Below are 117,519 nucleotides of genomic sequence, written 5' to 3'. Positions count from 1 at the left end.
TCTCTTACTTCCATTATTGTCATAGCATCTATTAGATCCATGTAGCCGACCCCATATAGTTGGGATAAGGTTATGGTTGTTGTTGTTGTACCGAGATGAACAATGTTTTATGTTTGGTTACTTTACTTTTTACTTTCATGAAAATAGGGATTCACTGCTAGTCTGCGTAACGTGTGCGAGCGCCCTCCCTATGTCCTTTTATGAGATGACATGTGTACCACTTTACCCCCTATTGTAAGAGGAGAGATATAGACACAAGATGGCGCTAATGTATGCTATGCAGCTTGCAACTATCTTTTCTCCAAAAAATGTGAGTTAGGATAATATAGTAATTTAAAAACACGGGAATCCCTGTGGCGGGTAGTTGGTACAAGCTTTGGATACCACAAGGTAGGGGTGTCAATTTGTTGGTTCGGGCCGGTTTTGGTGTGACAAGGGTAAATCCAAAATCAAACCAATGAGGAAACCTTTGGTTTTGATTTCGGTTCAGTTTCATGTTCTTATCGATTTGTTATCGGGTTGGTTTCGATTTCAGTTCGATTTAACATATAAATGTATGTATATAATTATAGAAAAATACGTTTTTTAATGAGTTTTGGGCTGGGTTTTCGGGTTTTGTATACCTGAATCCAAATCGAACAAAATTGAAACATGGTGGAAAAATAAGACCGATACTGAAACAAACCGATTCCGACACGTAGCCCCAGGCCTACAACGGATGCAAACCTATTTATATTCCAATCTTTATTCTCGTTTTCTCGTCCGCGCCGGTCGGCACTCCTGGTGTCCTCCATTACCTTCTTCATCTTTTCTCTCTATGTCAGCTGAGAAATGAACCGAAAACCCTAGACACCTTTTTCGTTTTTTTGTTGGGTTCTCTGCAAATCTTACTCGATGCCTTTCTTCTTCAAAATTTTCGAATTTACATCTTCACAGCATCCCTCAGCTATCCCAATATCAGCCAGTTTGCATCCACGCTGTCGAAGGCTCACCATTGGGATAGTGGAGAGCTGAGAGGTGAGAGTTTCTGATTGGTCTTGGCGGGAAAATGGCTGAAACAACAAGTGTCGTTTATATGCACGTCGTTGAAGACGTCATCAACAAGGTCCGGAATGAATTTATTGAGGGCGGCTCTGGAGAGAATGTTCTCAGTGAGCTTCAAGCGGTAATTCACCCCCACCCTTTCCTCTTTTTACTAGCTTGTGGTTTCTTTGTTATTTTATTTTATTTTTGGTTTTGATTTTTCGAGGAGTTGTTAGTTTCGGTTATGGTGACTGCTGAAGATCTTGCATGAAATCGTTTAGGGTCTAAGATGTTTGCGATCTTCTTATATTGGGGGTTTGAGTTTTCTCTTTCCCCATTTTTTTTTGTTTGATTCTTGATATTCCGGACTTTCCAGCTATGGGAAATGAAAATGATGCAATGCGGTGTTATAACGGGTCCAGTTGAGAGGTCATCCGGACAAAAGCAGGCCACTGGTGGTCCAATCACCCCTGTTCACGATCTAAATGTTCCTTATGAGGGCACGGAGGAGTACGAAACCCCTACTGCGGATATGCTCTTCCCACCAGTAAGCTTCTGCCCTCGTAATTATCTCACCTACCTTAATTTGTTGAATTCGTTTCATCGGTTATAACATTTCCAGGTTTTTGGATTCATCGAATGCGTTTTCCAATGCAGACACCTTTACAGACTGCCACACCTCTACTCACTCCCATTCAGACTCCCTTACCAGGAACGGTGGACAGCCCGATGTTTCAACTTCCTTCCGGATCAAACGACTTTCCTACTGTGCACGATGCTGGAGGTGGCACTGAGGTGAAACCTGAAAGACCTAATCCTTACATGGTAAGCCACATTCATTTTCTTCTTGTTTTGCTGAATGGGTTTGTTTTCAAGTGCTGTTTGATCCATAACTGCCCATTTTATTGAGAATCCTGAAGGCAATCTTGTGGGCCTTTTTCTTCCCCTTCATTTAATGAGTGGAAAGTATGTTTCTATCATCTCTTTTAGGGGTTCAATCTTGGTTTATGATCCCTACCATCATGTGTCTTTTGATTATAAATATATTGCTGATCTTCTCCTTTTGTTGTCACAGCAAGCAACTTCTCCTTGGATGAATCAAAGACCTCTAGGTGTTGATGTTAATGTTGGTAGGTAAAAAGGCATACCTTTCTGCTACTACTGCCCTCAATGATTTTATAGTTTTTTGATGTATGTGAAGTGCAGCTTATGTGGAGGGACGGGATGAGGTGGACAGAGGAGCTTCTCATCAACCTACAATGCAGGTATCCTTTATCCTGAAAGAATGGTTAGTTTCATGGTTCATTGGAAATCCAGTCGTCTATAATACACGAGTTCTGTATGGGATTAAAATCTCTGCAATGAATAGGTTCTTTAATTTTCATCGACCAAAAAAATTCCTTCCCTCTATGTGTGAAAAAAATTATGACTTGCTATTGCTGAAATTTGTCACACTTTATGTTGGTGTGGGATTTAGGATTTTTTTGTATCTTCTGGAAAGCGGAAAAGAGAGGATTTTGCACCACATTTTCGTCCAGGCGGATACATACCACAGCAAGATGGAGCTGGAGATGTGGCATTGGGGTACTTTGATACAGAGGTACATTTTTCATTCCAGTCATTGTATTGATCCATTCCCTTTCTTTTTAATTGTCAGGAAGTTCTCATTCTTTGCCAGCTAATTTAATGGTTATATTTTTCATGTCAAGTCTAATCCCCATATGCTACATTGACATTGTGGTTGAATATGTAAATTAGAAATGGCTTCATGTAATAAATGATCTGGCGAGGGAAAAGGCTGCATGGAATATGCCCAAGGTTGAAGGAAGATGGATCATAGATGATAGATTTTGAAACTTAGATCCTTTCGGTACTGTGTTCTCTATTTTGGGTTTTCAAGGATGACACTGTTTTATAGTTTCTTATATTTTGAAAACCGATAGCTAATTCTTTATTACTTGGTATTCAAACCTTGAAGAAATAAAGAACCGCTAGACAAATCAATGGAAGATGTAGAGATAAAAGTCTTACCACAATCTTACCACAAAAAATGATTTTGGGACAAATTACCCCTGCCCCTAATAATACAATCTTGAATAGCTAAACTGAAAAGATGGATAAGAAGAAGGAAGAAGAAAAGGGGGGGAGGTGTGGAGGGAAAAAGGGAAAAAGGGAAAAAACAAAAAATAAAAGAAAATATCTTTTTATATACCAAGGAAGGGGTATGGGGAAAAATCCAACAACCTCTTCGTCAGAAGTGACTAGAGCCTAGGCATTGCTGTCATTGAGCTACATCAGTTGGTGGATGCTTTGCTTCCTATTTTCGTCCAATGCATTCAATAGGGTTGGCTTCACTCTTGATTGTGTAATGATTAGAACTTTAAGTTGGACCAGCTGGGTGGTTTGGGCTGGTCCATGAGTTCTAAAAGAGGTATCTTGATTCTTGCATAATAGCAGCCTGCTTCTTATTTGGGCTGATGGGCCAGACCCAACAAAAGCCTAATCTAATAGGTATCCCTCCCAGCTGCATATTTTTTTCCAGGGTTGGGGTGATATATAATGGTCCAGAATGCAACCACAGCACTGTGTGTGCTAGCTGTTGTATATAGCAATATTGGTTCTCACACACCACCAATCTTGGGAATAAAAGATTTTTTATGCTTCAACAAGAGTTTTTTTCCCCTGAAGAATTTCTTTTACTTGAATTTATAGTGTCCAAGTATAGTAAGTTCAATTGTTCTTTCATTTTAAGTGTAGAAATAGGGTTGTAACGAACATTTGTTAGACTTCTCTTAGTGACCAATGGTGCAGATCAATATCAATACAAAATTTTGAAGCTATACATATCATAAGGATTCATTGTTACTTTTTCTCCTTTCTTTTAATCTTTCATTGTTCATCATCTTCTTCTTCTTAGATATTTAGAATTTCTGCAATTTCTATGCTGTACTGCTAATCTTAACCTGTTTTCTTATTTTAAATCCTCAACTGCTCTCTACACCAGTCCTAGCTTCTATGTAATGTGGTCCTAGATAGGTAGGAGACCTACTAGGAGCCAAACAACAGGATCAAAGAACAAAAGGGGCTGCTGGTTCGAATGGACAGCACTAGGATTTAGGTCAATTCCTAGGGTTTGGGTTGGATATTGGGAAAGGGGTTTATAGGGTATTAATGGGCAGGTCTAGGGGGTAAATATGGTATGAAAAGGTTAGGGTTTGGATGAGTTTTGAAATTCTGTAATTTTGGGCAGAATTGAATTTTAGGGTTTTGGGTTTGGGTTTTAATGGAGCAAGGAGATGAAGGGGTTAGAGTGGGAGTTTGGGGCTGAAACTTGGATCGAGTGTCAACAATGATGTAAGGGATGTATGCTGAAAGTTTGGTTTGAAACTGATGGACAGATTCGAAGTTATGGAGGTTTCCTAGTAAAAGTAGGGAAGAGGGGTAAAACTATAATTTCAGACAATTGGCTGGGTGGATGGTGCTGAAATTTGAATCGAGTCTCTCTTAGGGTTCGAGGAAGACTCAATCAGATTTTTAGCAGGTTCTAATGGTTAGATTTGGCTGGGCAGAATTCTCACGAAAATGACCTTGTATGTGATCTTCTAGAAGGAAGAAGAATAGTTGCAGAATTTCTTACTTGTTGCAGGTCTTCAATGGTAGCAACTTTGAAGATGAATAATGGGGTCTCCCGATCTTCACGATGTAAGGAGATAAGTAGCAGCCCTCCCGATCTTCACGATGCAAGGAGTCGATTGGAGATCCACCAATCCGTTCCACCTTGAGATCCACAAGGATATACACTCACAAAGAGCAGCAACAATGGCAGCAAGCATAAAGCTAATTTTTATTAATCAAATTCGTATGTAATGCTGGCCTCCCTTACAAACTTATATAGAAGACTCAAAAATAGACTTAAACACTAAAAAAGAATGGCCTAACCCTATCCCTAACCTATTAGGTAACTTAAACTGACTAGGAAACTAGAATACTAAAGGAAATAGACTCAAAACATGGCTGGACTTATAGAGTCCTAATCCAGCCCAACTTACATCACATGACCACTTAAGTTGTTGCATGACCACTTAACCAAGTCACATGATCACTTAAATTGGCCAATTGGATGCAACCAATTTGAACCGGTTCAATTAAAAAACATAAAAATAAACTAAGTATTGGGCTAATCCCGTATGCAACCTATATACCCATATTTTAGGCCCATAAAAGTGGTCTATTACATTAGAAACCCATGGGATCAAAGGCCCAACATGTATGTAACCCAACCCTAGACTTATTCCCAATGAAACAAGCCCTATTTGGTGGTGAATCTGCATCACTATGCTAGTCCAGAATCCTTATTTTTCTCTTACCTGAAGTATAGTTATATGAAATTTAAAATATATTGATTGAGCATATCAAATAATGTCCTGGCTTCTATGCTAGTCCAGATTTCATTGATGCAACCCGGGTTCCAAAACTCTAAATTTTGGTCACTATGAGCCCACTCAATTCTTTAAAATTCCAAGTATGAGAAACAGTGGTGATTCTGTAAAATTCGAGACAAATCAGACCCTCGAGTAAAGTAACAGATTTTGGGACCAATCAGGGATTAATTCTAAAAGAAAGAGGGCGATTCTGGAAGTCAATATGATGTGGGAATGAAACAGAAATAAAATATGGAGGGAAGGGTTTTTCATGTAATTATAGCAAATGAGGGCTTAATCATAAATAGAAAACCAGACTTGGTTTCAGAAGATCAAAATCAACCAAATAAGTTTGGATTGAATCGCAACTTTTGGGAGAGGTTGATAAGCCTATTGATTCCAACTGAGAGATCAAAAGATGAAATAAATTTCTGCAACTCAAGTCTAGTGGTAGTTCTGAAACCAGCCTGGTTTGCAAGTTTGGTTTTCAACGTAGAAGGGGCTTTCAGCCTTTCAGGACTGGATCTTGGGGGTTTGAAATGTTTACAAATGAGTGATCCAAGCCCCAAATCTCAGGGTGAACAGAAGAGAGACAAGGGAGTTCAATACTCAACTTTTGGGGCTGGAGTTTCACCTCAAAACAGAGCAGGCTAGCAAGAAACAATAGCAGAAGACATAGAAGAAGAAACAAGGGGAAAAGAAGAGGAAATAGGGAAAGAAACAGGGAAAGAAATAGATTTAAGGGAGCTTACGTAGATGGAAAGAGGACAGGATTGATGGGGAGGGCAGAGAAGGCCACACGATCAGCAGCCAAACACTGTATCAACTCAAACTCAATTCATTCAATCTCTAATCCCATCGTAGAGTTACATGTATATAAATAAAAGAAAATGTCTACTCAAAAAAAAGAAAGAAAAAAAGACGACTCTAATAGGGAAATGAAAACTGGAAACTAACTCTAACAAGGAAGCTAAAACTCCTATGTATCTAATTAATCCTCAAAATAAATTATTACAAGAATAACCTATAACCTTACCAACCCTTATTAGACCAAAATTTCGGTTTGGGCCAAGTTCGCCTCAGTCTGTGTTTCTAGATCAGGTCATGCCATCTAGCCACGCACATGCTACTGTATCAATTCGCGCCCTTTGAAAAGGACTCATCTCTGTTGAGTTTGAATAAGGACCAAGGATACCATATGTGTGATGCAGATGCCAAGCTGTTTGGCAAGAAATACATCAAAGGAACTCATGGGAGAAGGGCTGGTTCACTTCACCAATTGGTGGACCAACCCATTGGGCCATAGGGCCAACCAACTATGTGTTGGGCCAGCCTATTAAGGCTGGGAGTTGCTGGGTCTCCCAAACCCAGATCGTGGGGGTATTTTAGTCAATATCACTTGGTCTTTCTTCAACACTGCTGCTGGCTGATAGTATCTATGTGGGGACCACATGAGACTCCAGTTTTGACTTTTGACAAGAAGGAAAGGATTGGCTGCACTTGAGAAGATTATATTTAGTTTCTATTTTTCGTGTTTCTAAATATTAGTGTCTATTTCATGTCATTCCTAGTTACTAAATTATGTAACTTTCTATGTTCTTTTAACTTGAGGGGCAAGCATAGCCCTCTATATATTGTAAAGGCTTTTAGAAGCCTCCCCACGATTTTAAGAAGATGAATGAAAAATTGCTTTTGAGCACTGATTTCTCTTGTCAAATTGAGTGACAATGAAGGGCTAAAGGAGCCTGGCTGAGAGTGCCTGATCCACCTATCCCCTACCTTCTATTTTCTTCTCTTCTTCCTTCCTTCTGCCCTACTCGAGTTCTGTTGGTGACTGCTGCTGCGAGTCTTCAACTGCTTTGCTGCTACACTTGTGTCAACATTATTCCACTGCTGCTGCATCTTTGAATGACCAGAGATCAACCCAAATCACTGCTGGAGTTGCTGCTGCTGAACTGGGGCCAGGAAATCCATCCCCACACCTGCGGTTGCACCTCTTCAAGTTCTCTGCTGCTGCAACCTTTGGATCTTCATATCTCAGCAACCACTGATCAGACTTGGCTGAGTTTTGGAGGGCTAAACCCTGCCAAGGTACCTTACACTCGATCCCAGTTTGAGTTCCTTTTGCTGGCTGATTTGGTCAGTAGCTCCTACCTTCTAAATTGGTAATCTTCTTCTACCTTTGTTTCTGACCATTGGAATCAGCTCCAATTTGGAGGCTTTGTCCATTTTATCAAGACCCATACTTGATCTCCATTGGAGCCCAAATTCAGCACTGCTGTGAGATATTCTCCAACTTTCTATTTTGGTGTTTCTCTCATATCTCAACATCCAACCATCAGAATTGGATGAAATTCGGAGCAGATATTCCCCTTGCGTGCTACTACATTCGATCCAAGTTTGATTACAACTGCATGGCTGGTTTGGTTTGAAACCCTAATTTTCTAATTCTGGGTTTATTCTAATTTTGAATTTTGTGGGTTTTTTTTGGACTAGTAACCTAGTCTTACATTAATGAGTCAACTCATTGGAGGAGAAACGATCTTATTGTCCAATTGAGCTTGGTCATCAGGTCTTTGGTAGGAAGGAGTTTTGTCTTGGTCCACCGTGCTTGAAGGAATAGGTATTTTCATGCCCACAGTTTTGTACTTTCTTGTCAAATAACCATGGTTGCCCAAGGAGGATGTGACAAATAGGGGTGTAAATGAATAGCCGAAATCCGTTTCCGTATCCGTGTCCGTATCCATTTAGCACTATCCAAATCCGTCCGAAAGCTAAACGGATGCGGATACAGATAGGCTATAGCTATCCGAAAAGCTATATTTACATGTAAATGGATAAAATATTCGATCCGTATCCGTTTAGCACTATCCGAATCTGTCCGAAAGCTAATCGGATGCGGATGCGGATATAGTACTATCCGAGCCGAATCCGATCCGTATACATCCCTAGTGACAAACCTGCAAGGGTAAAATGTCACTGTACCTATCGACCAACCTGCCAATAGAATTTGTGAGCAAAAATGTTATTGTTGATTTTGATATTACTATTGTGTTCACCCATTTAACCTAGTAGGGGTTGGGTGTGGCTTTGATGCCAAATATGCAATCTGGAAATCTAGTTTATGGATCTTAGGTGCAAGAGGCCCAAATGATAAAATCTGTGGTCAAACTTGAGATAAAGGACACACAACTATCCTTCAACCAACTTAAACAAAAACTAACATAAACTGATCAAGTACTTGCTGTAGATTACTTCAAGCAAACATAAACTACTAACTAATAATTAGGCATAAAATGCTTAACTGAAAAGGACTCTTTCTGGATTAAACTAACTTAAAAGCAAAGGATACTCAACATAGTCTTATCTATTTACTAAATCCTGTGTACAAAATTAAGATCCTAAATATGGGCTTATAAAAGAGGCCCATTACATCAATAATTCCAAAAATAAGAAGCCCAAGGACCATGGATACTAATCATGGGCCAAATAAAGTCACCTGAGGCATGGTCCAATTGGACAATCTTTACTGCATCAGTTCCCCCTGAATTTTGTAGACTTGAAGGGATTGTCACCACTTGATCGACATCATTGAACACTTGTTTTAACTTGATGGTGATGCAACGCTTCTAATAAAAATCAGCAACAGTCCGCATCAAACCCCTAGGATCTGTGGAGGAAGAAGAAAATCAACTGTCTCGATATCCTTACAAACAACTCCAAATGGTGTCTCTCCAATTGGAATATGTTTTTGGGGCTCCACATCTTCAAAATTCCTCTGTGGTTGGATTATTGGTATCGCTTAAAGAGCTATCACGCTGCAACCCTTTCATGACAGTAGTGTGTGGTAGATAATGTAGTCCTAGATAGGTAGGAGACCTACTAGGAGCCAGACAACAGGATCAATAGCAAAAGGGGTTGCTGGTTCGAATGGACAACACTAGGATTTAGGTTAATTCTAGGGTTTAGGATGGAAATTTGGGAATGGGTCTTATATGGCTTTAATATGCAGGTCTAGGGGGTTATTTTGGTATAAAGAAGTTAGGGTTTGGATGAGTTACGAAATTCTGAAATTTAGGGCAGAATTGGATTTAGGGTTTTGATGGACAGATTGAGCTGCAACTGAGATCGAGCGGAGGGATAAGGCTGGACAGCTTTTAGAGTGAGGCTAGGGTTATGGGAATCGATTAGGGTTAAGTGGAGGATTAAGAAGAGGAATGAAATTGCAGAATTATAAAACTACTTGAATTAACATTGATCTCCAACAGTAGCAGATTGAAGAAAAGCTAAGAGAGGACCTCACGATCTACAAGATGCAAGGAGTCACTGGGGGATTCCAGTCCTTCAACCTTGATATTACTCCAAGGGAAGGTCTTGATATGACACATAAGACAGTCTCTGAAGAGAGAAGCAGCAGCAGCAAAGACAGCAACAAAACAATATTTTTTATTAATCAAATTCGTATTCAATACTTGGCCCCATTACAACCTTATATAAACGACTCAAAATTAGATTTAGACACTAAAAAGGAATGGCCTAACCCTATCCCTAACCTATTAGGTAACTTAAACTGACTAGGAAACTAGAATACTAAAGGAAATAGACTCAAAACATGGCTGGACTTATAGAGTTCTAATCCAGCCCAACTTACATCACTTGACCACTTAAGTTGTCACATGACCACTTAACCAAGTCACATGATCACTTAAATTGAACCAATTGGATGCAACCAATTTGAACCGGTTCAAATAAAAAACATAAAAATAAACCTAGTATTGGGCTAATCCCGTATGCAACCTATATACCCCTAGTTTAGGCTCATTAAAGTGGCCTAATACATAGAAAACCCTTGGGATCAAAGGCCCAACATATATATATATATATATATATATATATATATATATGCCAACCCTAGACTTATTCCTAATAAAATAAGCCCATTTGGGTGATGAATTTGCATCAACTCTCCCCAGCTTGAAAAAATTCGTCCTCGAATTTTGCAGTGATAAGGGGGAAACAACTTGTGAGTAGCAGCTTTGACCACTCCCAAACAGAACTCTGGTGAGGCAAGAATAATAGGAATAAAGTCTTCAAGGCGTGGAGCTTTCTCTTCAGAGAACCATAGTGGCATAACAAACTCTATGTGCTCGACCTCTTCAAGAACAGTATCTTGGATGTCGATGATTTCTTGTGGAGTGTTCTCAACCACCACTTCATCTTCCATGTCTTCAGCCTTGTCTACTTTGTTCTCTTCAATGTATACCTCTTCAGTAGAATCTTCTACAATTGTGTTTTGGACCTCCACATCAATTTGATGGCCGAGCTTCTCAATTATGATCTTAACTACTGGTGCAACTTGGTCTACTTGAATTTCTTTAGCTATCGGTTCTTGAATCTCTTCAACACAAATTGCCTTAGTAGAATCTTCTGTTGGTACATCCCCCATTGGTGAAACTTCAAACACAGTCGATGCCACTTGCGTTTGAGTTAATATGTTCGGCAGTCCCTGTGGCTGTACAGTTGATGTGGTCACCTTTGGTTGTAACCCTTTTAGAGTAAACAAATGGTATAGACGGTGTCGATCAGGTAGGACACACGAGTTGTTTTTAGGTTCAATCCAACCTTGTCGCTCGTCTAACCAATTACAACCTACTGCAATAACGCTCCTTAGAGATGGTACCGGCTTACACCAAGCACCGTCAGAGTATGAGGAACACTCAAATTCAACAAAGACTTGACCTGTAGGCATGAATGCATGATGCAAATCTCTCCTGGCTGGGACAACATATCCACCACGGATTGTGAAATAATGTTGTTACGTTACCTCTCATAATTAATATGGCTGTGCTCCCATTGGGTAGACGAACTCGGGTCTTAAAAACGAATGGAGGTGGGTCTTTCGAGGCTTGGTTGGAGCTTCCCTCCGCCATAGCTCTGATACGAATTAATGTAGTCCTAGATAGGTGGGAGACCTACTAGGAGCCAGACAATAGGATTAATTACAAAAGGGGTTGCTGGTTCGAATGGACAACACTAGGATTTAGGTTAATTCTAGGGTTTAGGATGGGAATTTGGGAATGGGTCTTATATGGATTTAATATGCAGGTCTAGGGGGTTATTTTGGTATAAAGAAGTTAGGGTTTGGATGAGTTACGAAATTCTGAAATTTAGGGTTTTGATGGACAGATTGGGCTGCAACTGAGATCGAGTGGAGGGATAAGGCTGGACAGATTTTAGAGTGAGGCTAGGGTTATGGGAATCGATTAGGGTTAAGTGGAGGATTAAGAAGAGGAATGAAATTGTAGAATTATAAAACTACTTACTTGAATTAACACTGATCTCCAACAGTAGCAGATTGAAGAAAAACTAAGAGAGGACATCCCGATCTACAAGATGCAAGGAGTTACTGGGGGATTCCAGTCCTTCAACCTTGATATTACTCACAAGGGGGGGTCTTGATATGACACACAAGACAGTCTCTGAAGAGAGAAGCAGCAGCAGCAGCAAAGACAGCAGCAAAACAATATTTTTTATTAATCAAATTCGTATTCAATACGTGGCCCCCTTACAACCTTATATAAAAGACTCAAAATTAGACTTAGATACTAAAAAGGAATGGCCTAACCCTATCCCTAACCTATTAGGTAACTTAAACTGACTAGGAAACTAGAATACTAAAGGAAATAGACTCAAAACATGGCTGGACTTATAGAGTTCTAATCCGGCCCAACTTACATCACTTGACCACTTAAGTTGTCACATAACCACTTAACCAAGTCACATGATCACTTAAATTGAACCAATTGGATGCAACCAATTTGAACCGGTTCAAATAAAAAACATAAAAATAAACCTAGTATTGGACTAATCCCGTATGCAACCTATATACCCCTAGTTTAGGCTCATTAAAGTGGCCTATTACATAGAAAACCCTTGGGATCAAAGGCCCAACATATATATATGCCAACCCTAGACTTATTCCTAATAAAATAAGCCCATTTGGGTGATGAATCTGCATCAGTAGATGGGTGGGCTTTAACATAAGTTGAGTTCGTTCCTTCATGATTAAGGATAACATTCCATTCTTCCATCCATGATTGACCAATTATGATGTCATGTTTGGAAGAAGGAAGCACATGACATCTAGCACCATCAAAGTAGGAAGAAACTGAAAATTCGATGATAACATCACCGTTAGATTCAATGATAATTTCATCCGTTTTAGACAATATATTTACCACGGACTGCAAAACAAAATTCTTACTTCGTCCTTCATCTATGAATAAACAACAGTTCTTCTATTTCGGCAAGCGAACTCTAGTTTTGAAAATAAGGAATCCATGGCCAAGTCTGGCTCTGATGCTAATTGATGCAAACCCGAGTTCTAGAACCCTAAATTTGGGTCGCCATGGGCCCACTCAAGTGAATAAATTCCAAATATAAGAAACAGTGGCAAGTCTGTAAATTTTGAGACAAATCAGACCCTCAAGAGTAAGGTAACAGAGTTTGGACCAATTAGGAATTAATTCTAAATGAAAGAGGGCAATTCTGAAAGTTAATATAATGAGGAGATAAAACAGAAATAAAATATGGAGGGAAGGGTGTTTATGTAATAATAGCAAGTGAGGGCCTAATCGTAAATACTAAAGTCCATCCCTTCTTCAACCTCACGATAAGTAGAGGGAGGCGGAGAACCAGTGATGTAGATCAAACCATGAAGAAGATGCCAAAATACTGTTCACGTGAACAGTGTCACAGCCCCTTATTTTGCCTTGGTGTGAATGCTACTAGAAGATCTTGAGGGGCCCAAGACCAGATCATGTGAAGACTTTATTAGAAGACTCAATTTTGTCTATGTGTGGGGGAGTTAGGAGTTTAGTTTAGTTTCTAATCTCAGATTTAGAATATGTGCTTAAGTTTCTATTTTTAATTGGACTTACTTTTTATTTTGAACCTTGCACCTTTGAGTTTTTATTTTAGTTTCATTACTTGTAACCCAGGTCTCAGCCTTATAAGGGACTTTCTAATTTTAGTTTCTATTTTGGATCTCAATCCTTGGGCCTTTATATATTGTAACTTGCCCATAGAGGCACCCCACGATTTGAATAGTTGAATGAAAAAAAATTGCTTTGAAAGCAAAAGATTCTCTTGTCCAATGGCTGTGACATGAAGAGCTGGGAGGCCTTTGGCTGAGAGAGCCAAAATCCTAGGGCTAATAGGGGCCTGGCTGTGAGAGCCGAATCCTCCTATCCCTTTCCTTCTTCTTATCCCATCTTCTCTTCCTGTCCTGCTCGATATCCCTTGCTGTGTTTGTGACTGCAACTGCTGCAATTGATCACAACTGAATCCTAGAAGCTGTTCTCCAAGCAAGCCTTAACTGCTGTTGCTGATCATCACCAGAGAAGGATCGAACCACACTCCTGCAGATCTGTTTTCTGCCCTGCTGCCTGCAGCAATCGAACCAGTTTCTCTCCCAGGTCTGAGCCTTGTTCCAGCAGAGCTTTGGGGTATTGAATCACACCAAGAAGGAGCCCACCTGATCCCAGTTCCAGCCCAGTCTGCTGGCTGGATTTTTCCACAGCCTTAACCTTCTAATTCCATCACCAACTCAGGTCTTCTTTGCTGTCCATCAGAACTGTACCAAACTTGCAGCAAAGCTTCATCACATTCAGGCCTACACTCGATCCTCCTTGGAGCCTAAACACAATGCTGTTTTCCTAGTTATTGTTTTCTTTCTATTTTTGGGTGTTTACCTTCTAATTCTGATTTGCTTCTATTATTGATAATCTGCTGCAACTTTTATTGATCCTACTGTAGAATGGTTTTTAGCTGAACCCTTTCTACATTAACCAGACTTAATTTCAGATGATCGAACTCAATCAAATAGGCTTGGATTGACTCAAAACTTCTGGGGGAGGTTGATAATTCAATGGCTTATTGATTCCAACTGAGAGACTCAAAATAGAGATCAAAAGATGAAATAAAATTTCTGCTACTCAGGTCTAGCGGTTGTTCTGTAATCAGCCTGGTTTGCAGGTTTGGTTCTCAATGTAGAAGGAGCTTTCGGTTTTGGGTCTTGGGGGTTTGAAACATTTATGAGCATAGTTGTCAAGGCGTCGCGTAGGTGTCCAATCGACTTTATGGATGGGCGCCTTAGTTTTTGAACCCCCTCAACCGCCTTGGTTCGCCTAGACACCGTGGCAACTATGTTTATGAGTGACTTAAGCCTCAAATCTCAGGGTCAAAGGAAGGGAGAAAAGGGAGATTGATACTCAACTATTGGGCTGGAGTTTGGCCCAGAAACAGAGCAGGCTAGCAAGGAACAATAAAATAAAATATAGAAGAACAAACAAGGAGGAAAAGAAGTGGAAAGAGGGAAAGTGGCAATCTGGTAATTAACCAGAATATTAGAGGGGGTACTAGGAATGTAAAAGGGGAAAAGGACACAATAGGTATTAGTATTTATTGTTTAGGGACAGACTGGGAACAAACATTAAATAAAGGACAAAGGGGAAGGGTAATAATGGAAAAGCGGAAATAAGGGTTATAGAAAACAACCCACGAATGTGGTTGTCTTTAACCTTCGGTCGATCGCAGACTGACGGTGGTAGGGGAGGCTTGTGATGAGGAGAACTCCCACACGACAAACCCAATCGAACCAAGAATTTGGGACCTGATTTGCAACTCATAACCCCTTGAAATCAAGTATCAATAGTGCCAACAAGGTAAAGAAAATAAATGATCTACAACCAAATCTAGTGGTAGAACTTGGAGGCAGACTGGAATTAACTTGTATCTCATAGCAAAGGGAAGCTTCAGGTCTGAATCGCCCTAGGAAAAGGAGTTGATCCCCAAAATTGGGAAAGAAGAGAGGGCAGAATAGGTGGGTAAGGTAGAGACACCAGCCTTTGTGGGCTGCTGTTACTGCCAGGACAGAGAAGGGGTAGAAGAGAACTCCATTGTAGTAGTAACAACATATATAAGAAATTAAAACTCCAAAAAATTAGAAACCAGCTCCAAATAGGAAACTAAAATCAACTAGGAATCTACTACCTCCCTACGTAGCTATCTCATACCAAAGAAAATCAAATAAAATAAGTAAAATATTACATATCATCGTAATAAAGAAAATAAATATCTTATTTATCCTACTAGACCCACTTTGGATCTGGTTCTTGGTCTGGGTTTTGATCGGATTTGGCCCGATCCATGGAAGCGATACTGCATCAACAGGATCAATGGGTGAGGGGATAGAAGGCCACATTGTGATGTAGATCGAAGTATGAAGAAGAAAAGGAGGACCAGCAATATTCAGCCAACCCAACCAGCCAGCACATGTGGGCCAGATTGAGGTCCATACTTGGGCTCATATGTTGGTTATAATATAGCCCATACTTTCCAGATTGTGTTCTACCCATGTTGCCATCGTCCAGCACTAATTGTGGAAGATATTTATCAGATTTATAGGGCCCAAGGGTCCTTCCATCCTTGCATGGAGATATTCATAGAGCATATCTTGGAGTATAGGCTGCTGATTGTGTGGAGCATCTTCTAGAAGATTTGGAGCTGTCAAGACTTAAATACTATTTTTCTTAGTTGCTAATTTGTGTTATTTAGTCAATGACGATTAGATTTTATTCAGTTTCTATTTCATTGCAAGCTTTATTTAGTTTCTATTGATAAAGGAGGAGGCAGTCTGATGCAGGTGCACTACCTTGGACCGACCCAAACCCGTTTGGGAACCTAGATGGAGATGACCAGGTCCAGTTTGAGTCTTGGGTTTAGTAGGATATTAGTAGTCAATTTATTTATTTGGATTATCTTTTAGTCTTTTGTTTTATTTTGAATATGGTATAGGTAATGATAGAGTTTCATTATGTTTCAGTTTTAGAGTTAAGAGTTGGAGTGCTTTGAGTTCTTTTACAGTTTTACTTATACCATGTAATCGTGCAATTAGAACTCAGATTTGAGAATGAATTGAAAGTTGAGTTTGAAGTGTCCGCGTGGCTGTGGCTTGTGCGATCTTCTTATCCCCCCCTTCTTATGAAAGTTCCCCTCTCCCCTGCAACTCTGATATTCCCTTTTTCCCTACCGGCCCCCCACAAATTTGGTATCAGAGCCGAAGGATCCATCTCCTTCCCTATCAATTTCTCTCATCCCATTCTTCTTCTTCCCTATTCTCTCTTTCCCGTTACTTCTCGGTGTACGACCAGCAGCAGTAACCCAAAAAAAGTGTCTCCCTTTTCAGAGTCTTACGCTCATCTCTTTGATTCCAGCGACCCATCCCTCCTGTTTCCCTTAGTGAAAACCCAACTCACCAAACCACTGAAGCCCAACCCCACTACTCCCTATCGATTCCTACAACAACCCCAACCCCTCCGCTCTCTCAACTCTCCTCCGTTTTCCCGCAGTGAGATTGTTTGAACCCCTCCTCTAGGGTTCTGGCATAAAAAAAAAGGAACAAAAGAAAATTTGGTTTCTTTTCTTTCCCAACCTACAGTTTCACCAAAACCCCCAACACCACCCCTTCGACCCCCACAGTAACCCATCCCTTCCATCATTCCATGTCTCTTTCTTCCCCAACCTACCGAAACCTAAGCCACTCCCTTCAATTCCCGACTCCAGTGCTGCACCAGCAAAGAAAGAACCAAAAAAAAGAAAAGAAAAAGATAGAGCATAGAGAGCGAGAGGCCGTGAACCCAATAAAAAAAAATTGCATAACTGTTTCAGAGCTCCCACTGCAACGCCCTCCTTGGACTTCCGCCATGCACTGAAGGTCTCCTAGTTGTATTTGCAGACTGCAATCCGCCAGATTCTCCTCTTGCAGAAGTCGAGTGGACCATCCATTGCAACGCACGATTCCTTCGCAAGTACCATCGCTGTTTCCCTCTCTGGAGTACATGACTCCAAGTAGGAGACGGTATTCAGTGACCCATCCCACTTCCCACGAATCCTCTTTTGTGTCGTCTCTTTATTGTTATTTTTTAAATCCCTAAACTACCACTTCCTTTCTCCTATATCTATCTCACCCCATATGTGACATTCCTTTTGTGTATAGTGAACTCCCCATATTTACGGTATTGCAATCCTTCATGACTTCTGATTTTTTTGCAATTTTACCAATATGGTTATAAATCACTTTATTTACGAGATTTGCCATTAACTCCTTGATTTGAGTATCCTCTTATTTGTGTGGACCCTTACCGATTCTGAATATAACTCTGGCTATGGATTCCTTTGTGTTCAAATTTATAGTGCATTTTTTCCCAACAGAGAACTTGCTATGTTGTTTATTGATGAAGGGCAAAGCTACAATTTCATATTGCGATCTGTTGTGGATATTTTATCGAAGACCGATCAGATCATTATTGAGTCTGAGGATTAAGTATTCGTCAAATTTTCCATTTTTTAGTATTGTGACGGTGCATATTTTGAAGTGTTTGATTCTCCTCGGCATTATTAAATTGGGCTGAGAGTGGTTAGAAGAACAAAAAAGGCATCTTTGATCATGACGAAAACTTGTGCACCCTACAGCCTGTTCACATGCACCAAACATTCATTCTTCATGGGTTAGTTGATGAAGGTTTGCTCAAAGCCAAAAGAGGCAACACAAGTGATGCAGCCTAAATCAGAACACAAATGGTGGCAACGGAAGACGAGAAGATCGTGGATCTGGTAAGGATGGAGTCCAGTGCAGTGAAGGCCATTCACCATCATGAGTTCATTCTCCCCCATGATTTTCCAGACATTGATGCAACCCCAAAGCTTCATATTTTGGATTTTCTTCAGGTTGCAGACAAGGAGCCGATAGCCCCTGCTCGTAAGCTTTTATTTCTACTGTTCTATAAAATTCGTGGGCGAGTTTTTCTCAACACCGGGGGAATTGATGCAGGTGTACTACCTTGGACCGACCCAAACCCGTCTAACCTAGATGGAGATGAACCAGGTCCAGTTTGAGTCTTGGGTCTAGTAGGATATTAGTAGTCTATTTATTTATTTGGATTTATCTTCTAGGGTTCTGTGCTTTTGTTTTATTTTGAATACGGAATGGGTAGTGATAGAGTTTCATTATGTTTCAGGTTTAGAGTTAGAATAGGATTGCTTTGATTTCTTTTATTTATACCATGTAATTGTCCAATTAGAACTTAGATTTGAGAGTGAATTGAAAGTTTAGTTTGAAGTGCCCGTGTGGCTGTGGCTTGTGCGAGCTTCTCTCCCCCCCTCTTCTTCTTATCTGATTTCCCCTCGCCCCTGCAACTCTGATATTCCCTTCTTCCCTGGTGGGTTACCTTTCTTCAAGTTGGTGACAGACCAACATATCTTTCTATTTCAGACCTAGTTCTTCAACTGGTGACATATCAATCGATTCCGTCTTCCTCTACTGGTAAGTGTTATTGACTATTAGTTTCCTTGTTTCTTCCGAATTGCATCTGACCTATCTGTTCTGTTGTTTGAATCGCATGCCTCCATTCCATTGACCTGTGCATGGTGCTACTGGGTTATAGGACCTTAGTTGCTGTTTCCCAGCCTTTGTCCCAATGTAGAAACTTCTATTTTCTTACCTTCTATTCTGGTTGCAGGATTTCTGTTAGTTATTCAAGTTCTGTTAATGTCCAGGCTGTTAGTCATGGTTTGTATTCTGTTTTATTTCACTTTCTAATTCTGGTTTTGGTACTTAAAATTCTGTGACTCTGACAAAACTTACAATCTAGCCGTTGGATCTAATACCAGATTTGTGGTATTTTGTTCAGTACCCTAGTAGGTATATTTGACCAGAGATATACCTTAATCAGACTGACCTAGTGTGAGTTATCAAAATTCTCTTGTTTCTGGTTTGTTTTCCTATCTTGCGTTTCTGGTTATTTTGGTTTTCCTTGTCACTTATGTTAGGTGATTAGGAATCCCATCACATTTCCAGCAGCCAAATAACATATCAAGGATCAACTCAAACTTAATTCATTCAATCTCTAATTCCATCGTAGAGCTATATGTATATAAATAAGAAGAAGTCTCTACTAAAAAATTGAAACTGATTCTAATAAGGAAACATGAAAACTGGAAACTAACTCAAATAAGGAAGCTAAAACTCCTATGTTATCTTATCAATCCCCAAAAGAAATTATTACAAGAATAAACCATAACCCTACCAACCCTTATTAGATCAAAATCCCTGTTTAGTCTGAGTTCGCCTCGGTCTGACTTTCCAGATCGGGTCATGCCGGTCCAGCCATGCGCATGCCAGTGCATCGTTTATTGAGTGAGAAGCATAAAGTCCCCAACCAGAAAGATATGAAAAGGCCTCAGTATACTTGCAAGGCCTAAACTTCCGCTAAAAGGCTATACAGTGTCTCAGCCATAGACAAATTTACAAACTCTTTAAAGGCCAAGGCCCAAATAATAATAGTTTCTTTGCTTTATCAGCTACTATATATGCTGGCAAGTGTTGGTACTCAAAAGCCTCTCTATTCCTTTCTAGTCAAATGCCCGACAAATTACCAAGATCAGACCATCAAGCTTGCAACCCAGGGATCTGCAGCCATGATATTCCAGCTTCTGATGAGCTTCTTGACCTCATAATATCCTTCCATATCATATAATAGGCCTGAAGATGCGCTGCCATGACTCCAAAATTTATGGGCAGGCTACATGGATCTTTTCCTGTCATTCAACTCTTTTCAAAGCCATACTGGTTGTCTCCTAGGCAAGTGCCATATATTACATTCCAGACCACTCCTTACCGTTTTATAATTATTTTATGCCATTCTCATCCCTTCTTCCCCCCTTCACCTGGTTTGGATCTTGGCAGTCACCTTGAGCACTGAGGGGTATGAATGATATACCATAGGCTTCATTGTCACAGGTCAGGTTGTGCATATTGGGAAAAATGATATCTAGGGTCTGGTTTTCACGCCAAAGATCCGCTCAAAAGCTTGAGAAAATCCCCATTGACCACCGGAAATCTGATGCCCCTTAAGTAGGTCTTGACATGAATCCTTTTCAAAGACCCACTCCATGGGAATCACCTGAAGATTTTAACATGTGTCCAACCCATATTTGTGAGCGATGGCTGAGCGCTGAAGTCTATCCTGTACTTCACCAAATCTCCTCTGCCATTTACACAACATTCTTGTATTCGTTGCTAGTGATAATCTAAAACCAAGCCTACCAAGTCTTTTTGGACTTAAAACCTCCTCCTAATCCGCCGAGTGTAATTTTTCCACCTGTTCCATGTCTCTCCATAAGAACCATATGGATCTACTCCATCTTATTTGCCACAGATGCTAGAGTGACAAGAAGAGACAGAAAGTGTCTTGCAGTACTTGCTAGAGAAGCCTTGATCAGGTGATCATGCCACCTTTAGAAAGATACCTAACTGAAGATACCTAACTGTCCCTCCCTCCAAGTTCCTCTCCGTCCTTCCACAGACAGCTTCTAAAGACTGAATGTTGATGGGACCCAAAGGGAGACGTGAAATAATGACAAACTACATTTTATTACTTCCATCTGCCTCCTTTTCTTGCTTATTTCTATCCTGACATGCAGCATCATGTTAGGATTATTTTGATACTTTCATGTTGTATATTATATAGAAGCATGGTTCTGTCAAGGTCCATACCTGTTTTCCTTGTTTGATTTGTTGCAATTCTCTGAATCATCTCATGTCTAGATTGCTGAATTTCAGGTGAGCCGAGTGGGAAATTCACCAGATAGATGCCGTGGAGTTACCAGAAATGATGAGACACTACTGGCTCAAGTTGTGAGGGCTTCTTCAAGGATACCTCAACAGGATGGGCCCATTCCTGATGCTTATGATGAGATAGTTTCCACACCAAATGTAAACTATAATCCTACTGTTTCTGTGTATACTTACAGTACATATCTAATACCTTCACGTACGTATCTATGGTTTCATACATACATATGAGCACCACTATATGCCTCAGTCCTACATTTATGAATTATCCCAAAGCCTAGTGGTTGTGGCATCGCCATGGGGCGGACAACTTCTTAATGAAACTAAAACTGAGATTAATCAATATAACGAAATTCTGACTGATGGAGAATTCATCTATTGCTATGATGACTTTCTAGAAGCATCAGATTAACTTAATGTTTATCCACGAGTCTAGTTTAGAAGATGATTTTTGTGGCCTTTGGGTTGTGGCCTATCTGCAACACCTTCTAGTTTTGGATTCCCGGAGATCACTACAGAATTTTGAACCATAACGTGGACATGTGATGATTTATTCATACATCCACTTGTTAATGAACCCAATAGGTTAGGCTCAAACTGTAAGAGACTTCATTTACATAGTAAAAGAATACTTATGGGTTGTTCTCTGTGTGGTCACTGATCTAAAGTGGTTAGTTGTTGATTTTTTTTTTGTACCGTCAATGTATCTTATCTGGATTATTTAAAGTTTATTATGTCTAAGCTAGCTGCAGTTGAAAATAGTTTTGTCTATAAGGGCTCTTTCTTTGCAGGGTTGGGATATAGTAAAATAAGAGGTCATGGGTTGGATTGGGCTGGATGGCTTGGGTTTGTATGCTATGTTCTGGAGAAAGCCCAATCCAAATCTGACCTTGAACTCAGACTAGGTTGAAAAATAGCTTGCTATAGCCTATTCTGGTTTAAGGATGCTCAGCCCAAACAACCTGTTTTTTGTTTGTTTTTTCTTTTCCTTAAAATATTTTCTGTACATTTACAAAGCAAAAGGTATTAGTTGGATTATTTATTGGGTACTTCTGGTTGTTTATGTGGGAAGACTCCTATTAGTCCAATGGTTGAAATTAAAAAGAATAAAAAGTGATTGAATTTTAAAATATGAAAAACTAGAACCTTTTGTTTTCTCCTCACTAGACACCCAAAAGAGAAAGGGGAGGGGGGGGGGGGGAGGAGGGAGGAAACCTTCACTTCTGAAACTTGAAAGTATATCATATATAACTTTAGGTTAAAAAAAAAAACTTTCATAGTCCATGTTACCTTTGCACTTATATTGTCCTGTAGTTTCATATTCTAAACATATAACTATTGGTCAAAAGAATCTATATGCATACGGCTAAATATGAGTTGTAAATGCTGGCATTATGAGCCATCAAGCTCAGATGTGTCAAACTGAATTTGATTTCTGGGTTTGCAAATGCCTGCGTAGATGTCTTGAAACCCTGACCCTAAGCTGGAAAGAATTGGTTATGTTGGCAGGTTGGATCAGAAATCACCAATCAAAGGGATGCTTTGTGTTATATTTATGTGGTTGGAAATATTGTGCTCGTAGCTTAGCACTTGCACGAAATGCCTTGGCCATCATCTTGAAGTTATTCGTTGGATTAACATTAGTACTGATGTAATGTAGTCCTAGGTAGGACAAGTCCCACTAGGAGCCAGGGTACTAGGATCACTTAACAAGGCTGCTGGTTTGGGACAGCTAAGGCTAAATAGGGCAAAAATTAGGGTTAGGGTTAACCAATGGTAATAGGGTTTATAGGGTTTTAATATGCAGGTTTTAAGGGTCTTAATAAGCTAGATTTGGTTAGGTTTGAATAAGTTTTAAAATTCCAGAAATTTTGGTTTAGGGTTTCGGGTTTTAGGTTTTAGAATCTAGGCTGAAACTAGGGTTTAGGATGGGATTTCAGGGTTGGACTTCAGGTCGAGTTTTAATGGCAGTGAGAGGGTGGTTCGACTGAAGTTTGATTGGGTTTTGATGGCTGGTTAGGTCTAGACAGGTTTTAGGGTTTTAGGTCTTTAATGGTGATGGAGGGAATTAGGGTTTTTAATGGACAGTTGAGGCTGCAACTGAGATTGAGTGGGAGGGTTACTGTGATGGATCTGTGGTTAGATTTTGAGTGTAAACTGATGAGGGAATAGGGCTGTAATGATTATAGATGAAGCTAGGGTTATGGGATCGATTAGGGTTTTAATGGAAGGTTAGGAGGAGGAGGGGAAATAATAAAACAGTAAATTAACTTACTGAATTGCAGGTTCTTCAATGGCAGCTTGGAGAAACTTGATTGAAGAAGAAGAAGGACCTCCCGATCTACAAGATGCAAGGAGTCGCCGGAGTCCACTAGCCCTCACCTTGATATTACTCATAAGGCAGCCTCGATATTACACACAAGGCAGTTCTCTGAGAAGAACAGCAGGAGCAGCAACAGCTAACAGCAGGAACGAAATTTATTAAAACATAAACTTGGTGGGGGAGCCTCTCCCACGTTTTTTATTAAGTAAGAGGCCAAAAGGCCTATTCCTAAATCTATTACAATTTAAATCTCCCACTTAAATCGTGGAGAGGTGGACCAATTTAAAAACAAATTAAAGACTTAAAAGAAAAGGCTCATGTACCCCTAATGACTTAAAAACAACTTAAACTACTTAAAATAAAGAAGATTCCCTAGTAGCCAATAGGATATAAAAACCTCTTAGCCAATAGGATCACTTCACTTAAATTAGACCAATTGAACCAACTGGATGCAACCAATTTAACCCGGTTCAATTAAAAATGCAAAATAAAAACTAAGTATGGAAATAAACTAAACTAAACTAAGGCTCCTACTAAAATACTAGGTTTAGGGTGGCTTCTTCAATTCGAGGAGGCTAGGATTTGCATCATGATGTTACCTTGTACTATCATCAATCCAATGTGTAGTCTAATTCTTGGTCAGGGTCAATGGGTAAATGACCATCCCTACAGAGTTGATACGTGTTGCATATGTTTTCTATCCTACATGTATACAAAATTCAAATTCAAGCATTCCTATTTCTTACCATGTTAGCCTTGTTTCCTGCCTTGAAGTTGTATCCTTACCAAGGAGTTGCAAGTGAGGACTACAATGCAGTGAATACACCAGCTGGCCATGGTAAAGTTTTGGAGTAACTTCTTCCTTTCACGAATACTTTGACCTGTATAGCTCTTCTGCGTAGTGGTATTGGAACCTCACATGCTTGCTCTATTTTAGATCTACAAGCAGGCACACCCGCTGTTGGCACACAAAATGAAGTTGTGGAGGGTGATGATGATGATGATGAACCCTTGAATGAAAATGATGATGATGATGTAGATGATGTGGATGAAGAAGAGGAGCCGAATACACATCATCTGGTTTTGGCACAGTTTGATAAGGTAAAATGTTCGTTTGTGCTATTATGCTGCAGCGATAATGGCATATGTATTTATTACAGTAAGGCTTATGGAGGCAGGTCCTTGGCATTGACCTAATTGTATAAATACATTTTGAAGGTGACACGGACAAAAAGCAGATGGAAATGCACACTCAAGGATGGCATTATGCACATCAATAACAAGGACGTTCTCTTCACTAAGGTGTGTTTTATGGTTGAAAATCATGAAACCCTAGTTATCTTTGCTCAGCATTTTGTTTTTTCATTGGTGCTTTGGATGGGTTCTTGCATGCATGCCTTTTTCTGTTTCCAGATGTCATTTGAGAGAGCTTTTACCTGTGTTGCTCATCTCTGCAGGCGACTGGGGAATTCGACTTTTGATATTGTTGGCCAAAGTAAGAGGAACCAGTGCACTTGCACCAATAGGGGTTGGATTACTGCTGAAAGAGTAAATTTAGAGAGGGATATCTATTCACATCTGTTTGGTTGATGCTGTTAATTTACCGAGGGTAGAGATGGCTTGAGGTAAGGATTTGGCACCTGTAAGAGATGTTCGGGTTGGATAGATGGATGTACATATAGGTAGAGCCTTTTTTTCCAACATATATATGAGAACTGCTCTTGGCTTTATTATTAGTTTATCACTTCTGTGAAATGTGTAATCCATCGGCTTTGTATATTCGGACTATTGGGTTAAATTATGACAAAAAGTATTGTTTGTTGTTGAGTAGACTATGCAGACTTTGTTATTGTTATTGGTCCAAGAAACCAACGGGTCAATAATATAATATATTGGATGACTGCTAAGCAATGGAGGCCTCCTAACTTCAGGCATGTAATTGCCGGGAAAGTTGGTGGAATTGCAGAGAAATTTTGTTAATCTGTTATCTAGTGTTCCTTTTTCCTATTATATGGCTTTGTTTGTTTCCAAGTAAAAGTCACATTAGATGGAAAATCTGCAGGTAAAAGATGTGAAGATTATACTTGATAAATTTCTCCTTCTGTCCAACAAAGATCCTGTATGCCTAACTGTCTTACTCTTCAGAGACCGGGCTTTCCAGGCAAAGGCGTGTGCAGTTGCGTTAATAGCTCTTGGAATGTAAGGAGTAGCAATCCAAAACACGATCAACCAGAACCAGGTAACTAATGTTTTGAACAATTGCTGCCTAATGGCAATTAGAAAACGACATGAGCCCCGAAGGTATCTGATTCAAATCACTATCTGATCTTATCCTCCACCTATTCCGTGTACAAGTCCGGTTTTCACAGCTAGAGCTTCTCCAGTAGAAGCCAATGAGAGAGAGAGAGAGAGAGAGAGGGGAGGGGGGGGGGGGATCGGAGACTGTCAATGACTTTTGACCCTGACTGTCTTGAAAAATAAAACCCAGCCTTCTCTTCATTCTGATCGTTCTTTGGCAGAGCAACATCGAAATTTACTTTCTTTTACCTAGTTTTCAGGAGGAGGTGACCACTTTAATCCTTGGTTTGAAGTTCAAAAAGGGCTACGATGTTGGTTTCTAAGTCCTTGAAGCTTGGGTTTTTTTTGCATTGAGAAGGAACTCATTCAAAGCTTCTTGAGCAACTTGGATGACATCTACTGAAGTGAAGACCAATTTTTTAAAACCGAATATGAAGTTGTTAGAAGCTTTCGGTTATAACTTAAAAGAACGACGGCCTCTCTTAATTTCCTTTTTTTACTTTTTCCTATAGTAGATACCCATGATTCTGGTTTTCCCTTTTACTCTAAGCCAGTGGTGAAGGGTTTGTATGTCGGAATTGCCTGTGGCACTGTTCTAGGAGTCCATCCAATCATCAAAAGTGGTGGATAAAGAGGTTCTCTCTTCACCATCAGTAGAGGAAAACTCAGTCAAAAACGAAATAAATAGATGACTGAAAATGCAACGGAAGTAAGGTTGAATTTAAAATTTGGCATGTGACTAATCTCAACAAGTTTCTATATATCTTGTACCCGACAAAAATGCAACATCACCTTTCCGCCACGTGGCAGGCAATACATGGTGCTAGTTAGACTAGAGAAACTCCCTACTCTTACCAGACTAGAAAAACCTTTTCCATTTTGAACAACTCCAAATTAAATGAAGACTATAATGGTTTTTATTTGTTGTTTTTTTAACTTTATTTATCACATAAATATGGAAAAATGCAAATGTAGTGGTCACAGGTAGGTACAGAGAGATGATGATGATGACCTTACACTTGCCCTCTAAGAGGCATGTGGGCCTTTCCCTTACCATATATAATTACATTACAAAAAGAAAAGAAAAGAAAAGAAAATTCTGGTCTTGCCTCTCCATGGACAGCCACCTAATTCTGCCATGTGGTAAGTAAAATGGAGCTGACGTTTTGTTGATGCATGGAACCTAAGATCCCTTGCTCTCATGTCAGGTTTCAAAAACAAAAAAGAACTGAAATCCAACTCTACCAAGAGGGTTTATTCCATCAAGAGGTTTTACCACATAATTCTTCCGAAAAGCACAATCAAAAAATTCTTCCGGCGGTATCCTGGAAGATGAAAAAAAAAGGATTTTTAATGTACATCCGTTCGATCCTCAGGTTTCGAAGGAATTGCACGTATAGAGATTCAAAAAAGAATCAATCTGATTCAAGTCATAATCTAAATTGGATTGGATTCCTCAATTTGTTAATTGAGGGTCGAGCTCCAGGAATCGAAGAATTAAAGATCAATGTAAAAAAAGGCTTTCATTCTGTGAACCGGAGACTCAACATTGCTATCACAAGAGTTGCAAAACCTTATGGACAACCTAAGATTCTTAGGGAGAAGTTCTTGTGATATTATAGATGGATTGTTTTCTTTGTGATTTTTGGTGCTGAAAACTGTTCTCCTTGCCAAACACTAGCTCCATAAAATAAACAAACAAGAAGGAAGTGAAAAAAAAAAAACATTTTTTGGCTTCCAGGATATGTGTTTTCTTTCTGGATTGCTCAAACAATCGATTAACCGTGAGATCGGTCTACTGTAATCAAGTAGTATTGATGGAGAGCGCGGGCGTGCCAGAGTCTATATGACTCAATGTAGTAAAAGCTTGCACCTCTGACTTCTATCAGGCCATGTGGATCGATATCACCCTCTTGCCTGGATTGGTCCAAAGACTTTAAATTTAAGATCAAATTGCAATGTTTGAAGAAAGGATAACCACAGAACAATTGATAGTGAAAATGGGAAATCAAGAACTTCTATTAATCTTGATATGAGTATATACAGAGGACATATTATTATTACAAGAAATCAAAGAACTTGTAAGAGGTGAGAAAGAGAGAATGATCATGAGGATCAGAAGGGGGGAGGGGGAGGGGGAGGGGGAGGGGGGGGGGGGAGAAGAGTTACACCAAGAAAAGTAAATGGCAGAAAATAAAGATAATTGAAATTACAAGTTTGTTGTGTGATCAAGAGATCCCTTCCTCTTCTGTGGTCTTGTCTTTTATACTTGTGAAGGCAGAACCTCTGTTACGTGTCTCCCAACTGTAATTTCTCTGACGTTGCGAATCATTTGGGGGTCACGTCCTTCTGGTATGGTTTCCACTATGTGAAGTATGTGGTTTAATGAATGCTTTACGGTTATAACCATTTTAATCCACGTTCTCCTTTTGAAAAGCCTACCTTTCTGATTGATCTAAAAAATAGTAATCAATTTGTCATTTCTGGTTAATTGGTAATTTAGGGTGTAAACACTTTCTCAAGCTAATTCTACTAGCAATACTGTTGAAGGGTTTTCTTAGATAATGATTTAAGGGATAAAGTTCTCAGCACTCGGAACGTAGGGTACACCCAAACACATGGGGGTGTGCAAAATGATCAGCTCAACCCCCACCCCAATGATCAAACCCTGTTCCTGTCCTGCCCCATGTGTCTGGACTCTGGGCACAACCTGCGCTCAGATGCGCTCCTGAACAAAGAATGTGTACCCATGATTTAATTACCTAATGACTTGGTTTTCTATGCGAAACCAAACTGACACTAAAAGATAAGAAGGAGGCCCAAACAACAAAACCTGAACTAGTTGGCGAAACTAATACATAACAGATTACAGTAATGGTGAGTCAATATATCACCAAATTCTTCACCTTCCTGTTGAACAAAGGTACCCAGAACGACAAATCCCCTGTAAGTCTCCATTGAAACAGTTAACTAGCACACACACACACAGAGAGAGAGAGAGAGAGAGAGAGAGAGAGAGAGAGAGAGCACCCTGAAAAGGGTTGGCGACACAACAACCATTGTAGCAATCATGGAAAGAAAGAAAGAAAGAAAGAAAAAAAAGGGTAAGAAGCTCATTAGGTGTGGTGTTGTATCTTAAAACATTCAGAGTGGAAGAAAGAGAAAAGAGATAAATTTTCCTTGAATGGAGAGGTGGTAGCAACTGGATGTTTCCACCCTTTTTCTGGAGGTTCTGATGCTGCAGGCTGTCTTTTCTTTCGGTCGTCCTCTCCGTTGTGGTGGACCGGCTGCTGGTTCATACCCTCTGCTGCTGCTGCTACGCCTTTATTACCTTCAGACTTTGGCAATGGAGGTGGTACCACGATAAGGGGCGATAACAAAGGAATAACCCGCCGATTATCAAAAGCAGCAGCATTACAGTACTTGTTGTGATCCAGTTGTAGAGGAGTCTTTGGTGCCTGCTTCCGTAGCCTGCTTTGTGCTCTCTTTTCTCCTTCTTCTTGGCTTCCCTTGGCCTTTCCTTCTTTCTCAAACATGTCGCTTTCTTTCTTCTTCTCTCTCTCTATTTCTTTCTAAGATATTTAAAATGTTTGTTTTACAGGGAAAGGACTAGAGAGAGGAGAGGAAAGGAGTAGGAATTGGTGGGATATGATTTTTTAACCATTTGTAATGGAAGAGCACGAGAGGATAGCGGTGGGGGCTTAATTTTGTCAGTCAGGTAGAGTGAAAAAGATCCTATCAATCCGGGCAGCGGGAAGCCTGGGTTTCAGTTACGAAGATAATGGTTTGTGGAAAAGGCAATTTTTTCTTGTTTGGGAATTGGGAATGGGAGAGAGATAGAGAGAGTGGCAGTTAACAACAACAAAAACAACTCAACCTTATCTCAATTAAGGGAAGTAGTTTTCTGTCCAGGAGTGTGGCCTACGCTAGCACTCCGATTTGTCTATCTCTCTCCTCTTCAAAAACAAGGGGGCAGAGGTATCTTTTCATATAAGAAGGAGAGAGAGATAGACTCATGGGGGGTGCTGGTGTAGGCCACACTCCCGGACAGAAAACTTTCTCCCCTCAATTAAATAGGGTCTGCTCCATGGATCCTTAAAAGAAAAAACAAAATAGGAAAAACTGAAATCCTCACAAAGTGAAAGTAAAATTAAAGGTTTGAAGGATAAAAATGAATAAATGAGATGACCAAAGGGCAACCCCTTATCTCACAGACTTTGATGCGAAATCATGGGCATACTTTGAGGCTCAAATCAAGGGCTTTCCTTCTGAGTTCGGTTCCTCTGCACGTACCAACAGATGAACGTGCAAGAGAGAGCCAATCACATTTTAATTTTGTTTCCATAAAACCCCCTCCTCCCCTTGTAAATGGCAAAATTAGGATAGGTACGTGATTGGCTCTCACATGTACGCCTGTTGGTACGTGCAGTTGATCCATTCTCTTTCTTTCCAACTTTTGTTATCCCCATTCCATGTCATTTGGATCATGTTAGGGGAGAAATCCGTGAAAATAGCCGATTGAGGCTTAAACGACAAGGGACCTCTCAAGCTATGGGCCTTCCCATCGCTGTTTGCTTTCACCACAGTTCCTTGCAAACGAAGCGAAGAACCGTATCAAAGACCTACCGAGATCCAAGGTTGAAAAGATTACAGAAATGAACCCACAAAAGCTGAGAGTAAGAGAGTGACAGTTACATACTTTAAAAATGGGTAATGGATATCGTTATTGACTCTCCCGTCACTCCTAATTTTCTTTTCTTAACAAGTTGCCCTGGACTAGCATGACCAAAAATTCGCAGGGCTAAGCTTGGACTAAGCTTGGGGGTGGTTTCTCCGTGGTCCACCCATTAATAGTAGTATACTAGGACCGGGTGTCAATTTGGAACCGAATATCGAAACCAATCGTTTAAAATTATACCGAACTAAATTAAAGGAGAATCAATATGGATAGAAATCTTGTTCGGTTCAATATGGTATCGGTTAAAATACAATCGTTCAATAAGAACCGAATCATACCGAATTACCTATTTTAATCATTCTCTTCGCTTTCTCTCACATTTTTTAAAATAATATTATGGAAAATTATCAACGCCACCCTCTGATATTTGCCTATATATTAAAGCACACCCAGTAAGTACTATAATATCAACTGTTACCTATTTTTGAACGGTGTTAACCTCTGAATTTTTTTTTGATCAAAATACCCTTTGCACTAAAATGTGGGTGGTGGGTATATTGTCATGCGTGCTCGTGTCATTACTGAACCAATTCTTCTGGTACAGGACAGAGCCACTCACCATCACCGCCATATTTGCTCAGATCATAGTGGTTCCCCTGGGCCATCTCATGGCATCCATGTGTACTTAGACACCCTCTCCTTAACGGCTAGTTTTGAGGATGAGACCCTAGTCCCTAACACCATGATTACCAACAGGTCTCTCTCGTGGTTTTTGGCATGGAAGTTGGTCCTGGTTCACGTTCCGCTGGTGCAGGAGATTATTGGTTTGCGCAAGAAGTTTGTGAAGCCAAAATCTGCAACTCGTGGAAGGCTTTCTAGATTCTACAATAGCGTTGATTCTCGAAACTTGGCTTCTGGGTGAAAAAAAACTGAGGCCTGAGAAAGGGATTTCTTTAGGTTTTGTGTATGTTTGGGTGCTAAGCAATTAAGGAGCTCTTGATCTTATTCCACAAATTCAAAGGTGATCATGGATCGTCGTTGGATCATTCTGAAGATGGTTTAGGAAAAGAGAAAACTTCAGGCCTTGGAAGGAGATGGTTCTCGTATATAGATTTCTTCTCTCTTTCTACTGTGTGTGTGTGTGCGTGCATGCATAATCTCGATTTAAATTTACTTGTAGGTATTTGTATATGTCTGCCCAGCTTTCAAATCCAAATCTTCTACGGCGTGCTGCCCGTAGCAGCCTGAGCGATGCACAAACAAGGCACGGCGCAATGATTGCCTTACCCCTGCCCGAGTGGGGGTAAGGCGGTCATTGTACCTCGCCTTATTTGTGCATCGCTCAGGCCGATAAGGACAGCGCGCCGTAGAAGATCACGATCAGCTTCCATTTTCAATCGAATGAAGGTTTTTCCTTTAAAAAAAAAAACAAAACAAAAATGAATTTTGTCAGTTGACGTCGGGCTACTTTGGTCACCGGAGTAGGTCTCTTCTTCAGAAGACGGTAGGTTGCAGTGGATGTTCTTCAAGGTTGTTGGCTGAGTGTGAAGAAAAAGGATTTGTTGGTGTTTTAATTGAAAAGGTAGATTAGGTACTTTGCCCACTAAGAAGGGTAGAAGTGTCTTTTAAAAAATATTAAGCTACTGACATAATCACGTAACAGTTCTTAACTAGCGGTGGGGGGTCTGTGTGTAATAAATTTGGTAAAGCAGGGGAGGCGGTTGATATTATGCTAGTTAGTAGGTGTGCTTTAAAATATAAGCAAACGTCAGGGGATGGAGCTGATAATTTCCCTAATATTATTCCACTCTGTTCTCTCTCCACTCAATCGAATAAACAACACACCAATCGAAATTCAGTCGGTTAAATTTTGGGACATATTGATCGGCAATTATCGCTACAATTTTGGTTTCGAAACCAAAGTAATATTCTCAATATTGTACGATTTAGTTTATGCTAGGGCTGCAATTGGGTTGGGTTGGGTCGGGCTTTTTAAAACCCTAGCCCAACCCTGAGTCCCCTTAGCTGGGCCTAGGCTCGCTTTGACGGGCCAAGCCCAGCCCAAGCCTGCCTTGATTGGCCGTAATTGGACTAGGCTTAGCCTATTGGCCCTAACCCTGGCCCTAGTCCTAACCCTGACCCTGACCCTGACCCTGGCCCTGGCCCTGACCTTGACGCTGACTCTGAAACCAACATGTGAAATGTTACATGTAATTAACCTGTATTGACCTCCTCCATTAGTTAAACCCACCGTTCATGTCCCTCCTCGACTCCTGCTGCAATAAGCAAATTAAAATAGCTGAATATTTATATAGCAACACAATAAAGGGACGGATTCATATTAATTTGGTTATTTTATTATGTTTCTTTTTCCTTGGTACAATAGTTAGGCCCTATTTTAAATAATTATATTGTTTTGATCACATGTATCATAATTTCTATTTTTTGACAAATAAAGAATTTTCTTCATGGTGTACAACCCAGAAATGATGCTTCAATAAACCATAGAGCACATACCAGAATACTAACACAATAAACAAATCAAATTGATCAGGGTCAAAATCAGGGTCAAGATCAAGGTCAAAATCAAGGCCAAAATCAGGGTAAAAAATCAACGTCAAAATTAGGATCGGGCTGAACCTGAGGTCTCAATCCTAACCTAGCCCGACCCTGACTCAGGGCCAGGAATTTCTGACCCTAACCCGCTCTCAGGGCCATAAATCTTTAGCCCAAGCCCTGTTCGGGCTCAGGGCAGGTTTGGGCTAACATAGCCAAACTTGCAGCCCTAGTTCATGCATTCTACATCTTGAATTGAACCAAAACCATACCATACATGGTTTTAGTGCATGATATCAAATCGGGTATCGATCACCTACGATATCGGCACGGATTGACCATATCAAGCAAATTTGCCCTTATTCACTTTTAAAAATGGGTTTTTTGACAATTTTTACCCCCAAACCATGATACCTAATTGTTGACAAGATTAAGACCCTTAATTAACTAGGAGGGTGGTGGTTGGGTATCCCATTTATGAGCGGAAAATTATCCTCTCCAATTCCTAAAGCTTGGCAGTGGGGCAGTGCCAGGTGTGCCAACATGTGGCAGCTGAGACATCCAATGGTTCGAGCTCATTGACTATGTTGAGCTTATGTTGAACTTGGACCATTGGATCCTTTCACTGCCTCGTGTCAACATCTCCATCTAGCACTGCCGAGCTTTTAAGCAATTGGAGAGGATAATTATGAGTAGCCTTGTCCCTATGCTCCAGATTTGTTTGGAATAGAGGATCCAAATAGCCAATAATTTGGTTATTTTATTATGTTTCTTTCTCCTTGGTACAATAGTTAAGCCCCATTTTAAATAATTAGATTATTTGATCACATGTATCATAATTTCTATTTTTTGACAAATAAAGAATTTTCTTAATAGAGTACAACCCAGAAATGATGCTTCAATAAACCATAGAGCACATACTAGAATACTAACACAATAAACCAATCAAATTGATCAGGGCTAAGATAAGGGTCAAAATCAAGGCCAAAATCAAGGTAAAAAATCAACGTCAAAATTAGGATCGGGCTGAACCTGAGGTCTCAATCCTAACCCAACCCGACCCTGACTCAGGGCCAGGAATTTCTGGCCCTAACCCGCCCTCAGGGCCATAAATCTTTAGCCCAAGCCTTGTTCGGGCTGACATAGCCAAACTTGCAACCCTAGTTTATGCATTCTACATCTTGAACTGAACCAAAACCATACCATACATGGTTTTAGTGCATGGTATCAAATCGGGTATCGATCACCTACGATATCGGCACGGATTGACCATATCAGGCAAATTTGCCGTCACTTTTAAAAGTGGGGTATTTTGACAATTTTTACCCCCAAACCATGTTACCAAATTGCCGACAAGATTAAGACCCTTAATTAACTAGGAGGGTTGTGGTTGGGTATCCCATTTATGAGTGAAAAATTATCCTCTCCAATTCCTAAGGCTTAGCAGTCGGACAGTGCCAGGTGTGCCAGCATGTGGTAGCTGAGACATCCAATGGTTCGAGCTCATTGACTATGTTGAGCTTATGTTGAACTTGGACCATTGGATCCTTTTTACCGCCTCGTGTCAGCATCTCCACCTAGCACTGCCGAGCTTTTAAGCACCTGGAGAGGATAATTATGAGCAGCCCTGTCCCTCTGCTCCAGATTTGTTTCGAATAGAGGATCCAAAGAGCCAATCCAAGTCGTGCGTGGTAGAAACGCATTGTAATTTCCAATATCTACTTTCCACCACCGTTGATTGATGCTTACAACAGACTGTAGGGTGATTAGAGAGTCTCCTCCGGCCAGAGCGAGCAAGAGAGGTCAAGTATGTGGACGACGGAAAATCAAAGGTAAAACAATCACAACAGTAGAGAGAGAAGCAACTGAACAGTAGAAGAAGAAGTGGTTAGTTAAGGAAGGATTAACGGAAGAAGAAGAATAGAACATGAACAGCCAATGAATGATGAATTGTTTTCTTCGTAGACTACTCTTCTTTCTCTTCTCATCAAGAAGACGAGAAGCTCCATCTGCAACTCTCCAAATGGAGTGTATGCAAATATATCTGAACTGATATCTCCAGTTTGGCACAAAACTATCCCTACTCACAAATTTCACAACAATGGCTTCCAGTTTCAGAGCTTGTGCTCAACCCATGTTGACCCTCGGGCTCACTCAATCCTCTTCATCCACCAACACCAAGAGACCCTTGTCTCAATACCTGCTCTGTTCCTGCATCGGTCCTCTGTCGTCCCACCTTCTCTGCAAGAAGCAGATTTCAGATGGGACCTTCTCTACCTTCCAAGCTTACACCTTTACTAAGGCCTCCTCACTCTCCTCAGGAGCTGGAGCCAGAGCCCGATTCAGAACACACCAGGTTAGGGAAAAGATTCCAAATCTCTTTTGCATATGTTATTTCTCTGTTGCTAAAATTTAATTTCTTGAATTCCCTTCTTTTGTTATAGGTTGCTGCCCAAACCGAGGGAGGGTATTCCTCCGGAGGGGAAGCTGATCTTTCTGACGTTGCAGCTCAAGAGGTTTTTGCTTGGCCTTCTGTAATTATACCGTATGCTGTTCTCCCTTATTTGTTTTACTCTTTTCCCGTTAGGTTTTCTTAGTTTCTTCTTCTCCCTACTCCTTAGTGCTTTATAACTTTTAATGCCATTATTATTCTTAATTTTCTTTCCCCCATCTTTTCTTTTTGCCTATCAAATTAAAAATACTATTCCAAATCCCATATATGATAATTGAGTTTTAGAAGTACTGGAGCTTACTTAGACAATATTCTAGGTTTGTATTCCCTGCCTTGGGAGGTTTACTATTTGGGTATGACATTGGTGCCACCTCTGGAGCTACCATCTCTTTGCAGGTAAGTGGCAACTGACCTACAGGTTTTTTTTTTTTTTTTGTAAATTATCTGTTCATCTTTCATTTGATTTTACTGAATGAGTGGGGGGTGGGGGTGGCTGAAGCTTCATTGCTGATCTACTTTCTATGATTTCATTGTTCATTAGTCACCCGACCTTAGTGGAACAACATGGTTCAACCTTTCATCAATACAGCTCGGTCTTGTGGTAAATTTCGATACATATGTGTTCTGTATTAGTTGTCTAATACTAGTGTACTACTTTTGGTAATTGTTGGAGATGGATCTTGGCTCAGTTTCTTTTCGTTTTATCATTCTTGTATGTAGGTAAGTGGTTCCCTTTATGGCGCTCTTCTTGGATCCCTGCTTGTCTATACAATTGCAGATTTCCTTGGTACCTGGACTGCTAGCCTATCCTCTTCCAATTAATTAGTGATACTTCCCCTGAAATGTTACTCACACAATTTCTTGGGATATTCTGTATAGGAAGGAGATGAGAACTTATCATAGCAGCCATGCTGTATATACTTGGTGCTTTGATCACTGGATTTGCTCCAAACCTTGGTGTTCTCATAATAGGACGGCTTCTCTATGGAATTGGTATAGGTTTGGTGAGCTGCTTTTGAATCCTTTTCACTCTCAATTTTTATTTCTTAGGACAAGAAATGTGGGATTTTTCCTACTCATACCAATATCATGGTTAACAATCTTTGGTTTCAACAGGCCATGCATGGAGCTCCTCTTTATATTGCAGAGACTAGCCCATCTCAAATTCGTGGAACATTAATTTCTTTAAAGGAACTCTTTATAGTTCTTGGGATATTGGTATTCGTTTTCTATTAGTAAATTTAATAGGTCGTTTGTTGATTCCATTGCATATGTATTTTTTTCAAATGGGCATGCTTAGAGTAGTGGTTTCTTTACAGTTGGGTTATCTTGTGGGAAGCGTTGAGATTAATGCAGTTGGAGGGTGGCGTTACATGTATGGGTTTAGCGCACCGATTGCAGCCTTAATGGGGTTAGGCATGTGGAGTCTACCACCATCTCCTCGCTGGTTACTTCTCAAGGCAGTTCAAGGTAAAGGGTCTTTACAGGAATACAAAATGAAGGCTATCCAAGCTATCACCAAACTGAGAGGTCGTCCAGCTGATGACCAGATATCTGAGAGGCAAGTAGAAGATACCCTCAGCTCACTGAAGTCAGCCTATGCGAATGAACCATCCGAAGGCAGTTTATGGGAAGTATTTCAAGGTCCAAGTTTGAAGGCTTTCATAATAGGTGGAGGCTTGGTCCTTTTTCAACAGGTATTCTTTACTCCTTACTTGTGCCAAATGTGCTGGTTCTTCATTAGTTTAACGGTACAGATCTTGGTTACAAAAATCTCCTTGGAGAAAATATGTTCATTAACTTGACATCCCATTCTGACAGATAACTGGACAACCAAGTGTTTTGTACTATGCTGCTTCCATTCTTCAGGTACTTTGTTGTCAAAATGAAATCTTCATGTAGCACAGAATGGAAAGACTTCCACTTTTAATGACTGATTGGATTAGCTGATTCTTGACCTCTTCTCATGAAACTCTATTGCAGAGTGCCGGATTCTCTGCTGCTTCTGATGCTGCCCGTGTTTCAGTTGTAATTGGTGTGTTTAAGGTACAAGCACTGTATATCTTCTCTTTTGGCATTTTACAAACTGGGCTTCTTGAATTCCTAATGTTAAAGCACTGGTGTAGGAAAAAAGAGATTCTCTGAAGCTTAAATTAGTATGCAATATTTTATGATTTGTTGGTTCTTGAACTTAAAGGCAGTGACTTTCTTTTATCTTCCTCCAGTTATTAATGACAGGAATAGCTGTCTTTAAAGTTGATGATCTTGGCAGGCGACCTCTGTTGATTGGTGGTGTCAGTGGCATTGTATGAATAGTACTCCATATTTATTTTCTTTATTCTAATTCTTCCCTTCAATTTGTTAAGTGGTGAAGTTAATGCAAGGTTCTTCTTTGTGCCTTCGTTTGTGACAGGCGCTCTCATTGTTTCTGCTGTCTGCATACTACAAATTTCTTGGGGCCTTCCCTGTTGTTGCTGTGGCTGCACTCCTTCTCTATGTTGGGTGCTACCAGGTTAGTTTCTTGCCTCTTCTGTTGGCTTGATCTCTGAAATGAACACATCTGTGTTAATCATGTAGGCCTGAGAAGTTTATTGCTTGCCAGATAATCAAGAAGAATGTTTCTTGGCTGATATGCTCTGTTTACAATTTTCAGGTATCTTTTGGGCCAATTAGTTGGCTAATGGTGTCTGAAATCTTCCCACTTCAGACAAGAGGGCGTGGGATTAGTCTTGCTGTTCTTACCAACTTCGGTTCAAATGCAATTGTAACCTTTGCTTTCTCTCCACTGAAGGTATTGACTTTAACGGGTGGAAACTTTTTCTTCAAAATAACAACCAAAACTCTTCAAGCCCCATTCCCACCCATTGGGATATTTTTCTCCAGCCTCCCCCACCCCTCTTCGAAGCTACTTGGGGTTGGCTACTTGAACAGTTCTAGTATTCCACTCCTTTATTTGCCATAGTTGCTCTCAGCTTATAAGTTCTCACGCATTTTCTTACTATTGTGTATCTTATTGCTCCTACTAACTGGTGTAGTTATTGGTCTTAATTGTATATGGCCACTCCATCTAAATTAATCTCCCTTGATCTGTCACCTATTGGTGCTACTACTAAGTTCCACACGACATGTTCTCCCTCCCCCCTCCCCCCCTTTTCTTTCCTTCTATCCAACCTAGTATTGCCATCCTTTCATCTCATTATCCTTCTTTCAGATCACTCCCTTTAAATGTATGTTTTTCTTTATCACATAAAATTTAACTCCATAATGTAATTGCTATCCTTGTAGCTGTCTTATAAAATTTTCCTTTTAGTCTTTAGAGAACACATAAATCATACAAGGCTCCAATTTTGCATGTAAATTTACTAGTAATGAGTTATCTGGCTAATATTCTCTATTCCTGCAGGATCTCTTGGGGGCGGATTACCTTTTCCTCCTGTTTGGGGGTATTGCATTGCTATCACTTTTATTTGTAATCTTCTTTGTGCCGGAAACAAAAGGCTTGAGCTTGGAAGAAATTGAATCCAAGGTTTTGAAGTAAATGCTCTGAGTTTCCTTCTATGGGGCAAAAACAATTGTCATGCTGCCCGTAAACCCTGCTATGACAGATCTTAATTAGTCAGCTCCTTGGTTCTTCATATTCCTGCTGTGGATTTGAATACTTGGAGGGTCATCCATTTGTAACTGAATCACCAACACAGATGTACTCTATAAAAGATTTTCAGTAGTAAGCATACACAGATCTAAAAATAGTTCCTCATATTTAACATTTTGCATTGTTGGTAATGGACAGTTCTTCAGCACTGATAATAGGCAGACAGAAGAATAACATGAAAAACCCAAGTTCCTAGCTTTTGATACTTCCCACTTTGGATGCCTCAAAACTTTACAGGAAACTACTGAGCATGAAGGTTGTTTAAACATGGAGGAAAGACAATAAAATCAGGACGTACGTTATGTTGGTTTTTTGAAAGATCATGGAGGAAAGACAAAATAAAATTAGGACATACATTATGTTGGTTTTTTGAAGGGTAAATTACATGTCACCCCCTGGTTATCAAACGAAACTCAAATCACCCCTTAGTTTTTGAAAATACTCATCCGTCCCCCTCTACAGTAACGGTGTTAGTCTGCTGTTAGTTATTAGTGTGAAAGGATTATTTTATTCTTGTACTAAAATATTAGAATTAAATTTACAATATTACCCTTCAAAATCTATGTTTGGATGTCAAGGGTAGTTTAGGGATTTAAATTTATTTAACTGGTTGATATCATCACTTAACAGCATAAAACTAATAGTAGGGATTAATTTGTCATATTGGGGTTTAATACAAGGGTTGATTTGAGAATTTTTAAAAATCAGGGGGTGATTTGAGTTTTGCTTAAAAATCAGGGGATGATATATAATTTACCCTTTTTTGAAAGACCATTGAGAGAGAGAGAGAGACATAAAATAAGGGAAAATGATTTGATATTAGGGATATTAACATTAGTTGTTTAATGTTTTATCATTGGAAACTTATCAACGCCACCCCCTGACGTTTGCCTATATTTTAAAGCACACCCGTTAACTTTCATAATATCAATCGTCTATCTTGTTTTATCAAACTAATTCCACACAGACTCCCTACCATTAGTTAAGATCTGTTAAGTGGTGATGTCAGCAGTTTAATAATTTTTAAATGACAATTCTGCCCTTCTTAATGATCGAAGTACTTAATCTACCCTTTCAATTAAAACACCCATAAACCAGCCCGGCGTCAACCCACCACCGTTGCTCGACAAAACTTAGTAAATTTTACTCGATGCAATGCGTGCATTCACAACTACCCCGAAGAAACCTCGACAACCAGTACCTCTTCAACTCATCTTTTCTACTCTGCAACTCCTTCTCTTTCTTATCTAATCGCGGGTGATTCCTATATTTCTTCTCTAGAAAGCTCTCGTTCTCAGAGCTGTGGAATAGAAGGAGTCAAAACCCTAAGTTTGTGAGGAACAATGGCAACATTTGAGGAAGTTCCACCTGGCGATCCAGAGGCTAGAATCTCTCTCTCTCTGCTTTACCGTCAAATTCCTGAAATCGAGCTGCAACACCTGAAATTGATTTGTGACACCTGCTCTCTTGGCCTAAAATCGATCTGTGACACATGCTCTCTTGGACTGAAATCGAAGTGCTCCTGGTTCAGCCTATTTCGCCTATTTTTCTGTTTGGTTACTCCATATTTCCAAGTGAATAACCGACGCTCCTTGTAAGTATTTTATTCTCCTCCCTGTCAAATCCATAATATAGTTTATTGTCCTCGAGTGTCAAGCCGATTAACACCTTGACATGTGGAGTTTGAATGTTTGGGTTGTATTTGATATCGAGTATAGCAGCACTAATCTAAACTAAATGTGGTAAGATTAATGATGGTTATGTGGAGCACTTACTGATTAAATTGCTTTCTATGTGCCTAAAAATCACTAGTACGTAACTGCACTTTTATTTTTTATTTTTTTTATGGATATGGATCTAATCAGTTGGAAATGCAATTTTCTCTGCCAATGCTACTAATGGGTCGATATCCTACTACTGCAGTAATAGATAGAATGGAGAGTATAGAATTATTTACAGTGGCCGGAAATGGGTGGGGGAGAGAAGCTCAAGTAGCAGTGGCCAGAAATGGGTGGGGGAGAGATAGCAGGGGAAGGGATGGGGGGAGAGAAGCTCAGGTAGTCGGACAACAAGGAGTGGGGGAGGGAAACTCAGGTAGCTGGTTTTTAAGTCTCCAACGGTAAGAAATGTTTTAGGAATAGGTTTTTTATGTTTTAGTGTTAGGGGCATTTTGATCAAAATAATTTCATAGGTTAACACCATTTAAAAATAAGTAACGATTGATATTATGATAGTTAGTGGGTGTGTTTTAAAATATAGGCAAACATCAGGGGATGGGGCTGATAATTATCCTTTATCATTCTTTACTATTAGATGTATCTTTTTTTTTTTTCTTAAGTAGCAAACACACAATATTTGATCCATTGTTTTCTGAACCGTTCTATGGTTACCAACTTTCCAAATCAAGTTTTCCATTTTCCAAAGAAACTAGTTAAAAGTGAAGCATAAAATAAGGGAAAATGATGGACATGCTGCCGGTATCATGTGCCGTCTCAAACTCTCTCTCCTCCCTGATAAGTGCGCTCTTTAGCATACAAACCGTGCAGCGCCCCATCCTGTATTCCTGTTGGCTTGGCGTGGGGGATTCTATTCTACACTGGCAGCATTCATTCAAGTCCCTGCAGTGCGGCCTCTACCTTTGTCCCGAGTACGGTTCCATGATAATATAGACTACCAAAAACAGCTAACAAGTACACAAGAAATTTTTGTTGTGGGAAGAAGTTAGTGACTGGAGCTCCTAAACTACAAACGTATTCATTTTGGAATTGGGGTCTATTCATTATCCAAGAGCCTAACTCACTTCAGTTTTACTTTTACTTTAATCCTCTGCCCCTAAAATATGTTATTATGTTTATATTTTTATTTTTTATACATTTGATAATGGAGAAAGTTTTTCTTTACGCACAGTAAAGAAAACACTCACAGATCTAGGATCATTATTACTCTCCCGTTATTTGTTTGAGGTTCGAAATACCTTTCATTACTCCTTGACATCCATCCAAATGCATCATCAATGAAAAAAATTCTTCCTTCACCATGGCTTGAGGAAAAATCGATCCTATGGTAATATACCTTACATATTATCTTAACATGTTTATTAAACTATTGGGGAAAAAGAATGTTGCTTGATTGTGTGGCTCTTGCACCCAGACATAGGAGTATGCAAAATTACTACCTAGCCCCTTCTAATATCAAAATCTCATCTTTGTTGATGCCCCTACGTTAGTTCAGGGTTACACGGCCAAGCAACGATGATCTCTTGCCCACTACTATTACATTGATGTGTATACATTTATAAAATTTTTTCTTGTATTTTTTTAATTAATAAGTTAAGATATTTTAATAGATTAAGAGGTAGAATATTACGAGTAGTACTCTATAATGTATTAATGTTATCAGTTAAAGCAACATCTTGTTTTACCAAATCTCGCTTTCTGAGCTATGTTATGAATTACTCCTACAAAATTGTCTCTCTTGCTTTAGAAATATTACATAATCACATGGTTTAGTATTATTATAAATATCAAATAAGACTGGAAAATTCCTTACCCAAAAAAAAAAAAAAAAAAAAAAAAAAAATATTGGAAATCTCTCAGGGTCATGTGTAAAGTTTTCGTTATATTTTTACCCATGAAGAATGAGGTTTAGTAACCAAAAAGAGATATTTTGTGAGACAATTTTTGAAATATGGGTGCTACAAGTTTCTTATATGGAGAATCACGGTGAAGGAAACACCTACTAATCTAGGGTCATTATTACTCTTTATTATATGGAGAATCACGATGAAGGAAACACCTACTAATTTAGGGTCATTTTTATTCCACTATTTTTTAAAGGTCTGAAATACCTTGAATTGTTCCTAGCATTCAGCCAAGGCCAATGGTGGCCAGAAAAAAATGGGATCCAGTGATCCACTTCCATCTGATGGCCAGAGGATTGTATCATGTATGCCTCACATTTGGAAGAACTAGACAAACCAATAAAGACCTATCATTCCATACAAAAAACAAATAAACTAAAGAGGACAAAAGATAAATAAATGAAGAAAAAATAGACCTGCTCATCACCACGTCTCACTTGTCATAGATTGGAATCTGAATAAAATTTAGGATTCATTTTTATTTTAAATGTTTTTAATAAGAAATAATTTCATTTAATTTTATTTCTAACTTAAAGGGTATCCTGTGGTAATAGAGGAAGCTAAATTTTAGTGGAGAAGAGAACAGCTTAAACCTTAACCGCAGAAGGCACTTAGTTGCGAGAACCCTCCATTTTGTAATTTTATCCCCAACCACGGCTTACCTAAAATTGCGCCACGTGTCAGAGCTCAAACCATCTAATCTCCATTGTGTGGCCGTTGGAATTCGCAAGCCAAAACCACAGGATTCCTCACTTCATCTGCACACTCAAACTCACACTGTTATAAGCCTTTCCTACTCAGCACCTTATCTGCTCAAGAAGATCCATCACTCAAGAGAGAGAGAGAGAGAGGCTCGCACGCCCTGCGCTTCTGCGCCTTTCAGTTCGCTCCACCTTCGATCACAGCCAGTCGGATCCCACTATGGCTACCGCCATTTCCACCGTCGGAGCTGTTAACAGAGCACCGGTACTGTGTTCTTCCCGCCCTTTTCACCTTTTGTACCAATCCTTGCTTGTTTCTTTCTTTCTTTCTTTCTTTTCAATTTCACATGGCAGAAGGGAAATAGTTCCACCATCTCTTCTGAATTGTTGGGTTTCTTTCGTTTTTTTCTCCAAAGTACATTCAAAATCATAATGATCATTCATGGGTTTATCTGTTTTCAACCTCTTCGGTTAAGTACGAGTTCTTCCGAATTTTTTGTTCCTCAATTTTCCTTTTCCGAGTTCTGTGGGATTTAGAGATGAGAGAGAGAATCTATAGTTTCGTTTGAATTTCATCCCTGTATTATTTTTGTTCATGGGTATTTCAATTTTCCATTGGTGATCGCCGAAATTCACGACGCCTTTCAATTTTTTTTGTCTAAATTTTCTTTTCCGGTTTCAGTTTTATTTCGGGAACATATATACTCTGTGATTCTGTTTGAATTTCTTGGTTACTTTGGGTATAAAGAGTTGGGTTTGTTTTGGATGCAGTTGAGCTTGCACAGCTCTGGTGCTGGAACTTCAGTCCCGAGCTCGGCATTCTTGGGCAGCAGCTTGAAGAAGGTGAGTTCCAGTTTCACCCACACGAAGATCTCATCGGGAAGTTTCAAGGTGGTTGCCGAAATCGACGAGGGCAAACAGACTAACAAGGACAAATGGAAGGGGTTGGCCTACGACACCTCAGACGACCAACAAGACATCACCAGAGGGAAGGGAATGGTGGACTCTCTCTTCCAAGCTCCCACGGGAAGTGGAACCCACTACGCTGTCTTGAGTTCATACGAGTACCTCAGCACTGGTCTTCGCACGTAAGCAATTTCCTCCCATGTACGCCACTCTGTTTTGTTAATGTCTTTGCAATCGCTGCATAACTTTCCTGTTGCATTCTCAGATACTTGGACAACAACATGGATGGCTTCTACATCGCTCCTTCTTTCATGGACAAGCTTGTCGTTCACATCACCAAGAACTTCATGTCCTTGCCCAACATCAAGGTTGGTATCTTTCATTCAATTATGTCAAAAATAGGTGTCTTTTTTTGGGGAATCAAATTGTCGGATTCTTACATCTTCTGGGTACAGGTTCCTCTCATCCTGGGTATCTGGGGAGGCAAAGGTCAGGGGAAATCTTTCCAGTGTGAACTCGTCTTTGCCAAGATGGGAATCAGGTGAGTTCATCTTCAATAATTCCTCAGCAATTTGATTGGATTATATATCGTTGATTAGATGATCGATGACATGTCGTGGTGTGCAGTCCAATTATGATGAGCGCCGGAGAATTGGAAAGTGGGAACGCCGGAGAACCAGCAAAGTTGATCAGGCAGAGATACCGTGAGGCAGCAGACATAATCAGGAAGGGAAAGATGTGCTGCCTCTTCATCAACGATCTTGACGCGGGAGCTGGTAGGATGGGTGGAACCACTCAATACACAGTGAACAACCAGATGGTGAACGCCACTCTAATGAACATCGCTGACAACCCAACAAGCGTGCAGCTCCCAGGGATGTACAACAAGGAGGAGAACCCCCGTGTCCCCATCATCGTCACTGGTAACGACTTCTCCACACTCTATGCCCCTCTCATCCGTGATGGGCGTATGGAGAAGTTCTACTGGGCTCCCACCAGAGACGATCGCATCGGTGTCTGCACTGGTATCTTCAAGAGCGACAATGTTCCCCAAGAAGATGTCATCAAGATCGTCGACACCTTCCCTGGCCAATCAATCGGTATTAATTTACCTTCAAGCTTTATTCAATCTATACCACCATTCAGGTTTCAGCTAGTTTGAGAAAAACTCCTGTGGGAAGATCTCAATTCTCATGTATGCTCCGGGGGATTATGGGGTTACAACAATTATCCCACATGCGAGTAGCCGATGAGAAGACTTATAAGGATTTAGACACCCTCCCCTTAATAGTTAGCTTTTAAGGATGGGTTTATCTATCTAATTCCCAATAAGTGGATTTATAGTTGATCTATCCAAGTCCTAACAAATGGTATAATTAATGGTTTTGTTTGTTGCTTTGCTTGCAGATTTCTTTGGGGCTCTGAGGGCGAGAGTGTACGACGATGAGGTGAGGAAGTGGATATCAGGTGTTGGAGTGGACACCATCGGGAAGAAGTTGGTGAACTCCAAGGAAGGACCTCCAACCTTCGAACAGCCTAAGATGACTCTGGAGAAGCTACTCGAGTATGGTAACATGCTGGTCCAAGAGCAGGAGAATGTCAAGAGAGTGCAGTTAGCCGACAAGTATTTGAGCGAGGCTGCCCTGGGAGAAGCCAACTCGGATGCCATTGACAGAGGAACTTTCTATGGTTAGCACCCTTTCATCCTAGCAATGGCCTTCATGGATGGCAGAAAAATGGGGTGGGAAAGAACCTATTTAATTTAATTGGGACGTTTGTTTCGTTTGAATCTGGAATTCTCATGGATATTACTGGAATGAACGAATGTCTATAGGAGCTTGTAGTTGGTACTTTTGGTAGTCAAAGAATCAAATCAAATCAATTCAAGAGCTTCGTCTTCTTCCCAATTCTGTGTTCTTAAACCCTCTTTTTCTTTCTTCTTTCTTTCCCATTGTGGTGTATGCAGGCAAAGCCGCCCAACAAGTGAACGTTCCAGTCCCAGAAGGTTGCACCGACCCTAATGCAACAAACTTTGATCCCACAGCAAGGAGCGACAATGGTAGCTGCTCGTACCAACTCTAAGGGTCTTCTTGCTTTTGTAAGAAATTAGGAACTGTGCCTCAATGCCTATGCTCAAGGAAGGATAATAAAACGTTTATGTTTCCTAAGCAAACGAGAAACAGTCGGATAATTTATATATAAATCAAAATCTCTGTTGTCTAAAATTAGTTATCATGTAATTTTGATTTGTAATGTATACTTTTGCTCAGTTTTAAACTACCCTTCCTGTCTGTCCACCCTTGCTTACCGTGGAGATTGTGGCTCAAGGTCAGCATTTTGATCCTCTACTGCCGCCTGACCATCCTGCCTGTGTGCTTCCTCACACAGGCAGGGGTGCAGTGACCGCCCTACCCCACCCGGGCAGGGCACTCGGGCAGTGGGTAGGGAGGTCATTGCGGTCCTGCCTGTGTGAGGAAGCACACAAGCCGGACGGTTAGGCGGCAGTAGAGGATCCAAATTGCTAATGAAGTGTCCGGTAGGCTTTAACCTTAACTTTTCAGGTGAAGGTAAAAATTGTTGAACCAACTTCACTACCAAGAGGTGGGGGGTGGGGGTTGAATAATAGGCTCTTTTTTTTTTTTTAAATAAATAAAACCTTGCAGTCCATTGTCACTATACTACTAACTCTTCAAACACTGCAATACACAATTGGTTGGGGCAATCCCAATTTTACCATCTACAATTGGTGTGCATTTCCGCCTACCACCAAGATTGGTTAGGCCTTTTAGGAGATGCACACTTATTCTACACACTTCAACACTTCTAATCAAGGCAAACAATCACAACACACAAGTTTACGGGGTTCGTCAAAATGCCTATATGCACGCAAAATGCCTATATGCACAGAGCAATACACCCTATGGGGTTTCGTATTTGTTCAATACTCAACTCAAAATGACTGCTCCCACAGTCCAGGTTATAGTGTTTTTGTCCTTGATAATACAAAGGCTAAAGGGTACAACCCTAACCACTCACAACTTCAACTATGAGGGACTAGCCATTACTAGACTTTTTGTCAAACACCTTGGAAGCATGCATTCCAAGGTCCCTTACAATGCAAATAAAATGATAAAATTGAATTCTCTAAACCTCACAATGATCAACTAGGCATATACATCAAATTCAACTCAACTTAGGATTTGCAAATGAAAATATGGAAGATTTCACTTAAGTGGACTAGCCACTTGAAGACCAATGCTCACAACACCATCACCACCATCTTCCCCATGCTCGTGGGAATTCAATTGATGTAATAGAAAGAATTGACTGCAATCAATGTTCCAAATGTACAAAACAAGCTTCTCCTTCAAAATATGTGCAAAAGGGTGTATTTGAGCTTCCACAAGCACTCCCATTCTCTTCTCATCGTTTTTCTTGAAAAATAACGATTTCAATCTTTCAATTTAGACCTAGAATGAGCAAGTTATGCTAAATTGAACTTTCAGTGGCAAAACAGTCAATTTGAGTCTAATTTTCGTGATATGGGGAATCGCAGGAGGTGTTGACGTGAGTTTCTGTTTGTAACGAGCCTTGTCGGCTCAATTTTGAGTACCTAGATTAAGAGATTCCCGACGTGCGAGATATTAACCTTCGGATTTGAGTGCATCCATCACACGAAATATGACATGTCTCAGCCAATTAATGGCATCTCTTTGTTGCACACCGTGCGACCGCAAAACACCGAAAGATGGTGTAACACAACAATTAGGGCCTGATTTGGTATGATTTTTGTTACAATTTCATGCGGTGAATTCTATTTGGGAAATTGTTTGGTTTGATTTTTGCACTTTATCTCACTGAAATAAAAATCATAAGGAATAGAAATTCTGTTTTTGAAATTAAAATTGATTTCACTCTTGCTCTTTAATGAGCACATGGTTAATTTAATGGGTAAAATAGTAATTTTATGTTAAAATAAAACACTACTTTTCTTCTTCTCCTAATGGTCTCACAAGTCACAACCACCACTGCCCCGTTGCCATCATCGCCACCACCAGCATCACCTCCCCGCCACCATCATTGTTACCAGCATCACCGTTGGTCCGCTAGTGCTACCACCACCACTACTTCCACCATCTCCCAAAGTAATAGTGAGAATTTATTCTCAAAAATTAAACTATCAAATGGATTTTTCATTCTTGAAATATTTCAGATTGATACAACCAGAACAAAAAAACAAATACTTGTTGACTATTTCTTGAAATCAATCTGAAATTAAAATAGAAATCATATCAAATTTGGCTTTCATTTAACGCATCGATATGGAATCTTAGGAGATGGGAACCCATCCGAGGGCCATTAACACTCTGAAACTATTCATATGGATCAAAAAATGTTTCTCAGTGATAAGGTTGCCGAGAACTCCCAATTTTCAAGCCAAAATTTTGGCCAAGTGTGGAGAGATGCCACTGGTTCGACCATATGCCCATACCAACTATGCCCCTTTTTTTTTTTTTTGATAAAGTACCAACAATGCCCTTCATAAGCCTCAAGGCTGGCACAGCATCAGCATCCCATGCGCGGGGGCCTCTGCGAGCATGCCGCCCAGCGCATGGGTGCCATGCCCCATGCCACCTTGCTACTTGATGGTGTTGTGGGTGCTACAGCCTGCTGTCATGGCCGAGTCTCTGTGACTATCCACCTGGGCAGTGTGCCTATGTGGCTGCCACCTCCTTTGTCTAAAGGCCACATCAAACCAAATGATGCCACGTCAACACTTTCTATGCATCTCTTATCATACATAACCATCATCATTGGTTCATCTTATCCATTCATAGCATATCCCCATGCGCATGCATCACACCATTTTACTCCACATGCTTGGCCTCCATGCACACCATCTCAAGGTCCATGTCAACACTACATGCCAAATCACTCAACTGGCTGCCATGTTAGCATCTTCACAAACATGCATGCATTTCATACATTCATCATCATTCTGCCATCGTATTATACATATGCACCTGCATCACCATACATGCCAACATCATCATATATACATGCATGTTATACATTTGAACATCATCCATATGCATTAACATACATGTTGTACATGTCATGCACGTGTCGTACACCTGCCATACAAACAGATAAGTCTTATATTTACTAGTTGTTATGTTATATTTCTAGTCTTCTACTTTTTGCTCATCTTATTATATTACAACACTTAGAGATCTAATTTCTATTTTTGATTTAGAAGGTAAGGAAGAAGACATCAGAAAAGGAAGAAAGACGCAACAAGGTAGACAGTAACGAAAAACACAAGGGAAGGAGAAACAAAGAGAACAACTTATGACCCGTAAACAAAGCAAAAAAGGAACTAGGTTAATGTAAAAGAAGCATCCTCTCTCTCTCTAAAGCACTAGTACTCCCTCGAATGGGTCTTCTCTCATTTATCATAGATTGGATTCGGACATTTATTTGTTCCATTTCCTAGGCAGATCCATTTTCCCAAATTCCTCTAATAGAAGGGGTAAAAATGATCACCCTACCCCTACCCGAATACACTGCCCAGGTGGGGTCCATCTCCCTCTATTAGAGGAATTTAGGGAAATGGAGCGGATAGGAAATGAAGGTGCAGATAAAAATACGCTTGGATTCTGAATAATTTTTTTTGGGGTAAGAGAATCTGAATAAAATTTAGGTTTTATTTTTGTTTTCTAATACTAATTAAGAAAAATAGTTTCATTTTCTTTTAAAGAGGAAGCTAAATTTTAGTGGAGAAGAGAACAGCTTAAACCTTGACCACGGAAGGCTTTTTGTAGCGAGATGCCCCCATTTTGTAATTTTATCCCTAACCAATAGCTTACCTATAAGGACGCCACGTGTCAGAGCAGCTAATCTCCATTGTGTGGCCGTTGGAATTCGTAAGGCAAACCACCGGATTCCCCAGTTCATCTGCACACTCAAACTCACTGTTATAAGCCTTTCATACTCTTTACCTTCTCTGCTCAAGAAGAGTCTATCACGAGAGAGAGAGAGAGAGAGAGAGAGAGAGACCACTGAGCCTTTCAGTTCGCTCCACCTTCGATCACACCCAGTCGGATCCCACAATGGCTACCGCTGTCTCCATCGGAGTTGTTAACAGAGCACCGGTACTGTATTCTTCCCGCCCTTTTCACCCTTTGTAGTTTGTACCAATCCTTCCTTCTTTCTTTCGCTTCAATTTCACATGGCAGGAGGGAACAGTTCCATGATCTCTTCTTAATTGCTGGGTTTCTTTCATTTTTTTTTGTCCAAAATACATTCAAAATTATAATGACCATTCATGGGTATATCTGTTTTCAATTACTTTTTGTCCGAATTCAACCTCTTTTTGGATTCAGTATGAGTTCTTCCGAATTTTTTGCCCCTTAATTTGGCTTTTTCGAGTTCTGTTGGATTTAGAGATTTGAGAGACGATCTGTAATTTCGTTTGAATTTCATCTCATTATTATTTTTTTTCACGGGTATTTCTATTTTCCATTCGTGATCGCCGAAATTCTCGACGCCTTTGGCTTCATTTATGGGTTTCTCATTTTTTATTTCTAAATTTTCTTTTCCGGTTTCAGTTTTATTTCGGGAACATATAAACTCTGTGATTCTGTTTGAATTTCTTGGTTACTCTGGGTATAAAGAGTTGGGTTTGTCTTGGATGCAGTTGAGCTTGCACAGCTCTGGTGCTGGAGCTTCAGTCCCGAGCTCGGCCTTCTTGGGCAGCAGCTTGAAGAAGGTGAGTTCCAGTTTCACCCACACGAAGATCTCATCGGGAAGTTTCAAGGTGGTTGCCGAAATCGACGAGGGCAAACAGACTAACAAGGACAAATGGAAGGGGTTGGCCTACGACACCTCAGACGACCAACAAGACATCACCAGAGGGAAGGGAATGGTGGACTCTCTCTTCCAAGCTCCCACGGGAAGTGGAACCCACTACGCTGTCTTGAGTTCATACGAGTACCTCAGCACTGGTCTTCGCACGTAAGCAATTTCCTCCCATGTACGCCACTCTGTTTTGTTAATGTCTTTGCAATCGCTGCATAACTTTCCTGTTGCATTCTCAGATACTTGGACAACAACATGGATGGCTTCTACATCGCTCCTTCTTTCATGGACAAGCTTGTCGTTCACATCACCAAGAACTTCATGTCCTTGCCCAACATCAAGGTTGGTATCTTTCATTCAATTATGTCAAAAATAGGTGTCTTTTTTTGGGGAATCAAATTGTCGGATTCTTACATCTTCTGGGTACAGGTTCCTCTCATCCTGGGTATCTGGGGAGGCAAAGGTCAGGGGAAATCTTTCCAGTGTGAACTCGTCTTTGCCAAGATGGGAATCAGGTGAGTTCATCTTCAATAATTCCTCAGCAATTTGATTGGATTATATATCGTTGATTAGATGATCGATGACATGTCGTGGTGTGCAGTCCAATTATGATGAGCGCCGGAGAATTGGAAAGTGGGAACGCCGGAGAACCAGCAAAGTTGATCAGGCAGAGATACCGTGAGGCAGCAGACATAATCAGGAAGGGAAAGATGTGCTGCCTCTTCATCAACGATCTTGACGCGGGAGCTGGTAGGATGGGTGGAACCACTCAATACACAGTGAACAACCAGATGGTGAACGCCACTCTAATGAACATCGCTGACAACCCAACAAGCGTGCAGCTCCCAGGGATGTACAACAAGGAGGAGAACCCCCGTGTCCCCATCATCGTCACTGGTAACGACTTCTCCACACTCTATGCCCCTCTCATCCGTGATGGGCGTATGGAGAAGTTCTACTGGGCTCCCACCAGAGACGATCGCATCGGTGTCTGCACTGGTATCTTCAAGAGCGACAATGTTCCCCAAGAAGATGTCATCAAGATCGTCGACACCTTCCCTGGCCAATCAATCGGTATTAATTTACCTTCAAGCTTTATTCAATCTAGTTTGAGAAAAACTCTTCGGGGAAGATCTCAATTTCCATGTATGATGCTCCGGGAGATTATTGGGTTACAACAATTATCCCACATGCGAGTAGCCGATGAGAAGACTTATAAGGATTTGAACACCCTCTCCTTAATAGTTAGTTTTAAGGATGGGTTTATCTATCTAAGTCTGAACAAGTGGACTTATAAGGATTTGGACACCCTCTCTTTAATAGTTAGTTTTTAAGGATGAGTTGATCTATCTAAGTCCCAACAAGTGGTATAATTAATGGTTTTGTTTGTTGCTTTGCTTGCAGACTTCTTTGGGGCTCTGAGGGCGAGAGTGTACGACGATGAGGTGAGGAAGTGGATATCAGGTGTTGGAGTGGACAGCATCGGGAAGAAGTTGGTGAACTCCAAGGAAGGACCTCCAACCTTCGAACAGCCCAAGATGACAGTGGAGAAGCTACTCGAGTATGGTAACATGCTGGTCCAAGAGCAGGAGAATGTCAAGAGAGTGCAGTTAGCCGACAAGTATTTGAGCGAGGCTGCCCTGGGAGAAGCCAACTCGGATGCCATTGACAGAGGAACTTTCTATGGTTAGCACCTTTTCATCCTAGCAGTGGCCGTCATGGATGGGAGGAAAATTGGGTGGGAAAGAACTAATTAGTTCTATGGAATAAACGAATGTGTATAGGAGCTTGTAGTTGGTACTTTTGGTAGTAAAAGAATCAAATTCAAATCAATCAATTCTGGAGCTTCTTCTTCTTCCCAATTCTGTGTTCTTAAACTCTCTGTAGTTTCTTTTTCCTTCTTCTTTCTTTTTTCATTCGCATTGTGGTGTATGCAGGCAAGGCAGCCCAACAAGTGAACGTTCCTGTCCCAGAAGGTTGCACTGACCCAAATGCAGCAAACTTTGATCCCACAGCAAGGAGCGACGATGGGAGCTGCTTGTACCAATTCTAAGGGTCTTCTTGCTTTTGTAAGAAAAATAGGAGTCTTGCCTCAATTGCCTGTGCTCAAGGAAGGATAATAAAATGTTTTTTGTTTCCCTAGGCAAACAGGAAGAAGAGTCGGATAATTTATATATATAAATCAAAATCTCTGTAATCTTAATGGACTTGTTATCCTGTAATTTTGTGTTGTAATGTGTACCTTTTGCTCAGTCTTAAACCAGCGTTTCTTTCCTCTGTACCGTTGCTTGCCTAGGAGACTATGACTTAAGGTTGCAAGCTTAGCCCAGTTGGCCGGAGCTTTCCCTGAGCCTGAACAAGGCCTGAGCTGAGATACACTGCCAGGAGGCAGTTCAGGGTTGGGAATTCTGGCCCTGAGTCAAGGTTGGGAAGGGCCAGGTTGAGGTTTTGGACTGAGCCCGGCCCTTTCTTCTTCGTCTTCTTTCTTTTTCTTCTTCTTCCTGGCCTGGCCAGCTCCTGCATCTCCCTTATCCCTCCCCATGGTCAGGACCAGTCAAGTTCAGCCCGTCCCAACCCTGAGGGCAAATCAGGGTTAGATTTTTCGGACCTTGAGTCAAGGCTGGGTTTGGACCCAACTAAGGAGACTCAGAGTTGGGCTGGGTTTTAAAAAGCCCGACCCAACCCGACCCTATTGCAACCCTAACTTAAGGTCTGCACTTCTGATGGACTTGGTCTCTAAGAAAATGTCTAGTTAAAGGTGTCAATTTAGAATCGAAACCGGCCATTTAAAACCTAACCGAATCAAATCGGTTTGGTTTTGGTTTCCAAAGCTAGAATCTTTTCTAAGTTCGATTCAGTTCAGTTTCGATTTCATGCCTAAAATCGTTAAACCAAATTGAATTACCTATTTTCAAATCGAATAAGGAACTGGATCAAAATATATTATTTATTAGTTTTGTAATCAATTATGGATGATAAATTCTTTTTCCCTTTTAGTGTTTGTGAAAAGTTTGGTGTACTATAATCCTAACAAATAAGGGTTTTTTAGAGGTGAAGATGTAAAAAAGTTGGCCCGAATATCTAAAATAGAATCAAAATCGAATTTGAAACCAAATTAAAACCCACTAAGAATCTGAAAGCAAAATCGAATAAAAGTTGAAATCGAACTGAACCCAATCGATTCGGTTTTGGTTTTGAAATTGTATTCCTATTCTCGGTTTTGTTTCTACATTTTGTTTCTTAAACCTAATCAAAACCGAACCGGATAACCAAAACAAACCAATTGACAACCTTATGTCCAATAGACTCTTGTCCTAATTTTTTAGATAGGAGTTAAAATATGGAGAAAAAATCCTCCTTAATCCGGCAGTGCACTGTAGGGCCTGAGATCTGGAAGATGTGACATCCACCTGTGCCGAGTTCGAGAATAAAAAAAATTTTAATTTTCTTGCATCAAGCGCGCACTGTTGACTGAATCTTCTTCCACACAAGTCGAGTTCTCAGCGCAGCACTGCGGCTGCCAGATGACCTGACTGCAGAGGATTTTAATCCCAAAATATCCCTCTACGGCTCTACCCAGCTGATGAAATAGTAAGGACGGTAAGATCCATAGGTATTACAAACCAGCCAAAATACTACATATCTCAAGCCACGCAAGAGATGTCACGCAAATCCAACGGAATCTTCCTCCGATCACTTTTAAAACCCTTAAAACCTTCCCTCCTCCTTCTGGTCATATCTCTCTGCCACTGTTGCCTCAAAGACATTCTTCACTGGCTGCTACGGTTACGACTTCTTGAAGTTAAAGGCATTCCTTAGCGCAGGAAAACCCCTTCCTCAACTCCCACTCTCTTCTCTCTCCAATTGTCATGAACAAGCTGGATAGGGGTTTTGGTTGCAGGCGTATGAACAGTAAAGACGAACAACACCTGGCCTTCTCCAAGCTTCCGAGAAGGTATGATTCTATCTCTCTTCTTTGTTTATCTGCCTCTCTGGTAAAGGGCTTTTGTTAGGGATTTTAGTTGCAACATCTAAAATTAGATTTTCTCTCTTTCTGTCTATTGTTAGGGTAATGTAGCTCTAAATAGGGGAATCATCCTATTAGAGGCCAAGCAACAGGATCTCAATGGACTGCTGGTTCGAATGGGCAGAATAGGTATACTAGGGCAGAATTAGGGTTAGGAATAGGGATTTGAGCTAGGGTTTTATTTAGTAATGATGTGCAGGTCAAAAGGAAGCTAATGGAATAGGTTTGGAATAGGTTTAAACAGAAAATTAAAAATCTGAAATTCTAGGGTTAGGGTTTTGGGATTTAGAACTAAGGTTGAAATTAGGGTTTTTAATGGGAGTTTAGGGCTACGGTTAGGATCGAATTTTCCAGGTAGGGAGGAAGGGCTCGATCCAAGTATGAGAGGTTTTTTATGGTTGGAAGTACTGATTCTTAAATTTTAGGGTTTTTGGGGTTTAATGGAGTTGGGGGATTTTAGGGTTTGAGAGACAAACAAGGCAGTAGCTTGGGGTTGAGTATAGGTAGTGGTATGAAGGGGCTGTGGTCTGAATCTGATTGAATTCTGATAATGGATGAAGGTTTAATGTAACCTAGATGGTCTAGGGTTTAAAGGAATCGATGGGACAATGAAGGCTTAGGGTTTTGATGGGATTCAAATAAAATTAAAAAGGGTAATGATTGGGAGGGAGGATGAATGAAAAAACAGAAATTAAGCTTCAAACTTACAGCAGGAATCCATCGGTAGTAGCTTGATAATTGAAGGAACCTCCCGATCTTCTCGATGCAAGGAGTTGCAGGAGTCCACCCATCCTATCCACCTTGAAATCCACAAGGATACACTCACAAAGGAGCAGGAACAGCAGCAGCAGCAATCGGCCAGCAGTAACAGCCTTTTTTAAATTCAAATTCAATGTGGGGGAGCCCTCCACGATTTCTTTATTTATAATATTGCTTTATGCCAAGTCCTAATACAAATTAAAGTCTTCTCCTTCACAAAATCGTGGAAGGGAGAGATGTAAATCTAGCTTAACTAATTTAAAACAGTAAATTGACTAAGATACCCCTACTAACTTAAATTAAAAGACTCTAACTTAAAACAACTAATTTAAAAGAAGATTCCCTACTAGCTAATAGGATTTAAGGATCTATTAACCAATAGGAACACTTCACTTAAATTAGACCAATTGAACCAATTGGGTGTAACCAATTCTAAACCGGTTCAATCTAAAAACAGGAAAATAAACTAAGTATGGAAAATAATAGTCCTAATCTATGGTTCCTTAATCAAGCCCTAAGTTCAGGCCTTCTTCTTCTTCTTCCTACTTGGAGCTGCATCAACTCTCCCCGTCTTGAAAGCATTCATCTCCGATGAATGGCTGGAGATCACAGAATGGTCTTCCAAATCAGGATCAAGTTTCTTGAGTTCATCTTCAGCAGATGGTTCTAGTTTGTATGCGGACAACAGCTCTTTGACGGATGAAGAAGGCTGGAACTCCGGCTGGGCAGCAGCCTCTTGAAGGATCACATGAACACCTCTAGGATCATTAACTTCGTCTTCAAGATAAGCAGCCACATCGTCATCATCATCAGGAGGAAGTGCATGGCAATGAATTCCGCCCTGGTCTTCACCTTCACCTTGAACTCCTTCCTTTTCAGCCACGTTGACAGACTTCTTCTTGTGTGGGCAGTCCCTAGCAATATGCCCCTTGTCTTAATAGTAATAACAAGTGAAAGGGTCATTTCGGCCCATAGGAGCTTTGCCCTTATCATCCACACGTGGGGAAACAGCAGGGCGAGAGGTGCTGCTTATAGAGGAACCTTGTTTTGAGGTGCTAGTGTTGATGTAGGCCGGCTTGAAAGTAGAACCCGGCTGTTTACTTGAAGCTAATAGCTCCTCTGCTTTCAAGGCCTTCTCAAAACAATCTCGAACGTCTGCAACGTCAACCACCCCAATTGTCCTGTTGATCTCACTTGACAGACCCAACTTGAACCGGGAAAGCATTTGGATGCCCTCCTCCCTAATGCCAGTGCGAGAAGAAAGAGCATCGAATTTCCTCATGTACTCAGTCACAGTCATGGTTCCTTGGCGGAGGGAGTTGAATTGATCCTGTAGCTGAGACCTGAAGTGCCTTGGTAAGTATTGCTTACTCAGGTCATATTTCATGTCTTCCCAAGTGCGGGGTGCAGTACCATTAAAGTCCATCTCTCTTTCAGTAGTTTTCCACCACTCACGTGCTGGTCCGACAAGTTTAGCACGGACTAACTTCATTTTCCCCTCTTCAGACAGGTCATACCAGTCGAAATAATCTTCTATTGCAGCAAGCCAGTCATAAAACACCTGGGGGTCAGAGTGACCATTGAATTCTTTCAGCTCAAGCTTCACCTTTTGGTTGCCTGTATAGCGCCGATTAGTACCCTGGTTTCCAGTGAAGTAGGACCTCATATACTCCTCAAAAGTAGGCTGGTGACCTCTATTTTTGTCCCGGTCTTCTCTATCTCTGTCTCTGTAGCCTCGGTGGTGATCTCTGTGTTCCCTAGAAGGCTCATGGGCATCTCTAGGTCTGTCCTGACGATCTCTATAATAATTTCTACCATCCCTGTCATCTCGGTCAGTCCTGAATCCATCCCTGTGACCTATGTGTCCATCTCTATAACCCCTGTATTCATCTCTGGGGCTCCCATCTCTGTCAGGTAGCCTCTGTACCACTGAATGGAGTTGATACTTGTCTTCTTCTATGGGTACATTGCTGTCCCCATTAAGTGCAAGTTGTCTATGCTCAATTACTTGCAGCCTTTCAGCAATAGCTCTCTGTTCAGCTCTAAAATCTTCAACCAAAGTCTTCTGGACAGCAGTAAATTTTTGAAACATCTCTAACATTGCTGCCAAAGGATCGAGTGGTTGTGGCAGCACTGGATTGCCATGTTCAGCCATGGCTCTGATACCAAGTTAATGTAGCTCTAAATAGGAGAAGGATCCTATTAGAGGCCAAGCAACAGGATCTCAATGGACTGCTGGTTCGAATGGGCAGAATAGGTAAACTAGGGCAGAATTAGGGATTTGAGCTAGGGTTTTATTTAGTAATGATGTGCAGGTCAAAAGGAAGCTAATGGAATAGGTTTGGAATAGGTTTAAACAGAAAATTAAAATTCTGAAATTCTAGGTTTTGGGTTTTGGGATTTAGAACTTAGGTTGAAATTAGGGTTTTTAATGGGAGTTTAGGGCTAGAGTTAGGATCGAATTTTCCAGGTAGGGAGGGAAGGGCTCGATCCAAGTATGAGAGGTTTTGATGGTTGGAAGTACTGATTCAGGAATTTTAGGGTTTTTGGGGTTTAATGGAGTTGGGGGATTTTAGGGTTTGAGAGACAAATAAGGCAGCAGCTTGGGGTCGAGTATAGGTAGTGGTATGAAGGGGCTGTGGTCTGAATCTGATTGAATTCTGATAATGGATGAAGGTTTAATGTAACCTAGATGATCTAGGGTTTAAAGGAATCGATGGGATAATGGAAGCTTAGGGTTTTGATGGGATTCAAATAAAATTAAAAAGGGGAATGATTGGGAGGGAGGATGAATGGAAAAACAGAAATTAAGCTTCAAACTTACAGTAGGAATCCACCGGCAGTAGCTTGATAATTGAAGGAACCTCCCGATCTTCTCGATGCAAGGAGTCGTAGGAGTCCACTCACCCTATCCACCTTGAAATCCACAAGGATACACTCACAAAGGAGCAGTAACAGCAGCAGTAGCAATCGGCCAGCAGTAACAGTCTTTTTTAAATTCAAATTCAATGTGGGGGAGCCCTCCACGATTTCTTTATTTATAATATGGCTTTATGCCAACTCCTAATACAAATTAAAGTCTTCTCCTTCACAAAATCGTGGAAGGGAGAGATGTAAATCTAACTTAACTAATTTAAAACAGTAAATTGACTAAGATACCCCTACTAACTTAAATTAAAAGACTCTAACTTAAAACAACTAATTTAAAAGAAGATTCCCTACTAGCCAATAGGATTTAAGGACCTATTAACCAATAGGAACACTTCACTTAAATTAGACCAAATGAACCAATTGGGTGCAACCAATTCTAAACCGGTTCAATCTAAAAACAGGAAAATAAACTAAGTATGGAAAATAATAGTCCTAATCTATGGCTCCCTAATCAAGCCCTAAGTTCAGGGCTTCTTCTTCTTCTTCCTACTTGGAGCTGCATCATAGGGCTTTCAATTGGTGTTGATATTCAATCGATTCTGCTCCACATAACCGTTGGTTTTCAGTCTTCGTTATGGTCTCTAAACTGATGTCCTTTGTTGGGAAATGTTGAGTTATTGTACTTTCCACTAGTAGCTCACTTGATTTCGGCATACATTAGGTGTTCAAAAAATGCCTCAAGATCGGGCTTCTTGTTTGAATTGATTGATTTTTTCTATCTATGCACATTTATCTTTTCCCCTATAATTGATTCAATTATGGTGAGGTGAACGGACCTGTCCACCAGACTATCCCAATCCAGTAAATCCTACTAAGGTAATGATTTTAGACATTCAATCTATCGCATTTTCTTGAATGACTGAAAAAGCACAGCAAATAGCTCAGAAATACAACTGTGGATAACTACTTCCAGTTACCTGGTTATATTAGCTTAACTAGAGTGGGGACAGTGGGTTTCTGAACTGGTTGTTGAATATTGTTGCAAGAGACATTCCTGTTGATTTATGATAATTTGCTTCTTATGATGTCAACTAAAAGAATTGCTGTACTGAGCATAGAAAAATGTTTCAAACTTAACAGACATCATAAGATAGCCATTGTGAAAATCCACTTCATCGTGTTTATTAGCTTACTTTTGATATTTGTGGGTGCAATTGCAATTATGCTTCAAATAATTCCTTTGGTTACTAATTATGCGTTTCACATATTACAACTGTCTTGTCATGGGGAGGTTCTTGGTAGCTTCTTAGAAGATGGTCAAAGCCCTAAAGAAATTATTGAAAGGATATCTCTACACTATCCTCGTGATTTGACCCTCTTTGGACTTAATCTTGTTTAGAAACTTGGTTTTGCACAGATGTAAATGACTCACTGTGAGCATGAAGCAATCAGACATTGAACCTTGTACCAGGACTTGGGCTTGTAAAAGATAAGCATGCTCTACCCATTGGTATAAAGAATTTGCCGTCATGCCCATAATCAGTAGGAAACTGGAATCTAACTTTTTATATTCTGAGTAGATCTAGGCATGGACCAGCCAGCATGGGCAACCTGTGGGTGTGAAGAAATTGCTGTTATGCCTCCTCAAATTTAAGGTTCACATGTTGAAATATGGTAATCAAGAAAAAAAAAAGTTGTACTAATTTTTATTTGGTGGTACTCAGAAATCAAGAAATGTCAATTAATATTGAAGGTACCATATTATATGTAACAACACTCCTCCGTACAGATCATAGTTTTCAAGGCGTTCTAGATCCTTCCTAAGCGCTTAGGCAATTATATTGCAGACTTGTAGACCTGTGGATGAGTGGGATCATGAGATGGATTTGGAATTTGGATGGAGCAGAGACTCGGGAGTTGGAACTCTTGTGATGTTAGCTCATGGGAATGGCTGTGCAGTGGAAGGAGAACAATATGTGGGGACCGGAGACTCTGGATAGGCTGATTGAGGACCGAGAGGATTATTATAACAAAATAACACGTCTATAAAAAGGTGATTATATATGGCTTGGCCCCTCTCGGGTATTAGCGGTGGTTGGTGTCTCTGATTCATTACAGCAAAAAGAGGTTTGAAGTAACAGCTCAACCCATTAGCTCGTCTCTCTCTCTCTCTCTCTCTCTCTCTCAGGTTCCATGTAACTCTTCCTCTAATGCACCCACAGTATTTCCATCCAACTTCATTGCACTGTACAGTCTACACTGTGCTCTCCACTCTTCACTCTCACTGTCCAATACTTCACTTTCTTCTTCATTTTCCCTTTTATTTCAGTTCTTCTCATATTTGTTTTAGGATTAATTAGTCACTCTTATATTATAGATAGCATTAAGCTAGGAATTAGTTTCTTACCATTGCTGTTATGGATGCATACTAATATACATCAATAAAGTTACTTCTTTCTTTGAGCTTTTCAGCTTTCTCTTTATCTGCATGTCCAGCTTTCAATTTTCAATGATTTAGTTTATGATATGTTGTTGTATTCCCATACAAGTTTCTATATATTATTGAAGTATGAGATGGGGACCACTAGCAAAGAGAGCCGGCCACAACACTTAAGTCACTTAAGTAATTTAAGAGGTCATGAAGCAGATTTTGAACGAAAAGTTCGTTCCTCCTAATTACAAAAATGTACTATTTCACAAATTGCTCAATTTTCATCAAGACAACAAGGATTTGGATACCTATACGATAGAGTTCCTCAAATTATCTTCGAGGTGTTGACTTCGGGAGACAAACCAGCAATGGGTTCTGAGATATATCAGTGGCCTGAGTACTGAGATTCAATTAGAGTTGGCTAACATGGATTTCAAGTCCATTGATGTGGCTTGGCTTATGCCAAGACCGCTGAAGAGAAGTAAATTTATTTAAAGAATATGCTTAAGACTCCTTCAACTTATAGACCTCCACCATGGATTGAAGAAAAGAAACCTGAATCTCGCAGAGTGGAAGAAAAAAGCCGGAAGTTAATAGTGACAATGATTTGTTGAAGAACATCGTGTGTCGCAATTGTGGCGAGAAGGGTCACTTTTGCAACAAATTTCCCAATAAGTCTCATCCCGTGAATGTAGCAGAGAAGGATGAAGATGATGATACAACTAATTCATACCCTTATCCTTTAGAGGATGATGATCCTGATGATGACGAAGTTGAAGCTCACTCCGCTAGTCTGGTATATGTATACTGCCATCTGTCCTGGTGTAATGGTTTGGTAGGTATGGGTTATATCAAGTTAGTATTAATCCTAGAATTGTGCTGGTTTCTATGAGGCCCTAAATTCACTCTAGTTTGGTATCTCCAACCGGCATATCAATAGCATCTTATAGTTGTATTCTCTTTATGTCTTGAGTCTCTTTATTTTTTATAGGACAATATGTTTATTTTAAGCTTCATTGGTCATCTAGCTTTCTCCAAAATAAGAGATGCTATAAGGGAGCAGGGAGAAATTACTGCTCAGTTGATTAACTACATTAAGAGTGGTAAGAAAAGCCAGAAATTTTTCGTGGTACATCTCCATTTAAATGACACTGCACACATGCTACATCTCCATTTGAATTGTACCACCTTGCTTTCAATCTATCAGCTAGGCTGATAATAGTACAAAAGGCCTCTCATAATTTGTAATTGTGCTCTACCACATCATGGCTACCGTATTTGGTGTTGGATGTACATGTTTGTTGCTCAGTATAGAGTGGTTCATGCCTTTGATTGGTTCTTAACTGAAATTATTGTTAGATTTTAGCTGATATCGGAAATACGGTGAAAAAGTTTTTCTATTTATTTCTTAGTCGAATATAGTTTTATTCTTACTCTTCTTTTTCTGGATTTTCCCACTAACTGTTCTATGTGAACCACCAACATTAACATTGCTTGGTTCTCACCTTCCATTGGGAAGGTCTCCTCGCTGGTGGTGTCATGGGATAGTAAAAAATAGCACCATTTTCTAGTTTTTAATTGTAGGTAATGCCTTGAGTTGAAATCATACATTTTTTTTCACCATGCTTTCTGCAAGAGACTTTATTAATTGATCATACAACTTGGCTGCTCTGTCATTGATGACTGGAGATTATGTAAAAGACAGGCTATCTATTTAATTATATTACTGTGCATGTTTATCAAATCTTGTCATGGCTATTAACCAACTGAAATATCCTCAAACTCTTGCCTTGTCAGGTTGAGCATGAAGATACCGGTGAGAGACAGAAGGCGGTTCAGTGACAAAACTCTGGATGAGCTTCCAGAATTCAGACAGGGGGTTACTTCTTTGACTTCAAAATCTCAATCAACAATTCTTTGTCAGACATGTACCGTTCTCTTCCAAGGCCTTTGCCTTGTGATATTGATCCCAGATGTTTCCGTTTGCAGCATGATGGGCTTGTCTCAAGACATGAAAAGGGCTCAAGTCTTTAACACAAGGGATTTGAGCAACTTAGAGTGACACAGATGCAGATCAAGAATCTATAAGTGCGGGAGACAAATGGAATGATCAGATTTTGATTGGGGGATCTAAAGAACGCTGTTAGTCCTCACTGAAGCACTTTTTGGCAGAAGTGATGGGTGTAGTTGGGTATGTTTATTCATCTGCAGCCGATGAAGATTTCTTCTCTACGTCTTGAGGGTATAGTTTTTGAATGTAGCCTTTATCTTTTTTGGTTTAGTTATTTTAGTCTTGCTTAATGTCTCTGCTTTAGTTAGGGAAAAAGATGCTATTCTATATAGTTTGCCATAAATATTGTGGATCACTTGTTATAAACTTCAGAAATTTCACCTCTTTTGGGTACCAACAATTTATAATACTACAAAGAGTTCGCCGTTTTTATCTTTTGTACTCTTCATTTCTTATAGATGAACAGTTCATGAAACTAATACTCTTAAATTCTGTTGATTCTTCATTGCAATTTTATTTGCAGAATATACTGAAAAAATGTTCTCACCAGTTCCACCTTGGTTGTTAATATGAATGGTTGGAGAGAAGTGGCAGCTGTTCAGTCTGTGGAAAGGTAATGTGTTTCATCTTAATGTCTGGTGATGGCTGTTCATTCTGCTAAATTAATGATCCTTTATTGATTGGTAAGCTTGCTGGTTTTTAGTGTGGGCACATTGTCTATGCACGACCGTATGCAATGTTCAAATCAAACCAGGCTTTGTCAGTATCATGTGAGTGTGTCCAGGTCAATTTGTGCTAAAGGAGAAATTGTGTTTTTGCAGGGCATCGATGCATGAAGAGTGAAAATGATGGAGAACTAGACTTCAATTTCTTTATTTTTCATGTATTAATTCTCAGATTTTCTGTTATTCGTATTAACAACTATTCTAGGAAGAATGTTTTTATGTGGTGCTAACGATTTAATAACTGTCTTTGTAGCTCCAGAATGTTTCGGTTTATACTCCTACCTATCATTTGGATATACCAAGCGAGATGTACGGTCTAACGAGGCTACTACAAAATACTACAAAATATTTATGTGACGAAGTCATGAATTTGACTGTTATTTTATATTTTTTTGGATGAATAGTTTGACTGTTATTTAATTTGTCTTTAGCAAGTGAAACTTGGATGGATATGATTGTTTTTGTTTTCAATAACTTTTCTTATTTCGGAAGTGTGAGTGTTCTAACGTTGTAGTTTTAGTTTATGAATACTTTATCCGAGACCAAATTGGTTGTGTACTTGTGTACAAAAAAGATTCTTTTTCATATCAAAACGTAGATTTTGCGGCGGTAAATTTTTTTTTTTTTTTTTTTTTTTTTTTTCGCAGCGGTAAATTACCGCAGGTAATTGCTAAAGGGTAATACTTTTTTAAAAGCATAGGCAAATATATTCCGTTTCAATATACTTTTTTTTTAATAAAAAATTTAGGGTAATTTACTCCCCCCTCCTCTCGATGATGCCCGAATGACAGACCCCTCCCCTGGGTATTGGGTAATAACTCTTCCTCCCCTGAACTCGGAAGATTCTATCAATCGTACCCATTCTGTCAAAAATGGCTGTTAAGTGATAAAAGACCATATTACCCCCTAAGAGTTAAGTGTTAGAAAAAGACCATATTACCCTATAAGATAAAAAGACGATATTATTGTAGACATTGAATTTTGTCATCCCCCGGTGATGATGACAATAGGACACGGACAGACATCGGCATCTCTCTCAAGAAGGACTCTTGTCCCTACATCTAAACCAAATCACCCTAACATCCTTAAAATGACTTATAAGATCCTTTTACCAAATGCTGAAGGAGATATTGCTCACCCTCCCCCCCACGGCGCCGTGGACTCCTTCCCATGGCGTCGTGGGTTCCTTCCATGGAGCCGTAGGTTCCTTCCCACGGCACCGTGGGGGTGTGTACCGGATTTTCACGGCGCCATGAGGGGGTGTGACATCAGCTTGTTGACGTCACCTACGGCGCCGTAGAAAAGCCCCCCACGGCGCCGTGGAGGACTTATTTGGCCAGGAGAGAGAGGGGACCTCTCCCTATAAATAGGAGAGTCCCCCTACCCCAAAAGACAAGCTTTTCTCGGGTAAGGAGACCCTCCAGGGCTTGTTTTGCCCTCCTTTTCACCCTCTTTTCTTCCGTCTTTCCCTCTTGAGTATGTGAGTGAGTGGATTTCTTCGACTTGGGTAGATCCTTCGGTTACCCATCCAAGCATAGAGCGATTATGCTCTTGGGTATTGTTATCCTGTCAGTGTACGGATGACGAAAAACCCCCTTCACAGTCGTTATTCTGTTTGTACACAAATAACGAAAATTTCTTATATAGTCGTTACTCTACCCGAAGTCTGAGTGACAAAACTCATCTCGTATAGCCTCATTCTGTCTGACAAGAGAGAGACAAGCCGATCGTCCGTCTCCACCTGAGCCGTGGGACATCACATATTTTACCCTCGGTGCGCTTTCATTTATTTCTTGCATTTCTAGACAGGTATCTGTCTCTTTTCCTCTCATTATTTTTGGCATAATGTAGACAATTAAAGTAACTCGTTTTAGTGTACATAGTAAATGATTTTTCTTTCTTTGTCATGATTAGTGCATCATAACTTAGCCTTACATGTTAGTATAAGATATATTATTGAGGGAGAATATTCGAAAACCAGCATCTAGTAGAAAGACCGGTTTATCCGGGCGAGGTGGGTGCCTAACACCTTCCCACCCTCGTAACCTGACTGCTTACCCTGAATCTCTGACCAGACCATAAGGAATCACGTAGCCCTTTCCGCTAACCCCGGATGGGGCTACACCCATTGGGTCCTAGGCCCTAACCCTAGGTGGCGACTCCATTTCTTTATAAAGCATGATCCTTATCCCCATGATGATATATCGGAATGATACGCCGTTATTCATCGAAGCCAATCTTTGTCGCCATAAGACTGAGGAACCCTCGTCCCGAGGACCACGGTACTTACAATTACCCTCTAAAGTTAAGTGTTAAAATATTCTAGGGATCCAAATAGGTTACTTCTTTCTCTTTTTCCTATCGTCTTCAACCCTTGAAAAAGAGAAAATCGAAGATGAGGAGCTGAAACCGCCTGCAACTCAAATCAGTTTGGATATGCAACTCCCACCTTGGCTTGGACCTACAACTTATTTCCCATATCGGCTTGAACCTATAACTCCCATCCCATCTCAGCTTGGACCTGCAACTCCCATCTCGGCTCGGCTTGGACCTGCAACTACCATCTCGGCGATTAGGGTTCTTCTCTCACTCCCATCTATCTTTGATTTTTATTCTTTAGATTAGGGTTATTCAATAAGGGGTGGGATTGGACTAGAATCCACCAAGAGTTATGGTCACTTGTTCCAGCAAAAGAATGTAATGAATCCCCTTGGATTTATAAATCTTATGGTCGCTTGTTCTTGGCCAATCCAGACTTGCCAAGGAGGTTTGAGCTCAATGCTTCTCTTAACATGCAGAATAGAGCAACATTCTACCTACCTGATCCCGTAATCGGTTACACTGACTATCCATTTCTTGATTCTAAGACTCCAAATTCAGAAACGTAAGAGAAGTTTAGTAATCATGTTACAAGCCGAGCATTTGAAGAGAATTTGATAGTGTTGCTGTTTCCTTTCTTTTTTAATCCTCCCATATCAGATTCGTAATCTTTGATATCGTCGGAGTGTTCGAATGAAGTGAAGAATATCTTCGCTGGTTCTGCCGGAGTGTTTGAACGAAAGGGAGAACTTTCGCTGGAATGTTTGAACGAAAAGAAGAAGAGATTTTGGGTTCATTTTCTCTATTGTTATTAGGGGGTATTATTGGTATATCAGTATAATAAGGGCATTTTAGGGTTTAAATGAAAATATTTTGGGTGATGTCATCACTTAACAACCATTTTTTACGGAATGGGTACGATTGATAGAATCTTTTGAGTTCCGGGGAGGGGAGAGTTATTACCCAATACCCAGGTGAGGGGTTTATCATTCCGGCATCATGGAGGGGAGGGAGGAGTAATTTACCCAAAAATTTAACCTTTAGTGGCGCTATAACTTCCGCCTCTAAAGGTCTCTACACGGGCTGAACTTAATATTGCTACAAAGTACAAAGTAATACTAGTGCCACATTTAGTGGCGGATTTTTGATGGGTTATAGTGGCACTTTATATGCCCTTAGAGGCAGAAAAAACATCCACTTAATATCATAGTTTGAAAATCAGGTTTTAACTCGAGCTAGTCACCCGAATCAAGTCAAAATTTTGGAAAACTTGGTCAAGAGTCAAGTAGACTCGATCAGGGTGAACTATAAATTCGACGACTCTAATCATTTTTTGAAATACCTAGTTGATTAAATAAGTCAATAAATTTAATAATTAATAAAAGCATAGTCGATAAATTAATTCTTTCTTAAAACTAACAAAAAAAATTTCTTTCAATTTGACCATTTTGTCTTCAAGGCTACAACTCTCTCTCTCTCTCTCTCTCTCTCTCTTCCTTCATCCGATGCAATTAAGTTGGATAGTTGATGAATATTTGAATAGTCATCTTGCCTTCCCAAGAGTAGTTAATTTTTAGATGCGAAATGGAAAAATAATTATAACTAATCTTTTGAATTAGTATGTACAACTTATTAGTTAGTGCTTCTGATATATATTGACAATGTTAGACAACAAAGAGAATCATCTTGGTGGGCTCATCTCCCTCCATATGTACAATTGCTATAGGGGTTGATAAGCTTCATAAGGGTTGTTAAATTTTGGAAGCTCAAAATGTTATACAGGATATTACAATCTGATGGTTGGGATCATCTATACGATAATAACAAATATTTTATTGATCCAATTTTCAAGTAATCTAAGCCACATTAGAAATGGAGATCATTCGTTCCTCTTTCTTTAATTTATTAGGGGGAGTGTTCAGATGTAGGGAGTCCGAATCATGTCCTTGTGTTTCCCCCAAATTTCTTTAGTCTGGAGACCGTTGTTGGATGAGGAAACTATTCCATAAAGTGAATTGAATCAAAGAGTGGGTTCTACCAATGCCTTGGTAATCCAAGGACTTTTCAAAACAAATGCAAAGATTGAAATGCCAAGAAGAGGAAGATAGAAAGATATTGATATTGATATTGATTTAGGAAAGAAAAGGAAAAAAACAAAAAAGAAAATGGTAGATCAACATTCCATTCCTGGCTTGTTGATGTTGATAACATGGTGCTAATGACCTGCTGATATTGAACATGATGCCCAGTGTTTCAAACCTACTGATGTTGATAACATGATGCCCCTGGCCTACAGATGTTGGTAGATCACATGGTTGCCTTGGTCTACTGATGCTATAACATGATGTCTTCGTTTCTGGCCTACAAATGTCAATATGATGTCAAGTAGTCTGCTGATGTGTAGAACATGATGCCTCTTCCAAATGTTGATCCCCCCCTCAGTAAAAGATGAAAATCTTATATATAGACTAAACTTACAGAATCTTGAGTTGTGGGTAGTTCCAACAACTTCCATTTCTCATTTTGAATTTGAATTTGAACTCTTTAGGTGGTTACATAACTGCTCATAACCTCCTACACCACCTTCCCACTTTTTTTTCAAATTCAAAGAAACCCATTTCATTGTGTAAGTACCATGGTCCTCGGGACGAGGGTTCCTCAGCCTCTTGGCGACAAAGATTGGCTTCGATGAATAACGGTGTATCGTTCCGATATATCATCATGGGGATTAGGATCATGCTTTATAAAGAAATGGAGCCGCCACCTAGGATTAGGGCCTAGGACCCAATGGGTGTAGCCCCATCCGGGGTTAGCGGAAAGGGCTATGTGATTCCATATGGTCTGGTCAGAGATTCAGGGTAAGTAGTCAGGTTACAAGGGTGGGAAGGTGTTAGGCACCCACCTCGCCCGGATAAATCGGTCTTTCTACTATATGTTGGTTTTCGAATATTCTCCCTTGATAATATATCATATACTAACATGTAAGGCTAAGTTATGATGCACTAATATTGATAAAGAAAGAAAAAATCATTTATTATGTACACTAAACAAGTTGCTTTAATTGTCTACATTATGCCAAAAATAATGATAGGGAAAGAGACAGATACATGTCTAGAAATGCAAAAAATAAATGAAAGCGCACCGAGGGCGAAATATGTGATGTCCCACGGCTCAGGTGGAGACGGACGATCGGCTTGTCTCTCTCTTGTCAGACAGAATGAGGCTATACGAGATGAGTTTTGTCACTCGGACTTCGAGCGAGTAACGGCTATATAAGAGATTCTCGTTATCCGTATACGATGCAGAATAACTAGTGAAGGGGGTTTTTCGTTATCCGTACACTCGATGGGATAACAATATCTAAGAGCGAATCGCTCTATATTTGGATGGATAACCGAAGGATCTACCCAGGTCGAAGAACTCCACTCGCTCACATACTCATGCGGAAAAGATGGGGGGAAAGAGAATGAAAAGGGGGCAAAACAAGCCCTGGAAGGTCTCCTTACCCGAGAAAAGCTTGGGAAATGAGGGAGGGGGACCCTCCTATTTATAGGGAGGGGCCCCTTCTCTCTCCTAGCTAGATAAATCCCCCACGGCGCTGTGGGTGACGTCAGCAAGCTGACGTTACACCCCCTCATGGCGCCGTGGGAGCGCAGTGCCTTTTTTCCTTTGTTTTTTGGCCTGAAATGGGTTCTAAAGGGGTTCTATCTGGGCCCATGGGCTTGGTCTTTTTGGATTTTTGTCTCCCTTCTGACTCTACAGAAAATTTTCTGTCGGGGGGCTTCGCCCCCCTACACCCCCCGCAGGGGGGCTGCCTACCCCCTTAGACCCCCACGGCCTGCTAACCGGCTAGCGGGACCACCGTGGTGGGGGAGGGTGAGCAGTACCTCCTTTAGCGTTTAGTAAAAGGGTCTGATAAGTCATTTTAGGGATGTTAGGGTGATTTGGTTCAGATGTAGGGACAAGAGTCCTTCTTGAGAGAGATACCGATGTCTGTCCGTGTCTTGTCGTCATCATCGCCGGGGGGTGACAAAATTCAGTGTCTACACATGGCATACTAGGTAGTTTCACAACTACCCACTTCTTTGAGAGTTGGTTGCAACCACTTTGCTGACCGTTCGTCAGTCGCTGATCGTTTATCGGTCATTGACCTTTTCTGATCGTTTTCAATCATTGGCCGTTTCTGACCGAGCTGACCATTTTTTATCATTGACCGTTTTCGGCCTGACTGCTTCTAACTGTTTTCAGTCACTGCCCGTTTTTCCATCACTTACTAACAAGTCACTCTTGACATAAATACATTTCGGTCTATTTGTCTTGACCGAAAATAGGGTGTAAACAATGCCCCCTGCAACCACTGTGGACGATGCTATAAAGTCCATATGTAGTTGCATAAGACTCTCGTTTTCGGTCATTGATCGTTTCTAACCGTTTTTGATTATTGACCGTTTTTGATCGAACTGACCGTTTTCGGTCTGACCATTTTTGCAATGGGATTTGCCCCCAGTTGAGCACCTTTCAGTGCCTGATTCGGGATTGGATCCCCTTCATCAACAATTCTTCTTCTTGGCAATAAGATTCAATTCTGGCTGGTGTCCCACTGGGCGTGCCAAATTGTTTCCCCCAAATTTCTTCGGTCTGCAGACTGTTGTTGGATGAGGAACCTATTCCATAAAGTGAATTGAATCAAAGAGTGGGTTCTACCAATGCCTTGGTAATCCAATGACTTTTCAAAACAAATGCAAAGATTGCAATGCTAAGAAGAGGAAGATAGAAAGATATTGATATTGATATTGATTTAGGAAAGAAGGAAAGAAAAAACAAAAGAAAATGGTAGATCAACATTCCATTCCTGGCCTGCTGATGTTGATAACATGGTACTAATGACCTGTTGATATTGAACATGATGCCCAGTGTTTCAAACCTATTGATGTTGATAACATGATGCCCCTGGCCTACAGATGTTGGTAGATCACATGGTTGCCTTGGCGTACTGATGCTATAACATGATGTCTTCGTTTCTGGCCTACAGATGTCAATATGATGTCAAGTAGCCTGTTGATGTGCAGAACATGATGCCTCTTCCAAATGTTGATCCCCCCCTAAGTAAAAGATGAAAATATTATATATAGACTAAACTTGCAAAATCTTGAGTTGTAGGTAATTCCAGCAACTTCCATTTCTCATTTTGAATTTGAATTTGAACTCTTTAGTTGGTTACACAACTGCTCATAATCTCCTACACCACCTTCCCATTTTTTTTTCAAATTCAAAGGAATCCATTTCATGGCATACTAGGTAGTTTCATAACTACCCACTTCTTTGAGAGTTGGTTGCAACCATTTTGCTGACCGTTCGCCAGTCACTGGCCGTTCGTCAGTCGCTGATCGTTTATCGGTCATTGACCATTTTCGATCATTGACCGTTTTTTACGGAACTGACCGTTTTCGATCATTGACCGTTTTTTGCCTGACTGTTTTCAGTCACTGACCGTTTTTCGATCACTTACTAACAAGTCAGTTTTGACATAAATAGATTTCGATCTATTTGTCTATTGATCGAAATAGACCAAAAATAGAGTGTAAACATCTTGTACAAGGACATGAACTAGTGTCCATTGTATGTTAACTAGTGACACGTGGCATACCTATAACCAGTTACCTTCTCTTCCATTGTATGAACACCACGAGCCGGGAGACACTACTAGGGCCCGCATGTGATAAGAAGGGAATAATATGGGAAAGAATCCGGATATTTTCCTCGAAGGAAAGGGAGAGTTTTGTCTCTACGTATGGAATTTTTTGACACAAGATGTCTCATACCCAATGACTTTTTGGTGGTTAATTGAAAGCTAGGTTTTAAAATCAGGAATCGGTGACGGAATCGGTCGTGCCAATTATCGAATTCTGATTTGAATCGAATGGAATCAGTTTGAATAACTTTAGAATTGACCTGAAATGACAGAAGTTGAAGTAATCTAGTGTATATTCGATTCAGAACGCTAGAAATCAAAATCAGTCCCAATCAATTCCGATACAAATAAGCCGTTTACCGATCCAGTTCTCCGATTTTTGATACCTGATTGAGAGTTGAGACGACTTGAGACCATTCCGGTCTGCGACCTTCAATTTGCACTGGCCGACAGAAATCTTTTTCCCATAAGAGATCCCACACCCATTGACTTTAGCGGTCACTTAATTGACCATTGGCCGCTTTGATTGACCCATCAACCTCTTAACTTTCAATTCCCGTAATACCACGGCATTACCCTTCGTCGATACTTCATTTAATGTCTACCAAAAGGAAAAGATACTTCATTTAATGGAAATGTTCCATCTGAACCGCTGGAAATCGTATTCGTGAACATTCACCACCACCCAACTAAATGTTAACCCCTAATTCTAGTAAGTCAAGATGTACTCATACATGTTTATTAAGTTCGTCTCCTTTTAACAGATGGAATCAAAGCACCAAGAAAATGGAATGATGAGTTCACAGAGGTTCGAGAATCCGGAAGCCGCCATGTTTTCTGTTTTCAAGCTTACTGTTCTGTTCCTCATCGCCAGAATTGGATCAGTAGCCTCACAAGGTGAACAAGTTAGTTTCACCTACAATGGTTTCACAGGAAGTAACCTGAAGCTGGACGGCCTAGCCCAGATCACATCCAAAGGCCTTCTTCTGCTGACCAACACCACCAGGCAACAGAAAGGCCATGCTTTCTACAATGATCCTATTCACTTCCTTTACCCTTCCTCTTCCTCTTCCTCTTCCGGTGCCACCTCTGTTTTTTCCTTTTCTACCACTTTTGTCTTTGCCATCATTCCCCCATATCCCGATTTGAGTGGTCATGGGATCGCCTTTGTCATTGCACCCACAAAAGGCCTTCCTGGTGCTCTTCCAAGCCAATATCTTGGCCTCTTCAATGAGTCCAACGTGGGTAATTCAACCAATCATGTTTTCGCAGTCGAGCTCGACACCATACAGAGCAAGGAGTTCAATGATATCAACGACAACCATGTCGGTATCGACATCAATGGATTGACCTCTGTGGCTTCAATTCCGGTAACCTATTTGGATAAGAACGGTCGGTCTGAGAACCTCAGCCTCTTCAGTGGCCACGCCATGCAAGTCTGGGTGAATTACGATGGTGTCCACAAGTATCTCAATGTATCAATAGCTCCAATCGGTGATCCTAAACCTGCTCCCCTTTTATCACGGTCTCTCGATCTTTTTCCGGTTATGAAGGAGACCATGTTCGTCGGTTTCTCATCTGCTACCGGTTCCGTTCTCACATCCCACTGTGTGTTGGGATGGAGTTTCAAGGTGAACGGACAAGCAGAAGACCTTAATCTCTCCCAACTTCCCAAACTTCCCAAAAGAGGACCCAAGAAGAGATCACCCCTGATGACCATCGGACTACCTGTAATTGCCGTTGTTTTAGTGTTGGTGTCGGTATTTGGGATCCAGTCTATAGTGAAACGGAAGAGAAAATTTGCAGAAGTGCTTGAAGAATGGGAACTCGATTATGGACCTCATAGGTTCAAGTATAAAGATCTGTATATGGCGACTAATGGGTTTAAGCAGAAGGAGCTTCTGGGTATTGGTGGGTTTGGTAGGGTTTATAGAGGTGTGTTACCCAGCTCCAAAATTGAAGTTGCAGTGAAGAAAGTCTCACATGAATCAAGACAAGGGATGAAAGAATTTGTTGCTGAGATCGTTAGCATCGGTCAATTACGACATCGGAATCTAGTAACCCTCTTGGGGTATTGCCGGCGTAAAGGAGAACTTCTCTTGGTATACGAATTCATGCCTAATGGAAGCCTAGACAAGTACCTCTTCGATCCATTCATGCCGGTGCTGGATTGGGTTCAGAGGTTTCGAATTATTCGAGGTGTAGCATCTGCACTGTTTTATCTACATGAAGAATGGGAGCAGGTTGTGATTCACAGAGATGTAAAGTCCAGTAATGTTCTATTGGATGGGGAAATGAATGCAAGATTAGGAGATTTTGGACTTGCAAGATTGTATGATCATGGATCTGATCCTCAAACAACACATATAGTTGGAACGCTGGGTTATCTTGCCCCAGAACTTTCAAGAACCGGCAAGGCCAACCCTAGCACAGATGTGTTTGCATTTGGGGCTTTTATATTGGAAGTTGCTTGTGGGAGAAGGCCAATAGAACCCATAGCATCAGCAGAGGATCTGGTGTTAGTGGATAGGGTTTTCTCTTGCTGGAGCAGAGGTATGGTTCTTGACACTGTGGATCCAAAATTGGGAATTAATTATGCAGCGAAGGAAATGGAGCTTGTGTTGGAGCTTGGATTGCTCTGTTCTAATTGCATTCCAACAGGAAGGCCAACTATGAGACAAGTAGTGCAGTATTTGGAGGGAGAACTTCCTCTACCAGAGTTGTCAACTCTTAGTCTGAATGTTGGTGGCGTAACATATGTAGGTAGCGATCAAGGCTTTGATGATTTTGCCATGTCGTATCCTTCTTCTCTGGGGAAGAGAAGTACTCAATCAACATCAGTTTCAGAATCGATACTCTCTGGAGGACGTTGAATTTTTGTGGATAGCAAAGGGCTTGATGCATTTGTAATGTTGTATTAATTGGGTTTTGTTTTCCCTCATGCTAGAAACAATCTCTTTGTAATAGCAGGTAAGGCTGTGTACATTATGATCCTCCTCCGGGTTCCTTGTGCATTTGTCATGCCATATTCTTCTTCTTATTAAGTGGATTTTGTTTTCCGTACACACAAGAAACAGTTTCTATGTGAAAGCAAGAGTAAGATTGCGTACATTATTGAACCTCCTCGGACCCGCAATGACGGGGAGCCTTCTGTGTTTTGTTTCTTCTATAGAAACTATATCACCTCTTGTTTGGCATCATTCTCTTTCAATCAAGATTATTATCAATTATTAATTGTCACTTACTAGGGACTGGACCATTCCATTAATTTTGGATGAGTATTAAAGGCTTCCAAAGGTTTCCCATGCTCCTATAAATCTCAAGCTCTCAAAATTTCCTATGAAACCATGAACTTACTATTAGATTTCAACTTAAATGCTCATGACCCAACTTAGTATATAAATACATTCAAGATCGGAAAATTAATCAAAGTTGGATTATTACCAACACCCCCTCAAGTATAGGTGGAATGGGACGGCATTGTTCAACTGGAAAGATGCAAGAGCATGGTTTGAGGTATCAGTATGGGATCGCCCCTATCAGGCGATCTGTATCAATATCACTAGCCACGATCCTGATCCATGGCCGATACCGTATTGGTGGAATGGTATAGATTAGGTGTAAAAATGTCAAAAAAAGCTAATTTTTAAGGAAAGCCAAGGACATTTCTGTCCAATACGGACTATTTGATACCGATCGGGTAATTGTATCAATTTTTGGGATGACCGATACCCAATCCAATACAGTGCACTAATTCCATGCTTAAAAGAAATGTTTAGACCAAATGAATTTACATGTGTGAAATGACACACCACGAATTTCATTAATGAGAATGAGGGATAAAAAAAACATAGCTTTGTGCTTTCTTCTATGAGAGTATGGTGAGAGACCGTGGGATACTCGATCCAATCCTATCCTTTTTTTTTCTATTTTCTATTTTCTTCTTTGTTTCTATTTCAATTAATTTCATTGTGTGATCTGTTACAATTTCTTCAATTGTTGCCTAATATTGTGAGAGACTCTGATATCATATTATATTCTAACGTAAAAGCCAAAAACAATGAATAATGATATTTTTAAGGGAAAAAGATCCTTGCTAGTCTATGTGTAGCCTGTGCCCAGACAAAGGACTCTGCGAAATCACCGCCCCACCCCCTATAAATGAAAAAAATCCTACCCATTGTTGCCTTTGTGCACACTTTCAGTGGCCCACGCTTGTGCAAAGGCCACATAGCCTGACTGTGATCTTCTATCCTAATTTTAATTTTAATTTTAATTTTAATTTTTCATTCTCTAAAAAGATGATTGTGAAGTTGGTATGCTCCCTAGGGCCTGAAAAATCTTTTCCAAAGACTAAATATGTTTTCTCTAGAAACAACATCTTTGTGAAAGCAAGGATAAGGTTGCATATATTATAACCCACTCCAGACCCTACAATGGTGGGAGCCTCATGCACTGAGTATGCCCTTTTAGACTAGATTTGTATTCCAAATCCTCTTTATGAGGGGGAATATAACAAGGTCCAACCTAGATCAACTAGTCAAGCTAGAATTTGACAAAACGTAACTTCCGAATCATCCCCCCTCCCCCTCCCTCCCCCCCAACCCTCCACTCAAAAAAATTAAATATCCAAACCACTTCAATAATAAAATCTTACAGAACTTGAAAAAGGCCTACTAGAAGGCAGAAGCAATGATCCTATATTGTTTTGGGTAAATTACACAGACATCCCTGACAAATGGCTAAAGTACACTTGTCTTTTGTTAGAGAATTATGTTAATTATTTATGGGAGGAGTTTTTAAAGAATTTTATGATCATTCTGCCCTTGAGAGGGGCATGGAATGACCACTGTGCCCCCATGGAAAGACAAAAAATTCCCGGGGCACGGTGGTCATTCCGCGCATCTTGTGTCTGGGTGCAAAGACATTGCACTACACTTGCCCAGGTAATTTTTTCTTTCCCTAAAAAAAATTACAAAAGGGGGGAACACCCCCTAACCAAATAAAAAAGAGAATAGCACAGGGGAACACCCCCGAACCAAAGAAAAAACAGAATAGCACAAGGATATAGAGGATGGGACCGAGGTCAAACCCCCACTCCCTCCCTTCACCTCTTACTGCCGAATCCTCCATACATTTTGTAGGGCTGCAATAGGATCGGGTTGGATCGGGCTCTTTAAAACCCTAGCCTAACCTTGAGTCCCCCTTAGTTGGGCCTAGGCCCGCCCTGACCCTGACTCAGGGCCTAAAAACCTTGACCGACCCTGATGGGCCAAGCCCAACCCAAGCCTGCCTTGATTGGCCCTGATTGGCCTTGATTGGGCCGGGCTTGGCCTATTGGCCCTGACCCTGGGCCTTGGCCCTAACCCTGACCCTGACCTTGGCCCTGGCCCTGACCCTAACTCTGACCGTGGCACAAAAATGATTTAACTTACCAACATGTGAAATGTTACATGTAATTGACCAGTATTGACCTCCTCCATTAGTCAAACCCACAGTTCATGCCCCTCACTAGGCTCCGACTGCAATTAGCAAATTAAAATAACTGAATATTTATATAAATCTGGTTATTTTATTATGTTTCTTTTTCCTTGGTACAATGGTTAGGCCCAATTTTAAATAATTATATTCTTTGATCACATGTATCATAAATTCTATGTTTTGACAAATAAAGAATTTTCTTTACGGAGTACAACCTAGAAATGATGCTTCAATAAACCATAGAGCACATACTAGAATACTAACACAATAAACATATCGAGGCCAAGATCAAGGCCAAAATTAGGGTCACAATTAGGGCCAAGATCAGGGTCAAAATTAGGACCAAAATCAGGATAAAACACCTAGGCCAAAATCAGGGTCGGGCTAAGCTCGAGGTCTCAACCCTGACCCAGCCCTACCCTAACTTAGGGCCAAGGATTTTTTTGCCCTAATCTCACCCTCAGGGCCATAAATCTTTAATCCAGGCCCTGTTCCAGCTCAGGGTGAGTTCGGCCCGACAAGGCCAAACTTGCAGTCCTAACATATTGCAAGTTTGTTTTTGATAACTTTTTTGTGTTAATTCATTTATTTTGTTCCCCATATTTGGATCAACTTATTATCAAAATATATATATATATATATATCATATTATCATACTATTATATAAAAGCACGTTGTGGCAAATCTTTCAGTTATCTATTCTACTCTTCATTCTTATCTAAAATTCTATTCTTCAAATCTTAATCTTTATGTCATTCTTTCTTATAATTTCATAATCTTAGATACCCTTAGTATTAATTACTGTTTTTAATTAATATATTTATTATTATTTAAAACAAATCTTTCAATTGCTACTTTTCCTTTATTTATTAATGGTACCCTTACCCTCAAATTTTTATAATTTTTGATAATTCTAAATTGAGTCCTCCTATTCCACGAGAGATATCTCCACTTTCCATATCTCTCTCTTTAATTTCTCATAATTCTTCTCCTACAGTTTCTTTTTGTTATTTTGTTTTATGAGTCTCCCTCTCCACGATCACCTCTCTCCCAATCTCAGTGTTTTGAAGGTAAAGCCGAGAACCCATATTGTTTTGTTTTACCTTATTTCTGTCCTTGTAATGAACGCCATTGTTTCTTTTTCCCCATTATGGGCAATGTGTCTATTTATGCCTAGATGGAATTTCCGTTTAATTTCTAATAATTTAAAACCTTGGGGGTTTTAATAAGGGAACGATTCAGGCCTTTTGATTAAATTCATAACTGTGGTTTCCTTCTTCAATGTATAGTCTGAACATTTTATTAGGTTGCTTCTCTTGGCCCCCTTTCTTTGTGTTTTTATTGGGAGGGAGAAGGGTGGGGGGAGGGAGAAGGGAGGGAATCAAGGAGAACATCGCTTACATCTTGCCTCTTCTTTTGCTATAAACCTTCAGGTTTGCTAGATTTTGAAATTAGAAGATCGGCATTATGCTAAAAGGTGCACACATTAGGCTTAATGGATGGCAGCAAGCAGCAGTGGCTCTTGGCTCAGCATTTGGTGCTTTATTGGACCCCAAAGAGCAGATCTAATTGCAGCTCTGGGGGAGACAACCGGAAAGCCAGCCTTCCAAAGAGTTCTTGAAAGGATGAAGAAGAGCCCTCAGAGCAGAGTAACTGTCTTTATATCAGTCACCATTTTTTTTCCTGATAGAACCCCAAAACATGAATATATGTCTTAACTGATTCTCTGTACTGGGGCTGTGATGGGGATGGCAGTTGTGGTAATTCTCTTATTTTGTTTCCTTGAACCCTAGCATAATTGACATATCCTAAAGCTATAGTACTACTCTTTTTGGGCAAGTGATTCTCTCTCTCTCTCTTTCTCTCTCCCGGCAGATCTGTGGTGAAGCGAATTATCTTGGATTGAAGTCTCTCATGCTATCTTCTGATGTTGATAAGGCTCCCATCCTCCCCATAAATGATCTTCTCACGGATTTTGATTGGAGAAATAGCAGCACCGTTAATCCTATTAAGAACCAGGTATCGTCACTCATTCTTTTTTACTCCCTTGCCTTCTTGGAAATTTTGGGTTTTTGCGGTCAGCACCACTGGAACTTGTTAAGGATCAAATCTTGTTCTCATAGTATAAGTAGAGTTCTTACTTTCTATTCAAAACACACGTTTTGCAGTTCTTTCCCCTCTTTTTAAGTTGTATGATTATTACCTATCAGCTATAGCAATGTATGTATCTATGGTGTTGTCCTACATACACTGGTAGAGATAGGTATGTATGAGAAATCTTCTATGAACCAATACCTATAATTTCTCATCCTATATTTAGATGTCTCCCTTTTATTGGTGTGCATTATTTCAAGCTCCAGTATTGAAATTATACCGTCAATTATCTCAAGGATAGGAATCTGTAGTGGGGTGTCTACACCAACAGTTTGTCCTCATTCATAAGTAAGTTAATTGATACAAGTGAGGCCAGTCTTGATTTGTCCCAAATTTTTTGCTTCATTGCTATGGATCTTATCAATTTCTTGCTTGATTCGTGCAGAACATCACGAGATGGGGAGGAGTGCTTCTTGAGTTGTCCCAGTTCCAAAGTGTCTGGAGTACAAGAAGCTGATAAATGGTATCTTATATTATTTACTAATGGGTCAATTGTCCATGCTGTTGTAGGATATCATTTGCATAGGTTTGTTTATAATACATTTGAAATTTTATGAGCATAGTGTTGTGATAAAAAGGAGATGTTGGAACTTTTAATACTACAATGGATACTTAGGGATCAATTTTGGCCAACATAGTGGTGATTGCTTACTGCTTGCCATATTTGGTTTTCTGAAGGATTATAACCCCTCACCCCGTTTGAAGAGGTAGCAACAACATGTTTACTGAGAATTAACAATTTGCCATATTTGGTCTTCATTGGCATGTTTCTACTCTTTTTTGTTTTCATCATCTTTTGCACAGATGACAATCAGAAACTAATTTTGTGCTAGAATTTGTGATTTAGTCACTACAGGGAAATGTTATGGCTTATGATGCCTCAATGCTACCACCCCATATGGCCCTACTCCTACCCACCTAAGTGGAAAAAGGAAAAGAAAAACAAGATTACACATTAAGATATTGATTCAATGCTTTTTATATTTTTTACAGAAAAATTGTCCAAGTTCCTTTCTCTTCCCCAAAACACTCTCCCTCTCTTCACAATCTCCCTTTCACCATTCCTCTCTCCTCCTCCCCCCCCCCCCCCCCACGTCAACTTATGGTGATTTCATGGAACTTGCTGGAGTTATCTCCACTTTCCTCACGTAAAGATAGGAGGCTGTCAAAATGCCTTTGCATTTACTATGAAATTTATAGCGCATATTTCCCACCAATCTGAGTTTTGTAATTTTTCCATATAGCTTTATGTTTGGATGTGATTTATATCTCTAAATGTTGAGGATTACAGTATGCACTTGAAGCTGCATCAGTCTATACACATTTACCATTGAATTTTTTGAATAATGTATAGATAGAATAGCCCTTGAAATGGGACAAGAGTATTAAGTATCTCCATGTATGCACATCTCTGCAACATTGAATCTGTTTTTCTGTATTTCTCTGAGCAAATTTCTCAAAACCAAGCCTTCTAATTTAGCCATACCATGGTTATCATATGAACTGTGACTCGAGCATTCAGAAACTTTGTTCTCTGCCTCTAATCCATGAAACTTTTATTTAAACTCTGAAGACATAATCCATTTGTATCCTTTTAATGTCAGCTATATATGGCCCTAGAACCTAAATACTTATACTTTGTTTAAAAACGGTGTAAAATAGGATCTAATTCCTTGGTCATCCTCCCATCCTTGGTCATCCTCCCATCTGGGTCTTTCAAGTTATTTGTTGTTTCCTGCTGTTTTGAGTAGATAACATGAAAGGTTTGTAGAGTTTTATCCTCATTTATGGTGCATGAATCTCATTTTTTCTGATTCAGCTGACAAGATGTGCATTGAGGACTCCAATAGTAGCGTGGGTCCTGATGCTATTGCGCTGAAGAGTGGTTGGGATGAGTATGGCATTGCCTATGGAAGATCGACCAGAAATGTTCACATCAGAGGGGCTTACCTTCAAGTTTCTACAGGTTCTGCCCTTTCTTTTGGTAGTGAGATGTCTGGTGGCATCTCTGGCATTGTTGTGGGGGGGCCTGCACATACAAAATTCCTTCACTGGTATTTCATTCAAGACTACCAATTGCAGACACGGATACATGAAAGACATTATATCATATTTAGAAATGGTAATTGTGAACATGGCACTCAAAGCCACGAGTCAAATTGGATCCCACCCAGATGACAAGTTTGATCCAAATGCTCTGCCAGTGATGGAATTGGCCCTACTGATACCGATTCAGATCGGATCATAATCAGCTGGAATCGGTCCCAATAACACTAGAATACACCATAACTCATAGATTCAGGGGGAATCTTGGCAAGAATATTAAGGTTTGTAACTGCAGAAATCGGAATCGATCCTGACCAATTCCAATCCGATTCACTGATTTTTGAAACCTTGCTCCCTACACCTCAATCAGTCTTCTTTTTTGGTAAGTAATCTGTCTTTCTATTATCTCTTTATTATTCACTTCTGGCACTTCCATTTCATTGTTTTGTTCAAATGTATTTGATTTTTTGAGTCGGTGTTCCCAACATCATGTCCAAATTTCCAGAGCTCCTATTCAAATTCTTCATTGGCTTACTTTGCCTGGCTTCTTCTGATGGTTATGCCGCAACCATGTGAGATTTTCACTTCGCAAATTCTTCCTTCCAGCTCCTCTATACAATGAAAAAGAAACTAGATGCCAGTTCCTTCTTGAATTCAATTCAATTCTTTTCTAATGACATTCAGAATCTGAACCTTTAGTTCAATTTTCTCCAACTCTTTATCATACACCGCTATCATGCCTGATCTGCAACTCAATTGTACAGTCTCATTTCTTCATTCTTGTGTACAGTTCAACCTGATAGTTACATGTGCTAAAATTATACTTTATAAAATAACAAAAAAAATATATTCTATTTGAAGAATATAAAAGGTTGAGAAAACAAGGAGAAAAACCTGGACTGGCGGTCGATTTTCTTAGGATATGGAACTAAAATGACATGTGACCTACCTATGGAACTATGAATACAACTTGAGACATCCCACAAGGAAATCAAAACAACAATGGGTTGGTCTTGCACCTGGCCTTATTAAAAAATCATCATTAGCCCCCAACTTGAGGGGGAACCTCTACATGAACTTCCCAACCTTTCCAAAACTTAGAAATACCAAGTACCATTTTGCACTCAGTGTTTGGAGGAGATGATAAAAAAAATGGATTAGATTATAAGGTGAGGTATACTTGGGATTTTCAGCTGAACTGCACCCTTAATTATTGCAATCATTTCAGAAAGGCCCCTAATGACTCAAATTTGAATTCCGACACAAATCAGATCACTAGGATTTCTTTTTTGTATACATTGTGTATCAAAAACTGAACATTTGAGTCCAAAATAGCAACAGTAATTCAAAATAACATTAGCCCTAGCACATTAAACTAAAGTGGATCCAAGTCCATCTCTCTCTCTCTCTCTCTCTCTCTCTCTTTTTGCGACAAATGCCCACAACGCATTTTATATATATATATTAGGATAAATTTTTTAGGCTTCTTCTAGTCGTAGGGGTGTTTTTATCATTTTCAAACTACGGTGCATAAATTTTAGGGTTTTGGATAAATGTCACCTGAAAATGCCCATTTGTCCAAATGGCCCTTTATAACTTTTTTAATTACAAATGTCCTCCTAATTTTAAAATATTATAGTATTTTGGTCCAGTCCGTTAATTTGGGATGTTGAACACTTGAACGGTAGTTTCAAGGAATCTAATGACCAAAATGCCCCTCTATAAAAACCCATCAAAATTAAAAAATAAAATGATCAAATTGTCCTCATCTTCTTCAAATGATTTAGGGTACGAAACTGAAATTTTTTTTCCCCAAATCGTTTAGGGTTTGAACCCATCTGATATGGGGGAAAAAAATTGAGGGGAAATTATACCAATGGTATTCAAATTACGTCCGCCATGGGTTTCTTTCATTCAGCTTGCCAAAGTTCGGCAGGGCACTACAACATATGACTGGGATTTCCATGTATTTCATACACGTAAGTCAATCAAATCATATCTTTACCACTTAAAGCGTTCCAAAGACTCGAAATCTTCTATTCAAACATTTCCCTTCTGATACTGGACGCTACCTCACTAGATCCAGTAATGGCGGTGGGTTTGAGGTTTTAACTTGCTTTTGTTGGAGACGGGGATTGCTTTAGTCACCTCTGGATTTTCTTTCTTCTGAAGGTAGAATCTATTAGCTTTTCTGTTTATTCAATTTTACTTTTCCTTTTGATTCTGGCTCTATGGGCTCCCCCGAGAACAACACAAAGTACTCTTCTTGTGATTTTGGTTTTACGAATTTTTGGGTTTTAGGGTAATGGGTTTCAGCTTAACAACACAATTTAGAAGAGTGGAAGAAGGAAAAAAATTGGAATTTTGTAAGTAATAAAAGATGACTGAGTTTATAAGTCCATGTCCCTTCTTAAACTTCTGCGAATTTTCTGCAAATCTTAATTCTAGTATACGATTTTGGTTTCTTTAGTACATTTCTAGAATTCGAGTTTTTATTTTATTTTACTTTTTTAAGAGAACTGGTGTTAGAATGGAAATAAACAGGAGAAACTACAGAGGTGTGGCAAAAACGCAGGACTTGCCCTCTTTTCCGCCATCAAAACGGGCTTTTAAATAGTGTTGGGGGGGGGTGGAATCGGGAATGTATGGGAAAAAATTAAGGATTCATAGTCCTCAAGGCGCTCAATTTCGGACAGCTTGTGATCTTGCTTTTCAGATGGGTTCAAATTCATATGGAGAAAAAATTTTCAATTTCAAATCCTAAACGATTTGGGGAAAAAAATTTCAGTTTCAAATCCTAAATCATTTGGGGAGGATTAGGGCAATTTGATCATTTTATTCTTTAATTTTAAGAAAAAATTATCGAGATCTATTAGATAAAAATATTAATTACAATTTAAGTAGGTCAAAAATATGTTTTACATCCACTAATTTTGTTTTTGAAAATATTTACCTAATCCCCAAGGATATGGATCCAAGAATAAAATAAAATAAAATATTCTAAAATATCCTAATTTGATTTATTTATTTATTTATTTTCAATTCTTTCATTTTTAATCACATGTGAGACCCACCCCCTCCTCCATAGAAGACCGCTGCAACCTTGCACTCCAACAGACCTGTAACACCCCTCCTCCTACGAGGCTGCAGCGGCAAACTAGGAGAACTTTGTATTTCCCACAAACATGCCCCTTCCTAGCTTGGTTTTGGTTGGACCGTGTGAGAGAGAGATTTCCATTCTCACTTAGCCCATACAAGACCAAACGTTACGATGAAGAATGCAGACAAACACACTTCACCGCTTATACATCCCCCACCTCCAATTTTAAAAAAAAAATTATTAAAAGAGGAACTAGAATCCAAATTAGTGACATTCTTAACAGAAAATATCTCCAGGACGACAAAAATAGAAATCGATAGAAACGAACAGCAAGAACTTCACCGGCATCAAATTATTCACGGATTATATGGAAGATATTGAAGCAAAGCGCAGCTTTTCGAGTTACAGATGTTTTATAGCAGAGGAAAAACTACATAGCTGCAGGAGGAGTAGAGGGGGAAGGGTTTCTCAGCCTATTCCATGAAGACACACAGGAAACCAACGATGTTGTTTTTCTTTCCTTCGTGGAAAGCTCCAGCTAAGACGACATTGTATACCTCGTTTGACTCGAAGCCAAGCAGAGGGTGTGAACCGGAGCAATAGTTGGATTCAACGGCAGTATTCCTTCTTCCATTTCAAATTTGACACATTTAATGTCTCTGAACCTTGCTAATAACTCGCTTTCTGGTGAAATCCCCGATCTCAATCTTCCAAATCTGCAACAATTAAACCTAGCGAACAATAATTTTACTGGAAAAGGCTTCAGAGATTTCCCAGTTCAGATTTCCTTGGTAACGATATTTCTTTCACAAATTCTCCTCCTCCAGCTCTTCCAGTTGGCCCACCTGCTCCTCAACCATCTCCATCTCAACCGTCTCCAAGTGGTGTTAAGCTCAGTGAATCAGCGTTATTGGGTATTATAATAGGCGCGTGCGTTCTGAGGTTTATGATTTTTTATTTAATACTAATTCCTTGCTTCTCGCAAAAGAATGGTGGCGGTGGTGCTGATGCTGGGAAGGTGTTGAAAACCAAAAGGTCACAGGAAAAAGCAATAGGGTTGCAAGTGAACTATGCAAAGGAGCCAGAGTTGGATTCAAGAGGAGAGGAGTTCCCTCTATAAATAAATGTGAAACCTGAGGGTGAAGAACAACAGCGACAAAAAAAACAAAACATAAAGCAAGTCAGTGCTGTGTCGCTCTCCTGAGGGATTTCTAGCTTTGGAAAGAGAAAGAGAGAGAGAGAGAAAAGAGCAGAATTGGAGTGCGAGGTTGCAACGGCGAGGATGGTGCGACCTTCTATAGTGGAGGACGAGGAGGACGAGGAGGAAGTGGGTCCCACATGTGATTATAGTGAAAGAATTGAAAGAAAAATAAAAAATAAAAAAGAGAATGATAAAAAATTGAGGTACTTTGAGAAGTTCAATTTTCTTTTGTTCATGGAACCCATGAGCAATTAATATTTTTGGGGATTAAGTAAATATTTTCAAAATCAAAACTAGTGAATGTAAAACATATTTTTAATCTACATATGTTGTAATTAATATTTTTATCTAATAGATCTCGGCAATTTTAATTAATTTTGATGGGTTTTAAGTAGAGGAGTATTTTGGTCATTAGATTCCTTGAAACTAACGTTTAACATCTCAAATTAACAGATTAGACCAAAATGCTATAATGTTTTAAAGTTAGGGGATATTTGCAATTAAAAAAGTTGTAGGGAGGCATTTGGACAGATAGGCATTTTTAGGGGAGCATTTGTCAAAAACCCTAAATTTTATATTTTTTATATGACATCTCTAATGCTGATAAATGTGTTGAATGTGATTATTCTCTATTGTATTATGTTTTTTCTTATATTTTTAGGGTTTATTTTGATGCATCCAAGCATTTTTAGGGTTTTTCTATGTATATAGAGTGATTTGAATATTATCTAGATTACTTAATGCACTCATGCATGTTAGGTCATAGTGTTTTTAGCCATTCCATAAATCTAGCTAGTTAGGGTTTTGCATGTCAACTAGTTAATGTTGATTCTATAAATATAGGGAATAAGTTCCCTCCAATGCTTTTGTGCAGTTTCGGGCAAAGGAAGGAGTTGAAAAAGATGACCCTATTCAATTGGGGGTATTTAGGACAATTCCTAACGAACAAGCTACAGTATTTCAGGTGGGGGCATGTAATTTCGATTCTGAGCTGACAACATGAGATTCTTTTCCCCCTAAATATAACTTGTTTACATTTTTCATCTGTTAAACATGTATATTATTTTTCTTGTATTGTAGCCCAACCATCAATTATGTGCTACTCTAATTTTTTATTTTGTTTTTCATATTTTATATTAGTTATGTTTAATTTTACGGGCAAGAGATAGCTACTTGATCGGGTAGCTCTGGCACCAACACGCATTGAGGTATCAGCATAGATGAGATTTATTATTTCAAGAGGGACTTGGTGATAATTTCACGTGCTCCTGTGGCTTGACACTGTAGACACACAACCAAGCACTATTCTTTTTCTCAAATTTAAAAATAGATACGAATATTAGTTTAACCAGATGCATCGAGGTGCCTAACACCTGGATTCTTTGACCCTCCACCTGATCCGCACCTTGACTTTTGGTTTTACGGATTCCATTGGTGAGAATACTTCCTTTTCTTTATTTTTTTGGTTCCTAGAAAGAAGAATACTTCCTTTTGAGAAACGGTAGTTGCTCTCACCCTCGGTCTTGCCAGGCCAAACTTGCGCATAGAATACAGTAGAACACACGAGAAACACAAAATCTTCACATACCATGATTTTAGCGGAGTAGATTAATTGACCATCGAATCCTGCCACGACCTATTAACTTCCAATTCCCGGTAATACTACGGCATTACCCTCGTCCACCAACTTCAATTCTATCAATTTGAAGTGGGAATGGCCGCCATGGCTGGTGGCTACATGCGGTTTACTGATTAGATAGTCGACCAAGTCTTCGACTCTGTAACTAGGTTGACCTGACACATGATGGTTAACTGCTATCAAAGTCAAATTGTACATTTTCCTGTTTTATATTAGTTTCGTTCGTCTCATGAACAGAACTAAGGACCAAGAAAAGGGAAAAGGATCCAGAATCCGGAAGCCATGTTTTCCGTTTTCAAGCTTACAGTTTTGTTCCTTCTTGTGAGAAATATTGGAGCAGAAGAAGTTGATTTCATCTACCATGGCCTCAGAGGAGTTGATCATGTGAGCTTGGACGGTATAGCTGAGATCACATCCAATGGCCTTCTCTTGCTGACAAACAATACATTGCAAGATACGGGCCATGCCTTCTACACCAACCCAATTCACTTCCTCAACAAATCATCATCCGGTGGTGGCACCGGCACCGCTGCGGTACTCTCCTTCTCGACCACTTTTGTTTTTGCCATCCTCCCCCAGTATCCCAATTTGGGTGGTCACGGTATCGCTTGGTTCATCGCACCCACAAGAGGCTTCCCTGGTGCTTTTCCAAGCCAATATCTTGGCCTCTTCAATGAAACCGACAATGGCCATTCAACCAATAATGTATTCGCAATCGAACTCGATACCATAGAGAGTAAGGAGCTCAATGATATCAACAACAATCATGTCGGTATCGATATCAATGGATTGGACTCTGTTGCTTCTGCTCCGGCATCCTATTTCGATGAGAGCGATGGTGTGTCCAAGAACCTCACCCTCATCAGTGGCGATTCCATGCAAGTCTGGGTGGATTATGATGGTGTACACAAACAGCTAAACGTCACATTAGCTCCAATAAATGTTCCTAAACCAGCTCTTCCCCTCTTGTCAGAGTCTCTCGATCTTTCTCTGATCATGCAAGAGTCTATGTTCATCGGTTTCTCATCCTCTCTTGGTTCTATTCTCACTTCTCACTATGTATTGGGATGGAGCTTCAAACTGAACGGGCAAGCAAATGAATTCAATATCTCCCAGCTTCCCAAACTTCCCCAAAGCAACCAGAAACCAGCAATTCTGACCATTGGGCTTCCTGTAATTGTCTCTGCTTTAGTGTTAGGTATTGTAATTGGCATATTGATTAGAAGGAAGATAAAATATGCAGAAGTACTTGAAGAATGGGAACTTGATTATGGGCCTCATAGATTCAAGTATAAAGATCTCTACGTCGCGACTGATGGGTTTAAGCACAAGGAGCTTCTTGGTATTGGTGGCTTTGGTAGAGTTTATAGAGGTGTATTACCCATTTCCAAAATTGAAGTTGCAGTGAAGAAGATCTCACATGATTCAAGACAAGGGATGAAGGAATTTGTTGCTGAGATTGTTAGCGTGGGTCAATTACGACATCGGAACTTAGTAACACTCTTGGGGTATTGCCGGCGTAAAGGAGAACTTCTTTTGGTATATGAATTCATGCCCAATGGAAGTCTAGACAAGTTCCTTTTCGATTCATCAATGCCGGTGCTGAATTGGAGTCAGAGGTATCGAATTATTCGAGGTGTAGCATCTGCACTGTTTTATCTACATGAGGAATGGGAGAAGGTTGTGCTTCACAGAGATGTAAAGTCCAGTAATGTTCTATTGGATGGGGAAATGAATGCAAGATTAGGAGATTTTGGACTTGCGAAATTGTATGACCATGGATCTGATCCTCAAACAACACAAGTGGTTGGGACACTGGGTTATCTTGCACCAGAACTTTCAAGAACAGGGTTGGCCAACCCAAGCACAGATGTGTTTGCATTTGGGGCTTTTACATTGGAAGTTGCTTGTGGGAGGAAGCCAATAGAGCCAAGAGCAACAGCAGAGGAACTGATGTTGGTGGATTGGGTGTTCTCTTGTAAGAGAATAGGGAAAATTCTTGACACTGTGGATCCAAACTTGGGGATTAATTATGTCGAGAAGGAAATGGAGTTGGTTTTGAATCTTGGATTGCTTTGCTCTCATTGTGTTCCAACAGCAAGGCCAACTATGAGACAAATTGTGCAGTATTTGGAGGGAGAACTCCCTCTACCAGATTTGTCATCTCTTAGTCTGTCTGCCAGTGGCATAACATCTGTGGATGGCGAAGGCTTTGATGAGTGTTTAACCATGTCGTATCCTTCTACTTCTTCTCAGGGGATGAAAATTCCATCATCACCAAAAGTTTCAGAATTTCTACTCTCTGGAGGACGTTAACTTGATTCTCAACCTAGCTAAAATGGGTTTTTTTGTAGTCAATTTTTTTATTTTTTTTTTTGTTTCATAAATACAACCACTTTTGATTGTGGTCCTCTTCCAATAATGTAGAACTTATAAAGCCATCAAGAACATTATCATTTAACTGTCCTTTACTAGGGATTGGACTCATTGTAACTAGCTGAAAAATCCCACTCCCCCTAACTCCTTTCTTTCTTCTTCTTCTAGTTCTTTTTCTCCCCCTTTGGGTGGTTGATCTCTCTCAATCTCTCTCAACATTTCGATCTCTACCAGGTGATGGTTCAACTTAGAACAAAAAAAAGGAGGGTTTTGGAATAGATAAGATACAATCTAAAGCTACACATGTATGTGATATGCACCAGTCATTTTGTAGGTTCAAATTAGTGGATGTGTGTTGATTGACATGTTTAGTTGGATGGAGCCCAATTGATTGAGGGTGATCTCCTAATGAGTATCATGGGCTTTGGTTATCCGCCTTAAACTGTGATTAGTCCTATTAGTGATTGGGTCTTATCATGAGAGAGATTCAATTACTCTTATTTCAGGATTGGTCCCTACACCCTGTCTATATGAAAGTGGCAATGCCCATTACTTGTTATTATTGACAATTATGTAGAGCATGAAGCAGACAAGACTAACAAGAATGAGAGAAGAGCATTCGAGGAGATCTTTGACAAACGATATAAAACCAGGTATGGTCATATGCTAGAAGCAATGACCCCACAGTATTTTTATAGAACAAGAAACGAGACATTCCTAACCTAATTCGTCAAAGAAACTAACTAGTTCAAAGCATTGATTTTATAAGATTCACATGTAATGATAAGAACCAAGTTTTCCTTAAGCCATGGTTGATGGATTTCGTGGGGCTTCAAATGCGCACGAGAGTGCCTTGGGAGGGTATTTTAGGAAACATACTAAAATCGTATAGGGATTTGTGAACCCTAGGATGATGTGGTGAACCTTCATCACATGTTGAAGGAATATTTTCTCCAAAATCTTATGGGTATATATCTTTTCCTTTTAGACAAGCAATATCCAAGCTCAATCCTCTAACTATATATTTGATCAATGGATTGCTTTTGACCAATCATTATCAACAACTCTCATAGTCTCATTTAGTTAGCCTGGTGGTAAGGTCTCGCGCTGGTAATAGCAGCATTTTGGATTTGGCTACGAATTAGGTAATATGAAATAAAATAAAATAAAATAAAATAAATCTCATTTAGTTGTCAAAGGACCAAGTTTTATTTCACCTACGGTGAAGACTCTTTTTAGACGCAATAGGTATGTGAAGGGACATTTGGGGTTTTTACATATGAGGGGCAGGTAATTATGATGATAGAGTTGTGAGTGAGGAGTTCACCTGGCTGTATATATCTAAGAAAATTTTGTTCATCAAAGAAAATGATGCATTGAAATAGTTGATATAACCAACCAAAAAAGAAATCATCTGCCAAATGAGATTACTTCAAAGAACTTCGTCTCAACAATTATTTTTGGTTTAGGTTTGTGGAAAGTCTTCTGCTGCGGAATTCCAACTTGACAAAATAAGATGAGCACACTTGGACGGATATGAGAACATGACTAAGTACATAGAACCCTAGATAGACTTCTCTTCATATTTGAACCTGATCCCTAACTTGTCTAGGGACTCGTTTTTCCTTAACCATGGAAGAAACAAGCTCTTATTAATTACAACCCTAGAATCTCATTCCGTAGGTGCAAAAAAGTCAAGATATTAATAGCATATGTCAAGATATTTTTCATCTGCAAAAGTTTTTTGTTTTTTGCAGTTTTTTTTTATGTTTCAAGATCCTCCAATTCTGTGGCGAACTCTTTGGCCAGGTCGGTCCTATCGATTGAGTCTCTGATAGTTTGACCACTTACCTCTCCGTGGTTTTTGCAATTTTGTAATGCAAATGCTACTGTTTGTAATGACTTTTCTGATTAATAGATTTTCTTTTAATCAAAAAATAAAAATTTAGGCACCTAATTAATGACCTTTGATAAGTAATATTTACCTTATTAGTTTCATTAAGATATTTACCTTATTTGTTTGTAACATTTTGGAAAATTTTCATTAAACTCAAGATATAATCCTCAAATACCGTCCAATCCCCATTTGGAACTATGTTTGACCTGTTCCCTGGTAAGGGGTAAGTTTGACAAAGTTATGTTCAAGTTCGATACCCCCTATCTTACATATTTTTTCCTTCAATATATATTGTTTCATATGCTTTACGGTTTTCCAACCTAGATACCTAGAATCAATTTAGATTTCATACTTTAATATACATGTTCATATATTGTTTAGATATGGTTCAAATAGAGGGAGCCCAACCTCCGGCCAAGCGGTCTGGGTGTCTAACACCTTTCCTGCCTGTAAGCTTGACATAGCCTCTGAGTGGATCAAAAACCTTATCCATTTGAGCTTGTTTTTCTCCACCAAAAGGGGGAGACCTTTATGGATTCTAGATATTTATCTAGGTGGTGACTCCCAAAGAATTCTGGTCACTGTCTCTATTTTGACGTCAATCATCGATCGAGGGGCCGAGCCCCACGTGTTTTTCCCTGATACCTACAATGGGTGGTGTGTTCATCCCTCTCCCTCTTTTTAGTTAAATAAATATATTATATTATTTTTAATAAAAACTTTCATACATGGTAATGTGTGAATATGCTTAACACTTCATTTCCTAGATAACTTTACTCAGATAGTTTGAATCAATAGATTTGACAAGAATCACCCTAAACCCTAGAAATCCAATAAAGAATATTAGGTTTTAGTAGTAATACTATCATCATATTAACATATGATTTTTAATAAAAAAACCAAAATTTTGTATAGCTGCAATAATATATTACCGTCATCACATCTATAACCTGGCAGTAATATATTACTGCTACTATATAAGTTATTTAGAGGTAGATTTTTAATTTCCATTCAAGCTTCACACATGAAATTTTTTACGGGCATATGAATTATTTAAAAGGCTTTTTGCGGTTGAATATTATATATTTAGTGGTAGTAATATACTACCACTGTTCTACCAAAAATATATACTACCACTGTGAAATATTGATATTTAGTAGCGGTAAAATATTTATCGTCACTACATATAAAGTATAAATTTTGCTCTTATAATTTGTATAGGGAAAAGAATGAGATTTTATAGGTCTAATGTTTATAAATGGAGTTTGATGAAACAATTCTGTTTTAATCAAAATTCAGAAATTCTTCTCTCTCTCTCTCTCTCTTACTATCATCCTGATTTCTTTGTATGTGGAAGTATATCATAGAAGCAAAACTGATGTTGGAATTACAATGATTGGCCATAAGTATAAAAGCCATGGTGTAGGTGGTAATTACCTAATTTTTGGTAAACATCAGAAATGATTCTGTTAAGTGCAATCCATACAGATTTCTGTTTCTTCTAAACTTTAGAAACGTTTTTTTTTTTTCAGGGTTACCATACAGCATTTTAGGACCCAAAAAGGCTCAAAAAACACATAAACACATAAAAGTGCGCCGAACCCAAAAACACTAAAAAGAAAACAGAAACGTTATCATACAGAGCCTTAGTTTATGAATACTTTTGTACATGAGATCAATGAATGCTTTATCCGAGACCAAATTGGTTGTGTACTTGTGTACAAAAAAGATTTTTTTTCATATCAAAAAGTAGCTTTTGCGGCGGTAAATTACCGCTGGTAATTGCTAAAGGGTAATACTTTTTTAAAAGCAAACCTTTAGTGGCAAATGTATTCCGTTTCAATATACTATTTTTTAATAAAAAATTTAGGGTAAATTACTCCCCCCTCCTCTCGATGATGCCTGAATGACAAACCCCTCCCTTGGGTATAGGGTAATAACTCTCCCCTCCCCTGAACTCCGAAGATTCTATCAACCGTATCCATTCTGTCAAAATGGCTGTTAAGTGATAAAACGACCATATTACCCCCTAAGAGTTAAGTGTTATAAAAAGACCATATTACTCTCTAAAGTTAAGTATTAAAACATTCGAGGGATCCAAATAGGTTACTTCTTTCTTTTTTTCCTATCATCTTTAACCCTTGGAAAAGAGAAAATCGAAGATGAGGAGCTGAAACCGCCTACAATTCAAATCGGTTTGGACATGCAACGCCCACCTCAGCTTGGACCTGCAACTTATTTCCCATATCGGCTTGAACCTACAACTCCCATCCCATCTCAGCTTCGACCTACGACTCCCATCTCGGCTCGGTTTGGACCTGCAACTACCATCTTGGCGATTAGGGTTCTTCTCTCACTCCCATGTATCTCTGATTTTTATTCTTTAGATTAGGGTTATTCAATCAGGGGTGGGATTGGACTAGAATCCACCAAGAGTTATGGTCGCTTGTTCCAGCAAAAGAATGTAATGAATCCCCTTGGATTTGTAAATCTTATGGTCGCTTGTTCTTGACCAATCCAGGTTTGCCAAGGTGGTTTGAGCTCAATGCTTCTCTTAACACGCAGAATAGAGCAACATTCTACCTACCTGATCCCATAATCGGTTACACTGACTATTCATTTCTTGATTCTAAGACTCCAAATTCAGAAACGTAACAGAAGTTTAGTAATCATGTTACAAGTCGAGCATTTGAAGAGAATTTGATAGTGTTGCTGGTTTCTTTCTTTTTTAATCCTCCCATATCAGATTCGTAATCTTTGATATCGCCGGAGTGTTCGAACAAAGTGAAGAATATCTTCATTGGTTCCGCCTGAGTGTTTGAACGAAAGGGAGAACTTCCACTGGAATGTTCGAACGAAAAGAAGATGAGATTTTGGGTTCATTTTGTCTATTGTTATAAGGGGGTATTATTGGTATATCAGTATAATAAGGGCATTTTAGGGTTTAAATGAAAATATTTTGGGTGATGTCATCACTTAACAACCATTTTTTATGGAATGGGTACGGTTGATAGAATCTTTTGAGTTCCGGGGAGAGGAGAGTTATTACCTAATACCCAGGGGAGGGGTTTGTCATTTGGGCATCATCGAGGGGAGAGAGGAGTAATTTACCCAAAAATTTAACCTTTAGTGGCGCTATAACTTCTGTCTCTAAAGGTCTCTACACGGGCGGAACTTAATATTGCTACAAAATACAAAGTAATACTGGTGCCACATTTAGTGGCGGATTTTCGACGGCTTATAGTGGCACTTTATATGCCCTTCGAGGCAGAAAAAAACATCCACTTCATAGCATAGTTTGAAAATCAAGTTTTAATTCAAGCGAGTCACCCGAATCAAGTCAAAATTTTGGAAAACTTGGTCAAGAGTCATATAGACTCGGCCAGGGTGAACTATAAATTTGACGACTCTAATCATTTTTTTAAAATACCTAGTTGATTAAATAAGTCAGTAAATGTAATAATTAATAAAAGCATAGTCGATAAATTAATTCTTTCTTAAAACTCACAAATTTTTTTTCTTTCAATTTGACCATTTTGCCTTCTAGGCTACAACTCTCTCTCTCTCTCTCTCTCTCTCTCTCTCTCTCTTCCTTCATCCGATGCAATTAAGTTGGATAGTTGATGAATATTTGAATAGTCATCTTGCCTTCCCAAGAGTAATTAATTTTTAGATACGAAATGGAAAAATAATTATAACTAATCTTTTGAATTAGTGTGTACAACTAATTAGCTGGTGCTTCTGATATATATTGACAATGTTAGGCAGCAAAGAGAATCATGTTGGTGGGCTCATCTCCCTTCTCCATATGTACAATCGCTATAGGGGTTGATAAGGTTCTTAAGGATTGTTAAATTTTGGAAGCTCAAAATGTTATAAAGGATATTACGATCCGACGGTTGGGATCATCTATACAATAATAACAAATATTCTAATAACTCAATTTTCAAGTAGTCTAAGCCACATTGGAAATGGAGATCATTCGTTCCTCTTTCTTTAATTTATTAGGGAGAGTGTTCAGATGTAGGGAGTCAGGATCATGTCCTTGTACAAGGACGTGAACTAGCGTCCATTGTATGTTAACTGGTGACGCGTGGCATACCTATAACCAGTTACCTTCTCTTCCATTGTATGAACACCATGAGCCGGGAGATATTACTATGGCCCCCATGTGATAAGAAGGGAATAGTATGGGAAAGAATCCAGATATTTTCCCCAAGTCTCTAGGTATGGAATTTTTTGACACAAGATGTCTCATACTCGATGACTTGAGTGACTAATTGAAAACTAGGTTTTAAAATCAGGAATCGGTGACGGAATCGGTCGTGCCAATTATTGATTCTGATCTGAATCGAATGGAATCAGTCTGAATAACTCTAGAATTGACCTGAAATGACAGAAATTGAAGGAATCTTAGCATGCATATTTGATTCACAACGCTAGAAATCAAAATCAGTCCCAATCAATTCCGATACAAATATGCCGTTTACCGATCCAATTCACCGATTTTTGATACCCTGATTGAGAGTTGAGACGACTTGGGACGACTTGAGACCATTCCGTTCTGCAACCTTCAATTTGCACTGCCAGACAGAAATCTTTTTCCCATAAGAGGTGCCATACCCACTGACTTTAGCGGTCACTTAATTGACGGGTTAAATACGCGTACCCCCCTAAAATGTACCCAATATTCTTCGTACCCCCTAAGGTTCTGACAAGTCCACGTACCACCCCTGAAAATTCCATGTACCACCCCTACTTTACCCCCCCTAAAGCCATTTAAGTCCACACCAGGTGTTAAATGCTAAAAAAGACCAAACTACCCTTTCTTCTATCTTTTCTAAAATTTGAAAAGACCTTATTGCCCTGACCTATTTGCTAAAATTTAAAAAGACCAAAATACCCTCATCTTCCCCAAATCATCATCTTCTTCTTTTACATACCCAATACTACCACCACCACCACCCACCATTAACACCATCACCACCGTGAAGCCCCACCTCTAGCACCACCTCCAACTGCTCCACCTTTTTCCGATTCCACCATCGTGAAGCATCGGTCTCTTCCCCCACCCCTCTCCCAATCTCCCTTCTTCCTATTTAGTTAGTTGTCTTAGGGTTTTCTTTCGAAAGGAAAAATCAAAATCAGATTATAACTCAGAATCCTGTATCTCAGCTACCTAAAACACCTTTTTCCTTTCGAAAGAAAACCCTAAAACAACTAACTAAATAGGAAGAAGGGAGATTGGGAGAGGGGTGGGGGAAGAGACCGATGCTTCACGATGGTGGAATCGGTAAAGGTGGAGGAGTTGGAGGTGGGGCTTCACGGTGGTGATGGTGTTAATGGTGGGTGGTGGTGGTGGTAGTATTGGGTATGTAAAAGAAGAAGATGATGATTTGGGGAAGATAAGGGTATTTTGGTCTTTTAAATTTTAGCAAATAGGTCAGGGCAAATAGGTCTTTTCAAATTTTAGAAAAGATAGAAGAAAGGGTAGTTTGGTCTTTTTTAGCATTTAACACCTGGTGTGGACTTAAATGGCTTTAGGGGGTAAAGTAGGGGTGGTACATGGAATTTTTAGGAGTGGTACGTGGACTTGTCAGAACCTTAGGGGGATACGAAGAATATTGGGTACATTTTAGGGGGTTACGCGTATTTAACCCGCCAATTAAGTGACCGCTAAAGTCAGTGGGTGTGGGATCTCTTATGGGAAAAAGATTTCTGTTGGGCAGTGCAAATTGAAGGTCGCAGAACGGAATGGTCTCAAGTCGTCTCAACTCTCAATCAGGGTATCAAAAATCGGTGAATTGGATCGGTAAACGGCTTATTTGTATCAGAATTGATTGTGACTGATTTTGATTTCTAGCGTTGTGAATTGAATATTCATGCTAAGATTCCTTCAATTTCTGTCATTTCAGGTCAATTCTAGAGTTATTCAGACTGATTCCATTCGATTCAGATCAGAATCAATAATTGGCACGACCGTTTCCATCACCGATTCCTGATTTTAAAACGTAGCTTTCAATTAGTCACCAAAGTCATTGAGTATGAGACATCTTCAAATTATTGCAAGTCCAAAATCTCCTAATCTACCTCTAAGTTATTTAGAGGTAGATTTTTAATTTCCATTCAAGCTTCACACATGAAATTTTTGGCGGGCACATGAATTAATTAGAAGGCTTTTTGCCATCGAATATTATTTATTTAGTGGTAGTAATATACTACCATTGTGAAATAATGACATTTAGCAGCGGTAAAATATTTATCATCACTAAATATAAAGTATAAAATTTGCTTTTTGTCGCAGTTACTACCGCTTTTAATTGTTAATATATGCCATCGACAATGTATTACTGTCGCGTAATACTGATACATAGCAATGATAATATTTTTCTGTCGTGAATTTTATTGATATAGAAACAGTAACATATTACCGCTACTTCTACCCAAAAAAACATATTACCGTCACATAAAATACTATACTCCACCTATATAGCAGCGGTAATATATTATCGCCATAGAAAATGTTACATAGCATCGGCAAAAAAATTACTGCCACTATATCCTCCGTCTAGGCCTGTAAACGGATCGGATTCGGCTCGGATACAGATCGGATGTAATCGAATTCGGATATTTCCTAGTCGAATACTGATACCTCTAAACGGATTCAGATGGATTCGGATACAGTTCCAATTCGGATTTTCGACCGTCCATTTACACCTCTGCCTTGTGTAACCTGAACCTTCCTCCCCCTAGTGGATACAATTCACTCTCAATCCATAGTTTTAGATCATGATTCTCTTCTCCTCATATTCTAGAACCTGTTGAATCTTCAAAAACCCTCAAAATCGTTATTTACGTAATTTTTTAAAATTAAATATTCGGATTCGAATTTTGATCGGAGTATTCGGATTTTTTTTTCCGGATATCTCTAATCGAATATGGATGCCCTTAAACGGATACGGATGTCGATCGAATTCAGATTTTCGGTTATTCATTTACAGCCCTATGAGTCTGTCCAACAATCATAAAAGTGTCATTTTCTTGTCATGGGCTGGGCTGGGCTAGGTTGGGTTAGGGTAAACCCACCCAAGTGCCCACCACTAAAATACTAGATGTTGTTATGCAATTTAATGTTGTTCTAAGGTTCAAATATCTCTCTGTTCTTTTTTCTTTTTTTTTTCTGGATTTATTACAAAGTAAATTTTTTGTTTGAGAGAAAATGTAAGTAAAAAAATTCTATTATAAAAGAATTTCACTACCTACGATAGATGGGGTTCAAAATTGGTAGCAACGTTATCCATGACATCATCTAATCTTGGTCAAATTTCAAATTAATATAAAAATCTGATGTGTCATTAAACACATTTAAAAATAGTTTGAAATGTTGAGGGAAGGGAACCGAAAGGAACTCAATAAGAATTGATTAGACATTAAAAAAAAAAAAAAAAAAAAAAGAGAGAGAAATACCCATATTTGGTGCACTATACAGTTGAGATAGGTTACAAAATTTGGTGGGTCAAGAGAATCTAAATCTGCCTATTGTTTGGCCTGGAGAATCATTGGTCCACATGCTAGAAAAAATGAAATAAGATTGTCAACTTGAGAGTGAAGGCATGAAGGAAACATGTTTTTGTAACATTTTATTTGAATTTGTTTTGGAAGAATTTTATTGAAATTGGTATGAGAAAAATACATTAATTCGAGTTTAGGCGTTTAGCTCGTCTCCAGGGAGCCTAGCATGCCTAGGGTGCTACTAGCTGTTGGGCTGTGTCGCACACATCCCTAGATGTGCACCGAGACATGTGCGGTACAGTTCAACCGTTGGATGCCCCCTGGGCGCTGGGCTCCCTGGAGACGATCCTGATCCCATTAATTCAAGGGGGAGCCCTACAATGTTGTGTGCAGTTTCGGGCGTTGAAGGGAGGGTATTACGAGAAATCTTTAAAATAGGGGGAATATTTAGGCCTTTTTAAGAAATGGTGCTACAGTGTTTTGGGTGAGAGAGGGTTGTTCACATGCAATTTCTGATTTCAGCTGGCATCGTGGGGGTCTTTTCCCTGTAATTTAATTTAGCAACACATTCTCACGCGGTCTATTCTAAATTCTATTTATTTGAAGAAAAATAAGAGAGGTGGATTTGATTCGTGAAATATGATTTTTTCTTTTCTTTTGGATCATTATTTAGTTGTTGTCATTGTAATTTAAAATGGAAAAACAGATATTGAAAATTGATCTGTAATATACTACTATGAAAGGAAATCATCACATAGAGTGAAGGTCAGACTGAAAAAACTATTTTTTTTCTCACTCCAACAGATCGAATTCTTTCAGTTAAGAGTATCATAGTTGTTGAAATAGTTTGATTTTGTCTGATTTTTTTATGATCTGCAACCAATAATGTAGCCTTGTCCATGATCCATACGAAACCGACTTCTCCGTATAAATCTATATAAGATGCATTAAAAAAAAACAGAAATAATATCAAAATTTTAAATTATGCTAGAAGGTCAAATAAATTCTGTAAAAAATTGGATCTTTTTATTTTAATATTAAAGAGAAGTGTAGTCGGCTGCACTACAACAAAAAGAGGCTTTTAGGGATTAAAATTTTCCCAATACTATTGAGGGAAACCATTGCTATGAATAAATAATATACTAACAAGAAACCAACGTGAACATGGCAAACCCCTCAACACAAGCCGCTCAACAAGCCTACAACAAAGGACAAGAGCCACAGCTCAACAAGCGAGCAACCAACAGGAAACACAAATCAAAGGGGATAAAAATCCTCTGCAATTTGGGTTTGCGAGCTCTCAAGTCTCGACACGTGGAAGATACTTTATCCAACGGTGCGAGTTCGAGTAGAAAGGAAAAAAAATAATAACAACTGGGTTTGCTTGAGTTCGTACCTTTTGGATAAAACATCTTCCATGTGTCGAACTCGTAAACCCAAACTGCAAAGGCACCGTAAGATTAAGCACTGATGAGGATTTTTATCCAACCAAGAGGAACAAAAATGAGGGAAGAGGGGGGCACCAAGGAATGGGGTGGGGGAGACAAATTGAACTGGAAGATCCCAAGACAAAGTGATATATGCTGGTTCCTTGGGGTATCTTTAGACGAGGAGAGTAGGTATAGGCTTTTCTATCGAACATCAAATGAGATGGAAGTCCAAATCTAATGAAATGTGTGGGAGAAGGTAAACCAATATCTCTTGTTTCATTTTCACCAAATATGATAAATTATAACAGAAAACATTAACTGTCCAATATTATCATAAATCGATTTCAAAAGAAATCGGATAATAACCATGTCCACTCCCAGTCAAAGGACCTAATGGGTCTAAAGAATGGCAACACTTGGCATAGATGGATTCCTAAATTACCTTTGACAGAACTGACAGGAAAAGATAAGATAAGATGGTTGACATCTCGTAGGGCATTCCAATGCAAACAACAAATAAGAATCGAAAGGGATCTTTGTTAAAGGAAAACTTGAGTAGGTGAAGTGTATTTCTAGGTAGTGAAACTATGGCTAGGAATATTTTCCTTAAACCTGCCCCTGAGCCTTCTAGGGATACTCTACTGGTCAGCCCAGGCTTCCACGAGGGAAGGGGAGGTGGAAAGGCCAAGGTCCCACCTGCCATCACGTAGGATGAAGAGACCTTAGTCATACGATCCAACCATTGTCATTTCTAATCCTATCTCTATAATGGGTTTAGTCTACACTTTTTGAGATACCAAGAATTTAAGTAGAGAAAGATGTCCTCCCTAATCCCCATCATCATACGAGTTGTAATAGAAACCAAATCCAAATCCAAATGTCTACTCTGAACAAGCTTCCATAAATCAAATAAAGTGGTCCTATTCAGGATATAAGGTGGTCCTATAGACAACTGTAAACGCAATTGTGCCCATTAAAAAAAAAAAAACGGTTAGCAAAAAGAATTTCCTAATGCTAATGCTAGTATGGGGTGTTGTTCTCTGTGCTACAGTGCAGGCTGCATCCAGATACATGGAGGTGGGTGCAATGATCACCCTGCCCTCCGATTGACAGGCCCATGTATCTAGACACAACCTGCGCTGCGACACAGAAAACATTCTCCCTACTAATATTATAAAGGAAAAAAGTTCTATGAACTGCTGAAGCATTATATGATTATTTCTTTTTCTCACATGAAAGAATCATTTTACCCCTATTATGTATGAAACCGTTTTGTTGCACCTCATTCATTTGATTCTCCAATTCTCCAATACTGATAGGAAGAAATAAAAAAAATTCCCAACCCCTTTGAAATTTTCCATTAATTGCTATTTAGCTTCCAATTCCAGTAATACTGAAGTATTTTAGCTGGTCCCCACAATTTAATTCTATGGGAATCCGCCTTGGCTGGCATGTGAATTCTCTGCATGCAATTTAATATGATTGGATGGTCTAACAACTCTTCGACTTGACTTGGCAACTAGGTGGTTGACCTTAAATTGTTTATGTTTTAATATTTTAGTTGGTCTCATGAACAGAAGAAAGGATGAAGAACAAGTAAAGAAAAACACAGCAAAACTAAGATACCAATGTGTTTCAATTAAGGAGGGTTTAAGGTTCCAGAATCCGGATGCAATGATTTTCATTTTCAAACTTACCATTTTGTTCCTCTTCGCGAGAATTGAAGCATCATCATCATCATCAGCATCATCATCACAAGTAGAAGAAGGCGATTTCACCTACAATGGCTTTACAGGAGCTAACGTAAGCTTGGACGGTATGGCCCAGATCACATCCAATGGCCTTATCATGCTTACCAAAGCAATTAACAGAGAACAGCAGGGTCATGCCTTCTACACTAACCCAATTCGTTTCTTCGATCCATCTTCATCAGGTGGCGCCGCCGCTTCTCTCTCCTTTTCCGCCACTTATGTCTTTGCCATCGTTTCCCAGTATTCTGTTTTGAGCGGTCACGGGATCGCCTTTGTTATCTCACCCACAAGAGGATTCCCTGGTGCTCTTCCAAGCGAATATCTTGGCCTCTTCAATAGCACCGACATTGGCAATTCAACCAATCATGTATTCGCAGTCGAGCTCGACACCGTAGAGAGCAAGGAGTTCAATGATATCAACGACAACCATGTCGGTATTGATATCGATGGATTGATATCTGTTGCTTCCGCTCCGGCTTCCTATTTCGATAACGACGGCCGGCTCCAGAACCTAAGCCTCGTCAGTGGCCGCTCCATGCAAGTCTGGGTGGATTACGATGGTGTCCAAAAGCACCTCAATGTAACATTAGCTCCAATCAATGTTCCTAAACCTGCTATTCCCCTCTTGTCTCTGTCTCGCGATCTTTCTCCGGTCATGAAAGAGTCCATGTTCGTGGGTTTCTCATCCTCTACTGGTTCCGTTCCCACAAATCACTTTGTTTTGGGATGGAGCTTCAAGGTGAACGGGCAAGCAAATGAACTCAATCTCTCCCAACTTCCGAAACTTCCTGTAACAGGACAACCCAACCAGAAACCAGCAATTCTGACAATAGGACTTCCTGTACTTGTCATTGGTTTAATGTCAGCGACGATCTATTTAATCCTGATTATGGTGAAAAGGAAGAGAAAATTTGCAGAAGTGGTTGAAGAATGGGAGCTCGATTATGGGCCTCATAGGTTCAAGTATAAAGATCTCTACATTGCGACTAATGGGTTTAAGCATCAGGGGCTCCTGGGTAGTGGCGGCTTTGGTAGGGTGTACAGAGGCGTATTACCCACTTCCAAAATTGAAGTTGCAGTGAAGAAAATCTCCCATGATTCAAGACAAGGGATGAAAGAATTTGTTGCTGAGATCGTTAGCGTCGGTCGACTACGGCATCGGAATCTAGTAACCCTCTTGGGGTATTGCCGGCGTGAAGGAGAACTCCTTTTGGTATATGAATTCATGCCCAACGGAAGTCTAGACAAGTTCCTCTTCGATCCATTAACGCCGGTGCTGAATTGGGGTCAGAGATTTCGAATTATTCGAGGTATAGCATCTGCATTGTTTTATCTACATGAAGAATGGGAGCAAGTTGTGGTTCACAGAGATGTAAAGTCCAGTAATGTTTTATTGGATGGGGAATTGAATGGAAGATTAGGAGATTTTGGACTTGCAACATTGTATAACCGTGAAAGTGAACCTCAAACAACACATGTGGTTGGGACACTGGGCTATCTTGCACCAGAACTTTCAAGAACAGGCAAGGCAAACCCGAACACAGATGTGTTTGCATTTGGGGCATTTATATTGGAAGTTGCTTGTGGGAGAAGGCCAGTAGAACCAAGAGCATCAGCAGACCAAGATCTGGTGTTGGTGGATTGGGTGTTCTCTTGTTGGAGTAGAGGAACAATTCTTGAGACAGTGGATCCAAACTTGATGAACAATTATGTAGAGAAGGAAATGGAGCTTGTGTTGAAGCTTGGATTGCTTTGTTCTAATTGCATTCCAACAGAAAGGCCAACTATGAGACAGGTTGTGCAGTATTTGGATGGAGAACTTCCCCTACCAGATCTGTCATCTCTTAGTCTGATTGCTAATGGCATATCATTTACAAATGTAGGGTTCGATGCTTTTGTCATGTCGTATCCTTCTTCTCTGGAGAAGATAAGTACTCTATCACCAACAGTTTCAGAATCGCTACTCTCTGGGAGAATCTCTGGGGTAGTCTCTGGGGGATTCTCTGGAGTACTCTCTGGGGGACGTTGATTCTCACCCTACTGGGTTTTGTTTTCTATAAATACCATCACCCCTTGGTTGTGATCTTCTTCCCATTATGTTTATCTTGTAAAGCCATCAAGAACACTTATCAATTATTAACTATCTCCTACTAGGGACTCGACTACTTATAGTTATCTTCGATTTGCTAGATGCAATGAAACTAATAGTCTGTTCTCTTCCTCTCTCTCTCTCTGAAAGTTTCGATTTCTACTAGGTGACAGTTCAAATTAGAAAGAGAAAGGAGAGATTTGTAATGGATGAGATACATTATAAAGCTACAAATTCCTGGGATCTAAAGATGAGATTCCATAAATTATCATATTGTTCTTCAGTTATTACTTCTTCCCCAGGTATGTGAATAAACCTGCAGAGAGGCGACTCACAAGTGAAATTGGTAGATGGGTTTGTAGATGTTTAGAAATTCTAGTTGTTCTCTACACAATCATACTGTCCAAGCCTGCAAAGGTTTTCCTCACGTACAACTCAAGCTCTCAAATGTCTCTCTCTTTAAACCGAGCAACGAGTACTTAAAAAAGAAAATTTCCTCCCTTCCTCCAGAAAGATGGATTGTGAAGTTGGTATGTTCTAGGGTTTGAAAAAGCTTTTCCTTGGTCTTAAATCTGTATGCCCAATCCTCCAGAAAGATGGATTGTAAAGTTGGTATGTTCTGAGGCTTGAAAAAGATACCTATCCGATGTATCGGTGGTATTGGAACAGGAGAGGGAAAAACGGTTAAAAAAATCAAGGTATCAGTATTTTGAGGGGCAAAATTATCTAATCCATCTTGATACGGCTGAGAATGATATGGATACCAATACCTATACCTAAGTCCATGGCATGTCTGTTTTATTTATTTTTTTTCTTTTTTCTTTTATGGCAAAGAGTTCTCTGTGGGGGACCATGGCCCCTACATGTAAGCGCACACAGAGCCATCAACAGGGCGATCATTTTGCCCCCTCTATTTCTAGACACAGGTTGCTCACTCCCCCGCAGAAAACTTTCTTCATTTTTTTATATATTTAATTGGGGGGTGGGGTAAGTTTTGGGCAAGTCTGCTACTGCAGTAGTGCCAACTTGAAAATGTTAAGAGCATGCATTGACGGATTATGATAACATGTTGGTATTTGTGGATTGCAAGAAAGGACTTAATCTTTGGAAAGAGAATCTGAATGTCTGTGGAGGTATTCCAATCAACTCAGAAGGCCTTTAAAGAATTATGGAATCTGGACAGCTTCCTTGTCTCATGATCAATCCCCTTCCCTCCGACCCTCAGATTGGATTCGCTAGATTGAACTGCGATGCAGCACTTCCATCTGACCCTTAGTTGGGAGGTAAGGTGTTATTGTGCGCAATCATGTGTGGAGCCAGTTATATGCGTCTTCAGAAGCGGTGAATTTCTCTTCCAGCAGCATCAGGGAAGCTCTAGCAATTTGAGCGGGTTTAATTCAGGCCTTGGCTCTGTGTCATTCCCATCTCCAGGTTGAATTTACAATAGGGAGGTTATTCTTTTCATCACATCCCCAGGAGTTCCGCAGCCTCTTTAGTTCATCTTTAGTTAGCCCTATCATTCAAGACACCTCCTAACTCTCAACCTGGTTTCTGGTCTGCCTTTTTACCCATATTCCATTCGATATTGTTCATTCCATTGCACAGAAAGCCCTGTCATTGACAAGTAAGACAGTTTGACCAGTCTATACTCCTTGGCTTCATCAGCTATGTATAAATGAAGCCTTGTGTTCTCCATGTCGTCAATAAATTTCAGTATTACTCAGTGGCTCAGTGCATCCAACCCTCAAAAAATAGAACCACCTTAGTATCTAGCAGAAATGCCTTTTTGAACCTGATCCATAAAGCTGGCTAGGGAATCTTTTCTTAAACTCTGGAAGAAGCAAGATCTTACTACAACCCTACAATCCCACTTGGCAGTAGCAAAAAAATCCAGATTTTGTCAGCTCCCTGCAAATCTGCCCTTTTAATGCCTTTCAATTTCACAAATTAATGACTAAGCCCTGCCTCCTTAATTTCTAGCTCCAATACACCAAAAAATAAAAGTTCCCAAAAAAACCAAAAAGAAAATAAAAAGAAAAAAGATTTCATCGTCTTTCACTGAAATCAAGATCTGATCTCAACCTCTGCTCCGATTCCCAACACCCTTTATCAGTTAACTGGAATAAACACAGGCTTTTAAAATCTGATCTCCAAAACAAAAACCAATTTGTTTCCACAACCATGAATGAGTCCATCGTCTACCTGTAAAACTCTGTTAATTGTCAGTTGGTCATGTGCCATTCAGATTTCCAAAACAAAAACCAATTTTTTTCCATATTCATGAGTTCATCGTCTACGTATACCTATAAAACTCTGTTAATTATCAGTTGGTCATGTGCCATGCTATCCGAATTGCTGTCCAACCTGAACAAAAGTTTCTTTTCTCAGTGACCAACTTCATTATCTACAAGTTTTCTAGTATGTGCTTGTAAACAATTTATTTGCTTCCAATGTGCAAGGAACCTGAGTTCTGTAATCTTCAACCCCGTGCTCTATCAAGGAGCTGGAGCTCCCAGAAGGTTAAAAAAAAATCCTCGACAATTCACAGAACTTTATATATGGTTTCAATCATCCTTTTAACAGCCATACATTTCCAGATGCTTTCACTTTCCTGTTACTCAAGTTTCAAGGCTAGAATGATCAGATTCTGATAAGACAAAAAAGAAATCATTCATAAATCAATAAACAGGTTAATTAACAATCAAAATTCAACATGACTCTGAGCTTCTTAAGAATTTCAACCATTGAACCCAACCATAAACACATTATTTACGTTAATTTGTTTAAACCAGCTAAACTACGCACCATTGATAGCTTATACAACAATGAAGCCAAGAAAATCACGCATCAATGACAATCATGTTTGGTCTCCCAGGTCCCCATCGCCATCATCTTCCAACTGGTTCTCAGTGTCATTATCGCCATCATCTTTCACACCATTGTGAATCTCATCATCTTCAAATCCTGTTCATTGTCCAAGATAAGTTAACTGAGTGTGAACTTCTTACGTGCATTTCCTAAACCAAGGAATGGATATTACCTGCAACCAAGCCTTCAGTCTCATCATTTGGAGAGACAGCCAACATAGTGTTAGCTGCAGGCTGGACAAGTGCCTTCCAATCTGAACCTCCATATTCTGCTAAGAGTTTTTCCTTTTCAGTTACCCAGTCCTGAATGGTACCCATTGTGTCAAAGGAGATGGGATCTAAAGCATCCAGTTCTTTATTCTTCCTATGTAGCCTGTGAAGAGTCATTAAACACAACATTGGATTTCTCTCTGTTTCTTATCCTTTCCACTTTTTAAGTCATACAAATAAGATAAAAGAATGCTATAACAAAACAGCTGCTGTGTCAAGTAGTTTTTACATACATTTGCCGCAATCGCAAATTGTGTTGAACAAAAATGAGGTCACTAAGCCTTTGATGCTCGATGTGGTTTCTCCTCTGGTGGTGGATTTGTCTGAAAGAAATCTGACTTTGCTTGAAACCAATTGCACTGCAAGTTTGGCTAAGAATACGTATGGCCAAGCGTGCCAAACTCGGGCAACCTCCTCCATAAGTAGACCACCATTCGACTACAGATGTTAAGATTTTGAAAGCATCAGTTGTATGCATAGCAAATATGTTCTGGAACACTTTAACTAATATCGGAAGACAGGTAAAGTCAGTCCTCTCTCTGTCATATGTATCACAGTATTGCTATCTTCTGATCTAAGTCATCTAGAAAAAGAAAGACTAAAAACAAAAGAGAACCTGGAACATTAAACACAAAAGACTACTCAAATATAAAGAAAGGGTGCATACCTGGAAGCATAGTATTTCTAGCTCTAATGGCCATCTTTCGCCCTAAATCCCCAACAGCATTCTTGTATGAGGTCAACTCTTTAGTGATTTTATCTTGGATCTTCGTGTCAGGTACCAATCTTTCAATACAATCCAACATCCCCGACATGATTTCATTAGGTACATCTCCTTCAATGCTATAAAAACACTTGGGATTCAGGTAGAAACCTGCTGCATGAAGAGGACGGTGAAGTTGCCTGTTCCACCTGTGATCAATAACATTCCAGTATGCCAGATAATCCTTCTTCTCAACCAGTTCCTTTTTTATTGCTTCTTTGGCTCGGTACATTGCCTCATAAATGTATCCCATTGCTGGCCTCCTCTCACTTCCAACAATTCTTGAAACTCGCAACAGTGGATCTGTCAAACGGATGATAGTGACGCATGAAGACCAAAAAGCCTGACTATAAATGACATCAATCAATGCAAGTCCATCTGGGTTTTTCGGGTATGGGCTATCCATCCATTCCTGTGAAGTAACCATTGCCTGCAAACTATTTTTAAGACTAACCATGCCCTGCAAAATTGTAAAGTTTGTTGCAGAGCGGGTGATTGCTGGCTGTATTAAATCTTTCCCATATGTATACCTTCGCATCATATTCAAAACCTCAACATGATTATATACAAACCTCGTTATTGATTTGGCTTGCTCCAGAGTTGCATTTATCCACTCAAATTTTCCAAAATCCTCGAGCATCAAATCAATGCAACGAGCAGAACACGGGGTCCAATAAATAGTGGGGAAGGTCTCTGTCAACAATCTCCCAGCTTCAATATAGTTCTCTGCACTATCAGTAATCACCTGCAATACATGTTGCACTCCAACATCCTCCACCACTTCTTTAAGCAGTTCATATAGAGCGATTGGTGATCTAATTATGTCCGACGCATCAACTGATTTCAGAAACATTGTTCCTTCAGGACAATAAACCAGGAAGTTTATCAAAATTTTACCAGCTTCCACAGTCCATTCATCAGCCAGGACAGAGCATCCAGTCCGTCCCCATGTTCCCTTGTACTGATCTACAACTTTGTTTACTTCTTCAACTGAATTCTTCAAAATCCAACCCCGAAGATCATGATATGATGGTGGTTTGAACCCTGGTCCTTCCGATGCAATCGCATCGACCATTGGTTGAAAATAGACAGAGTTTACTGTATCTAGAGGCACCCCAGCATCGTATAGAAACCGACCTATTGCCATATGGACTTGATCCTTCCCCCTTGTTAATCCTAAAGTGAGTTCTCTAATAGGATGAGTAACCAGAGGAGCCGAAGAAGGGTCTCCAACTGCCCCTCTTTTCCATCTTTCTGAACTTCTATCAGTCATTCCTTCTTCTTCCTTTGCTGACAAACCCAAATTCGTTTCACCTGAATTGGGAGCTGCAAGCAATTGGAGTCCTGTGATTGCTTCACAGTGAGGGTTATACGCTTCTACCTCATTAGTAATCATAAGCTGATTAGCAGTTTCTTCCGCAATCTTTTGTTTCTTCTTCATTCTCACCATTGACCCATCTAAGCTTTGCCTCATTATATGCCTCACATCAGGATGCACTCTTGGACAAGTAGCTCCATTACCTTTCTGTCCAGCCAAGTGTTCTTTAATTCTATGGATTCCCCCACCAGAAAACATTTTACCACAATAGATACACTTCAGTCGAATCCGATTTTCAATCTTAAACATCTGACAATGCTTCCAAGCCAGGTCGCGTTTCTGCGACCCAATAGGCATGGGTTCCAATTCAGATTCCATGAAGAACAAAAAAAAAAAAATTGCTAAAATTGGCAGTGACCCCCCCTAAGTAGCAGATGATTGCAGGCAGCAGGGCATAGAAGACAAGAAATACTTCACTCTTCAAAAGAAAACAAATAGACTAATTAACACGAAAACCCTTTAAACTTGTTAACTAAAAAACAATATCACATGCATTGTTCACAATATACATTCATAATCTAACTACTAACTACAAAAACAGAGAGAAGAAAGAAAGAACAGGAGCTACAGTACTTACTTGAAGCTTGTGATTCTAACCACTTTTTAAATCTCTGAGCACTGGCCTATCCAGCTAGTCACAAAAACGCACGAGCGAGAAAGTAAGAGAGAGAGAGAGAGAGACAGGGAGAGAGCTAGAGAAAAAGGGGGGGAGAGGGAGGGAGACTTCTCTTATATTTGTGTTGACGAGAGCAAATTGAACGAGAGCCGGGTTCATTGTATATAAACAGTCGAGGAGAGTGGAAAACTTAACCGGATGAACCGGTTAGTTCTGTGGCCAGCGCGGTTTGTTACTCACTTTTATTCCCCCGACCAGATCGGTTTTTACCGGATGATCCGGTTCCTACGCGGTCAAACTCCAGCTTAGACCAGTTTCGCTGGAGGAGAAACGAACCTCCGGTGGCCGTGCAGAGACGGAGATGGTTTGAACGCCGGTTAGACCGGCCGGAGAACGGCGTTTTTCGGGCGAACCTGTGATCTCTTCGGGCTTTTGATATCTCTGCTGCGGCTTCTCTCCGCATTTTTCGTTTTCTCTTGCAAAAGAAAGATCTACAGCGTGTTTTTCTTTCTTCGACTTGCTGCGTTTGATCGTTTAGATCCGATCGATCTGTGCTATGTGTCTGTGATACCGATGGAGAGCTCGGTGCCTTTGCAAGTTTCAGGTAGTCTTGAAATCTCGATATTATTCGTTTTTGTTGTTGGAAGATGATCCATTGATGTCTTGCTCGAATTGAGATCCGTTTTCCTCTATTTACTTCAACGGTTGGAATCAGCTCTGAAACTTATTTGATCGATGAAACATAAGATTCTTTTAGATATTTTTGGTTAATCTGAGGACGTAACGTATTATTGTTGACGAATATTCAGAGAATTTAGGGTTAGGGTTAAGTACTTGAATGTTGGTGTGTTTAGTGTTGACATCGGAATATTGGAGTTTTATACTCAATTTCTGTTCAAACCTGTTTCTTTTAGTCAGCTGGTTTGTCTTCACCATTATTTTCTATTCTCAGTTCTCACTAGTGATGGGAAAACTTTATATTGGACAACCCAAAGGTGGGCGGGTGTGGGGGACGATTGCTTTAATGCAGTAGCTCATCACGGCTTACATGGAAGGTGGATTTCTTCTTCTTCTTCTTCTATTTTAAATGTCTTTCCTCTCTTCTAATGCGCTGATGGTTAGGGTGGATAGCCACTGATAGCACCTGTTATAAGATTTGTTTTCCTGTCTGAAGAATTGGAGAAGATGGGAGTTTAACTGGAGTAGACACTGCTAGAGCTCCTTTTCTACGACCAGCAACACAACACCCCCCCCCCCCCCCCCCAAAAAAAAAAAAATCCTTATAAGCACAAGAAGTTTCTTTGCTGAAAAATTCTGTGGCTCTTGGTCAAGAATAGTGAACCTGAACTATCATAATTACCTCTGTGAAAAACTTAATGGTCCAACCATACCTACAACACCGAATAGATTGGATAAGGATCTGATGATAATGACAACAATGACTATGGCAATGAAAATGAAAATTTGTTAGGTTGGTTGATTATGTACATATTCAAATCATCAATGTTGACCATTTGAGAAAAGAAAGGTTGTGTAGATTTGTCATCTTCAGAATTAACAAAAAGGACTCCAGAGAATCAAACTGATTCCACATATTGACAAGAGATTCCATCTTATAAAGTGTTTGTGTTCGAGTAAATAACTTTATAATACCAACATTTTTTTCTGAACAACCATAGTGTTCATGAGAGGGAACAATCAACCCTGCATATCAGCAATTACTCTACAAAAGACCTGACATTCCCTGCCACAAAATGACTCTTAAGTAATTGGGAGGTAGTCATAATATTGATAATTTCTCATTGGTTTGCCATTATATACCTTGATCCATTAGTCATTCTGACCCATAATTTCCTTGAATAATGTGGAAAAGGGTTAACATAGATTTGTCTTTGCAAGAAATAGCACATTATAAAAGGGTCTCCCAGTGCACGAGGCTCCTGCTACTGCAGGGTCTAGGAGGGGCAAATGTACGCAACCTTACCCCTGCTTCGCGGAGAGGCTGTTTCCATGTTTTGAACCTGCAACCTGATTGTTGCAATAACTTAACTTAACCGTTGCAAGAAATAACACATTGGTTCACATATTTGTGAGTCTGTACTAAGTAATAATTGACATTTGCCTCTTTATCCATACATTGTAAATCAGGTTATTTAAATTCTATCATTCGGTAGTTTACTAAAAGTGTTTTAGTAACATAAATTGATGTAGATCACAGGTCCAAGTGTAGCTGCAGGTCCAAGCCCCAAAACCAGCCCAGTGTAGTTGTGAGATTCAACTGCTGTGAGAGGCAGCCTGGTCTGGTGATGTGGCAGGTTTTTGTTGGTTCAAAGGATCATCTCGTAAGGCAGCTCAAGTCCAGATTGCTTGGAGAAACATGAAGAAGAAAAGACCAAAACATTGTTCATGTGAACAGTGTCACAGCCTATATTTGCTTGGTTTGGGAATACTTTTTAGTAGATCTGGTGGCCCCATAGCCAGCTGGATGAGATCAGTTTGAAGACTCAATTGCCAATGCGTGGAGGACTCCTACAGCTGTTGTAGATAGGTTTCTAATTAGGATATAATTCTGTTATTTGATGTAATTAGAGTTAGAGATAATTGGGATTAAAGAGGAGGTATTTACTCAGATTTGGTGAGCCCACATGACAGCTTGCGTGGAGTACTTTGAATCCAAAAAGGCCGCTGCCTTGCGTGGGTAATTAGAAGTTTGTTATTTTCTAGATTAGGAATAGGAGTTCTATTTTAATTGAACTTTTGTTTTGAGACATTTCTAGAAGAACCTAGGATGTAATCAGTTGGAATTATAAATTAAGGAGTAGGCTTTTTTTTTTTTTTTTGCTAGGAATCAGAAAGAATATATTAAAAAAAGAGGGATTTACAAAGAATGAACCTGGGCATACCTAGGGGATACAAAAACAAAATAAAGGAGGACAGTCCCACCTTTGACAATGCCATCAATAGGGCTTCCCAACTTCAAAATCTAAGAACAAAATCGATAGCTGGGCATCCCTAGAATATCTTTTCTAATCTCTTCTTGAATATGAAAAGGAAAATTAATGACTGATCCGGATACAGTAGTCTGCTACTGGGTTGGATTCTCTAAGAGACTGAGTGATCTTCAAATTGATAGAAGAAAGAAGGGGCTGAAGACTTGACCACTCTTGCCAAAGGAACCAAGGAAGATGGTTTGCTTGAACAAGGACAACAACAGATGCCGAGTCAAATTCGATCCAAATATTTGTGAATCCCATCTCATTGGTGAAGTGAAGACCTTTGATTAATGCATAAAATTCTGCTGCAAAATTTGTTTCTATCCCAAGATATTCTTTGAAGGAAAATATAATACTACCTTGGGAATCTCTGAAAATACCTCCTGCGCCAGCTCTTCTTGGGTTACCCAAGGAGGACCCATCAGTATTTAGTTTGATGCATGGGTAAGTTGGTTTACACCAGAAAGTTTCAATGATACGATTGGGAGGCTTAGCTTTAATTGACAGCCCCAATTTGGAGACACAAACAAAATCAGCAACAGTAGAAACCCAGCCTTTAAGCTTGCTGCTTATATCTCCAAGATCATGTAAGATCTTTTTGAAGACAATTTGATGAAATCTCTTACTACCTTGTGTCTTAGATTTCTTTCTACCCATAGATTGTAAAGAATAATCACAATACCAGATTTCCATACACCTTTAAGAGAGATTATGCGTGATTTTCGAATCCAATTGGGATAGTTTTTGAATGGATGTTACATCAAAACAATGGTAACCAATGCATATCTTCCTCGTGAAGTCACATTCCAGAAATAAGTGTTGAAGAGACTCCGGGTGTGAATGTGTGATTGGCAAAGATCACATCTTGAAGTAACATTAATCCCCATGGAAGTTACAGAATCATCTGTTTGAAGTTTACCATAGATGAGACGCCATCCAAAGATTGAAAATCTGGGCAGCAAGTTAGAATTCTATATTAACGAAAACCAAGGAAATTTTGGGTTCCTACGCCTTATTTCATCCCAAGCAGAGAACACAGTGAAAGGTGCCAGACGAATTGGGACTCCAATACACCTGTCATCAACATCCATTGGAGCAATCTGGATTGACATTGCTTTGGAAAATATCTCATTCAAGAATGCCGAATAAACATTAGGAAAAGACCACTCTCCATTTATGACGAAGTCTGAGACTTTAATCTGTGAATCAACAAGAAGAGAAGAAGGGAGACTTGAAGAATGAGCGATTGATTGATTGCCTAACCATATGTCATTCCAGAAATTGATGTTATTTTCCTTCCCTATAATCCATCTCTCCTTTGAGAAGATAAAGTCCCAAACTCTTTTTAAGTCTGGCCAAATAGAAGATGAGCAGTAGGATCTTTTGAAAGAACCGTTAGGCTGAAAAAATCCTCCTTTGAAAAAATGATATCTGAGAATCTCCGTGCTTGATCTTCCATGCTAACTTACATAGAAGAGCTTTGTTGATGTCAGAAAGCCTGTGAATGCCTAGACAACCTTCATATTTCGGTCTGCACAAGTTATCCCATTTTACCACAATAGATTTAGGTGATTCAATATCTCCTGTTCAAATAAAATTTTCATCCATCTTTCAAGAAGTAAAATCAGATTTAATGGCCACCAATAAATTGAGAAGTTATGGACTGATTTGCTAGAAATTACAGATCTAACCGGCTCAACACGACCCACCATGGATAAAAGTCTACCTTTCCAGCTCGCCATTCTAATTGAGAAAAAAAGAATGAACTTGATTAAAGCCATTAATGGCTGTGAGGGGCAGGTACGGTGAGAGACCCATCCCATCCCTAATATAGAATAGGTTCAGCTAAGAACCACTCTACAATAGGATCGATAAACCTACAATTCCAACATAGAAACAGAACCAGAAATTAGAACCAACTGATGGACACCTCCTTTGGATCGAAGGTAGAGAATGCTAGGGAGAGGCTGTCTTCAAAATTTGATTCACTTCTGATGGCTCAATGTGAAGTTATCAAGGAACCACTAAAATAGAAGGTTAAGGAAAAACCTTCCAAATCAGGCTGTGTTGGTCTCCAGCAGCAATGGCAGCAACTTAGAATAACTTAGAACAGCAGTAACAGATCTCGGATGGCTTTCTGTGCTGTGGAGAAGCTTCCCAACAAACCAGGCTCGATGGAGAAGAAGAAGAATGGAGAAAATAAGAAATAGAAGGTTGGGGGGATAGATGGATTAGGCTCTCTCAGCCAGGCTCCTTCAGCCCTTCAAGTCAATCACTCAACTTGAGAAGAAATCACACTTGCAACAAAGCAAAGTAATATATTTATTCATCGTAATCAAATCGTGGGGATGGCTATATCAGCCTTACAAATAAATAGAAGCAACACTTGCTTCTCAAGAAAAGACAGAAATAGAAACTACCTTATTGACTCAATCTTAAGAATTAGAAACTACTCTAATTAGGACTGAAATAAAAATAGAAACATAATAAAATCTTGAGAAAATGACTTAGACACACCCTGTACTATGGCCTAATTACTTAGTCTCTTCAAAGTTTGAAACAATTACTTGAACACCCCCTGCAGTTTACCATTTCTTTCAAGTAGCCCTGTCCGTTAGTCATTCACCGTTACCATCGGTTAAATTTTTTATAAATACCTAAACTACCCTTAAGGTGTGGTGAAGTGACATATTTACCCCCCCTTCTTCTTCTTCTTCCTGCAACCAAAAAAAAAAACAACCCGGCAGCCATGGCTGCTATTGCAAAAACCATTAAGGGTTTGAAAGTTCTACAAGATTACTTGTCTTGCTCTCTCACTCTCTCTCTCTTACACTCTACCTCTGTCTCTGTTCTTTGCTGAATCGTAGCTTTTTTTCTAGTTTCCCAGCGACATTTGCAGAGGGAATATCTTAAGGACCTTTCACATTGATAGGAGTCTTTGGCTCTTACTTCTACTTCTCATTTCATCTTCGTATTGACATGTGTTTTATCGGTTTGAAATCCAGAATTTCTAGTTCTCTTCCTTAATTTTCTGAGGAAGTGGATCCCATCATTAGTTCATTACATTATTAGTTCATCACCAACCCATATATGAAGGGGAAAGTGAAAGCTTAACACGTACACTTAAAGTATCAGATTCAAAAGAACCCTTCACACTAATACCACTCACGAATCAGCTTAGTTGTTTGGATCTATGTGTCTGTATGAGGATTACGATAAAAATAAGGTTTAGTGTCGCCAAAATTAGATGTTTCATTTGGCCAAAGTCCAAATACTCTTGTCAATGCTGGCCCAAATCCAGGATCGGACAAGAAAGAGGAAATATAGTTCATGAACATGGGCATCCTTTCCTACCGGTCCACTTCTGATTACAGTTCCTCTTGTAGGTGAATAAGTTTGATTCCAGTTACCATTGAGGGTTTGAATCTTAATCGATTTTCGGATTCACACCCTTAATTTGAAAATCGATTAAGGGTTTTGGGTTATTTTGATTTGAAATTTGTTTAAGAAAAGAGAAATTTTCTGAAATCGATTAGGGTTTGAAATCAGTAGGAGGTAGGGGTAGTGGGGTTGCATGAGGAAGAAGAAGAAGAAGAAGGAGAAGGGCGGTAAATTTGTCAATTTTGTTGTTTTCTATTGAAAAGGTGATAAGGGTAAAATGGACATTTCCAATTAAACCCTAACAGCAGACTAACACAGTCAGGTTTCAGGGGGTGTCAAGTAATTGTTTCAAATGTTGGTAATCGTAAGCAAAATGACCATAGTACAGGGGGTGTCCAAGTAATTTTCTCTAAAATCTTCTAAATCTTCTTAAGTCTTCAAATCTCCTTGTGGGACCCACTTGGATGACTTAATTGTTGCAGCCGAAATCTCCAGCCTGTGGTCCCCATCAATTCAACTTATTAGCTTTAGAAGA

The 117,519-nt window shown here is 39.7% G+C and overlaps 8 protein-coding genes and 1 long non-coding RNA gene across 11 annotated transcripts; 7 read left to right on the top strand and 2 right to left on the bottom strand.

Annotated features, from left to right (window-relative positions):
- Nucleotides 1–749: 749 nt before the first annotated feature.
- Nucleotides 750–25,291, top strand: LOC122648609 (transcription initiation factor IIA subunit 1-like). The gene is made up of 11 exons (XM_043841821.1): nt 750–1,165; nt 1,400–1,570; nt 1,681–1,848; nt 2,099–2,153; nt 2,230–2,288; nt 2,501–2,623; nt 21,127–21,279; nt 24,236–24,299; nt 24,399–24,562; nt 24,680–24,763; nt 24,919–25,291. The coding sequence occupies exons 1-11, from the start codon at nt 1,049–1,051 to the stop codon at nt 24,940–24,942; spliced, it is 1,182 nt and encodes a 393-aa protein (XP_043697756.1). The 5' UTR covers nt 750–1,048; the 3' UTR covers nt 24,943–25,291.
- A 9,616-nt stretch (nt 25,292–34,907) lies between these two features.
- On the top strand, nt 34,908–39,200 carry LOC122672539 (D-xylose-proton symporter-like 3, chloroplastic). The gene is given in 15 exon segments (XM_043870003.1): nt 34,908–34,923; nt 34,983–35,349; nt 35,438–35,538; nt 35,763–35,841; nt 35,987–36,046; nt 36,166–36,232; nt 36,325–36,449; nt 36,562–36,663; nt 36,765–37,142; nt 37,267–37,314; nt 37,429–37,491; nt 37,671–37,751; nt 37,859–37,957; nt 38,099–38,236; nt 38,849–39,200. Coding segments are annotated over 14 exon segments (1,731 nt in total). The 5' UTR covers nt 34,908–34,923; nt 34,983–35,094; the 3' UTR covers nt 38,984–39,200.
- Nucleotides 39,201–43,544: 4,344 nt separating this feature from the next.
- On the top strand, nt 43,545–46,623 carry LOC122648518 (ribulose bisphosphate carboxylase/oxygenase activase, chloroplastic-like). 2 transcript variants are annotated; one of them, XM_043841724.1, is made up of 7 exons: nt 43,545–43,703; nt 44,210–44,526; nt 44,610–44,712; nt 44,800–44,885; nt 44,972–45,444; nt 45,752–46,033; nt 46,311–46,623. In XM_043841724.1, exons 1-7 carry the CDS (start codon nt 43,659–43,661, stop codon nt 46,424–46,426), a joined length of 1,422 nt encoding a protein of 473 aa, XP_043697659.1. In that variant the 5' UTR covers nt 43,545–43,658; the 3' UTR covers nt 46,427–46,623. The 2 variants fall into 2 exon arrangements, with proteins under 2 accessions (XP_043697659.1, XP_043697662.1); XM_043841727.1 differs by lacking the exon at nt 43,545–43,703 and having other exon boundaries at nt 44,243–44,535; nt 44,614–44,712.
- A 3,756-nt stretch (nt 46,624–50,379) lies between these two features.
- On the top strand, nt 50,380–53,451 carry LOC122648519 (ribulose bisphosphate carboxylase/oxygenase activase, chloroplastic-like). 2 transcript variants are annotated; one of them, XM_043841728.1, is made up of 8 exons: nt 50,380–50,499; nt 51,045–51,361; nt 51,445–51,547; nt 51,635–51,720; nt 51,807–52,279; nt 52,610–52,891; nt 53,143–53,289; nt 53,366–53,451. In XM_043841728.1, the coding sequence occupies exons 1-7, from the start codon at nt 50,458–50,460 to the stop codon at nt 53,256–53,258; spliced, it is 1,419 nt and encodes a 472-aa protein (XP_043697663.1). In that variant the 5' UTR covers nt 50,380–50,457; the 3' UTR covers nt 53,259–53,289; nt 53,366–53,451. The 2 variants fall into 2 exon arrangements, with proteins under 2 accessions (XP_043697663.1, XP_043697664.1); XM_043841729.1 differs by lacking the exon at nt 50,380–50,499 and having other exon boundaries at nt 51,078–51,370; nt 51,449–51,547.
- On the bottom strand, nt 52,735–58,529 carry LOC122648520. The gene is made up of 3 exons (XR_006331093.1): nt 58,516–58,529; nt 57,919–57,947; nt 52,735–52,964 (listed from the first exon to the last, which is right to left on the bottom strand). It is a non-coding gene; the product is annotated as an uncharacterized LOC122648520 (long non-coding RNA).
- A 14,275-nt stretch (nt 58,530–72,804) lies between these two features.
- LOC122642472 (L-type lectin-domain containing receptor kinase IV.2-like) lies at nt 72,805–74,913 on the top strand. Its single transcript, XM_043836002.1, has one exon. It carries the CDS (start codon nt 72,805–72,807, stop codon nt 74,911–74,913), a length of 2,109 nt encoding a protein of 702 aa, XP_043691937.1.
- Nucleotides 74,914–87,927: 13,014 nt separating this feature from the next.
- LOC122648517 (L-type lectin-domain containing receptor kinase IV.1-like) lies at nt 87,928–89,977 on the top strand. The gene has a single exon (XM_043841723.1). It carries the CDS (start codon nt 87,944–87,946, stop codon nt 89,975–89,977), a length of 2,034 nt encoding a protein of 677 aa, XP_043697658.1. The 5' UTR covers nt 87,928–87,943.
- Nucleotides 89,978–102,445: 12,468 nt separating this feature from the next.
- Nucleotides 102,446–104,838, top strand: LOC122642398 (L-type lectin-domain containing receptor kinase IV.1-like). The gene has a single exon (XM_043835888.1). It carries the CDS (start codon nt 102,446–102,448, stop codon nt 104,654–104,656), a length of 2,211 nt encoding a protein of 736 aa, XP_043691823.1. The 3' UTR covers nt 104,657–104,838.
- Nucleotides 104,839–107,290: 2,452 nt separating this feature from the next.
- On the bottom strand, nt 107,291–110,704 carry LOC122647875. Its single transcript, XM_043841185.1, has 6 exons — nt 110,572–110,704; nt 108,521–110,412; nt 108,087–108,291; nt 107,757–107,956; nt 107,569–107,680; nt 107,291–107,530 (listed from the first exon to the last, which is right to left on the bottom strand). The coding sequence occupies exons 2-5, from the start codon at nt 110,310–110,312 to the stop codon at nt 107,574–107,576; spliced, it is 2,304 nt and encodes a 767-aa protein (XP_043697120.1). The 5' UTR covers nt 110,313–110,412; nt 110,572–110,704; the 3' UTR covers nt 107,291–107,530; nt 107,569–107,573.
- Between the last annotated feature and the right edge of the window lie 6,815 nt (nt 110,705–117,519).

Source organism: Telopea speciosissima, chromosome 1 (genome assembly GCF_018873765.1).
Source record: "Telopea speciosissima isolate NSW1024214 ecotype Mountain lineage chromosome 1, Tspe_v1, whole genome shotgun sequence".
NCBI classification, from domain to species: Eukaryota; Viridiplantae; Streptophyta; class Magnoliopsida; order Proteales; family Proteaceae; genus Telopea; species Telopea speciosissima.
This window is presented reverse-complemented; position numbering and strand designations above follow the sequence as displayed.

Coding starts and splice junctions, on each gene's coding strand:
- LOC122647875 (XM_043841185.1), bottom strand. CDS start 110,312: ATGGAATCTGAATTGGAACCCATGCCTATTGGGTCGCAGAAACGCGAC. Junction 107,957..108,086: donor AATTTGCGATTGCGGCAAAT/GTATGTAAAAAC, acceptor GACTCTTCACAG/GCTACATAGGAAGAATAAAG. Junction 107,681..107,756: donor GACTGAAGGCTTGGTTGCAG/GTAATATCCATT, acceptor GACAATGAACAG/GATTTGAAGATGATGAGATT.
- LOC122648518 (XM_043841724.1), top strand. CDS start 43,659: ATGGCTACCGCCATTTCCACCGTCGGAGCTGTTAACAGAGCACCG. Junction 43,704..44,209: donor GAGCTGTTAACAGAGCACCG/GTACTGTGTTCT, acceptor TTTTGGATGCAG/TTGAGCTTGCACAGCTCTGG. Junction 46,034..46,310: donor TGACAGAGGAACTTTCTATG/GTTAGCACCCTT, acceptor TGGTGTATGCAG/GCAAAGCCGCCCAACAAGTG.
- LOC122648517 (XM_043841723.1), top strand. CDS start 87,944: ATGTTTTCCGTTTTCAAGCTTACAGTTTTGTTCCTTCTTGTGAGAAAT.
- LOC122642472 (XM_043836002.1), top strand. CDS start 72,805: ATGGAATCAAAGCACCAAGAAAATGGAATGATGAGTTCACAGAGGTTC.
- LOC122642398 (XM_043835888.1), top strand. CDS start 102,446: ATGAACAGAAGAAAGGATGAAGAACAAGTAAAGAAAAACACAGCAAAA.
- LOC122648519 (XM_043841728.1), top strand. CDS start 50,458: ATGGCTACCGCTGTCTCCATCGGAGTTGTTAACAGAGCACCG. Junction 50,500..51,044: donor GAGTTGTTAACAGAGCACCG/GTACTGTATTCT, acceptor TCTTGGATGCAG/TTGAGCTTGCACAGCTCTGG. Junction 51,548..51,634: donor TGTCCTTGCCCAACATCAAG/GTTGGTATCTTT, acceptor TTCTGGGTACAG/GTTCCTCTCATCCTGGGTAT.
- LOC122648609 (XM_043841821.1), top strand. CDS start 1,049: ATGGCTGAAACAACAAGTGTCGTTTATATGCACGTCGTTGAAGACGTC. Junction 2,154..2,229: donor AGGTGTTGATGTTAATGTTG/GTAGGTAAAAAG, acceptor TGTGAAGTGCAG/CTTATGTGGAGGGACGGGAT. Junction 24,764..24,918: donor AGGACGTTCTCTTCACTAAG/GTGTGTTTTATG, acceptor TCATCTCTGCAG/GCGACTGGGGAATTCGACTT.